The sequence below is a fragment of the Anas platyrhynchos genome, chromosome 3 (genome assembly GCF_047663525.1).
Source record: "Anas platyrhynchos isolate ZD024472 breed Pekin duck chromosome 3, IASCAAS_PekinDuck_T2T, whole genome shotgun sequence".
Lineage (NCBI taxonomy): Eukaryota > Metazoa > Chordata > Aves > Anseriformes > Anatidae > Anas > Anas platyrhynchos.
Genome location: NC_092589.1, coordinates 78,014,426 through 78,158,604, shown reverse-complemented (window position 1 = coordinate 78,158,604; position 144,179 = coordinate 78,014,426). Strand labels below are relative to the sequence as shown.

At 43.7% G+C, this 144,179-nt stretch overlaps 3 protein-coding genes and 1 long non-coding RNA gene across 6 annotated transcripts; 1 reads left to right on the top strand and 3 right to left on the bottom strand.

Moving 5' to 3' along the window:
• The first annotated feature begins 68,409 nt into the window (after positions 1–68,409).
• On the top strand, positions 68,410–75,888 carry LOC106017661 (uncharacterized). The gene is made up of 2 exons (XR_001191249.4): positions 68,410–68,682; positions 75,515–75,888. It is a non-coding gene; the product is annotated as an uncharacterized lncRNA (long non-coding RNA).
• On the bottom strand, positions 74,548–97,914 carry FAXC (failed axon connections homolog, metaxin like GST domain containing). Its single transcript, XM_072036170.1, has 6 exons — positions 97,454–97,914; positions 96,893–97,028; positions 91,740–91,936; positions 85,068–85,285; positions 81,993–82,109; positions 74,548–80,361 (listed from the first exon to the last, which is right to left on the bottom strand). The coding sequence occupies exons 1-6, from the start codon at positions 97,726–97,728 to the stop codon at positions 80,078–80,080; spliced, it is 1,227 nt and encodes a 408-aa protein (XP_071892271.1). The 5' UTR covers positions 97,729–97,914; the 3' UTR covers positions 74,548–80,077.
• Positions 97,915–108,255: 10,341 nt separating this feature from the next.
• COQ3 (coenzyme Q3, methyltransferase) lies at positions 108,256–114,238 on the bottom strand. Its single transcript, XM_072036169.1, has 7 exons — positions 114,037–114,238; positions 113,478–113,601; positions 112,969–113,121; positions 112,713–112,812; positions 111,406–111,648; positions 110,518–110,677; positions 108,256–109,283 (listed from the first exon to the last, which is right to left on the bottom strand). Exons 1-7 carry the CDS (start codon positions 114,176–114,178, stop codon positions 109,087–109,089), a joined length of 1,119 nt encoding a protein of 372 aa, XP_071892270.1. The 5' UTR covers positions 114,179–114,238; the 3' UTR covers positions 108,256–109,086.
• A 1,981-nt stretch (positions 114,239–116,219) lies between these two features.
• On the bottom strand, positions 116,220–143,753 carry PNISR (PNN interacting serine and arginine rich protein). Of its 3 annotated transcripts, none has more exons than XM_027454804.3 (12): positions 143,603–143,753; positions 133,770–133,879; positions 132,346–132,531; positions 129,161–129,384; positions 127,340–127,526; positions 126,849–127,039; positions 126,129–126,266; positions 124,868–124,967; positions 124,115–124,168; positions 122,630–122,800; positions 118,774–119,881; positions 116,220–118,542 (listed from the first exon to the last, which is right to left on the bottom strand). In XM_027454804.3, the coding sequence occupies exons 2-12, from the start codon at positions 133,846–133,848 to the stop codon at positions 118,512–118,514; spliced, it is 2,469 nt and encodes an 822-aa protein (XP_027310605.1). In that variant the 5' UTR covers positions 133,849–133,879; positions 143,603–143,753; the 3' UTR covers positions 116,220–118,511. The 3 variants fall into 3 exon arrangements, with proteins under 3 accessions (XP_027310605.1, XP_071892269.1, XP_071892268.1); XM_072036168.1 differs by lacking the exon at positions 143,603–143,753 and adding an exon at positions 143,129–143,379; XM_072036167.1 differs by lacking the exon at positions 143,603–143,753 and adding an exon at positions 137,519–137,537.
• Between the last annotated feature and the right edge of the window lie 426 nt (positions 143,754–144,179).

Below are 144,179 nucleotides of genomic sequence, written 5' to 3'. Positions count from 1 at the left end.
CCAAATCCTGCTCCCAGACTCCCATGGCAATGACAATGTGATATTTCAAGCCTGTTGGAAAATGGTTTCTGTTTGTTTCTCTACAGTGTCTTTCAGCACCTAGAGATGGAGCATATTGGAGCCGCAAGTTTGAGGGAGAACCAAGCAGACAGTACGAAAATGGTCAAGCATCCCGGAAGAAAAAGGCTGGAGCCTGGAAAAGTCCTTCTTTGCATTTGTTTTTAATGAGGGAGAGCCACAACCCACCACTCTTTGTCTTTCAGCCAGCTTCCAGGAACTGGAGGTGGGAAAGCAGAGGTGAGGGGAGAAGTGGGGGTGCACATGGGGGTGGGAACAGTCTGATCCCTGCCATGGATGTAAAGAAATGTTTCTCCACGAGCAGAGGGTGCCGTGCCTTGGGCACTCCCCGCACTTAGCCGAGGAATGTTTTCATTCTAGATGCGTCTCCCTAGCTCGGTCATTTTATCTTGTGAGGCTTCACAAGTATTTATTTTATTTCCTTTTCGAGTGTCTTGAAAGCTGACAACAAAGGTAAAAGGAAAACATAATAAATTGTCACTGCCAACCATGCGTGAGAGGCTCTGGGGCTGCTCCCCCTCTGCAGGGCCCAGCTTCATTCATGATGAGTGAAACACACAGGCAACGGGTTAAAAATAAGCCATCAGATCCTCAGGTGTTTACCGAGCTCTCTCGAATCTCAAGGATCTTCCTGATGGCTGAGGCACGCAGGGAACAAAACTCCTTGCTTGAGGGGCAGCCTCAAGAGGGAGGCAGGCTCAGGGACACCTCCCCTGCCTCTGCACCCTCCCCGGCTGCACAAGGAAGGAGCGAGCTGGTATTTCCCTGACCCCTGCCTTGTCTGCAGCAGGAAGCACCATTCTCTTGCCAAGCAAAGTGCAAAATGAAGACCCAAGATCCTGGCCCATGATATACAGGAGGGCACAGTGAAAACAAACAGAGAATACCTAGGCAGGGACTCATTTCCTTCCTCGTACTCTCTTAAAGTGACACAATCTGCATCCAGTTGTCCTTGCTGCTGCTGATTGAGATGCCTCAACTCCTCCAAAGATGTTATCCCATAGCATCAGTCTGTCCTCTCCAAAACAAGCTGCATCCATGAGCAATGCTCTGCAGATGCAGCAGGAAAGCCCCACTGGGACAGGCAGGGCAGTGGCTCTCTAGCACTATGATGGTGACAAAACCTGGTGCTGAATTATTGGCATTGAACACCAAAGCCATAGCTGTACCCACCAAAGCCAGGCAGAAATTGTCACTGCAGCATCAGCACCTCTTGGCTTCATCTGTATCACCAAGGCTGAACCCTGGAAACAGCGTTTGCCCCAAGACCCAGGTGAGTCTGCCTTTGGCCCTGGAGGTGATGTTAGGAGGTGATGTTTTCACATGCTCTGTTTCTTAGTGCAGCCCATGGAGGAGCCCCCGGTGGAGCAGGTGGATGTGGCCTGGAGGACGCTGCGGCCCATGGAGAGCCCCCGCAGGAGCAGGCCCCAGGCCAGAGCTGCAGCCCGTGCAGAGGAGCCCACGCAGGAGCAGGAGGTCTTGGGGGAGCTGCCGCCCACCCATGGGGGACCCGTGCTGGAGCAGTTTGCTCCTGGGGGATGGATGGACCCCATGGTATGGAGCTGTGTGGGAGCAGTTCTTGAAGAGCTGCTGGATCAGTTCAGGAAGGACGGCATCCCGTGGGAGGGACCCCACGTGGAGCAGGGGCAGAGAGTGACCATGATGGAGCAGCGAAGATGAAGCATCAGGGACTGACCACAGCCCCCATTCCCTGTTCCCCTGCACCGCTTGGGAGAGGAGGTGGAAGAGTGTGGATGGGGTGGGAATGTGTTTCTAGTTTGCTTATGGCTTCTTACTCTTCTAGTCTGTTAGTGATAGGCAATAAATTATTTTAATCTCCCTTATGCTGAGTCTGTTTTACCCATGACAATAATTGTTGAGTGATCTCTCTGTCCTTATTTCAACCCTTAAACCCTTTCCATCATATTTTCTTCCCCTTTCCCTTTGAGAAGGGGGAGTGTGAAAGCAGTTGTGGTGGAGTTCAGCTGCGTAGCACCCTTTCAAAATAAGTAAACCAGGAATATACAAGTAGTTTGTTACATGGCAAACCCCTGCCTTCCAGCTGCATGGTGAGACAAACCTGCACAAAGGACAATGGTCCAGAAAGATACTCTCCTGGTGTTGTCTGTTCCTTTTTGCCCATGAGAGAAGAAAACACACTGTAGGCTATTGGGAGACAAGATCCCTTGTGGTTAAACTTTGGGAGGCCCACAGCCATGTGTAGCTCCATCACCAGATGCCAAGACAGCCTCCACCACTTACTGAGCCTCAGTAAAAGCAGAACACAAAGCTAGAGCTCTCGCCTCTCCCTATCGACCTATTGACATAACTTGTTTGCTTTCCCTTCCCCCAAGCTCTTAAATGTGAGGCAAGTGGCAACAATAAAAAGCAGAAATGCTCATATAACGTTTTCCCATTTGTTTCTACCTGAGAAGAGTTTACAATCAAAATAGTGTCAGTTAAGGGGAAAAAATAAATAAATATAAACAAATATGCACACATATGTATATATTCAGCAAAATAGTAATACAGCAGGTGTACTGGGATTTAAAAAAAAATTAAAAAAAATACACAGTTCTGTCTCTCTAACCCAAGCACATCCCCACAGCCCTGCTGCTCACAGAGTGCACACTCCCATCCTCTGCCTGGGTGCATGACTGCCACCTTGGTGCATCACAGAGTGTGCACCCAAGGGGAGGTGCCAGCATGGGACCCCGGCTCACACCACAACCTCCGCCTTTTTCCTTCCATATCTGCCAAGCCAGAGAAGTGTTGCCTCTGATCAAAATGGAATACATTTCATAGCATGTGTACATCTATCCGCCATTCCCACCAGGCACAATTTTCATAGCACTGCCGTAAGCTATTGAGGGTCGTTTTACCTTCCTGTAATCACTCCTGACACTTTTTTTCAACAACATAAAGATCATGAAGATAGCTGGGAGTGGGTGGTATTCCTGTTTTTAAGCTGAACAGAGGAAAAAGATGGTTTATTTATTCTAGATTTCTTGTCTCAGGTGGCACTGGCTGTTTTACTGTATTGTTTTCTCTGACAAGTTACTTTGAATAAACAGAGCTGTTCTTTCTGCTGTTTAGGGTGGCACTTGCTACATCCTCGACTTACAGCCTCCTTAGGCTCCTTTGATGTCCCTGGTGGTTGTTTCTCAGCTCCCTCATCCTTTCGAGGTACCTCTGGGTCCTTGTTTCATTATGTTGAGTCACGCATAAGACAGACTGATGTGCTGGTGGTGCGATGATGAGACCGGTACCGAGTCTGCTCTGTCTGTAGTAGTTTATTATTGCTGCCAGTGAAAAAGAAATCTAAACCTGGCAGCTCAGCCTGCTGTGAATCAATATTTTACAGGTAGTGTACTTTGAAGAGATGACACGAAGACAGACTTGAAGGAGGGAGGTGGGGGGGAGGGGAAGAAAGAGAGAAAGAGGAGAATTTACCTTGACATCCGTTGACACACTTTTCCACCAAAAGTGAGGGAAAACAAGCACCGCTGGTGCTGAGGCTCTGTCACACAACAGGACTCTTTGCAGCAACCTTTGCAGCAGCTGCTTGTCCTTGCTGGCCCTCCTTGCTATCACTCTGCCACAAAGGGGATAAAGCCCAGCAGTGATAAAGTGAAAACACAGACAAAAAATACACTTTTTTTATCAATACTGAGTCAGAGAGTAGAGTAGTGCCACCACAGGGGGACACCTCAGAGCCCCTGCATCAAGGACCAGGAGGGAGGGGACCATCCCTGATGCGCCAGCCCATGTCTTTTTTTTCATATTTTCTTCAGGGTCTTGGCAAAGTTTGATTTTATTTTCTTCTCTTTGGGCTCATCTGATGAAGCAATTTTAAGTTCTTTGTCACTGTACAATAGACAAGCTTTCTAAGGTGCCATATGGTAATAAAGCCTTTCATTACACTATGCTGGCCACCCATTTACTTCCTGGTGAAAATCAAGATATCGGTTACAATCTGCAGAGGCCCGAATGGCCCGACTCCAGATTATCTGTGAAATGATCTCTCCCTGCCCGCCTCGTCTTTACATCTGCTTTTAAATAGGACACTTCACCTGCTTAGCTCAAAGGCAGAGCTGGCAGCAGCCCACCACAGCAGGCCCTACAGCTCTGCAGCTCCCTGCCCCTCAGAAGAAGTCTGGATCATTTATAAAAGTATAAGACAAGGGCTTTTCTTTCCATCCCTTCTCTGTTATAACACGAACAGCATATATCCTGGTGCACGACCAGGCATCTGGTGTACGACCGGCCACATTCCCCAGTCTGCAGCATTTGCTGTTGGAGGGCTGCAAAACCCCAGGGGGACCCCAGGACATGTGCCTTATCGAAACCTGGTGAGGTGCAATATCTTGGTGATGGATGCATCTTGTAAATGCATATGGGGATGTCAGCCTTGCATTGAAATTAATACAGTGGCTAACATTACAAAACAGCTTGCATTTTGTAGGATTTAGATCGACCTCTGAATGGAAGGGGAAGTGAAGAGGCTTCACCTCGATATTCATCAGCACAGGGCCAATAAATTACAAAATTTTGACTAGCACACCAACACTTACTATGTTTTATGTTGAAATCTGAATAAAGTAAAGCTTTCAAGAAGAAACTAGGATCATATTTCTCCACCTGTGCAGAGTGATGCCCAAAATGAGAAACATAGCTAAGAGATTTAGTGCAGCGAGAAATCCCTAAGGACTGAAACATAACTTTGTAAAGATTAAGAAGTTTGCCTACAGTTTTACCAAATATATATATATATATATATATAAATATATAAGAAAAAAGGTTAAACCTGAAGTTCACACTTTCCTCCAGAAGTTTAGAAATCCTGCATTCTTATTTTGAGGCAACATCAGTTGAAATGAAAACAATAATGGTTAATTAGTAACCAAATAATCTGATTTTTAAAGTTGGTTGTTATCCTCAGAGAGTCAGTAGGACTCAGTCAGACTGAATGGAGGAGGTCAGGGGTGGTGGAAACACTGTGACATCTTTCTGGACATGAAGACTGACCTGTAGTTTGCAAGAGATTTCAAGAGTGGGTGGCTAAATGTGTCCACCTCACTCACAAGCCAGCTGAAAAGTCTGTGCATTTCAGGAACCCATCAGACACAGCCATCAGATCTCTAGTTCTAATACCCTCATCATAAAAATGTGTATAGCATAAAGCCTAATGGTTCAAAGACACACTGTGATGATAATTATTAGCAATAGCACATGAACTCTACAAAGTAATTTTGGTCAGGTATAAAAGGATTATTTGATTTGATCATAGAGAGTTACAAACCAAATTACTTCTGATACAAGAGATGTTATTAGTGATCCCCGTGGCCTCCCTGACTCATTTAAAAATTATTTTGCAAATTTGAATAATGGAAAGTGAAACAATATAGATTTCTACCCCTCTTTCCCAAACTGTATAGATGAAAAGACCCTTAATCCACATGTGTGTACCCAGAATAATGACTGATCCAGGCTTACTTTTAAGTCTGCGCTTGCTGATGAGGTTGATAATGAGCTGACATGAATTAAAGTAAATAAAACTCAGGAGACCTATAACCTGGAACCTCTGTGTCTTGGAATTGAGGTCTTGATAATTGCTTAACTTACAGCACCATATCATTTTAAATGTGGAATTACAAACAATTTGGGAGGATGCGATGCCATATCCATGACATCCATGGATGCGAAGTCCTACATGCACAAACGAACGCATCCCTGCTGCAGGGTGGTCCAACTCGATTCCTTAAATACCAATACACTGCTGTTTGGAGCCCACATCTCTGGGCCCTCTCTGGCAGCAGCCCCTTCATCCCACTGCCCAGCCTTGCAAAGAATCGTGCCCCATGCACGGGCAGCACCCGCTCCTGCTCCCAGCCCCGAAAGCTGCAGGCAGCCCCAGCCCCACTCGCCCATCGCACAGCCGGGGAGGGGACACCGAGCAGGACTTTGGCCCCAGACACCTGATGCTGGAAAACTGAGTTCACCGGTGTGCCAGTGACCCTCAGGAGGAGCAGAGGCAGCTTCCTTTCAGTTCTTCGGGGTCATCATTAATAACAGATGGAATAAATCTAGGGCCGAGGCAGTGCTGCTGATCTCCAGCAGATCCCATGCGGGCTTAATGCCACGTGGATGAACACGGCATGTCGTGCACTGCTGCCCTTGTCCATGGGGTGGGCATAACCAAAGAATTTTCCCTCATGCCTGAACTTTTCATTGCTGGGGCTCTGAAATCCAGTTGCCCACCTTGCTTAACACAGAACACAACACTCACTCTGTTTTTTAATCTTTTAATAAAGTGAAAACACCATGTGCATCTGTAACCTCTGCCTTTCCTCTTTCCTTTCTCGGTGTCCCTTTTTACAGGCTTCTGGGTCTCACCTCAGCAGACCTTGCGACCTTCTGACGCCTTGTAAGTGACAGCAGCTCCTTTCTGCGTGACAAAACTTTGTGTTTCAGAGCTGAAGCACACCGCTCACAGGTGCTCTTAGCTAACCGTTGATCAGTTGTTTTTCCATTATCGTTATTTGTTTACCCAGTGTGAAAACCTAATATCTCAGTACAATTAGCTGGCGTACATTGGATACTTAATATGTGCTGCTCATAAATCATTGAGGAGAAAGTCTTTCCCTTCAGCCTGTCCTGCTGAAATGACGGCTGCTTTTAGAGGTTACCTTTGGATGTTTGGTACGGCTTTATAATTAAATCTCAATTGTGGGAGTCAAAAGTTATATACTGAACTATGAAGAATGGATGAGAATTAATTTAAAGCTAGTAAGAGGGATCTATTCTTTAGCCAATGTTTCTGCTTTTTCTTAATATTTCTCTATTTTTGTGTGTGTGTGTTTCCTGTACTGTAGTCAAATTCCAGTTTCCTGGTATTTTGTGTGCAATATTTTGGGCTGGAAGACTTGCCCCCCTGTTTCCTCCCACTCTTTCTAAATATTTCTAGCCAAGAGTTGCAGTCATAACCTCCCTGAAACACCTTGAGTTAAGAATAACAGCCTGGATAAGGCCCTAAGCCTATAATCATAGCCTAATTTTAGTGCTATCTACATAGCATTCCCTCACTAAAGCCAATGATACCTTTGGTGTAAAGAGAAAAATAGACACACCGTGAGGGATACACCAGGAAGCTCCACCTCACCTCACGTGTCCATGTGAAGCAAGAGGAGATGTTCCTTTTAGCCTCACTCCCCTGGGCTAGTTTGTGGGAGAGGATTTTTTTACTCTTGCTCTGTACAACCTTTGTGGGTTTTAAGGAAAGGTTTAGTTACATGCAATTTCACCTGTAAATTCAAAGGGTATTTGCTGGGAACAGAAAACTTACATCTTTATGAATAAAATTGTTATGTTATGTGATTTAGCTTTCACACTGAGAGAAACAACTATTTAAAAACAAGAGGCAGAATAATTGCATTTCACAAGGGTAATGTTATATTACACTGATGTCTGCGGTTTGCATCACCGCTGTACTTAACTCTACCCTTCTCTGTAGCTGTAAACATATCAACATATCTCTTCAGCTGCAAAATGCTAAATAGGAAGAGTGCTTTAGATTTTGAAAGGAAACAACTTTTAATGAGCCAGGACAGTTTTTAACTGGCTGGGACTCTGCCTGTCTCCAAGATGAGGTACAGAAACCATTCTCATTCACTTGCCTGCATTCACAAAATGTGAACAGACGGTTTCTTTTCGATAGACTGATGACTGCTCACAAGGTTGGCACCTTTTGTGCAGCATAATAGGAAACGCATCTGCAATGCCCTTCTCAAATACAGCACAGGCAGCTGTTAGAATTACACTTTTCCTGCTTTAAAGCCATTGACTGGTTGCAAGGCTTACAAATATTGTTATAGAGTAATCTTACCCAATTCCTGCTTCCAAACAAACAAACTCAACAAAAAGCCATGTCCAGGCACTCTGCCAATGCATCTGAACAAGAGCCCCGGCTGCAGTGAAGCGCAGTGATATGACACTAGCACAGCCATTATGGTCCGAGTACCAGCTATTTTTCAACCCCTCTGAAATCAGATTTCTGTTAAACAAAAAGTGACAATCTGATACACACGGAGTTGGAACATGATCCTTCCCTTTCCCCACATGAGGGGCTAGCCCTGAATTTTGCTTCAGGAGCAGGACTGGGTGTGAGGATGGGTGTTGCTCTACATATTACTTCCCATATATACATTTATAACATTTATAGTAGCCAGGACAGTAGACAGGCAATGAATTAACATAACAGCTTGTAAAACTGTTGTGAAATATGATTTTATATACAAAAATCTATCTGAGATCAAAGATGCAGCATCAAGTCCTATGAGGCTGCCAGCTGGAAACCCAGTTGATAAAGGGCAGGAAAAAAACAGCTAGCAATACTGCATTTAAAGAGAAACTCAGCATCTAAGTGAGCCAAGCAGGTATAAACTCCCTTGCTGCGAACCACGGATCTAATCTAATCTGTCTACCCATTTATAGCACACCGCACTCACAGCATTTAAGCACCTTACAAAGATAATCACAGCCATAAAATAGGCACATGCATGTGGTCTGTTAATCCACACCGTCCCCATCTCCTTTCATTCCAGCACCAGAATACCTGCGATAATATATGTACGCCATCAGGACACAAGGCTATATGCAGGCATTTTGGAGCAGAGGATGCCTTCCTACTATGATGAAAGTGAGGAATATCTACATTAATTTTATATTTATGTGTGCTTCTGCTCTGCTGTTTGCTATCTGGTTTCAAAGCATTCGCTGCTATCAGAGTTCAACACGCGTTGTAGGAAAGTGTGCTTTGGCTTTGGAGCTTTGGAGAGCTCGGTGGCCAATATTCGCCCCAGAACCCCAGCATTAAGGCTTAGAGGGTCAGTCCTGACCATACTGGGCACTACAACCCCAATATCGAGGCAGGGCTGCGTCCCTCCAGTTGGGCAGCCTCAGAAAAAATGAGTAGGCAGGGAGAGACGTGGTGCTGGGAAAAGCAATCCCAGCTCCCAGCAATGGAGCCATCAGTAATAAACAGGGCCGGCTCACATCCAATGGCAAGTGAGGCACAGGCAACACAAGCTGGGTTTTTATACTGACTGCTATATGGCTGCTACATACAAAATAAATATTTTTTTATTTGAATCGCTGTATTTGATTCTGGGCACTCTGCAGGGGTACAGTGGACTCAGTGAAGCAGCCCATGTGCAACCAGCAGTGTGTCAGGGCTCCCCAGAGGAGGATGCAGGCTGCTACGGGCAGGTCAAACAAAGAGCTCAAGAGAGGCTGGTGGAGGGTCAGGGCACAGCTCGCTCTCTAATGCTGGCTCCTTTCTCATCATCGCCTCGTTTCCTGTATTTCATTGCCTTAGCTTTGTAGAGAGGCAATACATTATTTTCCCCACCATCTCTTCAGTAAGGATTGCAGCTATTTATCTGCACAAGAAAGATGTAGAGCTGTATCTGTGTGTCATTCAAAGGCAAAGAAAATGCCCTCTGTGTCTCCAGTGTACCGTATTCTTAGCTGGAAGCCATATCTCCCCAGAGGAAGACCCACCCATATAAAGGAATATTTAAGGAGAGCAAGCGGACAGCACTCAGATGGGTATCCCACTTCACCTGCCAGGAGATGAGATGTAGTCTGTCAGGCGTCGAATTATTTTCCTGTTAAAGTCAATGGCAAAAGCTGCAGTGAGTCAGAAAGAAACACCACTGTACAACCACTAGGCAAAAAGGACCTCCCACCATGAACAGGAAAAGAAGAAAAAAGGTAAGAGGGTAAACAAGCACATACTAAACTGCCTACACCAAGGCTTTGGAGGGTAGGAGGAGCATTTTGTAACAGGAGAATTAATTCCCAGTGGGTCCTGAGGAGAAACCCTGTGCTCCTGCTGCAGGAGCAGCGCTGAGCCCGGCTGGCGGGGCAGCGAGGGGTGCTCAGGGTGCCCAGCTCTCCTGGGTCAGCAGGCCCTGAGGAAGCCAACACTGCCTGTCCCTGCTCCCCACCTCCAAAAACCAGGTGGTGGGGTGGAGGAAAGCACTCACCCTGCTCAGCCCACCCGGCAAGTCACTCTGACACTACCTGCACAGGCAGTGAAGCTTTTGGTGCAGCCAAGCCCGCTGCAAGCTGCAGGTGGCAGCTGGGGCCCTGACTGCACCAACCTGCCTGCAGCAGCCAAAAATTATGTGTCCCCCCCCCCAAAAAAAAAAGAGAAGCCAGGTTAGGAAAGCCCTGGCCAAAATGAGCCCCTCAGCATCACGGAGGGGCCCAGACCCCACATGCTCTGCTCCCCTCTCAGCGCCCAGGCCCCTTGGGTTTGCTCTGCCATCGGCCTGCAGCACGGCCTGCTCCGTGGCACATCTTCTCCCCGGGATGCCTGGTATGTCACAGGGGCGGTGGTGGTACCAGCAACACCAGCCTGTAGTAAAATGGCTTTAAAAGAATGTTTAAATCACTTGTACCAAACCAAGTACACGAGATACAGGTAAGATACACGGCTATGGTACCCCAGATATCAGTTTTCCATAGCACTGTTTGTTCCTCATTAGTAAACATTTTCTTTAAATTATCTTGGATACTCATTAAATATTATCAGCTACTTAGAACCAAAGGATAATTATGAGTTTAATGAAGCGTGTACCAGCTTGCTGAAGTCTAACGTTTGTTTCTCTGCTGGGACTCCATTTTACTTTGCACTTATCCTTCAGCAAAGCTACTCTACAAAGTCACTTTGGCAATAAGAAGTATTTAATTAGATTAATGAATTTTTATCACCTCTCCTAGGGATTAGGCTTGTTAAATCCTGGCGACCAAAGAACAACAGATTTTTTATTACTAAATGTTTAGGGATGCATTGGTTGTGTTGCCGTGGCAGTCCTCATAAGTCAGGCTGCTTTGGGCAGTTCTACCTTGTATATCCCTTGGTAGGAGAGGGATATTTGGCAGGGACAACCTGTGCCTTCAGTTAAATCACAGAAATCAAAATGCAAATGAGGGCGTGCATACTCCTGACAGGGTTTACAGCAGCTGACTTTATTTCAAAGTTTCCTAACCAGCTCTGTGGGAGGATTAATGAAACCACTAGTCACCAGGTCCTTTGTTGTTGATGTTGTTTTGTTTTGTTTTTTGTAGTGTTTGTTGTTATTGGGTTTTGTGTGTGTGTTTGTTTTGGTTTGTGTTTTTTTAGAGGAGATCTAACAGTCTGCATTAGGCTTGGCTCACTAGGTGAAGAGCACAGCTACTGTCTGAGCTAAGGAAATTGTTATCGCATTTGCTCTTTGGGTGGCTGTTTGTCACAGTCACAGCCCAGGGCACTTGATTCAGATGCTGCAGAAAGAGCACAGCCCCTCCATCCTGGGGCTTTTCCGGCTAAAGAAGTCGCGGTGTCACTTCTTCATGTCACACAGGATGACACAACACACATTTCCAAGGGAATACATGACAGCAATGAGCAGGGGGGCTCCTGAGATGCAACAAGGCAAAGGGTTTTGGGGGCCACTCACAAATGAGATTGATGCACATCACATCCCAACCATACATACGGCAGTTGCACTTCCAAAGCACAGCTGCACTTGTACGAAGAGGAAGCGGAGCAACCTCACCACATAATAGCACAGCTGCTGGACTGGGACAGCTGGGTGCCCCTCAAGACAGACGGATATTTGTCAGGGTTGGTTGTGAGGCTCTGAAGCAGGTGTTGCTGTTCACAAACACATTCTGGGGGTGACTCGTGTGGTTCATGTCACCCCAACCTTGTGCCCATGGCATGCAAGTGATGGTTACTGCTGTAGTTCATGGGAGGCATCCATGGAGGTAAGCTGTAAAATATGAAAAACTTTAAATAGTGGCAAGCAGCCTGAGAAACAGAAGCTGTAGAGCCAATGTGTTTTCTGTTCCTGAACCACCAGGGTGCTTTGGAAAATCTCTGCCTTAATGACCTGCCAGACTTAAAGGACAGATCTCGTACAAGTACTGGGACCAGAACTATACAGGTCCTGCCCTAGCTGTAGCAGGGATGCACCTAGAGCTATTTTTACTCTGGATGTGCCTCTTAATACTGTGTTTCTTCATCCAGCATAGCCCAAAACCTACCTGCAAGAGGTGAGGTAGCATCAGGTTTTCCCTCCTAAACCAAACCCTGCAGATACTGAAGACAGACCCACTGGCAACCTCAGAGACCCCGCAAGAAGGAGGGATACCAGCAGCAGCCGAAGAGCTGGCAATAACATCAGTTTTAAATAATGGCTGTAAAGCAATAGGGAAAGGAACACACAGCATTGATGCAAACAGATGACTTTGTCAAGAGCTGTGCCCGCGTGCCACATGCATGCCTTTGCACAGGCCTGGTGCAGGGGAGGCTGTGCAGGGTTTTGCACGTGTGATATTGCAGGCCTACAGCTGAGCACGCCAGAGCTGTGCAGGGTCACCAGCACGCTGCACATACGGGGTAGTCTCTGGCAATTTCCCGGGTGTCTGGATGCGACCGCGCAGCTGTCAGCCCCTCCATCCGCAGCGCGGCTGCATCCCGCCTTGCCCAGTAATGTATGCATATTTTTGCGCCCATCTGTCTTCAATAATCTGTCCCCCAGGAGGAAGAAGGAATAATTAAGCTGTTTGCTAAGGGAAGAGGATGTTTCTGACCAGTGAAAGTAGCCCAGCCACTTAGCTCACCTCACAGAAACACGCACCCGTTGACCACTGGTGCTGCAAGCACACAGCAATTTGAACTTATTAACAGAGGTAACTCTGTGCTGGTGATGCTAGAAGAGAAATAGAGGGTTAGGCAGCCACACTAGAGTTTATCTGTATTCTGCAGAGTGCGTCTGAGTAATAAAGTCACCTTCCTCAGAAACCTTTGCCCAAGAGTGAACTTGATTCTCCACAGCATGTTTAAGAGTCCTGTAGCACCTGCATGAATAATGCCTTGTAGGACATGCTCACTGAACTTCCCAGGATGCTGGATCCAAAGGTGAAAGAAAAGAGAACGAGAAGTGGAGTGAATGGAGGAAAGATAAAGGGAGAGAAAGAAAAGCACAATAGGAGGGAAAAAATGAAGCTGTAAATGAAACCTTGATTATAAAGCAAGTGAAAAAAGGCAAAAGTAGCATAGTAATTCATGGCATTAGCTCATATATTTAACACTGAAAATCCCAAGAAAATACAGTAGGACTCCTCTGAAAAATCTGTATTGAAGTCTATTGAAAGAAGCACCTTGCCATCACCAGCATATTAAAATCCAACATGGATGGTGTCACAGCAAGCAGAGGGGAGGAGAAACATGAAGGAGGAGGTGGGTGATTAGGACCCTGTCTACCTCTCAGCTGTGGCAGGATGTGTTTTCGCAACACATCAGCTGCTTAAATCACCTGATCTTCTTATTGTCTGCTAGAGCACATTAAATATTGTCTGACAGAGCACATTTACAGTCTCAGATTGCACCAGGGGAGGTTTAGGTTGGATATTAGGAGGAATTTCTTCACAGAAAGGGTAGTCAAGCATGGGAACAGGCTGCCCACAAAAGTGAAGGAGTCCCCATCCCTGGAGGTATATAAAGGACGTGGATGTGGCACTAAGGACATGGTTTAGTCGTGGGACTCAACTGGTCAGGTTAATGATTGGACTTGGTGATCTTGAGGGTTTTTTCCTACATGACATAGGTGTATATAATATATATGGGGTTGTTTGAAACACAATTTTTCTACCTTCCTTTAAAAATTCATCACAGCTAATAAATAGTTACGCTTACTTATGAAGCACAAGATAGGACCAGAACCCTCAGTTTATTCAGTGTCTGCAGAGTGATAACATTAAGGGGTCTGCAGGTCTTTGCTGCAGACTCATACTGCAGCTTATATATAGCAGTTTAAATAATAGCAATTACAGAATCACAGAATTGTCTAGATTGGAAGAGACCTCAAGATCATCGAGTCCAACAAGTCCTCCACTAAACCATATCACTAAGTTCAACATCTAAACATCTTTTACAGACCTCCAGGGATGGTGACTCCACCACTTCCCTTGGCAGACCATTCCAATGCCTAACAACCCTCTCAGTAAAGAAGTTCTTCCAAATATCCAACCTAAAACACCCCTGGCACAACTTCAGCTCGTTCCCCCTCGTCCTGTCACCAGGCACGTGACATTGGCACAGCACTACTGCGGAGCACATAAGCCAACACAAACCATACATTTGAGGGCACACGGTGATTTTATCCTGCACCATATGGCAGGCTCCACGCTGCAGGTCTCCCAGTGTTTTTGCCTGACTTCCTCTTTCTTGAGATGCATTGCTCCTGAGCTTGGAGGAGGTGATCCTTGAATCTGAGGCCAACTTTTTGGGCTTCTCTTCCCTCCAGGGTTTTGTCCCATGGTACTTACCAAGCAGATCCCTGAAGAGGCTAAAGTCTGCTATCCCAAAATTAAGGGCAGTGAGCTTGCTGAGCTCCCTCCTCACTGCCCTCTGGATCCAAAACTGCACCATTTCATGGTCGCTGCAGCCAAGGCTGCCCTTGAGTTTCACAGTCCCCACCAGCCCTTCCTTGTTGGTGAGAACAAGGTCCAGCACAGCACCTCTCTTCGTTGGCTCCTCTGTCACGCGGAGAAGGAATTTGTCATCAGTGCATTCCAGGAGCCTCCTAGACTGCCTGTGCCCTGCTGTGCTGTTCCTCCAGCAGATAATTGGGGTGGTTGAATGAGAACCAGGGCTTGCGAATGTGAGGCTGCTTTTATGTATAGAGGGCCTCATCTGCTTGATTTTCCCGGTCAGGTGGCCTGCAGCAGACTCCCACTATAATGTCACCTGCCCTTGCCTTCCCTTAATCTGGACTCATAAACTCTCTGTCAGCTCCTCTCCCATCCCCAGGCAGAGCTACATGTGTTCCAGCTGCTCATTGACACAGAGGGTGATATCCTCTCCTTGTCTTCCCTGTCTCTCCTTCCTAAAGAGCCTGTATCCTTCCATTCCAACACTCACCTTCCTTTGTGCTGCTCTCATGGTGCTCTCCTGCTGACCAGTGACCCTTCTCCAGGCTCTGGCGTCTGTCACTGACTCTGATGTCAAACCAGGAGGAGACAGATTTTTTAGTTCAAAGCCATTCCCCCTGTCCTTTCACTCCCTGACAGAGTCCCTCCCCAGCTTTCCTGTAGGCCCCTTTAGGCACTGGAAGGCCGCTATAAGGTCTGCCTGGAGCCTTCACTTCTCCAGGCTGAACAACCCCAACTCCATCAGCCTGTCTTCATGGGAGCAGTGCTCTAGTCCACTACTACCCCAGTGCTCCAGTCTTAATACCATTTTTGTTGTTGTATGTAGGTTTTGATTTAATTTTGCCCTATATGGCATTCACTTTATCTGTTGTGATTAAACTAATCCTGCAAGGGACCCAGGAAAGGTGTCCGAAGGTGCCCCAGGGGGTGCCCCGGGGTGTGGATCCACACGGACAAGCCCTGCTACCCAGCCACCATCAAACCTGCCAGGGAATGTGATAAGAGGGAGAGCAGCACCTCTGCCGCTTGGCGTTGGGAAGGATTTAAAAAGTAGGAGAAAATGAAGGTAAAGCTATAATCTAATTTTGAAAAAATGAGGATTAAAGGTTCCATTACTCATGCTGTTTCCACTGTACATATAGAGGTAACAATATGTGATTTTGCTGGATAAAAATACAGGCCCCATGCAAAGCTGGCATGGTGCACGTAAATCCCCACTGTGTTTGTAATGAGTGAAGGTTAGGCTCATGCAGATATGTGACTGTAAGCCGTTTTCGTATTTGAGCAGGCATAATAGGAAGAGATTGTCCCTGGACTCACTGGCAAGTCCGGATATTCTCCGCCGCGTTGCAACAACAACAACAACAAACTCGCTGGGAGAGCGGCGTGGCTCCGCGCCGCGTCTCCCCGCTTATCGCCTCCTAATGCACAAATTGGGTGCCAGCGGGTGGGCTCCCCGCCTGGGGTGCTCCAGGCTTTCTCTCCCGTGAGGCTGCTTTAATTTCAGATATTTGGTAAGCTTCTGCTTTTACAGGGCTAGGGAGCGTGGAGAAAAAGATGGTAGATGATAATTTCTCAGTAGTCAGGGAGGACACCCCAGTGCAAGGCTGTCTGCCCTGGTGGGCTTGTGGGTTAAGCTAGAGGATGGCATGGCCAGTGACACTGCTGTGTAGGGGGAGGACTTCCCTGCTGAGCCAGCAGATCACTTCACAGATGGACCAGGAGTTCATCAAATGTCTGTGCAGGTTGGTGCAAAAGGAATAGGTGGAGTTAGCAGCGGTGAGCTACCTTGGTGAAGGATGCGTTGGAGAAGCAGGAGGAAAAGCTGCTGGAGGTTACCTGCTGCACAGGTTCCAAATTCTTTGTCACCACTGGTGAGAAAAGGGTGTTTTGGGCACTGTAAGCACAGCCACAGAGAGCTGTGAGAGAAATGAGGAATGGAGCACAGGCACGGAGAGACAGAAAAGAAGCAAGCTGTTGAGAAAAGGGAGCGCAGCAGGTGGCCTTGCAGCGGAAACAGAAAGCAAGAGCCACGGGTGGTGGGATGTGGGAAACGAGCCTCGGTGCCATGAGGCTCCGTGTGCGCTGGGGAGAGGCCTGCAGGAGCTCCCGGGGGGCTCGGAGCCACGTGGCGCCACGTTCTCATCTGTCACGTGTTCCTTCCTGTGTCACCCAGGGACTTGCATGCGGAGGTTACAGGAATTAATTGCATTTTTACATTGCACTCTCCCTTTCTGCCTCGCCCCCCCCCCAAACACACACACACACACACACACACACACACACACACACACACACACACACACACAGCTGTCTCTCGGTGTTCGTGTAGCACTGACTTTTCATTACGGTTAGCAGCAGTCTCTTGTCTCAAACCATCACATCTGCTGCACTAAGATTTTCCCGTTTCATACATTCCTTAATCCCCTGGGCAGATAAAGAAGTCATAATTTCCCAGAAGAAAAGGCTGGTTTTTTTTGGGAGACGTTGTCAGTGTGCCTCTATATTGCACCACCAAGAACCTCCTGAGATTTCTGTGGCTGAGCAGACCTGGCTAAATAAACTCTGGACTTGAAGTCGGAATTTTCATCATGGCTTTTCTGCTGTTGGGGTTTTCTCACCTCTGCATCCCAGTGCATTCAGGGACTAACCAGGGACACAGTTACTGGTGCTGGACAGAAAATGGTTGGTGGGCAGGGACCCAAGAAGTTGAATCAGAAGAACCAGAATGAACACATGTAGGTCATAGGTGCTGGGATGAAGTGGACCCACAGTAGTGTTTTATTGCCCCGTAACAAACCATTCACCGTGCAAAGAAAAATCATATTGATAATGTATCCCTAACCCGAGGACAAATCATATCCAAAACTAGTAGCCATTTATTTCTGTAAATGTACCTATTATTTATTGAATGCATTAGCATGTTGAATGATGTATAGAGAGACACCACACTTGTTCCCCAGAGGTTACCATTTAAATTATAAATACATTACAGCACCAGAAGAGCTAATGAAGCCAGCTCGTGCCCTGGTCCCCTGCCGCAGCACATTGCCCCGCACTGCTGCTGCTGCCACACCAGCTTTGCCGCGGCACAGGGACAGCAGTGAGGGACATCTGCATACCAGTGCCACCCCGGGGGGCCTGCACAGGAGGTGGGATTTCACTCAGGCACCACTGCAGTGTTCCTCACTGTCTCACCCTCTGAGGGTCAGGAGAGCACCCACCCCAGGGAGACACCAGAGATTTAAACGGTGGCACCCCCTGTACAGTACCACCTTCCCTGTTCCATGCGGTTCTCTCATCTGTGTCAGAAACTGAGGCCCACTAAAACTATGTGACAATGTCACGGATGTCAAAAAACACCAATTGTAGCATCTTTTTCCCCATAATAAAAAATTCCAGAGAACGAGGTATATTTTTGCAAACAAGGATCTTTGGATCCCCTTTGTTTAATCTCTCCTGAGTCATTAATACTCTGCTTTTTCTGAAAACTACTATATCTGAAAAACTCTTTTGTTGGTGTTTTTTCTTTTATCTTTCTTTATTGATTAATAAAAGCTGAGACATCTACATCAGTATAGCACAAACCTTTGGGCTCTGAAAATCTACATTTTTTAACAGTTGATGGACAATCTGAAGTGTTCAACACCAATTTAATATTATTAGTAATAATAAATCAAAAATTTGCATTTTAAAATATTAATTTGAGATGTCCAAGCTGACAGCTACCTTCCATTTACCAAACAAGTAAATGCTGGCTTTAAGGCCATTGTATTCTTTCTCAGCATCTTTGTAAGCTATTTTCAGCTAGTTCTTGCAAACATTTATGATTGTAAGTGTTTTTCTCCACTTTCCTGCTGCTAAATGAACTAGCACAGATTATTTTATACCATTTAAATGGTGCTTAGAGCAGACAGGCAAAGCATAAGTCATCTGTAGTGCTTTTGCCCAACTCTGATCATTATATTTTCCCTTTAGTGGACAGAGATTTTGCTTCCACTCTTCTGAGGAAAAGACTGTGGAGCCATCTCGGGGCTTGGTAGCCATCAGAGATGTCACACAAGGGCGCGTTCATGAATGGCCCTGGCAGTGTTAAATGCAATAAATCAGTGTTAAAGGGTAGGCAGCCATGAGAAACCTTTCCATCATTTTTTCCATACCATGGGATTTGAGTTTTCTCTGTTTGACCAATTATTTAATGAGATTCTTTTCTTTTTGCATAGCCACCTGACTTGATAAGAGATCTTTACCTCTGGGTCACACATTCAAAGGTAGCCTGGGTGTCTTTTCAATAACCATCGTAAAATCATCCAGCAATTTTAGCACCCTCTTCATTTTCACAGAATATTTAATCTAATGGTTGAAATTCCCACCAGACGCAGCAATGGAAGACCGGGCAGGTAGTGAAGGATCCGTGTGACCGAGGAGAGAAAGCTGTGCATTTCAGCGACCACGGGGGGAAGGATTTCTGCGGTGGCAAGGCACAGCCTGCCCATGTCGTACTTTTTGCCTGTCCTGCCTCAGGACAGGCTGACAGAGCTGCCTTTAGCCCTGCTCCAGGCATACCAGACCAGGCTGCAGGCTGCAGTGCTGTGGGAAAATGCAGAATTCCTCTGCCAGCACAGCGCCTGTTGTGGGGAGATACAAAAGATAGCCATCTCCGAGCCTGTCAGTCTGGCGAGCAGCATTAACAATAAATTCAGAAAATATTGTATTTTAAACAAATGGTTTGGGTGCTTTCCTCCAGCTCCCAAACGAAACGACCTAATGTTTTCTAAACACCAATTTTTTTAATAAGGAATAATCCATGGTGCCAGGACAAAGCCGCTTTAGACTCATGCATGTTTGCTGCATATACTGTGAAGCCTGTGAAGATTTATGCAGTGATCAACTGCTTCAGCATCCTGAATCATTCCGGAGACAGATTGTCTGTAAATAGGAGACCTTGAGGGAGCAGAAAATGTAAGTAGGAAAGCACAGTTGCTCTAACAAGTAAAAACCCTTAAAACAGGGGATGATCTTCAGTACTCAAAAACATTTAAAAGAAAAGCTGACAGCTTTCGTTACAAAGACATACTGGTGATGCAAGGCAAGTGAGAGGAAAAGAAGCTGTGACAAACCTCTGCAGCACAGAGGGGCTCAGACTGCTGAGAGGAGCCTTCACCCTACTGATCTTCCTCACAGCGTGTGGGGCAGCGGGTGGGCAGCACAGCCCCTGCGAGGGCAGGGCAATGACTTTGCGTTGACATTTTGCCACACAGGTTTGCCTCCTCCTTCAAGCACAGCCTCCTTTGGGGAGCTCAGACCTCCTCAGAGGTGCAGGAACTAGCAGTGGCTGTGGGAGAAGCCCCACTGCATCCCAACACCTGAGACTTTGGGTGGCAGGCAGGGACATAGCCAAAATGACAACCTGCCTGGTGACTCACACAAGAGATGCTTTTGGGACAGCTCTCTGTTTTTAAGAACAGGGGCAGTGCCCTGTTACTCTCGGTCAGGTCACAGGGGAGGACAAGGTCTGGAGGTGGCACCTTGGTTCGTCAGCAGCAGAGCAAGGCCCTGCTCTCCCCCAGCCTGGCTTGGGCCACAAACACAAGGTGCTACAGACTTGGTGTTTCAATACCTATTTCTAGGTAGATTTTATTTACTTGAAGGAATTGGCTCCAGGCAGATGGAGAAGAGTCTAAAATATTACTTCATCACCCAGAAGGTTTTTAAAGCAAGAAGCCATGTCCTTGTAACCATGCCTAACGTGGGCATCAAAAGTATGTAGCAGGGCCTCAGCACAGTCAAGAAGGAGACATTTAACCTCATGTGGAGTTTATGCCTACCACATGCAGATGTCTTCTTCCTTTGGCTACCTGGACCTACACGTGTCTCTAAGCCATGCATCCAAGAGTAAGGAAAGTATAATGTACCAGAAATGCAGCTAGCAGAAACTTGCAAGGAAGCATTAGCTAAAGTAGGCCACCTGCTCCTTTAACTACTGCCTTTCCCAGGCAGTGTAGGTATGTCTACTACCTATTGTGTGAGGCAAATGTAAGCATTGAATCTAGTTTGCACCAGTTCCCTGGCACCAAAAGCTGACCCACTGTCTTTACATTCAAAGACAGAATTTATAAAGCCTGCATTGCAGTTCAGCCTTGAGTTTGGGCTGACATTTGTCTCCTTCCCCAAATGAGTTGCCTGGTTACATTTCAAGCAGACTTCTGAAAGTATACAAATGTACTTCTTCTAAAACTGATAATCATCTTCAAGGGGGGAAGGATTATATCCTGTTTTTGCTGATGTGAAGGGCCCCAGGCACCCTGATTTAAAAAATGATCTGACAAGAAGCGAAGACTCAAATGCTCCTTGACACATATACATCTGACACCTCAGATAATCAGCATAGTTTTGTGGAATTAGCTGAAACTCCATCCTCACTCCCCACCCTACACTTGTCAGCTCATAGCAGAAAACATGCTGAATAACAGTGCATCACACCACAGCTCTGCTTTTATTATATTTTCAGTCCAGAAAGAAAAAAAAATCTTTTTTCTCTACTGTTTCTTTTCTGTCAACAGAGCTATTCTTCCCTTGATGTCATATCAAATGTTTAAAAACTTTCCACTGGTAAGCTTTAAAAGCAGTACATGAACCCAGGTAAAGAAAAAAAAAATGGAAAAAAAGAAGAAAAAATGGAGGTTCTTGATCTCAGCTTTCAAATAAAGACACCCAACCAGAAACTCTCTACTCAAGCTGGAAGCCCCAGCCTGCCTGCCTTCTCTTCCCAGTGGTTTTAGCTGTATCTACATAGCGTGAGTGGGAAGGGAGAAATTTTGCCCATATTTCTCAAAAAAAAATCTGTATCTAGCTGTGTAAGACTTTGCTCTTGAAAAGAATCTATAGGATGTGTAAGTAAAACGTGAAAGCACACAGATCTGGAAAAGAAACTTTTCATGGCATAGCAGAATGCTCCCTTCCTTACTTGAAGTGTTTTTGTAACACCTACATTTATAAGAGTCCTTCTTTTTTCTCTTCCTCTTTGATCTACCCCATTCCTTTGATGCAAGTGATCAATTCCTGTCTCTTTTCTCCCAAGCCTTTAAGAGAGCCTGTGCCTTACTCTCATGACTTCAGCTTGTATCCCCCATGTTTGGTGGCTGTCCTCCATCCTCCCGCTACTTCTCCCACTGGCCAAATTTCCCAACATCTTTTTCCATAGCTGTCTCCTTGTTCCTTGACAACATTATCCTTAGGTATCCTCTCAAGTGACATCCATAGACAAATGACCTATTATCATTTATCTATGATTGACCTATCTGACTGCCCAAATCTGCTTGGTTTCTGAGCAATGTGCCAGCTATGATTTTGTTATTTGTACTTTTAAATCTCTAAATAGCTCAACTGGAAATGGACACAGGTACTGTTTTGGGAGGCAGACCAGGAGGTGAAAGGGGATCTCTGTATGCTCTGACCCAGAGGGCCTTGTTTCCATTCTTTCATCTCCTTTACACATACTGCACCATAAAACCTGAATTTCTTCACCTTTCATCCTGGCACCACTGGTTTTTTGTTTGTTTGTTTGTTTGTTTGTTTGTTTTTGTTTTTGATGACCAGTATTGCTTCCTGTAGTCCTACATCGATCTGTACCTTTGTGACTCCTGCCCCTTGTTCTATACATTGTGGTTTGGGGCAGGAACTCAATTCTTCTTTGGTGCTTCAACGCCCTGGCGCAGCCATGTTCCAGCCGTGCCTGGGCCTCCCAGCCACTCAGACCAGGGCAATCAAGTACTGCAGATGAAGGGTTTGGATTTCAAGATGTATTTTCTAAGATACGTTTTTTCTTCAAGCAGCATTTTGACAGTAACCTCTGAAGGGTGAAATCTTGTCCCAGGTGGTGATTACCTCCCATTTCACTGAAAGTAGCTTTTCTATTGACCTTCCAAGTTCTCACCTGGAATTGAATCAAACCCCATTTCTTTCTCCAACTTTGCTTTAGCTCGCAGAAATTTCAATTTGGGAATAAGTTAGCATCTCCTTAATAAGACTGGAAGACTTTCAGCCCATGTTACACTTTGTCTGCTTATCTGAGGTCTCTGAGCAACCATGGTTTCCATCAGCTTCAAATGTGGATTTTCAGCAACTTTGGAGAAAAGTAGGTCACCAAATTCAATAAATTTCATTTGAAAAACTGATTTAAAACTGTTCTCTTTAAAAATTTGCAGTAGTTCTTGCTTCTAGCAGGCTAGATATACTTGAAAGGGTGATCTCTTCCCCCACGTCTTAGAGTTGCAGGTGCCAACAAACACCAAAAAGTTCAGATAACTGGGACAAGGAGGACAATGGGGGCTTGATGCATTTGCAGGTTTGGCAAGGAAAGTGAAAAAAATACAGCCCTAAAAGGACACAAAATGCATGGTGAGTAGATAAGATACCTCACCAGCTTTAAGCAGCCATAGATAAAGGGTTTGCAATCTAGCCTCATTATATTCATGTTGGGAGTATCTGGTAAAAGCACTGGTGTCCAGTTATACACATTACCTCAGAAGTGTTGCTATTAATGCTGTTAAGGCCTGGGTTTATTATGCTGGGCAAAAGTAGCAGCTGTGATAGCAAAGACTGCAAACACTGCCCATTTCAACCCTTTGTTTTATCACTTCTCACCATTATTTTTCAGATATTGTTTTCTGTTCTTGGTTCCATGCCCATATTGGACACAAAAAATAAAAAAAAAGTGTTTCAGTCAGCCCATTACAGTAATCATCAAGCATAAGAGGGTTAATTTCAATAATAGGATATAAAATATATTTGTAAATGATGCAGCTGTCTTCAATATTTTTAATCTATGTGCTTAAATCTATTAATCTACGTGTAATTTTGTGTGTTTGCACATAATTGTCCGTCTATTTTATGGACTGTCTTGGGCTTTTTTCTGTTGCAAAGTATCTCTACTTCATGGCATTTGAAATCACCCAGTGTTTTACAGTAAAGAGAAGGTATGGACACAGAAACTTTTATAAATAACAAATCCAGAAAATAATTGCAGCCGCAGCCCCCTCCAGGACTTATTAACAGGTTCCTTGTTTGCTCGTGTAGGTAAATGCTCCACCCGTGGATAAAGCCAGCTTCTTTGCGCAGGGCGATCCTGCACCAACCGGGGGCAGAGCTGCCTGAGCAGTGTGCAATGCACCACACAGAAACATCCTCAGTGGTGTAGGATTTACACTGTGATCGATGGCTTCGGCATCCTGAATGACTCTGGAGACAGTTTGTTAAGAAGGGGCCTTAGGGAGCAGAAAACAAGAGCGGGAAGTAGACTCATGGTTAAAAGAATTGGCACAAGGCTGCATATAGGTGAAAATTCAGATTCCCTTTTGAATTTCCTAAAAGCTGGAGGCATCTGAATCCAGGGTTTTGCTCTGGGCCCAGAATTGATGCATAAGTAAATCAGGCTCCTCTATGAAATCTCTCTAAATCTGCAAGGCACCATCAATCAAAAGGTGCAATCAGCTTTCCCCTGCTCCAGTCCCTGCAGAGCTATTCCTGGCATGCTGCTGGAGGAACGCGAGGGCAGAGAGATGCGCTTTGTCACTCCAAACGTGGTCACAGTGCTCCCGCACGAGGAGAGCAGCCAAGATCCCCTGCCTGCAAGCCGAGTTTCACAATGTGTCATCACCGCCTCTGCCAGGGTGTCTGGGACTGTCGGGTCAGCGTCTGGTCTGCGCTCACCCACAGATATTTCTACCTCATTTGACTGTCAAAGTTTCCTTGTCGCTTCTGGAAGAGCGTTACCAGACATGCCCTAAAGTTTCACGAGGGAGCTACAGACCGGATCCTGCTTCCCCTTTCGCCTTGGTTCAGCTCCTGGGTGCATTGGAGGCACGCAGGGCAGGAGGATGCGGATGGGAGCTGTGTCCCCAAGGTGCTGCGGGGATGGGACACGCAGCACTCCCCCTCGCATGTGTCTCAGCCAAGCAGGACTTGGGGTTTTTGCACTAAATCCGTCCCCTCAGTCCTCCCAGGCATGTCACAGAATTTCATGTCAAGGTTTCCCACACTAACGTTAACCCCCAACCCACACATCAGTGCCTGTCTCCCTGCTGGCATGGCTCGGAATACATACAGCCAAACGAAGCCTTTCAGCAAAGAGTACTGCAGTGAAAGCAGATTGACCTCAGAAATTTGCTTCCTTTTTTCTTTTTCCTTTTTTTTTGTTGTTGTTATGCAAAACCTTGCATAAGGGTTACTGCATATTTTGCAGTGCCAAGCCACGTATCGTTCACATCCGCACATATAGAGGTTACACGAGTGTCACCGGGATAACGTATCCCTTCAAGAATTGTCCTAATTAGTGACTTGAGCGTTCATTTAATTACACTCCTTAACACACATCTCGGAATTACAGAGGTGGGTGTAATTTAATCAGCCAAAAAAATAAAAATACACATTTATATTCCCTTAAAATATAGGTTACAGCTAAGACATGACAGGGTGACACAGGTTCCACCTGGGAAGCAGGGCTGTGTGCCTCCACCTGGGGGCACGCTCAGATCCCACCCCGGGCAGGGGAGCGTGAAGGAGGCTGGTGGCTGACAGCTGCTCGTTAGGGTCTGCTGGGGTCCCAGCCCAGCTCCTGGCCGACAGGTGGCCACATGGCAAACGGAACTGCTCACAATTAGCACTAATTGACACTCCTGTGGCCCGTCTCCAAAGAGAGGTCAGGGAGCGGGTAGGCCTGGAGGATGAGCACATGCTGGCAGCCAGGGGCTGGGGAAGGTGCCCTGCCACCAGCAGCACCACCGCCACGCTGCTACATGTGAGCACGAGACTCATCACCAACATTTTGGCAGTCCTGGCTCTGCTGGGAGTGCCTCAGCCTGGCTTCTTTCATACCCCAGCTCTGGGAATTTGCCCCCACCCTCCCCACACCAGCTTTCCGGGGAGCAGATGCAAGAGTCTGAGTTTGCTACCATCACCCACCTTTAGCTTTTTTTTTTTTTTCATTTAGAAACATTTCCACATTAAAAATGTGCAGTAAACTGACCAGCTGCCACCCCTTGATGCTTAATCCTCTCTAATCTGGTCTGGGAGTGCTGAAATGTACAACTTTCGTTTATTATGCAGCTTCCAAAAATAATTGAATGTAGCAAGTAAAAAGGGCAGCAAGTGTGGAGGAAAGGAAATGAAGCCTTCAGCTATTTATTTATTATTTGCTAAGGGCTTGCACAGCACGCTCACAGCACACTGAGGTGACGTTCACCCCCTCAGAGGGCACGTACACTACTCCAGCCATGGGCTGAGAAATGCTCAGATCTGCCATGGGCCCTTTCCACCCAGCAAAGAGATAGCCCATGCCCCATAGCCCTCACAATCTAACAGCAAACAGCACGGTCCACAGGGACAGAGTTAATTGGGAGTTTGGCTTTTATACCAGTTGGCTTGATTGACTTCATCTGCGGCCTCACAAAAGCAGTAAGTCTTTCAGAGGGGCTCCCTATAAATTTATGGCTCACGAGGCAGGAAAAAAATCTCATGTAAATTATACCCTTTGAAAATGATCATGAGGTATCTAGATGGCCCAGGGGACTGGGAAGGAAGCCTGAAGTTTCATCTCTGGCTCATTTAGCATAGGTAAGTAGCAATAACTCATTGTTATTCTCTTAAAGTCATGTAAAAGCTGAGGAAAAACAAGTTGGTTTATCGGTCTGCTTATACCATGGCCAACACCACAATGCCCAAATACATTACTGTCTCCAGCCAGGCGACTGCAAACAGTTTTCCACATTAAAATCAGTGGGTCTCAGGCCTTACCGGGTAGCCACAGACAGAGCAGCCCTCTCATTTCTTCATGGATGGTCTCTCCTCCTTCTGTTGAGAATTCACAGTCAAATCTAGATATTTTCCTGAAATTATGATCAGGAAGCCCTGCTGTATGGGGAGTGATTGAAGGTGGGCTCCACGTTGAGCCTCGGTTCATCTGGAGCCACAGAAATTGTTCTGCCTTCGACAACCTCCATGGCTCCGTGTTTGGATTTTAATCCAAACATCTAGTGTTACTTTTTCTCATGGAGCCAACAGCCTTTTCCCCAGCATACAGCACTTCTTTGTGGCAGAAATAATGCAGAATAAACCCTGCCCTTCAGAGAAAGGACGTCTGTCAGGATGTGACTGTCTAATTTGTACAGAAGAGAGTTCCTGGCTAAGGCACCTACGGAAAGTGAAGCATTCAATAAAATCTAGCTCAAAAAATTATTTTCCAGTCAGCTGTACTCCCTTATGTCTCAGCACTGAGAAACATCAAGTCCCTGCTTTTACTTGGCCTGTAGTGGGCAAAAGCTTACAAAAAGCAATATAGAAAGCTCTGCTGGTCAGGGTCCTCTCTCAGTCATCCGCAAACCACCTAACAAAGTCATCAGTTCCTAACAAAGTGCAATGCTAAAAGCATATTGTTTCACGCATGCTACTTATCATTTTCCACTTTGAAACAAGCAGCTACAAGCTCTTCTGGAGAGGCATTTTATTTCTAGCGAAGACAATCAACTTGGAAAAAGTGACTGATTGCTCTAGTGCTAGTTTGCATTTCATGTCACCTTGCTTTCAAGATCCCATTAATTACATTACATTAATTAATTAATCCTGATAGCACACCTGTTGTTAAGAATTATCCATACTTTATGGTTAGACACCAGAAGAGAGCAATTAAAAGGCTCACTTAGGGTCTCTGCTGAAGCTGGTGACTCTAGTCCAGTTTTACGCTGCGCTCATATTAGATCTACGTGCCTTCCCTCTCCCCTTCCCAGTTGTACATGGGTCTGCCCAACTTCCAGAAATAAGGGTAACATGGAAGGATGAGCATAAATGAGCTGGGTTCTGATGAGGCTGCTTGTCTGCCACAAACTTACTGCAAGAAGGCGAAGAAGCCATGGTTGTACAGGAGGCCAGTTTTGCTCCCAGGCACAGGGTGACACCACAGCCACCCTTTGAGCTGATGAGGGCACACATGGCCTTGTCCAGGTCCTTGTCAGTGAGATGAGTTACAGATATCCTTGTAACTCCCTCCATGGAGACACAAGCTTTCTCCAGATGTGGTACATTGGATAGCCAGCCATGTCCTGGTGATTCCAAAAGCTCCTTTGGGCTATGGCCCACTTTAACCTCATATCTGTGTCCTCAAACTGGGGGCAGGCCACACAAACCCTTTGAGTAGCTTCCTCACAAACAAATTGACCAAGGAAATCCAAGACCCCTTCCTACCAGGCAGGGCACTGGAGGGTGTCCTCACCTCTCTTGAACCTCAAACATCCCAGTTTTGCCCCTTTGTCTATTTCCCTCTGCATCTCCTTTCTTTGTCTGTGAGGAGGGATTGGGCCATTTGGGCATTTCTGTTGCCTGGGTTGCTCCCTTGACAGGACAGAAGGCTGGGAGGTTTGGGCTGGGCATGGATTTCCCATGTGGCCCTCTCCCCGTCCTTTCCTGCAGCATTTTTGAGTCGCTCCAGTAATGGGAGCTGGAGTACTTCTGAGAGAGTTAATTTGTGAAAAGGAACTGCACTGATTTGAGGTTGGTGTGGTAATAATTCTGCCATTCAGCTTCAGCTCTACACAATCACGGTTCATTTTTAGCCTCCCAACAATAAATAAAGATAAAATGAGCATTGGCTTAAACAACGTTTAGCAGGCGCGAGTTCCCAAAGAGCGGCATGAAAGCAGGATCCATTGCTGCATTTCCTTGTGAGAATCAGTATGAAATGCTGAATGAATTAAGAAAAGCACAGCATAAAAATAAAGATTACTGCTAGAACAGGGGGCTCTTTACACCGTATTGCTGTATATCTGCGATCCTTTTGTGTCTCTCTTTATCCTACCCTGGAATGAAATTAGCTTTCAGTCTTCCTTTTTTTTTCCTAAAAAAAAAAAAAAAAAAAAAGAGAGAGAAAGAGAAAGAAAAAAAAAAAATTTGATCTTATTTAAATCAGCCCCTTAGCAGGTTGGCTGAATTCTTGAAAGCCTAACGCAGCCTGCAGATGTCTGCCTGTGCAGCCACATGGCAGAACCAGGCTTCGGGGTCCCCAGAGCCTCGCGCGGGACTGGGAACTTCTTGGTGCCGGTTCCAGAAATCCATATCCCTTTCCAGTTCATTACAAACGCCTATTGTTTGCCATATTTATCTGCCATCACTGCTGTTTGTTAGCAAATGGAAAAAGAAATGCCAGGACTAAATTTCAGCCTGCCCTTAGAATAGTGGAGAGGGGCTACAGGAATTGAATGACAGATGGTCTTTGAATGATATACAGAACCTCTGCCCCTGGGCCTGCTTTGGAGGAGCTGTTTTGGATTGTTGCTCAGAAGAGTGGGAGGTTGTTGTGTGATATGTGATTATTCCATAATAATTTTAATTATTTTGCCTGTTTTCAAACAATAGTCTCAGCCTTTTTTAATTTTTACACTCACTGAGTTGTGACACGAGCATTCTTCCCTCTGTGTTAGCAGGGATTAAAATCAAACCCTGTATCCCTTCCCATTTTTCAAATAATCCATGTTTAAATAAATTACCTCAGTCTGGAAAAGTGAGTTACAGGGCATTCTCCTGACATGCACGGCGCAGAGAAAGACGGAGGGCTGGGGAGCGGGGGCTGGGGGTGGGGAAGGCTTTATTGTGTTTTGCAGGATGAGATTGTCACCGTAACAAGTTTCGCAAAGAGGCTGCTCTTTAACTCTTCTTCCTCGGCGCGGAGAGCACAGCTCTGGGAGCCTCATTTACATGCATATGGGTATCTGATTGGATCTGTTCAAAGGTACAGTAGGAGTCAGTCAGATTGCATATGATGTGCATATAAATGAAGTTCCCAAAGTGGGGTGTGATGCTTCATGAGAGACAGGGAAAATATGCTGTCTCTGCTTCATCCAAAGTCCAATGGAAACTTGGGGATTTTTTTTTCACTGGCTTGAGATAAGCAAGAGTGCAAGCTAAAAAAAATGCATATATATGTACATATATATATGTGTGTGTGTTTGTGCATGTGTATATTTCCCTCCTCCCCTTCTTCTGAATTTACATTTTGGACCAAAGGCAGCCTCTGGATGAAACCCCAGAAGCTGAGCTAACCCCACACCACAGGAGCACACTGGATGGATGGCAGGGTGGCCATGCACACCCCTCTGCATGCAGCAGAGCCGCAGGGCTGAACTTCTTTGCAGCACACATCTGTCCTGCAAGGCATCCTGCATCCCTCCAGGAACCCCTCTGTACCAGGAGGTGCTGGGATGCTGCGGCTGAGGACATAAGGATGGGTACTTTCTCCAACCAATTTGGTAGAAATGTGGAAAAACATAACCACCTTGGCTGTTCAAAGGGCAAAGGCAAAGCTCACACAGTGCAAGCTATAGGCAGAGGGGTCCTGCCCCTCACCCAAGGGGATGCGCTCTGTGGTTTTAATGTAATCCAACCCCAGGCTGTTTCTCTGCAGAGAGGTGACTCCCACGGGTAATGCCCGGTTGAAATTCCACATGTTCCCTTCCCATCCGTGGGAGAGCCCAGGCAGCGTGCCCTGCCTCCCAGTACGGGCAGGGGATGCAGCCGAGCCAGTCCCTGAAGGACGCTCCCGTGCTGCAGACACCGCACCGAGTAAGCCCTGATCTGCTGCCGGGAATAAAAATGCTCTCTCTGTGTTCCTGCCTCTGTGGCACTACAGAGAGACCAGAAGAAATGGTTTAGACAGTGATGAGGGTGGCAAACATCAAGGGTCCCTTGAAGCTAGATGCTGTGGTTTCAAAACCTTACAGCCACAGTGTGCATCTCTAAGAGAAATGTTTCCAAAGCAATCTCAAAAACCGAACTTAAAAGCTGTGTCTTTTTCTTTTTTTAACCTGCCAAGGCATGTATTCTGGTCCGGGTGTTTCTCATAAAACATTAGATGGTATCAAACACTTCAAGCCATCATTAAAAGGAGTTTACTGTACAGCTTTAGGGATACTACCAGACATAAAAGGAGCCAGGCAGAACACTGAGCGCAGGTGAATACAGCAGGAAGAGATTCCCAGTTCTGCAGGTTAAAAAAATATTTGTTTCTGTAACTTTGGGCTACCTCCTATTTGCAGCTCAGAATCCAAACAACTTTGCTTTGCCTTTGCTTTAAGGAACCTATGGCAAGTGGAGCATGTGTCAGGTCTTAATAACAGGGCAGAAATGGGGAGTTTGTGGGGAAATAGGACCAAGGGTCCCCGTCACCAGAGAGGGCTGGCAGGCAGGAGCCCATTTCAATTTTTATCAACAATCCAGATGATAAAATGAAATCGTGTAAAACTCATTGATGACACAAAGATTGGTGGAGTGGTAAACAAGGAGAGCAGCTTATTGTTACAGAGTGACATGAATTGCCTGGATGAATGGCTGCAAGCCAGCAAAATGCATTTTGAGGTAGCTGAATGCTGCACTCTCCTTGTATTCAGGTAATACACTGGGGAATGGAGACCACACTCTTCCCAGGACAACGGTGCCTCAGAAAAGAATTTAGAGCCACTGAAGAGGAGTGCCTCACGGCAGCAGTGCTGCAAAAAAGAGCAGTGTGGTCGTTGGATGTGCAAGGGAGAATATGGCCCTTACTTGTGTAAGAGTCCTCCATGGTGCCTCGCTGGCTTGCCAAAATCCCCTGTCAGTTTGCCACTGAATAACCTGATATTAGAGGAAGCAATATACTGGGCAGAGGGCCTTGCTCTTGAATTTGCTTTAAGGTGGGCTTCTGTCTCTTTTTAAAAAATATATTTATTTATTTATTTATTCGTATCCTGGTAGTCTCTTGCTCTCTGTTTTAAGTGAAATAAGCAAATAGTAAAAGACCTGTACCTGCAGAATGAGGTGAGGCAAGCACGGCAGTGCACCCTTCTCTGCTCAGTGCTGGAGTCCAGGTCAGGGCTTACGGTATGAAAAGCTGGCCCTGTTTCAGCCAGGGGACAGGGCTAAGTGATCTCCAGGGGTCTCTTTCAGCCTGAATTATTCCATGACGCAGTGTGAACAGTGAAGATCAAATCACAGATTTTGCCTCCAGACCTTGCAGGACATTGCTGTCCATCACCCTTGAAATATGTTGAAGCTCCCAGCTGGACAGCATCTCTTGGCACTGTAAGACTGCAATTGATACATGTGGTACATGGAGTAGCATGTAAAGAAAACCTGTGATTTTGCCCAACTGGTATTATGTTATATGGCCCTTCAGCCTTTTAGAAGAAGAAAAAAAAAAAAAAAAGAAAAAGAAAAAAAAAAACACCCTGGGAATTAATTGTCATCCTTCATTCATTATTTAAACCTTCAGAGAAAGTTTTGCAAATAGTTGTGTACAGTATCATTTATAAACAAACAAAGACTGTTAAGCCATAAGACACATATATGATATGTATCACATCACTTCCTTGAAATGTCAAAAAATGAGATAATATAAGGTGAGAACATAAGTGGTTGCTTACAGTCAAATATAATGTCAAAGCTTCAGATAGTTAAATACACATCTAGCTGCTAGCATCAATAACAATAGCAACAATAATCACATTTACTTAGCAGATTTTTACCAGTCCATCATATCTAAAGCCTATATTTCAGTGCTGTGTAATGCTAATCCAAATTGTTTAAATGCCTGCTACCCTTCAAAGTATAATCCATCAGCAACTATGAGAAAAATAAGAATCACTATACAGTGATGCTATTAATTATCCCTCATGGATAAAATGCTTCAGTTTCACTAAGTTATCACCCTGTAGCACCACTGCTCACTAACCTTCCAGTATCTTTCATCCCCCAAATAAGATGAATCACATAATTTTTTGCAGATTTCTGCTAACATAGTTCCAGGCATCGTATACATAACGTTGTTCCTGAGAGCCGGTGATTGAGAAAGTGCAAAATGCGTGTCCTGAGGGTTTCCACTGAAGGACTCAAATGGAATAGAAAGTCAGAGGTCCTGAGAGGTCTCACGGTAAGGATTGCTTGCCATGCCTTTGAGCAGAGCCCTAACCTGCAAAAGAAACAGAATATTGGATTTGGGCTTTTTTTCTTTTTAAGAAGACCAATCCACTTGAAGTTTATCAGACGCTGATTTTGAAAAATTTATTCTGGGTACCGTACCTGCAGATTTAACTTCTTACTTGCAATAGTTGTATTAGACTTCAACGACATTTCACTGAGAGGCCAGGGAAAACCAGTGTTGCTCAGGCCATACTTCAGTCTTGATCTTGCACACTGTGCTCCCTCAAGTCAGTAGGGAGGTGGCTTGTGCCAGGACTCCTGGACAAGGTCCTCAGTGGAACTAAACAGCATTATGGTGACAGGATGAGGGGGAATGGGCTAAAGTTATGCCAGGGGAGTTTTAGGTTGGATGTTAGGAAGAATTTCTTTACTGAAAGGGTTGTTAGGCACTGGAACGGGCTGCCCAGGGAGGTGGTGGAGTCACCATCCCTGGAAGTCTTCAAAAGACGTTTAGATGTAGAGCTTAGGGATATGGTTTAGTGGGGACTGTTAGTGTTAGGTTAGAGGTTGGACTCGATGATCTTGAGGTCTCTTCCAACCTAGAAATTCTGTGATTCTGTGATTCTGTGTGATATTTGCTAATATTTAATGCAAGCAATTGGCATGTTTCCTTGCAAGGCAACTCAGAAACCAGCTGCAAAGAAATGGTGCTCCTGACAGCACTTTACTCTTTCTCGCTCAGGACTGGTGATGTGGCAACACAGTGCTAGCAAACAAGAAGTGTATTTCCTAGAGCTGTCCCAGGTACACAGACAGCCTTCTTCTCTCCTTCTATCAGATCCCACCATCTCAGCTCTTAATTTCCTTGACAAACCCAGCCAGAAAGAACTGGTAGTGCAAGAAAATATATTCTTACTGAATGCTGAACACCTGGGTTTTGCAGGGAAACACTCTCCACCACAGACAAGGGTCTGAGATACTACCCAGTGCACAGGACCTAGCAGCAGGATCCAGGGTCCAACTTCTGCTTCCAGCAGAACCTTTTTCTTCAGTTTTTCCTGTTCCAGATATAACTGCTAAAAAGAGCTATCTTTCACAAGTATTTGCAAACACATGCATACACATGTACACACAGAGATGGAAAAAATGTACAACCAGCTGGATTTAATAGACTGTGTGTTCTTCATTTATGAAAATGTGCCCACTCTGTAATTTAAGAATAACTTATTAATCAGTATGAACATTGAAATAAAACAGTCAGTTGGTACAAAAGGGTACTCAGCAATTCCAGGAAGGTACAAAATAAATGAAAACAGTCATTTAATGTTCACAAAGTACAGTATATATCCAGTTAATCAATGCAAGAATACAAAGGATATGTTTAAAATGCAGGTTTTGTTATTAAAAGGTACAAAAGGCTAATTCTGAATACATATGACTCACCTCCACTAGAAGCAGAAATGGTCAGAAAATGTATTGCTTAGGAAGAGGTTGTTTTGACTGCAAATAACTGCAGGTGAAAATGTAGCCAGTTCAGTGAAATTTACTTTTAAAAAATCAGCATTTTTATGTAAGAATGTAATTTGGAATACAAAAATTGTGCTTTGTGTTTATTGGAATTTCATTTAAATACAAATATTTACTTACTGTATTGCATATTTACATGGTCAGAACATGAATGCATATTTTAATTATTATCTTAATGGCAAATTGACATTTTAAAATGTCACATAGGAGAAAAAATTAAAAAGGCTACTTTAATACGATAAACATATGATGTGTGACTGAGAACAGGTACTTTCAATTTTCTTCTGTTAGCCTAGAAATACTTAACTAAGCTATTTCTGGGATTAATAGAACAGTTTAAAACTCTTTTATTATAGTGCAAACAGAGGTATTTTGATCCAGCAGGAGAAGTTTCAAGCCCAGCTAAGCAGCAAAAACTAATGATTTTTATTAAAATGTTACAGCTTCATTCAATTCACATTTTGGTGTGCTATCCATTAACTAAAGCAAAAAGTACAATTAAAAAAAAAAAAAAAAAGAATTTAAATTTCAAAATGAAAGTGCAAAAAAATTGCAACAGATCCTTGATACTATTCCTGTTTCATGGAGAAATTCAAAATTCTTGAAATTGGTATAAAACAGGTAATGCAGTGTTTTTAAATTTAAATTTAAATAAAATTTGTTTTTTACTCTTAGCATATTCATTTATCACATTTTGAATGGAAGAAGATGGATCTAGAGGTCTGACAGTCCACCGCCTGATTCCTCGCCATGCATCCTGACCCAATGTTCAACTGCTTCTGCTTTCAGAAATTTCTCTTCCCATTGTCCAAGCTACATTTCCATCTGATCTCACATATATTACCTAAACACCTTCAATTTTTACTTAGTGCACATTAAAACTGACCTATAAAGTCATAGGATGGTTTGGGTTGGAAGGGACCTTAAAGATCACCTCATTTCAACCCTCCTGCCATGGGCAGGGTTATGTCCCGTTAGCCCAGCTTGCCCAAAGCCCCCATTCAGCCTGTCCTTGAACACCTCCAGGGATGGGGAATCCACAGCTTCTCTGGGCGACCTGTGCCAGTGCCTCACAGAAAAGAATTTCTTCCTTATAGCTAATCTAAATCTACCCTGGTTTAGGACATATACATATGGACATATACATATATGTATATATATATATATACATACAAACACACATAGATTTACCATTTTTTTATTTTTGACTAAACAAAGCCAACCCCAGAATTTTTCCTCCAAAGCTGTTATTTGCTGGTGACTGCTCCTGCTGCCCTTCCCCAGCCCCTCTGAATGACCCTCATCTCTCTTGAAATATGGTACCTAAAACTGGTCTCCAGTGCCAAGCACCATGCTATTTGAATATGTGCATACTAACATCTAATACTTAGTTTTAATTATTCTTATGTAATGCTGTGGATGTACATCCATCATTGTAACCTCCAACTCTTTTCCTGCTGAACTGCTCCCTAGACAGTTGTTCTCTTTCTTGCATTTCTGCAGTCAATTATGCTACCGAAGTGTAGGAGCTTGCGTTTATCAAAGTCTATCCCATTTTTGCAGACACATTCCTCAAATCTTCCTTATCACTGGAATTCTAGCCCTGCCCACCAATGCACATGAGGTGTTTCCAGTTTGGTATTTCATTAAACCTGCCTGAGATTGTCCAGCTCCCAAGCACAGCGGAGGTGCACTCAGTGCAGCCTGGCAGCCTGACAATGAATGACTGCCTGCTGCTCTCTGGCCAGTTCTCCAGCCAGCCACACACCCGTCTGACACTAGGCCATGTTCTCCTCATTTCCTCATGAGCCTGTCATATGAGACAGTGTAAAAATCTACCATGAATCAAGATCTATTCTTCCATCATCCATTGTATCTGTTACTCACAAGTCATTACCTTGGCTTGACATATTTTATTCTTGATGAGGCCATTACTGGCTGCTGGGCTCTTTTATTAATTTTTTATTTTATTTTATTTTTTTTACTACAAATTTCTGGTGCATTGCCATCTATGTCCAAGAATTAAGTTCATGGGTCTGTAATTCCTGGGATGCCCCCTTCTTTTCAAGAGAAGACAGACCCCCCAAGCTGCCTTCATCCACGCCTTCAGATCTGTGCACACCTTTTCCAAAGCTCTTCTAGTCCCTTCACTGCTTCACTCAGCTCCCCAAGCTATCCAAATTCAGCCCTGTCATGCCCAGCTGATGTGAAATAACCCATTTTTCATATAAATTGCAATGTTTTCTTTTTTTATTCCAGCCTTAGTCCTTTGGTGTTAGTTACTAGCATTAATCACTTCAGCCATCCCACTTAATCATTCATGAAACACAAGGAAATACTGGAAACTTTACTCTTCTTCATTTCGTCCTTGTTAGCTTTTCCTCATCGCTGAAAATGGGACTAACTCTTTTCCTGGTCTTCTTCTTCCCACTAGTATCTTTTCAGAATCTTGTGTCCTCTATAATTAACTTTACTTGCTGTACTTCCACTTAACTCAGTAAACACCTTGTAAAAATCATTTTTATTTTAATAGGTGTGCACAAAAGAAAAATGCAATTGCTTTCTGTAACATAATCAAATAGAGGTTTTTCAAAGTTACCATGTCATTTAAATATCCTGGATCAGCAGTGACATGGTGAATGCCAATGAAATACCACTTTCATATTATACCAGCATCATTCTGCCAGTAAATTTCCCCGTGTAGACAAGTCCTTAGCAGTATTCCCTAGTGTTCTCCCATTGTGAGTGACATTTCATAGAGCTGAGAAGAATAACATTGAAATGACCCTAAACCGTGATGGAGCGTGGCAAAATTGTGAAAATGCAGAGGCTTTGAATACGAATGATTTTAGATTTTAAATACATCTTTCTTTTATTAATCTAGCGGAATTAGGTAGCTATTAAATACAGCAGACCAAACAAAGAGAAGCCAGGAACTGTCACACAAAAAAAAAATTATTCCAGGCAAAGTGAGACCGCCACGCTAACAAATCTTACTGCAAAACACCTACAAGGTTACAGCTATTAGTGAACGTAGACCCTAGTCTTACTAGTTCCTATGGTGATAAATGCTAACCATGCATTTTTATTTTTTTCTGGGAATTGGCCTTTAATGATTATCATAATCATATCTGTTTCTAAATACCGGGTTGTTACTCCACTCTTGCCAGCCTGTCACCCTCCTCGCTGACTTCTGTGTTTCTGTGAAAAATAATTGTGCTACGGATGTCAAATCGTGCTTGTTGGCTTGGCCAGAGAAGCTGGAAAGGGCTCTGAGAACATCTCCAATCATCAGGCTTTTCCTCCTCCTCCAAAAGCAGTTGCAAAAAGTCTGAGGAGGCAGAAAGCAGAGGTGAGGGTGTCCTTGCATTAAACAGTCCTATAGGAGTTCCTCCTCATCTGCACTGAGGTAGATTGTTTTAGTTCCCACACATCAGTCTCCACAGCAAATATCCAGGATTACTACAAGACTTCTCTCTTCGTTTCTCTCACAGCTTTCAGACACCAAATGGCAAAACCATTGCAATAAATTCTCAGCCAAAGATGTATGTATACAGAGGGAGAGGAAGATCTCAGTCATAAATTAATCATGCATCAAAGGATGACACATCTTGGGGATCTGCTCACTAGCAAAACTTTTCAGTGCTAGAATTATCCCTGCAAAAAACTAGAAATTTATGACACCAATAAACTGTGAGTCCCTCCCCAGCTTTCCTGTAGGCCCCAGTAATCCCCAGCCTAAATTGGTTGAAGTGAGAAGAGTTTTCTGGAGGTCGCATACCCAACTTTCTGAAGGTCCTCTGCTCGAGCAGGGACATCCAGAGCAGGTTGCCCATGACCATGTCCTGGCAGCTTTTGAAGATCTCCAGCGAGGGAGGCTCCACCAGCTCTCTGGGCAGCCTGTGCCAGTGCTCAGTCACCCACCCAGTGAAAAAGTGCTTCCCGCAGTTTTGATGGGGCTGTTTTCTTTGCAACCTCCCTTCAGGTATTTATACACATTGATAAGATCGCCACTCCTCTTCTCCAGACTGGACAGACCCAGCTCTAATTCCTGTGTATAGAAAGCTTCTCATCAGCTTCATATCCCAGCCTTAAAATAAAATAGGTTGAAATAGGTGCTCACCCAGGACAGGACCTCTTCAGGATGCCTTAGAGGTACATCAGCATACCACTACAGAGAAGGCTTAGGAACTGTGGGCTCTGCAGTGGCTGCTTTGGGTTGAATGGGAGGCTGTATGTGCAACACATCCCATCCTGCACAGCTTGGGAGTGGTAAAATTCTGTTTGTTTGAAGGGTTTGTCACTGTTAAATCATGTTCCTGGGTTGCTCTTTGATAATGCTTGTTTTGTTCTCACATCTCTTTCGCATGATTTTAAAATGGGGTGGAAGAGAGAGAGAGATTTCTCAGAAAAAAAAATACATATATATATTAGCAAAAGAGAGTTTCATGCAACTATAATTCCATTTAGATCACTGTCAGTGACAGGCGGAATTTACTTAAAGATATTTTCTGTGCTTTACGGTTACTCATTCATGCAAATAAAGATAGCCCTTGAAGCCAAGTCACCTTGCCCTCTCAATCATCCACCTTGCCCTCCAGAGCTCTGGGGGGAATGCTAAATTAAAATCTGTCTGCTCTGGCAGAGGTGGTTTTTTTGATATAAAGCCAGAATAATTATTCAGACATATGTTTACAGCTGCAAGGTTATATTTTGCTGAAGATTTTTTAAAGTGAAAATGTAACTTGGTTGCTAAAGGGTTTTTTGTTTAATCACTAAAAAGGTATGCAAGATGGTGAAATTTGTGAATTTGCCCTCTTTCATCTCATTCCTTCCAACATTTGTTTGTTTAACCCACTTTAAAAAAAAAAATACAATTTTGGAGGTTTGAAACCTTTTCTAAGACTTATCACTTAAGGAGTTTCGTGATTTTTATTTTTCACAGAAACAAAGTTACAGTTTTCCCCATTTTCTGGCCTCATATGATAACAAACACTGGTCAGACTGGGGTAAAAGGCTACAGGAAAATTATTTTAAGTCATATTAAGAGTTCAGTGTAGGCCTTCAAACAAGATTTAAAGTAGCTTTGCAGTGCAGAAAAATGAGCTTAAAGGATGATGAAACACAAATTGAGAAACACCTAGCTGGGATTTACAAACTCCCCTGTAAAGAAAAGGGATCCAGACTTCTATTTTTTTAACTGTAGCAATCCTTGAAGCAACAAGAAGAACAGAAGAGACAGAAAGGGGAAATTCTCAAAAGGAAGAAGACTGTCTCTTTGATGTTTTAATGGCACTCACGTTGCATAGCCCTTGCAGAAACAGGTAACGTAACATGAAATAAAACTTCTTCAAATGTGGCAGGATTCCACTTCAGGTATTAAACTCCTGAGTAGTGATACATCTAAAGAAACTGTCATAGGACTAATGTAATGGGAGACCTGAAATACCTCCAGATATTCCTCCCTGCTTTTTATTTAACCCAGCTTGAGCTTTCAAAATGATGTCTGTTGTGAAGCAGGTATGGCCAGTTTGGCAGACTGTGCATTTCCACCTCAACAGCTGGAACACATATGCAGTGAATAAGGTACGTATTGCATCCTGATTTTGTCTCTCTCCTTCATTAGTGTGTTGCCTAGCTGCTCTCAGAAGAAAATCAATTATAGTTAGATCAGTGGTTTTCAGCCGTTCCCCTGACTTGAGCTACAAAGTCCCTGGAAGCACTGCCTTGTGTAGCTGCAAAAGCAGGAAGATGAGGGTCAGGGATGCCAAGACTCTGAGCAAGTGGGAGTTAGAAACACCAGGTAAAAAGCTCAGGTTGTAGTAAATGTCAGAAAAATTGTCTCATAGTAAAACACTGTAGAAGCTTATTTACATTATTTTTATCAAAAAATGACTGAAGAAATAGTTAACTACTGTCATCAAGTACCTTCATGAGGATCATTATTAACACCTAAAAGAATCAGAAGATGTAGTTCTGTGGATCCTTCAATGCTCAAATTTCAGAACTGGGTTCATTGCTAAAGATGTAGGAGCCACCTGGGCACAGTAATACAGGATGGGCCTGGCTTGTGTATTCAGAGATGTCACGCAAGATGGTCACTGAGGTTCTTCTGGCCCAGGGGTTCCAGTCAGAGACACCAAGAAAGTACTGTCAAATTATAACTCTCACAAACAGAGAGAAATAGCCTACACACTCTTACACGTGGTCCAAAATTAGTTCTGATAAAGTTTTGAAATTAAACAGAACTTTATGGGGCAGAGAATGGGCTGAAGAAAAAAATATATATATTGCAGTTAATTCAGAGAAAAATTGCTTGTGTTTTTTTTGTTTGTTTGTTTGTTGTGTGGTGTTTTTTTTAATCTGTCTGTCTCATACTATGTTATACATAATGTTTCTGAAATCTTTGGTATAATCTAATAATCAAGAGAGTTTGGGAACAAATTTATGTACACAAAAAACTTTTTTCTCACTTATAATCTCTGATCCTGGATAATGACATTACATTTTTAGGACACTGAGATCAACATTGTAACTGAGCCCATTCCAAGATCTATCAGCTTTCATTAACACAGCCATTCATCCCTGCTTTAATCTTTCTTCTTAAACTAATCAAACTATGAATCAAAGAAAATGGCTGTGTCCATATGGCTTAAGTTTTACTGAAGTCTGATATTTAGTTCAGGGTCAGATTCACAAAAACATCCACTGTCAATCTAGATTTGTAAATTAATTTCCAAGTAAAACACCTTACTTGAAAAGACTATACTTTATACTGGATTTTAACACCAAGTGTAGAAAAAAAGCATATTGACATTCAGTTCAGTGGCTTAATGAATCAAACCAGAATTATTCAGGCCTTATTAGCCCCAGTTATGTGTCATTTCATCTTGGGCAATCTTTTTTCCCACCCATTTAATTCAAGAGTAATCTTTTGTCATGGTTATTTTTTAACACTTAAGAATCAGGTGAACTGCCATCATGACCACTTTCCTCATACAAGTCATTCCTCTTTAATGAAATTTCAGCATGCCTTCTAGTCTTTCTGAAAGCTGTTCATAAAAGGCTTTTTTTTTAATGTGTAGGTTTCTGCTCTTTATCAGTCTCGTAGAAGGGTTTTCCCTCCTGTTTAATTGAAGAGCTGATGTGCTAGGTGGAGAAATTCCAACGTGTGGATAGATTAATGGTCTGGGACACAGCAGCTGTTTCTCTATGGCCTTCTGTCTTCAAGATTTCCAAACACGGGGTTGAGCTGACCAACATTTGAAAGTAACTGGATCTTTGAATGCCAGCAAATGCTCATCTCCCTCTAAAATACCAAGTGTTCTGCATCAATTGCATTATATTATGAACAGAACAGACAAGTAGTTAAGTCATCTGTAGCAATACAGAGAGATAGAGGCCATCGCAACCTTTCCTGTATTTCAGCTTAGAGATGTAGTCCTGTAAACAGGCAACACTGTTGTTGACAAAGATCTCCTTCCAAAAAAAAAAAAAAATATTTACAGAACATTCAAATCCTCAAAGTTTGGTTCCATTGCATCCCTTCCCCGGAGAACACGAGAGAAGCTGGGTAGTGCCATGTAGACTGCTCTGGCATGGCCATAAGAAGACTTGGGCTGCTACAGGTGGAATTCATTTCACAGCTGCAGGTTGAAAAGGAAGATTTCAGAGGCATCTGGTGTGTGAAGTTCCTTTTGTGTTTCTCAGGACATGTGTATGCTAAGCTTTCACAGGCATCCTCAGAGACAGCCTGGTGACTTTTTGCTACCTCCCTTAGGACAGCCAAAGGCTTTATGCTCCCCGCGAGCAGGTAGGAACTCCACTTCCCTCCACTGTGGCTTGCACCACAAAGCTTGATAGACTTGTAAAACTATAGGTGACTCAAGTTAACATCATCCCTAGGGAATACGAGATTTTTTTGCGGCATGTGTTATCTAGCTTTTGAAGTTCCTGAAAAAGCCCAAAAGTTGAAGGAAATAGAAGAAATTTGAACAAAATGCAGTGGAATACATTTGGGGTGGAAGGAAGTGAAAGATGTTGAAACTAGTGTTATGCTGATTATGCTAAAGCATTTAAACATCAACACTCAAAGATTCAGGGTAGCTGGATATGATCAAAATTTTCAGATGTGCAAGCTAGGTAATTGTGGTGGTTTCAGATGGACTCCACTACAACCACTTTCAAATTCACCCTCCTCAAAGGGAAAGGGGGAGAAAATACAATGGAAAGGGCTCAAGGGCTGAGATGAGGACAGGGAGATCACTCAACAATTATCACGGGCAAAACACACTCATCATAAGGGAGATTAATGTAATTTATTGCCTATCACTAGCAGACTACAACAGTACGAAAACAAAAGCAAACACCTTCCGCCCATCCATACTCTTCCAACTCCTTCCTCCAAGCGGTGCAGAGGAACACGGACTGGGGGCTGTGGTCACTCCTTGATGCTTCGCCTTCGCTGCTCCTTCACAGTCACTCCCTGACCCCGCTCCACATGGGATCCCTCCCACGGGATGCCGTCCTTTCTGAACTGAGCCTGGGGGGCTGCCCACAGGCAGCAGCTCTTCAAGAACTGCTCCCACATGGCTCCGTAGTACGGGGTCCATCCCCCAGGAGCAAACTGCTCCAGCACAGGTCCCCCACGGGTGGGCAACAGCTCCCCCCAGACCCCCTGCTCCTGCGTGGGCTCCTCTCCACGGGCTGCAGCTCTGGCCCAGGGCCTGCTCCTGCAGGGGCTCTCCGTGGGCCGCAGCCTCCTCCAGGCAGCATCCACCTGCTCCACTGGGGGATTCTCCATGGGCGGCAGGGGGACAGCCTGCTCCAGCAGGGGCCTCTCCATAGGCCACAGGGGAACTGCTGCTGCATGCCTGGAGCACCTCCTGACCTCCTGCTGCACTGACCTTGGGGTCTGCAGGGCTGCTTCTCACTTCTCTCTCCCAGCTGCTGTTGCACAGCAGTTTTTTTCTTCTCTTAAATCTTCTGTCCCAGAGGCCAACCCAGCATCACTCCCTGGCTCAGATCTGGCCAGCAGCAGGTCCCTATGGAGCCAGCTACAGCTGACACAGGGCAGCTGCTGGGCTCCGCTCACAGGGACCATCTTTGCAGCTTCCCTGCTACCAAACTCTTGCCACATAAACCTATAACAGGAATATGCTTTAAATGTGGATTTTATGTAATTAACCCATTTCTTTGGAAGCCAAAAACATACAGTTGATAGACATATACTGAAATTGGGTGAAATATTTAGACAAAATTCTGAACCTGTGTGACAAGTACTTATAGGCTCCTGTTGTTGTAAAAGAGACCTTCTTCTTAATCGCTCATGTCTTGAATCAGTTCATAACCGTGCCTGAGGTGAGCACTATGGTCCTCAGAAAAAAATAAGCAGGACCCAAAGCTGAAGTTTAAAGGAACATGTACAGTGCTGCAAATGAAATTAGCAGAAAAGGGTATTAAACACCAACTTCTCTCTCATCAAGTGACACAGTGGTGGTTCATCTAAGTTAGAGCTGCAGCAGCCCTTGCAAAGGAAATATGTTTCCTTTAGCCGACCTGAGAGAGAATTTATCATCTGCATAGTTAAAGTCTAGGTAAAGAAAACTACAAATATATGGATGAATGAGATAAAATCTATTTTGAAGAGGAAATTGTCATAACTGGATAACAAGATACAGATGGGTATTATAGTTGTCTACAATAACTGGGAGCAAATGGATTGTTTGTTGAAGAGCCTTCATGGCAGAAACTGAATATGTGCTCTCCATAGCAAAGGGTTGCCCAGCCCACAGTTCCCAAAGCCTATCCATGAGGATGAACCTCACGCAGCTTACATTAATCAACGTGCCAATACACACCAGGCACTGGGAACATGTTTTGTCTGTGTGGGACAGAAAGGGCTTTGCAATTGCATGATGGCTCACCATGTTTCCCTGAGACAGAACAGGATTTCATGATGATACCAAGGAGATGGACACCATTCATGCAAGGTACAAAAACTCATTGGAGACGAATTCACCCTGGATTCCTGTACTCCACTTAGAGTCGGGCAGGTCATCCAGCAAAATTCATTAAACTTCTGCGCTATGTTTGTTTGCAATTAGATGGAAGGATGGCAAAAATAAATAAATAAACAAACAAACAAACAAACAAATAAATAAGAGGACCATAGCCAAGCTTTTCGATACCTAACGTTATTAGTACAAAACCCTTTAATCTAAAACTTTCAACTGAAAATCTACACTAAGATTCCTGATTAGTCTTTTTTTTTTTTTCGTCATGAAATGTCTTGTTCTTGTCTTCAAGACTATGCAGTAACATAAGTGCCTGGGATACCCTGGTATGCACAGAAGTTACCCTGGTAAATTCTCTCCTCATGGCTCCTTTCCTTAACCAATCTTGGACAAGAAAAGTTTCTTCAACTTTTTTGGTATTTCTGTTACAACACCTTGCCGAGCCAGCCTGATCACAGACTGAAAAAAGTGACAGTGTTCCCTGCCTCATCTACTTTCCTCTCTCTGCATGGTGTAACCAGTCTGGATAACACTGGAAGCCACCAGTCTGGTGTGCACTGGTCTGATATGAACCTTTACTGATCATGTTTATCCAGCACCTACTCGGTTTGATCTGCATACTGAGCCACATGAAAGCCGTGAGGCAGAAAGTGCATTTCAAAAATGTGATTTTCCTTTCAGATAAATGCTTTTTACTCAGAGCAAGCTGAATTCTAACTTCTCTCCCAGATTTTTCATTTAAAAATTACTCTTGAAAGTTGAGCAGCTAAGCATCCAAATACATGGTGAAAGTTCCAGCATCAGTCTATAAGGCAAGAACTCTGCTCTACCCATGCCCTGTGTCTTTTTGCTAACATGTCTTGAATTTATGTGTTTTTTATTGTAGCCAGGACAATTTCAGATGTCTCCAAATGCTCAGATGACTGCTGATTAATTAATATAATTGTAGATCCGTGCCTAAAATTACAAGAAATATGAAAGTTTTCCTACGTGTTTTCCCTGTATTTGTGGTTGCTTAGCCGGACTTCTTTAATTGACATTAGTTAACTCAGAGGTGAAACCAATGACTGGGAGAAGCCCACCAAGCTTGCATTTCCCAAAGCTGCTGCTATGGCTTACCCACCTGAACTGACTAATGCCTTTGAACAAATTTCCTGGATGTAGCATAGCACCACATGGGGGCCTCCTTCAGTGTTGTAACTGGGGTCTACAGCAAGATCAGGCTTGTTTTCCCCATGCTTTCTGTGAAAACTGGGACCAAGAGCAAGGAGCCAGGGATGAGAAATGAGCAGAGTGGTGGGGAGAGGTTCACAAGAAAAGACATGCCACCAGTAACTGTGCATTGCATTTGTACATGCTTTGTATACAAAGTATACAAGTGCCTTGAGAAAACAGAGCCCATGATCCAGGCATTTCAAACTGACCATCCAAAAGAAGTATAACTGCAGCTCCTCCTTGCCTCTGCTCCACCATCCCTCTGGAGGCGTGAAAATAAAATGAGGTTTCTGAAGCACCATGAAAACACGGTGAAGGACAATACAGCAAAAACTCAAGAAAATTAACAACTTCTGGCTACAGAGCAGAGTTTGAATAGTGTGCAGAGACCACACACAGAACAAGACAAAAACATAGTACTGAATGGTTGCCTTTTAAGTAAGTATTGCCCCTTCCATGCACAGAACAAGGCTACAGCCCCGTGGGAAAAATATTATGCAACACTGTGACTAAAGCTTGTTATGCAGGGGGGTAAATTAAGGGCTGCATAGGAAACTTTGACACTGTTGATTTATGTCTTCTGGGTGCTTGTTGACATAATAATTTACTTTGAAAGAAACTTTTAATGTAATAGATATAGGAGAAGGAAATTATTCAAAGCCATGCTTCAGTGCTGGACAGAGATGAAATGCTTGTGTTGTGCTTTCAGGTGGACTCTCAGATGAGTGGCTCAGGGCCCCTTGCATGGGTTTCTCTGATTTCAGACCCTTTCCCTAAACTTTCCATCTTAATTTCTAGAAGCCAAAATAAGCGATCAGTTTGCTAAATTCAGGTTTCCTCCATTTTCTTTTTGCATACATCCCCACAGCCAATGGCAAGTAAATGTCTCTTTCTGACAGCGTATGCTCACAAAGTCAGTACAGCCATTTGGAAGGGGGAGGGGGGGCTTGATTCACCCAATTCACTCCTGAAGAGCTTGTCTCAGAATTTCTGCCCAGCTTCAGGTTTATGATTATATTATCCCCAATCCTGAGGCAGCCCAACACACCTCGCAGAAGAGAAAGCCTGCATGTTTAAGACCTGTGTCTGTATCTCTGTATCTGTGAATATCTTTACATATATACATGGAAAAATACATATATGTCTCTGAAATGCCTATGTCTCTGAAATATCTATACTTAAAGTTCTGTTTGTATTTAGGTGTATAAATAAAGGCATACACACGTGTACATGGATGTACCAGGTGGTTTATCAAGAATTTGGAGAACAAAACGCCGACTCCCATGGGCAGCACAGCCCCAGCCCCAGCATCCAGGGGACATGGCTGGCACAGAGAAGTCACTCGTGCACTGGTGTGGCCACGGTGTCACAGCAGGACGGGCACAGGAGGGGGACGTGACCATACACAGGGTGGGGACTGCCCTGCCACCAGGGTCCCCAGCGGTGTCGGGCTGATGGGGCGATGCCGCGGGTGCCCCAGTCTGCAACATCACCCTCCCAGGGAAGGAGGGGCTGGGGGGGCTCAGTTTCCAGATTAAATTTTATACATCCCTCCACTGTTTCTCAGGTTGCTTTTAGAATCAGAAAATCCAAGAAATATATTCACAGATGTTCCCTTGTTTATTTGTTGACTCTGTGTAATTTGTTTGCCCTAATTTGTTTTTGTCTATCATGGGACTTCCCTTTTTAATTTCCCTTTCTCTGTTTACCACTCTTTGTGGAGCAGCGGTCTGTTAAGCTGTGAGAGGCACATGCCAAATTAAAAAAAAAAAAAAAAAAAAAAAAAAAAGGCACTGCAGATTGTTTTAAGCATTGGCTGCCCCTTTGGGCCTGAAGGCCTTGCTTGAAGCCTGCACCTGCTCCTCCTCTGGAGACACAGGGCTCCTGATCTTTATCCCCTGCCTTTAAGCTGCCTGATTCCTATTATCCAAAGTCAAACAGCGTTCTCTACATTCACGCCTCCAGCACTTGGCATGAAATTAATAAGCCTGGCTGATATATTTCCCTGGAAGCCTGCCACTCTTTAACAGTGGTGTTAGATTAAAAATTTTGGCATGGTTAATGAACAGGGAAAAGCTGAAGCCAAAAGTTTCATGCAGCAATGCAAAGATTTGGGGGTTATGAAAAGAATACCAACTTTGTTCGCATTTTCTGAATGCCATCCTAATTACAGGGTTAGATAACAGACACAACAAAATAGTCATCGCTAGAAGAAAGGACGTGTTCTCATCCTTCCCTCGCGCTTGATTTTATCTTTAGCCTTTTCAGTCGCATCGCATTCTGCTGTATTGTGCAATCTGAGACACAGCAGCGCTCAGTTGTGTGCAGAACTGTGCTCTTGGCCACCACTAGCAACAAAAGGGGGGCCACATCCAGCCTCCACCCTGTCCCTGTCATCCCCAGGGCTGGGGAGCAGTGCAGCCCTCCTTCGGCCTCCTCTGGAGACTGGGACTGGACTCTCCTCCAGGCAGATAACCCAGTGCGGATGTTGGGCTGCAGCATAGTGCTGCAGGTCCCAGATCATAAAGCTGTGCGGGCACTTCAGGTCTTCATCCACCCCCAGTTTTAACAGGTTTTACTTAAAGGATATGGCCAGCAGGGTTAGATTTTTTCCTAGAAATAATAACCCTAAAAAGAAATTCCATATGCTTAAGTGTGTATGTAAGCATGAATGCTACATACATGCATAAAACCACAGAACAGTTTGGTCTGGAAGGGACCTTAAAGCCCACCCAGTTCCACCCCCCTGCCATGGGCAGGGACACCTCCCACCAGGCCAGGTTGCCCGAAGTCCCATCCAGCCTAGCCTTGAGCACCTCCAGGGATGGGGCACCCACAGCTTCTCTGGGCAACCTGTGCCAGGGCCTCACCACCTCTGAGTGAAGAATTTCTTCTGTATATCTAGTCTAAATCTCCCCTCTTTTAGTTAAAAGCTATTCCCCCTTGTCCTATCCCTACACTCCCTGGCAGAGTCCCTCCCCAGCTTTCCTGTAGGCCCCCTTTAGGTACTGGAAGGCTGCTATAAGGTATCCCTGGAGCCTTCTCTTCTCCAGGCTGAACCCCAATTCCCTCAGCCTCTCTTAGGAGAGGTGCTCCAGCCCTCTGATCATCCTAGTGGCCCTTCTCTGGCCTCACTCCAACATGTACGGGTGTGCATATATACATAAATACTTGGGCATAAGTTTGTGTATGTGTACCATATAAGAAGAGTTATCAGATTCTTTCAGGTGCAAGACTTTCACCCAAAGTCATGTGGCACATAGCATGCAATCACCATCTTTCTGTTCTCCCACTTTGAAGATGTTTTCTTTGGAAATGAATGATCTTAAAGTTTCAGTCTGCCTCCTGATCTCTGCATCATGATGATGCTGTTATTAACAAGGCTATAAAAATCATCTTAAACACACATTCTGCCAAACTGAAAGAGGTGGAAAAGAAGCTGGTGATAAAAGATCCATAGCAGGTCACCTACAGCTCTAATTTAGTGTTAGGAAGAACATGAGACCTCCTTCCTTGTCTGCCATAGGTCCCAGCTGTAAAGCCACAGTGAAGGCACTGTGGCAGAAATCCTCCCACCTTCCATTCCCTATATACCAGACCTTACCAAGCAACTGAGCTGTATACAAATGGGCACCCTCTACTGCAAAGAGGGCAGCTCTGGGGATACGTGTAACAACGCCAATGGAAAAGAATCGCCTCTCTGGCTCAGTGCTCAGGGGAAACATGGTGGGAAGGGGCCTGGTATTGCCTTATTGTTGTCCTACCTCTAGCTGATCTGCTTTTTCTCCCCTGACTTTTTTTCCCTCTGTTTACAGACACAGATTTGTTACCCTCCCTTGAACAAAGCTGTTCAGCATCTCCTGGCTTTTCTGCTAGTCCCACCTTCCTTCTCCCTTTACCTTCTGCCTCCTTTCTCTTTCTTTCAAGGTACGTTTTAGATCTGTGTTTTCCTGGTCTGTCTAATAGATCCCCTCCATCAGAATTTCCTTTTCCACAGCCTGTAATGACTTCCAACCAAGTCAAAGGGACATCTCGTCCACATAAAATGCTTTGATCACTCTGTCACCATTAAGGCAGCCAAACTCCTTCTCCCTTGGAGAAATGGCCTGTCCTTGGTACAGTTTTTATAAAGCATGTCCCTCCCTTGAATTATCAATGTGAGGCACCCTGGTAGGTCTGGCTGCTAGCTCTTCACCCACCACACTGTCCGGTCCTGTTCAGAAAGTGCCGGTATCACACAGCAGCTAGTGCACTAATGGCTAGCTTACACAGAACAGCTGTGACCTCAGCTGATATCCTACAGAAGTGTGAAACGATAAGGAAATTGCTAATCTGAGTGATAGGGCATGGCTCTGTGTGCAGCTCCTGCCTTTCAGAGCTGCTCTTTACACATGCATACCCTTGGACAGCTTCCCAGGTTGTCTCACTCCAAGGGTCTTCCGTAACGTTTCCCCTCCCCACCTAGGGTCAAGCCGTGTTCTCCTGTGCTGGCACCAACAGCTGGAGGCCAATGACACGTGAAGTGCATGCTGAACATAATAGGAGTTTACAATGCTAATAACTTAAGCAGGCAGCCTGTGACCGAGGCCTAAGTGTGTGACACGGCAAAAAAAAGAAAAAAAAAAAAAATGATACGGAAGTTTAGACAGCACAACTTGTCAGACTTAGTATCATACATCCAGATGAAAGAGGGCATCTGCAAAGCATGACCTTTCCTCAGCTGTCCTGCTCGACCTTCTGCAGAGCTGTTCCAGGCATCAGAGGGACAGGCACATGGGGAGTTGGCTAGAAAAGTGGAGCTTTCCATCAAGAATTTCAAAATTTTGCTGAGTATCTAGAAACATTTTTTTTTCAATTGTCTGCCAAAAGAAAAAGGAGCTTAGATGGTTTATTTTACAAGGAACAACTTCAAGGAACATGACATTTTTTTCCATCGAAATACCAATTTCCCATTTGAAGAAATCAGATTTCTGGGAAAGTTTTTGAGCCGTCCAAGCCACCAAATATTGATTCTTCATTCTGCGCTCCTGCTTTCTGAGTCCTTTATGCACCATTGTGCCCAACTCCTCCAGCCTAGACACAGAGAGTGTCTCTGTGCAGCCACAGCGGGTTGTGCAGAAATGGCATGCATTTCCACTGGATTGTAAGGTGGGGTAGTCCCAGCCTTACAGCTCCAAATACTGGCAAATTTATGGTGTTATGAATGTCCAATGCGTCTCTAATTTTTAATAATGAGTTACATATGAGTTTAACATCAATTTAACAGAATCAAAATTAATTGATTATGAGTTCAGTGTGTATTAATCAGTACTGTCTGCTATTGCTAGAAATAATAATTATATTTTTACTGTGAGAGGACTGGTTTAAATAGAAGTAAGTCATCATTTAGCAGTATGTGGCTCCCACTGTATTGGTCTCTCTCTTCTGTACAAGAAAAGCAAAATCAAAAGAGATGTAGAGCACGATCATACTACTTCAACTGCTACTGGTAGAAACAACAATACAGAAATTATTTGTTTATGTGACATTTTGAAAAGAATGTGGCAAAAATGCTAAGTGTCTCTCTACATAATCTCACTACATAAGCTGTTTCTAGCGTCTGAATCCGCCATACTACGTGCTACTGCAAACTCTGCAGATTACACGAAGTTTGAGAAGTGCGGATAAACACAAATGTTATAATTGCCAAAATAAAAGAGTGTTAAGGCAGGGGGAATCCAGCTTAAAGCCTAGTTTAAGAGACTGGATCAGTTCTCTTTCTGAAACAGCTTCAGCTGAGCACAGTTAGAAACCTCCCTATAAATCTTCATCTGTAGTGGTGTTTATTTCCTCTGTTCCCTGTAGGCAGCCTGATGCGATGCCTTCATGCCTCCTCTTTATATTAATTCCCTCTCCCCTTATATTTTAGCTGACTAGAAACTTTTTTTTTCTTAATCTTTATTGTTGTTTATGTTGATATATGGAAATTAACGATCACAAGGGAAAAAGACATCTGTATTTAGACAGGGTTGCAGGAATAGCAGACATAATGAAGAGGGGCTGGGACCTACTTTGCAGTACGTTCCCAGTAGATGCACTGAGGAGGCGCATGGATTACTTATAGCTGCAGTTTAATAATCTGCAATGCACCGTGACGTTAGTCCCTGTTTCAGATCTGTTCTGCCACCCAGCATTCCCATGTACCTTTGTCCATTCTCACTGTTGACCCTATCTTCACACTTTTTTCCCAAAGCCTGTGAAAGTGAATCCGAGGCCACTGCTGGCACATGGCGAGGCATAAGCAGAGCAACTGGTGCATGCCAACATGTGAAGTTGAACGCTGGTGTAACAGGGTGGCTGCAGTGAGGAACGGGGCTGTGGGGTTATCTGGTGAGTTAGGGAAGGGGTATAGGAGAAATGGGTACTGTCTGTGAGAAATGCACATGTTTTGGAGACCCACACAAGAGAAAAGTGACAACGATAGAAACCGGACCTGAAAGGTCGTTCATTCCACAGCCTTTCTCAAATGACATCAGATAGAGGTCAACTGTAAAGCAGCAAAGATAACAAAACTATGACACTGCAGGGTCTTGAGAAGGTCAGCTATTCCCTGGCCACTTTCCCCATCTTCCTTTTGTCCCCAGTGTGTCTCCCAAGATTATGATAGGATGGTACTAACCTTACTTACCTCAAGATTTTCTCGCATCATTTTTTCTGTCACCCACAGGAGTGGAGAGGTGCCAGGTATTTCCTGCAAGACCTATTCAGATGGTGTCCCCTGACATCAACTTCACTGCAGCACCTTCCAGGTAGAGGCACCAATGCTGCACCACAAGCAGTCCCCTTCCCAAGTCACACATGGGCACTGGGGAGAGCTGGCACCCATGAGATGATGTGAGCAGCATGTCTCCTGCAGGGTCCTGCTCCCCTGCCCTGCCACATAGCATATTTAGGGACATACTTCTTGCATGATCCCATGAACATCACATCCATCATACAATTAAACATGCCAGATTTCCACCCCAACATGTGACCCAAGAAGCTGCATGCACTTACCTTGTTCTAAGTTGCTTCTCAGCAGTTCGTATTTCCTGTCTTTTTGTGAAATTTCTTCTCATCTTCCTTTCCTTTCCTTTCCTTTCCTTTCCTTTCCTTTCCTTTCCTTTCCTTTCCTTTCCTTTCCTTTCCTTTCCTTTCCTTTCCTTTCCTTTCCTTTCCTTTCCTTTCCTTTCCTTTCCTTTCCTTTCCTTTCCTTTCCTTTCCTTTCCTTTCCTCTCCTTTCCTCTCCTTTCCTCTCCTTTCCTTTCCTCTCCTTTCCTCTCCTTTCCTCTCCTTTCCTCTCCTTTCCTCTCCTTCTTTCTCTTCTCTTCTCTTCTCTTCTCTTCTCTTCTCTTCTCTTCTCTTCTCTTCTCTTCTCTTCTCTTCTCTTCTCTTTTTTCTTTTTCCTTTCCTTTCCTTTCCTTTCCTTTCCTTTCCTTTCCTTTCCTTTCCTTTCCTTTCCTTTCCTTTTTCCTTTCCTTTCCTTTTCTCTTCTTTTCTCTTCTTTTCTCTTCTTTTCTCTTCTCTTCTTTTCTTTTCTCTTCTTTTCTTTTCTTTTCTTTTCTTTTCTTTTCTTTTCTTTTCTTTTCTTTTCTTTTCTTTTCTTTTCTTTTCTTTTCTTTTCTTTTCTTTTCTTTTCTTTTCTTTTCTTTTCTTTTCTTTTCTTTTCTTCTGTTAAGGAAAAGGGTGTTTGTCAAATAATAATTCCATGTTATCTGCGAGGGTCAGTCGTAGTCAAAGCTGGAACAAGCATGTCACTGGAGTTTTTCCCTGGGGTTGCCTGTGAACCATGCACACTGCTCTGTGGCAATCTCCCTTGCCCTGCAACCAGCTAAAAGATCTTAAACCAACACAGGTGCCAGCTGCATTCTGCCAGATGGTCAGGGATTTTCTCTGTTGGTTATAAACTGGCCCAGCAAAGATGGCACGCTCCCACCAACTCCGCATGACCCACTCGGAGCTACATGCTTACACTCAGATGGCTTTGAATGGCTGCTCTCCCATAAATGTGTTACTCTTGTTTTTTTAGAGATCTGGGAGGGGAGGATCAATCTTCATTAATCTGTGGGACATGGACCTTGCAGTTACAAAATGATTTGTCTCCACAGTGCTTAGGAGTGCACTGCTCCCTCCAGCCTCGGAAAACCCCAGTTGCAGACACCAGAGGCACCTGGTGCAAAACTCCATGCCTCCAGCTCAAATCTCACCTCGTGTTTGCTGTGAGGCTGAAGGCCAGATATGCTGAAGATGTCATTCATTATCCTGAGGGCTTTGCTGACACCCTGCCAGAATCAGACTGGCAAGGGCTGCCGAGGCAGATGCTTGCCCACATCTCCCAGCAGAAGCAAAGCCGAGTGGTGACTATCCAGAAGAGCGAAAGAGTTACGAATAAAATCCTCAAAGTAAGAGCATGGTGTGCTTGTGAAATCTGATTCTTTCCTAATTATTTCACTTAGTACTCTTAGTGTTGCCAATTATACAAGAGGGTGCAATTATTCATGCTATAGGAATTGTGACATGAGAGCAGGTCAGTGGACTTTTTATTATTAGATAAAGTTCATCTCCGCAGAAATATTCTCATGGGCCAGGCTGTGGCAGCAGAATGAACTCTCACAGGAGTGATGAGACATTGCTAATTCTCCTCTGCTCCATATGCAGAGCCTGTTTCACCATCCTCATCAACACTATCAGCAAAGTCTCTTAAAAAATCTAAAGACCCTACAACAGATGCCTCCACAGTTCTCTGCCCTTGGAAGAGAAGAATACAAAGTTAAATAAATACATATATGTATGGGGAAAATATGCACTGCCTAAAGTAGCATAGGAAAAGCTTAGTATAGGCACACTGAAGTTAGTGTTACTGTGACAGAAAAGAGCAGAACAGAACAGAGCAGAGGTTACGTCTTTGTCCAGACCAATTAGCCTATGTTCTGGCAATTAGTAGTTAAAATCTGTGATGCAGTCAGAAACCTCTTTGAATCCTCTTTATTTACAGGCATGTATAGAATGTCTTGTTCCCTGAGCAGAGCAGGAATTGAGCAAAAGGGAAGTTTCCTCAGTCCCACTTTTAGACCTCTTCCAGACCACACTTTGCCCAAAAAGTGAGTCCTCTTCCCTTTTTTCGCAGCACCATATTTCCTGCCCTTTTCTTTCCATCCCTTAGATTTTCTTAGATGTGTAGTTGGTCAAACACTTCTCCTTCCCCTAAATAAGGGAGCTCCTGACCAGGCTTACAGGCAATATACTTTTTATGACACTATTGTCTCTATTTTAGTCCTTAGTGCCACATTGCCTAATTGCCACATTCACTGGCTTTGAACAAATTTCACCAAATCTCCATGATAAAATTCCAATAGCCAAATAAACTAAGATTGAAAACATTCTAATCAAAGTTTGATAGTGTTCAGCAGCAGATACCTTGAAGAAAGGTCAAGAAGTCTTCATACAGACAGCTGAGAAGAAACCTGTCCTTGGAGGAAAGCCTGCTGAATCTCAAATGGTTTCTATATTCTCTTAAGCAAAAAGTTTTATAATCCTTTTGCATTTTTCACCCTATCTAATATGTCTGTACACTTCTTAGCTATCTATAATTGCCCTAATAGTAAATGTCTAATCCACTCTTAATCCTGCTAACTACCTGGAGCTCTATGATAGCTAGCCACCATGAGTTTCACAAGTTGCTTTTTTTTTTTTTTCATGTGTTAAAAACACATTTCTTTGGATTTTATGTAGTTACAGAGCCTCTTAATTTAGATATGCACTTCATCTGCCATTGACAGAAAAAACATGTGACCTATTTACTTCCTCCACCTTCGGTATTTTCTGTTCTACCAATATGTTCCCACTTCCTTATCGTCTTTCCAAACTGAGCAACCTCAGTTATTTCAGCCATAACTCAGGTGTAAAGACCTTTTATTTTTACAACCACCTTTGCTACCTGGATGCCAGCTTGTGTTTTCATACTTCTTTTTGAGACAAAGGAAGCAGGACTTAGACCAGAATCCTGGATGATGTCAAATTTCATCATTTATGTCTTCATGATGTGTCAGATATGACTTTAACATGCTCAGTATTCAGCCCCATTCAGACCTATAGCCCCATATTGATCAGCCACTTTCACTAAGCTGTTAGACTATCCCAATTTTTTCCTTAGTGCTCAACAACAATATTTATGAATAGCTTAAATTATTCCCTCCAATGAACTGTATTAAAAGGAATAATTTAAGCTACCTTGTATTCACTAACAACAAAAACCTTCACTTCTCATGTCACAATCTATTAATTAATTTATTTTTTAAATCCTCTTTTCGAAACCTGGCTGTCAATCCCTAGTTTTTGGCATAGTCTGATCTTCCAGGTTATCAAACATTTTCCCATTGGTCTCAGTTTTATGTGAGCCCCCTGTACTTCCCATACAAACTCTGCTCTATGCTTGAGCTTCCAAGTCAACGTTCCTCTATTTTTTCTTGGCATAAAAATAGAGTAGCTGATATCTCTTCCTCTACATTCTGAAAATTTACATGCAAACAAGAAAAAGTTTACACCCTGGGTCAGTGATGCTTGGTTATTCCCATACTTCATGGTACTAGCACCTTGAACCTTGCTTTGAGAAGCTATTTTTGCCATTCTTCTCCCAGTATGACATATACTTAAAACTAGTAGTCCATTATGTCAGTCGTTTTGTTTCTGTAACCACAAAGACCAAAAATACATTTTAAGACTACTTTCTTTTGCTGTAAGGTTAAAGTAATGCAATAGAGAATAAATTCTAGCATTCTCATAAAGGTAAAGAGAGAGAGAAGCCTGACCTGCTGATGTAAATAAGACAATATGGTAAGCCCAATGCAGCAGGTGGAATTTCTCTTTTTAGTTTTATAACTGTGGACAACACGGTCATTGCATTAAGATATTCATAATGGCATGTCTTAACTCTGGCTATTCCAGAGTGTAAATTGAATTTAACTACAGACACAAAAGAGAAAAGTGTGCAATTATGTTTGGCCCCAAAGATCTTAACAATAAAATAATATCCCTGACGCATCTCCATGACAGAAAATGTGCTTCCAAGGCAATGTCAGAAGACAGGATGTAATTATGTAACACAGAAAGACCAAGATTTTGAAAGAAGGAATTAAATGTGGGAACCTAGCACACTGACAAAAGGATCTATCTGTCCTAACTTCTAAAGCTGAAAAAAACAAAGCTTGACCTCTTTGATTTATGTATATTTAATTATCAATGGAAGGAAACAGAAGTCTCCAGCAGTGATTCATTGCCACCTGTTGTAGGTATCTGTCTGAGGATGATGTGAAATGCTCTCTGGAGATATCTGCTCTATATATAGGACTCCAAATGGAGCCCTCACAACCTTATTCCAGTGAAGAAATCCAAGAGCCATAAGGGAACCAGACTTGATAGAAACATCTAACTTTAAGGCAGCTGAATTAGGTTGGATATACTTAATGATATACTTAATCCAGTTGTCTTTCTGTTTAATGCTGTGTCCCCTTTCCAGAAGACCCCTACAGCAACCCTATTACAAAGTCACCCCAAGTGGTCACAGTGCAATGGACTCAAACAGACACTAACCACAGCAGGAGTCTGCAGCATCTGGCATTGCAGTGGCCCAAACCTTAGCAGTAGCTTTTCCAGAGATGAACTGCCTTCTGCTGCTAATAACAGGAAGACTCAGGCTAACAGCTCATGTACCTGTATTCACTGTGAACAATCAAAGTTGTATGTAGACAGAAAAAAAATAAATTAAAAAATCCACGTTTTCTCCGTTACCCCATAAAACCCACAGTAAAGAGGTGAAGGGAAAACATGAGCAGGCATGAGAGGCACACTGACATGACTGGATGCAGATGGACATAATCTTGTTACGGTTGTGGCCTCAAGCTGCACCAGGGGAGGTTCAGGTTGGAAATTAGGAGACATTTCTTCTCAGAAAGAGCAGCCAAGCATCGGACCGAGTTGCCCAGGGAGGTGGTGGAGTCACCGTCCCTGGAGGTGTTCAAGGAAAGGTTGGATGTGGTGCTAAGGGACATGATTTAGTGTGTGACATTGGTGGTAGGGGGATGATTGGACCAGATGATCTTGGAGGTCTTTTCCAACCTTAGTGATTCAATGATTCAGTACAAAAAGCAGAACTACATTAAGTGCATAGGTGTGCTTGAGCTAAAAGCTCACCACTATCTTCTCAGACCTTAGTTTCCTTCTAGAGAGAGCTGATGAGGACAGCAGTTGTGAACACCAGTGTGACAGAAATGAGTGTGAAATGCAATACTGCTTGTTCAGCTCTTTGACTACTTTATTGCCACTAAAACACTGCAAGTGCTACATATATTATTCAACTTTTAAGAGTATAACGGGAACTGGCAATCATTACTGGCTTGGCCCAGATCTGTGTCAAATTTGTTCTAGCTGAAAATAAAGAGTATAGCTATTACATTTTGAGTATGAGAATTTGATCATTAGCTCATATAATTGTCTATTAATATATGAGGATTGGTTTCTCTCTCTGTGAATGGACAAGGAAAATAAGCTCATAATGCTCATCGTCAGTCCCACCAGCTTTAGTGTTGGCCATATGTGGCTGAAAAATTCAGTTCAAATCCTGCTGTGGTAGAGAATCTATGTAGACCTAGTGCAGGCAAACAAGCTAGGTGGGATGTGAAATTTTATGATAAACAAAGAAAGAAAGAAAACTAAAAAAATAAATAAGGAAATCTACTTCCACCTTAAAAATTCAGTGATACAACCCAGTCAGTTCATTGCCACTGGGATTCTCCTGCCATTGGGCTTCATCAGCCAGACTAAGGCCATGCACAAACAGCTGCCCTCCTACTGCACTGCAAGAGGTTTCTCATCCAGGAGGTCCTGCATAACACCTGCTCCTTGTATCACCACACTGCCCACCCCAGACAACACTTTCTAAAATGTTATCATGACCATTAGTAGAGGCCAAAAGCCATTGCCCCAGCTGCATAGAGAGAGAGGAAGAGGCATCTGCCAGGCCTCAAAGACCATTTATATAATTGTTAGATTAATAAGTGAGGCAGCAATATAAGTGTTCAGGAGTTAGAAAATGGCAAAATTAATGTGACTCTAAAGCTGTCTTGTGCATTTGTCTTATAATACTGTCCTTAATTACATTACCACTGTTTTTTCTCTTTCTTTTAGTACTCAAGGTAATTGCTGGTTAATTGCTGTTTTCTCCTTATAATTTGCTACTGTAGTACCCAACTTTTTCTGAACCACTTACATCAACGCAGCTACACACCCTGTAATGAACGTCCCACACTCATACTAGAACCAGTACACCCCAGAGCATGAGGCTAACTGTAGATACCTGAGGTACTCCATGAGCTGGTTTGACAGCTGGATTTAACACACTTGTGTACAAACAGCCCATGTAATACTTTTTCTGAGCGCACCCCATGAACTTAATACTTTTGGGAGTGTCTGCATGCATGTACCAAGTCTTCAGTGGGGCATTGCCCTATGGAGGGACTTTTTGCCTCTCTGAGTATATAGAAGCTATAGCAACCACGTTCCTAACTTAAGCATTAGTCAGGCAAGACAAACAAGAACCCATGGCACCTATTTTGTTGGATAGCCAGCATTTTTGTAGTAGCCACTGTTTCAGGTCAGTCTTCATGTAGGCCATTCATGCCAAAGACAGAATGTGGAGTGCCTGCAGGCAATTCTCCCTCCTAGCACCCAGTCCAGCCACATCTCCTGCACATCATCCCAGCTGTGTGCAAGGACAGCCATCTGAGCCCTGAGAGTCTCATGGTCAGAGGAAGGGCTAATTGTAACCAAATAATTTTACATGCTTCCTGGATATTTTAGTTCCCCTGCACTGAGGAAGAAAGAAAAAAAGTGGAAAAATATGTTCACTGAATTCAATCAGAGTGAAAACAATGACAAACAGGCTTATGAAGATCATAAGACAAAATTTTTAAACTACTTTTGCAGAGGTAATTGTCACCTCTCCTAGAATTATATGTTACATACCCATCTTCCTGAGGAGAAAGGCAAAAAGAGAAGGATTCAGGAGAGTGGAGAGCATTTTAGGAAGGTTGTAGTTCAATAAGCAAACGAAAAAAAAAAAAAAAAAAAGATTAAATATGTATTTAAAAAATAATAATTAAAAACAGGAAGGTTAAAACCAATCTTCATTTGAAACGGGCTTGGTTAGGAATATCAGTTCAAGAAAAACTTATCCCTTCTACTGTTTTTCTGCAACTTTCACCTCTAGGCTTATCATCAGGCTCTTGAAATGAATCCACAACTGTTCAAAAAGTCATAACAGTCAGCAGGACCTATTTCTGCACAATGATAGTCCTCACAGTCCTCTTTAGATGCAAAATCAATGAGACTGCAAAGCACAGAGCTTTCATCAGCCTTCTAAATTTGCTCAATTAAAATGGTGCTTATGTAGAGTAAGCAGCTTCTATAACATTTGGAAAAATCTCTGAAGGCCAACTGGAAACAAGCTAGCACCACCTACACTGGATGTAGCAGGTAAAATTAATGTATAAATTTGGCTAAACAAATCAGAATTCCACTGGCATGCAGCAGAGTTGAACCTGATCTACTGTTTTGACACTGTAATTAGCTGCTACCTGATTTATCCTCTACCCTTTATAAGATTTGACACTTCACTGATCAAACATAGTTGTGTTTTTTTTTCTTATCAAAAGGGGTCAAAATCTTCTGTTTTGTGAGCCAGAACTTGGCTAGCCAGACCACTTTGCATTAGTATTCAGATGGTGGCCCAGCAGCAGAGTAGTATGGAGGGTAGCAGTTGTTTTGGTTTGAGCCCACTTTGTGTTTTTTAGCCCTAAGCATTGCCTCTAGCCAGTTGCACTTCCTTAAGAGGATTATTTGCTAGTGATATTTTCTTGAAAACACATCAACACAATGTGATGCTGTTGCCTTTGCTTAGGAAAATAAGAGAAGTTAATGACCAGGCATATGTCCAGGAGGGATTACTGGTGTCATTAATATTTCTTGTTTATTTAGTGGCTTAAAAATAACAGCAACAAAACCAGACTTCTCTCAAAACTTGTTTAGTGCAGATATAACTGATCTTGGTAAGCCCGTGTCCCTCTCTACCCTTCCACCACTCAATTCCAGTTCTTAGCCTGAGAGAAACCTTTGGCTTTCAGCCCTACAGGCAACAGAGTAAGCTCTCACACCAAAATATTCCTTAAGCTTGACCCAGATCAATATGTTTCATCATTTCCAGTGAATTAGGCAGCAACTGTGGTCATTTTTGCTAAAGAGTAGATCACTGGGGGGGGGGGGGGAATCACTGTCACAAAATACCTCCCATGAAGGGTGGTCATAATGGGGAGAGCTTTGTGCCCTGGTGCTGAAGGCACCCATGGGGATGTGTTGCTGTGAGCGCGACTGTGTTTTAGTGAGAGCATGGAGCTGAACTGAAGCCTTCCACTGTTCAGAGCAATGCCCAAAACCTCATCATAGCACTGTGGTGTCCATCCTCCCTTAATGAGCAGGCCGCTTAGCCTCTTCCACTCTCCAGGCAAGGTCCTGTGTCATAAGACCAGTATAAAAATTTGGGGGTATGATCATAGAATCATAGAATAATTAAGGTTGGAAAAGACCTTCAAGATCATCTGGTCCAACCATCACCCTACTACCAATGTCACCCACTAAACCTAAGCACCACATACAAACTTTCCTTAAACTGCCCCAGGGTCCGTGACTCCACCACCTCCCTGGGCAACCTGTTCCAGTGCCTGACTGCTCTTTCTGAGAAGAAATGTCTCCTAATTTCCAACCTGAATCTCCCTTGGCACAACTTGAGGCCATTCCCTCTTGTCCTATCACTGGTTATCTGCAAGAAGAGACCGATCCCCAGCTCCTCACAACTTCCTTTCAGGCAGCTGGAGAGAGCAATAAGGTCTCCCCTGAGCCTCCTCTTCTCCAGACTAAACAACACCAGCTCCCTCAGCTGCTCCTCACAGGACTTGTGTTCCAGGCCCTTCACCAGCTTTGTAGCCCTTCTCTGGACATGCTCCCGGGCCTCGATGTCCTTCTTGTAGTGAGAGACCCAAAACTGAACACAGTACTCAAGGTGTGGCCTCACCAGAGCTGAGTACAGGGGGACGATCACCTCCCTGGTCCGGCTGGCTACACTATTCCTGATACAAGCCAGTTTGCTGTTGGCCTTCTTGGCCGCCTGGGCACACCGCCAGCTCATGTTCAGAAGAGCATCAATCAGCACCCCCAGATCCTTTTCCTCTGCACAGCTTTCAAGCCACTCTTCCCCAAGCCTGATGAGTTCCTCAGGACAGAAAGCGATGTCCATATCCTGAGACAAGAACTCTCTCAAACTCTTCATAAAAAAGCTGATCTGTTTGGTAGGAAATATGTGTTTCCTACACACACTTCTGGGTCCTGGGCAGAGCAGAGCAGGCATGGCACATCCCAGTGGTGGGAGCATTCACCCATGAAGCTGAATGCTGCAATACCTGTCCCTGTTTTGGAGGTTGTGCAGAGGAGCATCAAAACTGCCCTGCTGGACCCAGTGGTGCTTCTAGGCCCTCTTTGTCTCTGAGAGAAATCAAGTAGGAAACTCTGTTTAAGAAAACCATATGAGTCTGAATTCAAACCTAGTGTAGACAATAGTATGTCCCTCTCTATCTCAGAACATGGGAAAATCACAGTTTCAGTGTACTTTTCCTCTAAAGAAGAAATAATGAAAGCATATTGTTCCTACTTTATAAATAAGGAACGTGGAGGCCAAACGGGCTGCCAAGATCTCACAACAAGGAGCTGAGTTTCTAGAATTGGTTGTTGATGTCCTGGAGAAAATCTCAGATATTGAAAGAATTAAAAAAAAAAAAAAAAGTGAAAATGTCTACTTTTTGATAGTTAGGTAAGTCACAAGGAATTGCCTGACAATATGCAATATTCTGCACTTGAAACAATTGAAATGGTTACTGACCCTATGCTGCTTTTGCTGTTCAGAGAAGGTTATGTAAACATCTATCTCTGCGGGTATGATGTCTGAATTCCCTGCTGTTATGCTACAAAATTCATTTAGGATCTACTTTGCTGGGAGATGTTACTGTCAACAAACATATTGCCCCAAATATTGAGGAAAACAAACCAAAAAGGCAACAAGAATGTAACAAAATGTATGTTCTTCCTGCCTTCCCAAAAAGCAGTTATTGGTGGGCTGTGTGTGTGTCTGTGCACACACACCATTGTCAGGTGTGAGCCTAGGGGATCGGTTTGATGAAGGTGAGTTATGAAAGCAAAGCAAGTATGGAGAAAGCCGGCTTCTGTAAGTGTACATGCAGTTTTGCATATAGTGTAATCCAATCCTGCAGCTAAAAGAAATGTTGTACAACCCCAGATCAGTGACAGAGCTGGGAGTCCCTTACAAAATAATCCGGACTTGTAAACCTGTGTAAAACCGCTGAGAAATAAATCACATATGTACGTACACTGTGAGTCCAATCCTTTCACAGTGGGCATGTGGAGTCTGACCCAGCAAGCATCAGGCTGGCCATATAGAGATTTTCATCAGGCACTCACTGGTTTCTCATCTGCCCTTCACGGTTAAGGGTCAGGCTCCTTTTGCTTTTCCAGTGCCATCTGAGCGTCCTCTCCTGTCAGCACGGGCACGCTGAACATTGCATCAGGAGCTGGTGACCGGCCAACCTGGCAGCTGAAATTATGGGTCAATAACCTACTGGCATGCATCTGGCCACTATAGCCGTACAGTACTGATCTCTGTTACACAGAGTCAAAACTACTTCCGTACAAGTTGCAGAGCTCCTACTTTGTCAGCTCCTACAAGATGTTCTTTCTACAGAAATGCAAACACAGACCCTCTCCCCAGCATCAATACATTACAAATTCAGCTCCTTCACAGCCATGTGGATGTAGGCTAGCTTAGTCCCCACTTTGTGATGGGGAAACTGAGGCATGGTGCGCGTGGGTGACAAGCACAAGGTCATACAAGTCAGTAGGAGTTCTGGGAATAAAGCCCAGAAGTCTCTGGCATATTGAGACACAGGCGTATATTTCATACTGCCTTGGCACACTGCGGATGCTCTCCTCTCCTCCCTGTACTCAGCATGCCACAGAAACAGCCTTTGTTCTCGCTAACTTGCTCCAAATATTTCAAACATTGCTTCTGCTGTGAACTGTAAAACCCGTATCTGGTCTCTAAGGAGTGTTTGTCTGTCCAGGATGTGGCTGTTTCTGCTCACTACCAGACTGGGCTTCCTCTGATCTTGAGTATTTGCTAACTTCTTTATGTCTGGTAGGGATACAGGGTCAGTCAGGAGAGCCTCTCCTGACATTTTTAGTTGTCTCCTGTCCACCACAGAGACCCTCTGTACACAAAGAATGACCACAAGGAGACCTATTTTCATTTGTTTGTACCAGTAATATTTAATTCTGATAATAATTGCAGCTTTTGCTCATTGCTAGTTTAAGCAACAAAAAGATGCAGTAGCCCATTAGCAAATCTTCATGTCACAGGAGGGTCTACAGCCATGGTTTTTATTAAGCTGTTTGTTGACTGAAACCTGTGCCGAATGTGAGTCAGGTCTTTAAATAAAGAAGGAAGAATTCAGAGTGCACCTAGGACAACTTGTGAACCCTGCAGATAACCAATAAACTATTTGTGGGCTCTCTATTAGATTTTTCTTGGGAAGAAGTCCTGACCTTGAAAGTTGTGTAAACATGGAAGTTGTACAAACAGGTTTTCCCCCTGGCTCCCCTCTTGCCCTGTTTGCAGTACAAGGGATGGTATCACATACTCTCCACACACTGATGATAAGCTGAACTAACAAGAATATGAAGAAAATGTGCCAAACCCGCAGAGGGAAATGAAAATCAAATCCCCTTTCTCGCATCAGCGTCAAATTTTTATTTCTTGACAAGATAGGAGCTCACTGGAAGGGAAACGAAACGATTAAAGAACAGATAAAAACTAGAAGGAAAAAAATATATTCAGGTCATCTACTGCCCTCCTGTGGCTGTGTGTGAAGCACCTGCAAAACACGGTTTCAGATAAAAGGCCTCATCTGAATTTACCAATTAGTAGGTTGTCTTTCCCCTGCACTTCATGCTCGGCTGTTGGCTGAAAGATCATTTCTAACTTAAATAATGTTTATTAATTAAAATAAACAGACTGTATACCAACTGTATAATTTAAAAACCGTGGGAGAATTCATTGTATTAATACTTCTCTACAATTTTATTGCGTTCTTATGAAAAAAATAATAACCGCTATAAACCTTTGATATAATAGCATTAGTCTCTGAGGTTAACCTTGTATTTTTCCTTAATATAACATGACAGTCTGAAAATTTACTGGATTAGGCACAGCTAGGATTGCAAAGTCTTATTCATTTTCCCATGCCATTGCCAAAGGGGTAGGATTGGAACTGCTGGTTTGATTCAACAGTATTTTGGGCATGTGGTGTATTTTCTGTCAGTGCATATAAGACTGAGGTGACATTGAACAATCTTCAATCAAAAAGTCAATACATTTTTAAGAATTTCTGGTGTTCACTTGAGTTCTTTCCCACTTTTGCCAATCATCAATCTACAGATTGCTAAATTTCTGCCACACAGCCAACACAATACAGGTGCATCCTGCTTTCAAACCAATAATGAAAAGATGTGCCACCAAAAAGGCAAGTGCCAAAGGTTGAATAAAGGAGGGGATCAGTGCAGAGGTGAAAACTAAGGGCTGGCCTCTCTTCCATGGATGGCCCTGCTGCCCAAGGCTGCAGGCAGCTGCCCCATGCAGTGGCAGGGGAACCTGCTGAAGGGATGTCCTGTGCTGCCCAAACCCACCACAACCACCCTGCCAAACCCAGCAGGGCAGGCACACAGCCTGGTAAGCTACTACTGGCCTTGGTCAGTACTGGGACCAGCACTGTTTGACTTTGTCATTCACATGGACAGTGGGATTGAGTGCATCCTCAGCAAGTCTAACAACAACACCAAGCTGTGTGGTGTGGTCAACATGCTGGAGGGAAGGGATGCCATCCAGAGGGACCTGGACAGGGCTGAGAGGTGGGGCTTTGCAAACCTCGTTAGGTTCAACAAGGCCAAGTGCAAGGCCCTGGACCTGGGCTGGGGCGATCCCAAGCTAGGTGGAGAATGGATTGAGAGCAGCCCTGAGGAGAAGGAGTCAGGGGTGTTGGTTGATGAGAAGCTCAACATGAGTTGGCAATGTGTGCCTGCAACTCAGAAAGCCAAATGTATCCTGGGCTGCATCAAACGCTGCGTGGGCAAGGGAGGTCCCCCTCTGCTCTGCTCTGCTCTTGTGAGACCCCACCTGGAGTCCTGCATTCAGCTCTGGGACCCCCAGCACAAAAAGGACATGGACATATTTGACGAAGTCCAGAGGAGGGCCATGAGGATGATCAGAAGGCTGGAGCACCTCTCCTATGAAGACAGGCTGAGAGGCTGAGGGAGTTGGGGTTGTTCAGCCTGGAGAAGAGAAGGCTCCAGGGAGACCTTATAGCGGCCTTCCAGTGCCTAAAGGGGGCCTACAGGAAAGTTGGGGAGGGACTCTGCCAGGGAGTGTAGGGATAGGACAAGGAGGAATGGTTTTAAACTAAAAGAGTGGAGGTTTAGATTAGATATAAAGAAAAAACTCTTCACTCAAAAGGTGGTGAGGCCTTAGCACAGGTTGCCTAGAGAAGCTGTGGATGCCCCATCCCTGGAGGTGTTGAAGGCCAGGCTGGATGGGGCTTTAAGCAACCTGGTCAGATGGGAGGTGTCCCTGTCTGTGGCAGGAAAATTGTACTTAGATGGTTTGTAAGGTCCCTTCCAACCCAAGCCACTCTATGTTTCTATGATTTCTTATCTGTCACCTAGTCACAATACATAATTAAAAGCAGTATGAGTACCACATATCCAACCCCTTTAAGAAAGGTATCAGGGTTCTTTTTGCAGCTTCTTCTGGATCTCTTCAGGGCCTCTTTCAGTCTTCCCAGGCAGAGAAAGCAGGAACATTTTTGGTTGAAATGTTCGTTGTTGGAGCTCTCTTAGTGAGACGGCAGCCTGTAGGACCAGGACGATGTACATCAGAGCGAGCAGGAGTTTCTGCTGGAGACGCCTCAGATCAACCAGGGGGAGGGTGAGCTGCAAAAGCAGAAGGAAGGCAAATAAGATACAAACCCTACACCAGTCCTTCACAAAGAAGTTTTGTAAAATAATTAGTGTCTGCTTCCTCATATACGACTGCTAAGGGATGAAGTACAGTGTAGGGAGCACTAGGTGTTTAAGAAACATGGTGTAACTGCATTAGATGATATAATTGCACGGCTGAAAGCTGGTGGCATGATTCACTTGGCTCACACATTAAATTCGTTGTCTGTACCCCATTTAAGATGAAGAGGTTAAAGGAGGGGAAGGAACAGCACTTTAAATTAAAACCATCATTCTCTCATTTAAAGGTTTGGATAAACAAAAAAAAATAATTATTATTATATTGTGGATACATATGGAGCAAAATGCTGACTGAACTAGGCCAGGTGGGGGGCATCCAAGGGGTCTGACATCTCTGGTGTCCGTCAATCACTCATATCTGTTTGGCTTCATTCATGTGTCAAACAGAGAAAATATTTACTTACCTAACAAGGACTCGTTTGCTTATGTTTGCAGTGGCCTGATGACATGATCTACCCTCGATGCCAACACGGCTTAGATTACAGTTAAAAATGGCACTTCTGTTCGACAGAGATTACACTCAGAGTGAGAATGAAAAACCAGCTAAACCAGGGCTTTGCTGGGTCTTTCCTTATTCGAGGCATTGTTATACCAGATCAAAATCAGGGTGATTGACGCCTAAGTTGTCTTTTTAACCCCAGTGCAGAACTGTGGGGATGTGCAATTAATAACTGGCCCTGGCACCTTCCAGCGGGGAATCAGATAAGAGACCTGGTGTGAGGCTGGTATTCTAGCCAGAGCTGCCCCAATGAAACAACACATTTCCCTAAATATATATATATATATATATAAGACAGAAAAAAAAAATAAAGACAGAAAAAATACTGAATATAGATATAGATATAGTATTTTTTCTGTCTTTAATTTGAACAGAAAAGGAAAGCAAGATTTGCAAGCAGAAATGCTGCAAGATGACTCTCTCTGCTTCAACATCTTTTTGCTTGTGAAGTGGCATAGTGTGTGCTGAAAGGCTGCCCCAAAGGGCACCATCAAGCAGGCTGCAGGGAAGGACTCTAGCCTACATTTACATGTAATTTATATGACTTGTATCGTCTCTGAGTCATTCCAGACATGTTTTGGTACCCATGAAATTCAATCATAGATGTTTGTAATCACAGCCATACAAAGTATGGCCTTATAAACAAGTTTAACCTGAATGCTTAGTATTTTATTTATCATTACCTTCCTCACTACAATTTCCTCTCCCTCAACACACTTCCTCAGTCACCAGAATATAGTAGAATACAAAATTGTCTGCAGAGCTGAGAAACTGTTTGTTTCAGAAGGTGAATGACCCACGTGGCAAGTTCTCACTTATGGCTGTGCAGGTAAAAGTTGTCACAGAATTTGTGTGCTAAAGAGAAACCCCAAACAGCAGCAGCCAATCCTAAAGTTTCTCACCTTACTAGGACAGAAAATGCTCAGCTTCGAGATCATCTCTTAGAAACCATTCTGATGCCTTCAAAGACATCAGCAAACCTAGGAGCCTGTTTTCAGACTAGTAAAAGTTTATCACCAAATCTACCTAGCCTTTTTATCATCCCTTTTAAGAGACTGACACAATCATCATTGTGATAGAGCAATCTGCTTATTACAAACTTTGTGAATGGGAGCCTGCCTGCTATAGCCACTAGATCTCTTTTGTTGGGTGGCATAAGTTTAAATGTGAAGGAGATAGACATCTTTGGACCTCAACTATCCCCACATCCCAAAATAAAATAGAAAAAAATATCAATATGGGGGGCTGAGACTTCATTAGTGTCAGAGGCTCCTGCAGTTGCAGGTAACTCAGCTGGAGGTTATTCCCAAATGATGATAGTGAGGGAGGAGGCCTCATCTCCAGCTGAAAGTCATCTTTGCTCTGCCTCTGTAGAGACAGGGGGGAAAACTGCTAATAAACCTCATCCATTGCTCCTAGTGAGGAAACTGTTTCCCAGTGCCTATAAGGTAACTGCTAAAGGCCTGGAGGACTGGGATTTGCTAGTAGCAGTTGACTAATTGCAGAGCTGCATGCAGTGAGTGTGTTGAGGACAATGCCCTGTCCATGGAGGAAGGGAAGAAGCATGTGAAACACTGCTAGCCATTTCTTGTGGGGCCTCCTAAAGGTACCTTGAGAGAGACCTCATCTCCTGGAAAGACTCCAAGTCCTGCATCTCTGCAGGTGAGTTCTGGTAAGCAGTGTTAAATCACCCTCACTACACAGAAAGATGAGCTCATTGCTAGGTAGGATTTTAAAATTTCACCTAAAAACCATTAGGTCTGCGTTTGTAAAATGATTGCTTGTCTTCTGTATCCTCCTGTCATTAGCACCTGTTTTACCCCATTTCTTTAAATATTTGCTTGTTTTTTTTCCCCATTAGCCATGGCTATTTATCAGCATACATTACATGTAAGGTTCTTTCTGACGTTTTCCTAATGCTGCCTGCTCAGGTGATGCATGTTTCCAAACCTCTCTGAAATCTATGTATGGATTTAAAAATACACAATAATAGGCAAAGTAAAACATTACTAAGAACTTGACTTTTATCCATCTTGTTAGCCAGCTCCAAAAATGTGGAGAGATTAGCTAGCAGTTATATTAAGTATTCTTGTTTCTCTTCAGGCTCATTGTAAACATACTAATATTTTCATAGCTTTCAATAAAAGACTGAAGGCTTTTTTAATGACTTATATAAGGCATTTGGCATTGTGAACCATTTCATTAAGCAGACTTCAAAAAGAAAGCTATCCATTCCGATTCCCTGAGTAGGTTGCAGAATTATACACAGCTATATAAATGATAGATCAGATTTAGTAGCTTTTTTCCCCTTTGGTTAAGATTTGTTTTTGGCCTCATAGCAGAAAGAAAACTTATTAATAAACAATAGTTATAGCAGCTAGAAAGTCCTCATAACATCCTCAAACTCCTACAATCCTTTGGTAACATACAGGTTTTTGGTAGTTGATTATGGGCTACAATGAAATCCTTGTACTTCCCAACTCACATTTGTTATTACACATACATTAAAGTAAATATGTTTTTTTGAATTATTTTTATGGGAATAACAGGGAATGTGCTAACAGAGAATTAGAGTGACTTGGAGAAGACAGCTTGGAGAATATTTACTATTTGTATGGTACTAAGCCTGAGAAAACAGATGCACCTACAGAACAGATCAGATGCACCTCACCTTTAAAATGTGCAACAGTATTTTAGAGCTGATGTAGTGCAACAGAGTTTTCTAGAACTGTAAGAGGAAAAGCAGTAGCTGTTCACAACTTGCACAATAGTTCAGTAGAAAGGAAGTACAAATTCACAATGATTTTAGGAGTAGAAGATGCACATATTTGGGAGCCAACTCCTTTCATAATGACACTTTCCTCATCAAAACCTTTCTATTTTCCTGTTGCAAATCGTAGTGTGGCAATGAATCCCTGATGCTCTTCAGTTACAGGATGAAAAATACAGTTGGGAGCAAAGAGGGGCTGGTGTTGAGGGTGGCTTTTCCTAATCTCAGCCACTTATCCCTCAAGTTTCTCCTGCCAGCACTTCTGATCCTCCTGGGAGCAATCATTTCCCTACTTTGCTGTTTATTCCTGAGATCGTGTATTGACACATTAAGAGGGGTGCTGAGAAGCCACGATGACAAGAGCTGTGTTAGCATACAGTAAAGATTACCCACTAAATAATTATAGATTTCTTTGTCACAGTGAGTCCCTTTATGTGAAATTATGGCAATTTCTGTATGCATAGATGTATTCAGCATAGTAGTCTATGTCTCGCCCTTTGACAAATCAAAGCTTCTTATTAGATAATAACTGTGCTTCAGGTGGCTCACAAACAAATGCTGTCTTCAAAATGATGGCAAAGCATGGCCTTCAAGTCTTCGTGCCTGGACAGAGTAAATTAAGCTCCTTTCCCTCTTGTCTCTAAGGAGTGGTCTGTGAAAGACCAAAAGAGGGCCTCTGTCTGGTGACAGCCCATGATTCCTCTTTCCAAGATTCCTTCTTACTACTTCTGCATCATGTTTCTCCTTTAAATCCCTTCCTTTCTATTTTGACAAACAAAGCAGTATTTCAGACCCTCATCTCCCAGCCTATAGTAATCAACACTTCTCTAAGACCCTCTAACCCACATAAAGTGGATCTGCTAAGAATGTCTTTGCTGCCTATTGCTTGTTTATATCTTTCCTTTCTTTGAGCCCATCTTCTGGCTCTTTCTGTATCATATTCCAGTTTCTTGTACTTAGTTTCAAGGTTCTTAACAATGCTATCTTTCTAGTCTTGCCTATTACTGCATCTTGACAGAAATGTTGTGAAAATAAACTTGTTAATATTTTTGAAGCACCCAGAAACCATGGTAATGACTGCCACAGAAAAAGCTCATGAGGAAATTAGTCATTCTGTTTCCATTGTAGGGCTTGAATACTGTGCAGTAAATAAGGCTCGGGGGTCACACTTCAAATGAAACAACCAACAGCTCATTATTAATTCACAAGTCTCTACCCCATGCACCAGATGAGGCAGAGGTCTTAAGGAAAAAAAATAGTAAGAGATTAAGAACTGAAATCTGCAACTCAATTCTTATGCAAAAAGAGGTGACATTAAAACTATATGGGCAATTTAACTTAACTGTCAAGTGCTAGACATTGCAGCCTGAAGTTTTTTTGAGTTTCTCCTGTCTGCAATGGTGCATCATTACCCAGAAAAAGTATCAAAATAGATGTGTTGGCTGAGGTTCCAGGTTATGACAGACATTTTTAGGGTGGGATTCAGGCTGAGATTTAGAGGTGTTAATTTCAATGTTTGATTGTAGGGTATATTCATGGGCTGAATGTTTGGCTGCTGTTATCATCCATGGAGATTTTGGCCATACAGTCTGGAGCAGGAGGGGTTCAGCTCACTTGAGAGCAGACTTTTTCTTCTGCTCAGCTGAGGAGCCCCTCAGCTGCATTAACCACTTGCTGGAATCCATGGAGATCTACTCCAAGGAAGCCATCTAGAGTGGCCTAGTAATGGCTTACTGTAACATTAAATGTATGTGGACAAATTTAGGGCAAAATTTTGAAACAAGAGCCTCTTGGCTGTCTTTCTCCTCATGCTTTTTCCATCACCTTTTTTCTTGAATTGTAAACCTCATGCTACAGAAGCTAAGACTCTCCCTGAGCTTGTGAAGTACATTGTGTGCAAGGACTCACCCAGATCATATTATCTGGGTCCTACCATGATATAGATATTGAATCTTACCAGTGACACAACCATCACTCTTTGCTGTTTTCTTTTAAAGTGGTTATCTAGGGTGGGATTTAGTTGCCTAAACTAAAGGTGTTTAGCCATTATTCTAGGACATCAAAAATGGACTGGCTGGTGTATTGGGTTTATGTGTCAAAGTTTTGGTAGTGGGGGGCTGCAAGGACTCTTTTTCATCTGTGAAAAGAGTCCAGAAGCTGCCCCATGTTAGATAAGGCTCAGCTCCAAAGGGACCCACTGCTGGCCAGAGCTGAGCCAATACGTGATGTTGTTTGCACCTTTGTGAGAACATATCTAAGAAAGAGGAGAAAAAAAAAAAAAACTGCTGCACAACAGCAGCTGGAAGAGAAGAGTGAGCACCAGCCCTGCAGACCCCAAGGTCAGTGCAGCAGGAGGTGCTCCAGGCAGGCAGCAGCAGTTCCCCTGCGGCCTGTGCAGGGAGAGGCCCCCGGTGGAGCAGGCTGTCCCCCTGCAGCCCATGGGTCCCACACGGAGCAGATCTCCATGCTGCAGCCCCCCCATGGGTGGAGGAGCCCCCGGTGGAGCAGGTGGTTGTGGCCTGGAGGAGGCTGCGGCCCACGGAGAGCCCCCACAGGAGCAGGCCCCGGGCTGGAGCTGCAGCCTGTGGAGAGGAGCCCACGCAGCAGCAGGGGTCTGGGTGGAGCTGTCGCCCACCCGTGGGGGATGGACCCCATGGTATGGAGCCGTGTGGGAGCAGTTCAGGAAGGATGGCATCCCATGGGAGGGACCCCACATGGAGTAGGGGTAGAGAGTGACTGTGAAGGAGTGGAAGAGATTAAGTGCTATAGACTGACCACAGCCCCCATTCCCTGTTCCCCTGTGCTGCTTGGGAGGAGGAGTTGGAAGAGTATGGATGGGCAGAAGGTGTTTGCTTGTGTTTTTTTACTGTTGTAGTCTGCTAGTGATAGTTGCTTAGCTGAGTAAAACCACCCCGTCTGGGCTCCAGGTGCTGCTCCTAGTCTCAAGCGTCCCTTGGGTCATGACTTCACTGGAAAACAAGGGATGTTCCCACCCAGTGCCTGGCTGGTGGCTAAACAACTGTTTGGGGAATTTCACCATAGGGTTCCCCTTACAGGTGCTGTCCTGGGGCACTTTCATCCTGGGGCACTCCTGGACCACCAGCCTCCATTGCCTCACGTGAATAACACAGGTGCCCTCCCATGTCCAGAAGTGCTGTCTGAAAAGGATCAGGCTTGCCACCAGTTACTATGATTTAAGGAGTTTCTGTCAGCAAGACTGCAGTAAGCAGCTGCACATGTACTCAAAGCCCAGACCTACCATAAGGTAAAAGGCATTAGCTTAAATCTCTTTTACTGAGGTTTAAGCTAACATCCTTAGCTGGAGATCACAACGGGCCAGTGACTGTGAAATGGCTGATATATGGGAACTCACAAAGCTGCTTTATCACGATCTTTTTTTTTCTTAGTTAACTATTCAAAAGAGCAACCAACCCTCTGTGAATTATCATCCAGAACATTTCTCCAATGCCATAATTTAAAGTTTTGGAGGTTCAGGCATAATAGTTTGAAAGCATTTCAACAACACAGTTCACTGGAACTGAGAGAGCTGTTTCCTTGGAAGGGCTCAGTTTTGGCTGCCAGCTCTTCTGAGCTTGAAATATGGAATGACTGAAGTCCTGTATTTCAACCTATGCATGTTTTTTTACCTCAGTGTTTATTAAATACACAGACATTGCTAGTGTTCATGGAGAAGTCTATGAACACGCACTTCACGGGCCATAAAACTGCAACACAATGAGAGGAGCTAAAATATATGTTCAGAAGGGAAGGGCTGGGCCTGATTTGTCAATTGTTCAGCTGGGTGAAGTTCACTTGTCTGTTCTCGTCTCTGGTCTCACAACACAAAGCTGCGTAACTAGTCAATGCATCCCGCCCTTCTTTTCTCCCATCCCTCAGGCAGTGCTGCCCCAACCCTCACTGGGATGAATCTCTGGCAGCAGGATGTGACAGCAGGGCCTGCAAAAGCCACCCCGAGGGCCAAGCTCAGTGCTGGCAGGGTTCCCCATAGCTTCTTAACCCACAACACCAGCAGCAGAACCCGGTCCAGCATCCCTCTCTGGAGCAGAAGGGCTACCACACCCCACACTTCCCCGCGGGAAAGGAGAAACATCAGCTCTACACTGGTTTACACCCATCAGGGCTTTGTGTTGTTTGTTTGTTCTTTAAATGTGAATGTATATGCCTGCAACATCAGTGTCACCAATTATGAAGCAGGTGTGAGTGCACCTGCCCACTGTTTGCTTGTATGTCTTCTATCAAGACTATGTCTCCTGCCATGTCATCCCTACACTGTGTTCAGGGCCATGTGATAAGTCTGGCTAAGGACTTATAAATGCTATTTTTTTTCCAAAATATTTTCATACAATGAAACTAGCCCTTGCTTTGGGCAAAGACCTTAAAGTACATGCGCTTCCCCCATGGAGTCTCTCTGAGGATTATTTATTTTCACACCAGTAGCATTGTTCCCAGAGAGGAGCAGGGACCCCTCCTCCTGTCCATGGTTAAGCGCAGTCCTTCCTGAGCTTGCCCTGGAAATCCTTCCTGCAGTGTTGAAGGGAGAGACAGACAGTGATAGTGTGACCCAATTCACAGCACAGCAGTGGCCGAGGTATTTGCCTGGTGAGGTGGAGGTTTAACTCACTGGCCATTACAGTTCCAGGGACTCCCCACTCTCACACTTAAGTTAGTAACACTTGGTTAGTTCACGGGCCTGCAGAAAGCAGGGACATTCAGAAGAAGGACACGAACCAGAAAGGTATTTTAGATCTGTTACTTATAATTTACACACCAATGACATACGGCATAAAGACAAAATATACAGATTTTCATACATATATATACAGGGTTCAACACAGTGCACAATTTAAAGTTATGTTACAATTAAGTGTACAATTTTAAATATGGCTTTATAAACTAGTAGTAATAACAGTGCTAAAATAATGTATCTCTCATGTAAGTACATAGACAAATAACATAATGCAGCTACAGCATTAAAGTCCTCATTTAGCAATGTGATACTTCATTTTGTTAGGAAAAACTTGTACACCATGTATAGCTGGGTATCTCCCTCCCCCCATACCCATCCACCCGTGCTTTATTCCTGCTGGATTGCACACCCTGTAAGTTAAAACTTTGGGACCTGTATTCTTCAAGTATTCTGGAAAATAAAAACCTGTACAGTCGAGGAAAGATCAGTCACAAGAATGAACTAAAAAGGGAGGGAAGAACACACGCAAACCTCGTGCCCAGTGAAGCTTAAAAAGCTTTTTCTTTTTTTGTAAAAGAGTTAAACAAAATACAAAGGTCACATCTTGTCTGCCTTACTCTAGGGAACAGTCCCATTAATGAGAAGTGCAAAATTCTGGGTCACTTGGAAGCTTGGTCGGAAATTTCTGGCCCTGCTGAAGCAAACAACGCTTCTGCCAGTGACTTCAAGGGGGCAGGATTTGGTTCTGTAGAAGTTGAATGCTTTTAGGAAGCATACACTCTATTGCTGCTTTAGTTTGCTGAGCTGAATGTGGAAATCATTAGAGGAAATCCTACAGTCCTTTGTATGCATGAGTCAGACTCAATGCTCATAATGTGGCCTTAAAAATTTGCAAGTTGGGCAAACGGGACGTGGTACTTACAGCTTAGCACCGCAGTGACTCACTGAACGTTTTTATCGATTAAGATTCCCATGCTGTACATACAGACATCCCATTTCTTCTCCAAACACCTCAGGGAACTGTGAAAATCTCCGCCAAGAAGTTCTTCACCTTGACACGTGCAGCAAAGGCGTGCAAGCGAAGCCCTCCCTGATGGATGTCTAAGAGAGCATCGCTGAGACAGGCCTGATTTGTGTTGCAACACTTCTCTCCGCTAAGGCAGAGCCGTGAGGAGCAGGGTCACTAGCCTGAAACTCAGCTTCGCAGTAACCAGTAGCTGAAGCACAGCACACACGTGGACTGGGAGCAGCAATAAGCTGCTGAAAACCACTGCAGTCACCCAAGGGTACCTCTGGTCCTCCTGGACCACACAAGGCCAGACTGTGCTACCTGGGTGTTCCTCCAGGTCGCAGCCACCAACATGCATGGCCATGACCCACCCCTATGCTATGTGTCTCCAGCCCCCTGTGCCAGCTACTGGGCTGTCCGCCCTGATTCTGCACTCACAGAGCATAATTTATTTTGATTATAAGCCTAATTCATGATTTTGTTGTATTTGGAGACGGAGGGGTTAGGCTAAACAGCTACTTGTCAGAAAAAAGATTCAAATTCTTCTTCAAACATCTAAGGGCAAGACCCACTCAAATTCATCCCCTGCCACAGAAATTCCACTTGCGAGCTGCCCTGCATAAATCTGCACGTAACACACTTTTCCAGCAGGCAATATTTTGTACGGCTCGGTATCTGACAGATACAACCCTTTCAATGAAAACAGTATGAAGCTGTCATGATTACTTGAGCAGACATCACTGACAAAAGGAAATTTGTGCCTGAACTATTGCTGCAGAAATATTTCAGGCAATATTTTTTTCAAAGAGAATACAGATCTGGAGGGACACTGCCAAGGTTTTAAAGATCAAAACGTGTGACTTGCAGTGTTATAATTGGATGCGAACAGTCCTCCAGATCTGAAACATCAGGTTCGGTTTGGTTTTTAAATCAAGCACCACATTTGTACGATTTCTGTAGGACCTACACATCCCAGCATCTGCTTCCCCACTCAGTAACAGTGAGCTCTGCTGACAGAGCCAGCGACGCCGACACTGACAGACAAATCCATCCTGACACGACAAAGCGTTACACAACCAAACACTGCAATTCACAGCAGAAACAAAAAAAAGAAAGGGAAAAAAAAAAAAAACCACAACAGGCTGTTTTAAACTTAACCATATTGGAAACGCAGGGGGTTCTTTAACCTCCTGCTTGCCAAATGAGAAGCCCACTTACCATTGCCTTGGAGCAGCACTACGGAAACAAGTGCAATACGTGGCCTTTGGCAGTGTTTAAATTAAAACAAGGGGGCAGAACCACGCTGCCCCACAGCAGCAGCAAGAGCTCCCCAGCTCTTCCTCCAGGTCTGGAGCTGGCGGCTGTGATGCTCTCCAACTCCCTGCCCTGCAGGGAGTCCCCAGCATCACCTCAGGCATGACGCTGTGGCCTCCTTCACCCCCAGCTTGAAAAGGCCGTCGAGCCTCACAGGGTTGTCCCAGGTTTCACCACTACGGTGACACCTGATTTCTTGCCTGCCCTGCAGCACAGCCAGGACCTCCGGGATGCTTGCAGTTTTGACCAAGGGACAGTGAGGGCAAGAAAAACAAACAAACAAATAAATAAATAAAAGTAAGAACCCAAGGGAACGGCATGGAGCTGGGACAGGGGAGGGTCAGGCTGGGGGTTAGGGAAAGGTTCTGCACCCAGAGGGTGGTCGGGCACTGGGACAGGCTCCTCAGGGCAGTGGTCACAGCACTGAGCTGCAGGAGTTCAAGAAGTGTTTGGACAGCACTCTCAGACACATGGCCTGTTTTTTGGGTGGTCCTGTGTGGAGCCAGGGGTTGGACTCAGTGATCCTCGTGGGTCCCTTCCAACGCAGGACATTCTGTGATTCCATGATTCTCTCCGACAATTTGTAGTTCTGCACAGCCCCTCAGCACGGAGATAAAAAATAGAAATGATCAAGGGGTAAAAACAACACTGCAGGCCTAAGGTTTGAAACGTTGCTCTTTTTGCAGAATTTTGGAAGCTTAAAAATTCTGTTTATGTTGAAGACAACTCTTGTATGCTTTCCCCATTCAAACCAAAATGAACTAAACTCTTTCATAGGTGTTAAAGCAAGCTCTTTTTTAGACGTTTTCCCCCCCGGAAACATTTTGCCAAGACAAGCTTCCAAAAGAAAAAGGCTTAGATTAAATCCTTTAAACAGGTCTAAAAGTCAGTATTTGCTTCTGGGCAGGATACACACACCCAAGGATTTCCTATCAGACCTTGTCAAAACACTACACGTATAAATCCCTACAGAGATGCTGTTCCCTAATTTCACCCCTAGTTTGAAACATGGCCAAGCACAGAAACATAGTATCTGGAGTAGCTGTCATGAGGAAAAAGCTACTTAGTGAGTAACTTCTCCTTTAAAATAACCTGAGTAGTTCCTAAGAAATGGAAGGCAAGTGACATGCTACAGAATACATTCACCTAACTGATTAAAACACTGAAAAAAATCTCAGCTGACAACAAGTTCCTCCCCCTTCCCCAGCCCCATCAGATCTGTTCTCCTTGTTTCACTCTTCTGCATCACGGTGCCTCGCCGCACTTGCCAAGGTGAAGTCAAGCCCCTGTGCAGGATTAATCCCAGAGTATTTCTCACCATACCGCTCCTTTTCACACTGAAACATGAACACACAGATATTATATATCTATATTATAGAGAGAGAGTGATGCCCTGCTCTGCAGCAGCACCAGATCCTTGGCAGGAGCAATTCTGGCAACAAAGCTCTGGGCCAGCCCCCCGGAAGACCTCCAGACATGGGAGAAGACCACGATGTGACACCAGCCTCACACCACGGTGGCGATGCCGATTCCTGTGCCTGCTGCCATGCACAGCCATGTGATACCCTAATCCAGCTGCACACACACACACAGGTAAAATTACACCGCTGCCTTCTGGCTGGCTGCATTTTGGGAAGTCACAAGCATCACTGCCACTGGCAGATCTGTCAGCCCAGGGAAATGACAACAATGAGACCATCTGCTGAACTCAGGCTGGTGTTTTAATAATGGGGACTCGTTGCTGGGACTCATCTGCTATCCACAGGGGCTCCATACCTGGAAACACGTTCTCCTCAGGCTGAAAAGATGGAGAAGGCATAGCCTTCAGACACACAGCTTCAAAGCTCACTTCACAGCAAAATAAATGAGAGGATCTCTATCAGAATTTCCACCATGAGTGTTTTTTAAAGAGGAGCTTCTTGACATAGATGCCTGTTACCCAGAACGTCAGTACCTAACTGTTTGCAGGCAGCATCTGCCCTGACTTATCTAGGAAGTTTCACAGATGTATCAGACCATCACCCCTTGTGCTTTCAAGCCCAAGACTTTTCTTCTTGTGACCTGTTCCTGTGCTTAGTTTCCTGAGAAGGGTCCCAAGTAATCAGTTAATACCATTGTCCTCCTCAGTTTGGGTTTGTTTCACAAATGCTGCTTGCCCACAACAACAGAGGCTGGAGCAGAGCCCCAGGGAAATGTGTGAGGAATTTAGGAAGTAGATGCCAGTTCACGCACACCTCAGACAAACTGCAGCAGCTCCCAGGCATGGCAAGTGACTGCAGACTTGTCCCTCCACTTGCAGAGCCACAGCTAGCTGGGTGTTCCCCACAGCAAGCATTTTCCTCTGATGGAAAAACTCCACAGCCCATGAAAGGAACATGTCCTTTGAAAGCTGGAGCTAGTTCAGGCTCCAGACTACCAAGCCTACCAACAATTAGCATCCTAAAGCATTTGCATCCTGTCTATTCCCAGAATAGACATTTAATATTATTTTTTTTTTGCTGAAGGGTCCTGATTCATGGAACTGTAATTCACTGAGAAAGCCCTGATTAAACTACTTTCAACAGGCTACCGCCAACGTTTGCAGGCAAATAATTGATTTTACACACATGTTTACAAAGACAGAACCATCTGTAATTTCCATATGCTTTCTCTCCACTTAAAATCAACCGGTCAAGGCCAAGCAACACAGGTGTAGATGTTAAACTTCGCACAAGTGGGCAAACCCAATGCATCCATTCTCACCTCAGACACTGTGACAACATGTACACCCAGCATGCAGGTAGCTATCAAGTAAAATTCTTCCAAGACTTCACCAAATCAACACAGCATCAATCATTTTCTTCCACAGGAGAAAAGTGTGCCAGTAATGCCTCTTCCACTTTCGTCCTCAACCCAATCCCGTGAAGATATCAACACAAACCAGCTCTTACAAGTGCTCTGCCACCTGGATGCTTCTCCCACCCAGCTGTGGGATTTGTTTTTCAGTGAGAGCAAAAATGTAGATTGAATGGTCCCATTGCCCTCTGGACCTCCAGTTTGCCCATGAGTGTTTTAAATAACTGTTTACCTTGGTTCCATCTGAACAGTTACACAAAATGAAATAAGATTGAGACAGTCCAGTCCAACATGTGACAGCTAAGTCAAGCACAATGGTCTCTTGGAGGTGGTACAGACCTCCTCCCAGCCTGGAGCAGAAAAGAAATCAGACTGGTCCCAAGAAACAGCTTGTCTGCAAAACGGGAGATGCTTGTACACATCATTTGCATTGTTCGTGATCTCTGTAGTCATCCATGTCCACATCCGAATCAAAGAGCGAGTGTCCAGTGTAATCTGTGTCAGGGGTATGAGAAATACTGTTCCCTTCCTCATCAAATGTTTCTGTCCTTGAATAAAAACTGAAGTCCTGCAAAGGGGAGTGAGTCTTGCTTGCTTCACTGCTTTCTTCGGATTCATACAGAGTGTTATCATCATCATGGTGCCACTCTGGCCAGAATTTCCTCCTTATTCTTTCACAATACATAGCAAGGTTAATCAGTTCACCTGCAACACAGCACAACAGACTCCAGTAAATACATCCAGTCAATAACACTTTAACTCACCGGCTGATGCAGGAACATATTAGCATAGTTTGGAAATAAATTGTGCAGGTTCTTTCCAAAGAGGTACCTGAACCTTGTTTCAAAATGGCAAGATCCAGTCAATCCTCTCAGTGGCTGTTCACATAACTTAAAACACACACTATTAACCCATACGCAGTAAGAAAGGTTACACTGAAATGAACATAAATGCATGTAACAGAATACCTAACCTAAATACAATATCTACAGAAATAAATCAAGACAAGACACTATTAGTGTAAGATTTTCATGTCAAAATTCTTGCTTATTTAGCAGAAGCATGGTTTCTAAAGTCAGGACTTGATGCTACATTTACAATTAATTTATTTATTAAAATCTCGTGAATTTGGATGTTTTGGGCTTGCACCACCAGATGGCAGCGTTGTCTGCAAGGTAAATTCAGGGGTTTGGTTTTTATACAACTCGCCTCTGATGTTCCTAGCCCACAGAAGTATGTTATGCTCTATGTTTATATGTATACGTATGCTTAAAGAGAAGAATTTATGAGGAAACTTCAACGACCAAAGAAATAACAGCATATTAGAGGGATTATGTATGAGTATATGGAACCAGCACTCATAATGTAACACAGCATGAGTAGCTGGATGTGTACAGAGAATCATCCGTGCTGCTTGGGCATTTATATAATTTACCATTCCCTTCTCTTAGATACAAAATAGTTCAAACATCATTTTTCTTGAAACCCATGGACCCTTTAGAATTCTATCTGTCCCCTCAGACATCAAGAGAAAGAATTATATGGACTCTATCTACGTCCTTCATAAAAAATCTCAAGTATATTTTTTCCTCCACTCAAAGTGCTAGTAATAGGCAAGTCTGTGCCTCCAAACTGTTGCCTTAATGGTACCTCTTGCTCAGAGTAGGTCTACAGATCAGATTCATTCCTTTCACAGCTATTTCACATCCTTCGTTCTTTCCATTTTTCACAGTGTGGCTTTATTCTGCATAGTGACGCCAAGATGCTCCCACCAGACTTTGACACGCATATGCCACTCCACAAAGGAAAAAAGAAGTTGGGGCAGGAGGAGGAGCTATGTTGGTTTCCAATTCATGCAAAAACAAAGAAACTCCAAAGCCAGACTGGAATCTTTTCCTTGCCCAGCATCCTTAGTAGCAACAAAGGCTCTAATTGCACTGGGACAACAGTGCTTGCAGTTCTACTGTCAGTGGAAACTCCTCAGTTCAGCAAAATTTGGCTCATGGCTTCTAATACTTTACCCAGCATTCATTCCATAGAGGCATTTGGTCTTTGCTATGTTAAACAGGGAAAAGATCAAGTACAGGAACAGAAACAATCACCATGCAGAACATTAAAGTGAAAACAAACAAGAATTTTAAGGAAAAAAAAACCAACATTGCAGGATATAAGTGCTACATCAAAGGCAAGAACAGCCTAGAATGCAGTTAAGTGCCCCTGCAATCTTCAAATAACCTTACAAGGTGCTCCAAGTTTAAACACAGCAAATGCCACCAAGAGTCTTTGTTCTGTTTTGTTTTTTTCCCCTTTGTCGGAGATCACTTAAAACCTCTTACCTTTGATTAGCCTCTCTGGTCTGGTCCCTGGTAGTGTCCACATTGCCTGGGCCAGATGCCCAAAAACGGTGGCATCAACAGTGGAAAGGTTTGGTCCCATAATGTACTTCTTGTCACCTGTAAATACAACAGCAAACGTTTCACTGGGGAAATGGCAGTGAAAATCTGGATTTTTCCCGTTATGTCCTCAACACAATTTTTATAGAAAATCATTTAGTTCAAAGACAGAGATTTGCTATTGATTAGGGTTCAAAAGCTGATCCCAGGCCTCAGTAGGTGAAATCCATTTGTGCAGCTTGTTCAGACTGACACTGATGCATCGCTAAGACTCACTGTGACTGCTCAGAGCAGATCTGCATCTCCAGGAGAGGCAGGAGACATATGAGGACACAGCAGATAGAGGAGAAAGCAGCCGTGGGCAGGAGCAAACAGCTTGGAGCTTGGAGTGAGTTTGCCAAGAACCTCTCGCCAGGCGACACCGCTTCAAGGACGGCCACGAGGCTCTTCCCACTCACTGCCCCCAGCTCCATCCCAACACGACACGCTTGTGGAAGGCACCAGGAGGAGTCCTGGAGCATCCTCACTTCAGAGACAGGAGCCCCACAGACAGCAAACAGCAAAGCAGGCTCTCCCCACGCCACCGCCGCAGCTTCACAAACTGAGAGCGGGGTATTTCACACTCAGCCACAGCACGGACAGCGGGCTCAACAGACCACCAGCCCTCCTCACACACACCTTCCCCACCTCCCGGCACTGCCTTCTGACCAGCAGGGACACAGCCACGGCACTCCTGGTGCATGGGCAGGGGGAATGGCAGCCACGTGGCACTGCCCTGGTCTGCAGGAAGGATGTGCCTGCTCCGCACACCTCTCTGGGCACCCGGCCGTCGTGATGGTCCTGTGCAGCTACCAGAGCACACACAGACAGCAACTAACTAAGACAGGGAAGAAAATCCTCTTTCAAGGAGGCCATTCACAAAAGGATGATCCAGTACCAGCTTGCTGCCTCAGCTCAGGCATTAGCCCCGCAGCACAGGCAGCAAGCAGGGCACACAAGTGAGACATGAGGCATTTCAGGGGGTCAGGTTAGATGGCTGCCTTGGCCCTGCCTTGGCCCAATGTGCTATAAAGTGTGAAATGCTGCCCATAATTGAATTTTCCAAATCCAGTTATCCCATCTCCCCAGGACATTCTTCCCTTGTACAACACAAGCTGCCTGTAATTCAGCAGGTTATTAAATGTTAGGGTTATTGAGCGAGCTTAGAAAAACTGTCCAGCGGTGAAATACAGCAAATTCTGAAGTACAGCACAACATAATCTGCTATCCCCCTGTACTACAACGTAGCAAAGCAGTGCTCAGGAATAAGGAATAATGGTAACTTCCTACAGCAAGCCAGATGTGGTAGCAAAACAGAGCTAACTCTCCCCAGCTCGGCCACGGTTATCCAGATAATCCAAAGGTCAAATATAATGACTGTACACTGACTAATCTGACTGACTAATGGGGAAAAAAAAAAGTACAATATTCAGCTGATAATGTAGTAAAGTAACAATAACATAGCGGGTGCCCATGGAGGCTGTACAAAACCCAGGCAGACACGATGTTCCCATCAATAACCTGGAACTGGGCGGCAAGGCCCTGCTGGGAGCACATGCACCACGCAAAAAGAAAGCAGCGTGGTGGCAAAAAAACGAAGGGCAGTCGCAGGGCTGGCAAACGGGGCCACGAGCAGCACGCAGCATGCAGGCACATGCGGAGGTGTAGGAGCCGCGGGGAGGTCTGTCCAGAGAGTGTGGGAGGCGGAGAGAATGCAGAGGGGAAAAAAAAGGCACATTTTTTTGCAAGATTTGAAGAAAACACCTTAGAGAGAAGCTTGAGGATTTTCAGCCATTTTTCCCATCAAAACCAAAAGCGAGATTAATGGTTTGATTACAGCATTTATCTTCACAAGGAGAGGCTGCCTGAAGGCTGAGACCGGGCAAGCTCTGAACTGAAACTGGACAGCTTTTGGTGATGATCAACACCTGCCACCAATTACTGATGAACACAGTGGCATTTCCACCTCCTGAAATCTTCTGATTAAAGCTGGATGCCTTTTGGAAAGACCCGCTTCAACCAGAAGTGAGATGCCTCAGGACAGCAACCCATTCGTAGAGACCCGACTGGATGATTCAGAGACCCAGCTGAACTCCAAACTATGAACTTGAGCATCACTATAGGCTCCAGAGTCAAAACGATACAAATAAATCCAGGAACAGACCCAAAAGCAATTACAGAGAGGCAAACATGGTAACAGCTATACCAGGAAAAGGTTTCGGCTGAAGAAGTTCCTCCCAGCAGGGCCACCTGCTGCTCAGCTTCTCCAGAGGACCATAACGGGGATCACAACGCAATCAGCTCTCAGCAGATTGCAGCCCAGAAGCTCAGTGCAGACAGCTCCAGTTCAGACTTCAGCCTGAGCTACACAACTGAAATGAGGCTCCTGTGGTTCTAGCTGAGTGAGGGCAACCTTAAGACTACCTGTGCACAGCATCCACCCATGACAACCAGCACACCTGAACCCATCCATTTTGACAAACCACCTCCTACCTACAGCTTTGAATAAAGCTGCTCACACCAACCAAATACAGCAAAGTCCGGCTCACCAATGTACCACCTGCAAAGGACTTTCGAATGGCAGCCTCACAATAATCTATCACATGGTAACGAGTCCCACTAGGAAAAGAGATTCCCCAAAATAAGTAAGAGGTTACGTTTGACAAAATGAACACTACGATGTCCTGAATTCACACAACAAAGCGTTCATCCAAAGCCACAGGCCACATTCTGCTCCTTTAGATACAGACGATGCACAGAGAAGCAACCTGCCTACTCCTCTAGAGAAGCAATTTGGTGACAAACAGCGAGGAAAGAAGCCCCGTCCCCTTGGGAGTGAAGGTGGCGCTGAGGGCAGCATGGCCTCCACCTACTGACAGAAGCAAGCTCATCTGTGGGTGCGAGCAGGCTGCCACACATGGGTGACCTCACCCCGCGGGCTGTGCTCAAGCAGAAGGCGAATCGTTTGCTGTACGTTACCCAGGAGGCTCGCTAGAGTCCGCATGTCCTTCTCCATCAGCGTGTACATCTCCTCCTCCGAGAAGCGGCCGATGCCGTGGCCGTACATCTCCCGCTTCACGATCCCCTTGGTCAGGTGGCAGAGAATCCACTTCAGCAGGTCACTGAGGGGGCCGTACACTGAAATCATCTTCTGCGTCTCATGAAGGTTTTCCACCCACTGGCAATACGCCAGGGTCCTGGAAGGATGCACAAAGCAAGTTGTAAGAGTCGTCACCCTGCAACAGCTCCCACAAAGGTCAGATTGTTTTAATACTAGATGCTCTCTGCCCCGATGCAGAGCTAGTGCCCCATGAAAGCAGACCTTGGTGCACCTCGGGGTGCCAAAAGGGTTTATTAGCCAAAGCTGACCAACTGCACAGGCCTAGGGAAAACAAAGAAAAACTGAGAAACCAACCTCTCCTCCCACCAACCTGTTCTCCTTGCTTTCTATACTGCTAGAATTTAGCCAAGCAGTAGCTTTGCACCAACAAAAATACTTTATGATTTCTCATAAAGATCTCTGCTCTCTTCAGAGATTAGCAATGACACCACCTTTACAAAAAAAAAAAAAAAAAAGGAAACTGAAAAGGTGGTCGCTCTCAGGTTATTTTTTTCCGGCATTTTTCCTTCCCCTAACGAAGATGTTGATCTTGTATGAGACACACTTCTAAAGGCTTCTGCTGTGTCTCAGGCTGCACTGCAGCTTTATTAAATGGCAAATGCATTACTTCAAAAGGTCTTTTCATCAAAATTTGTCTTACCAGCTATATGTTTCGTTTCCCACAATATTTTTTGTGCTTTATTAATACTATAGGCAAAGAAAGTCATTTGTTGCTGTTGCTACTTTGACTTTTCTAATGCACAGCACCTTCTGACACAAGACTTTCTGAAGAAACAAGAGACCACATGACTTGTGACAGAAGTTCAAAGGGTACTGAAAGATGGGCTAAAGACATCTCAAAGCATACATGACAAATGTTTGAAGCCAACAACAGGGTCTCAGAAATATTGGGAATTTATAGCCATGTTCCATTATATTTTTTACAAATTTCCGAACTGAAAAATTTTAAAAAGTAGGCTTATGTATTTCAGATGGTATGAAAAAAACACTCATGAGATATGATAAACTAATGAAGCTAGATAGAAAAGCTGGAATATCAGAAGTTGCAAGTTCACATATGTAAAATATTAAATAGTGTTTAATAATTAAATGTTTCCATTTCCACTATGATTGGAGCTCTTTTTTTTTTTTTAAGTTCAGAATATGACTTCAGTAGAATTCTACATATTTCTACTTGCCTGTAATCTCCTTAGTGCCTATATGGATCAGCTAATTCAAAGTATAAGAAAAAAAAGAGAGGCATCTCCTGGAATACTCCCACTTCTTTTTTTTAAACTTGCATGCTTTATCAACCTCCAGTATACCATGACCAGAAGGTGAATTCAGCACTACCATCAGGGAAAAACTACTTTTGCACAATGAAAAATGCTCCAATCTTTACATTTTCACAAATTCCTTATTTGAATTACTAATAACATGGGGTAGAAGGAGCATATTTGGCATAAGAGCTGAAAAAAAAAATCCACTTAAAGCTCAAATTTGCAATGCTCTCAGAAAGGATGAAAGGCATTTCAATTCTACTAAAAGCTGTCCCCTGCAGACAATGTCTTCTGCTCAAACTGATTTCATTAAAGCCAGTAACAGTGAGGCCCATGCAGTCGTTGGTGCAAATGCATGAACAGCAAGGACCAGAAATGCACCTGCTTTGTTTCTGACAGCTTTTACCCTCACCAGGTTTCTCCACAACCTGTTGTGCTGGATCAGTATGACGACAGCATCCCACTGATGGCTCACATACCTCAGTGCAGGCTCTTCGAATGGAGACGTTGCACAATTCTTAGTGCTCAAAATGGATGAATCAACCAAAGTTTTGGGGCAAGTTTTAGCAAAGCTCGGTTCGAAACAAAACTGGGTTTAGAAAGGGCCACCAGAATGAAATGGGGAACATGAAACCAGCAAGCACGGGAGCAAACGGGTACTGAAATACCAGAAGCATCAACTTTGGCTGAAAGATGTGCTGCAAAACTGCTTTGCCCCAGGAACAGACATAAAAGGTGAAACAACTTCGGAAACATGGGAAGAAAACTGGGCTGAAAACCTAAGGGCACTTCATAAAGCAGAACATTTCAGTAGCTGTGTTTCGCAGGCCTGGGAAAGGATGCAGGCCCTTGGATGGATACAGCTTTGAAGGGGAAGAAAGAACCTGGTCTTGATGAGAACATCAGGAAACAATTACAAGTATTACCTACATCCATCAGCTATTAATTATACTTTTTACTTGAATAAGCTGAGAGAAACCTGCTCTCCAACAGCACAGCTGTGCATCTGACTATGAAGGCCCTCATTCCCCAGCATGGATCTCATTGGCTTCACCTGGCCACTCTGCAGCACAGTTTTAGTTGCTTTATGACAATGGGGCTCACCATAGAGAAGGACAGCAAGAAAAACACGACAAAACCAAGCAAAAATGCAGAAAGGAGACTCTGCTGTAGTATTTTTGAAAAAAATCACACCAGTCCAACAGCCCCTCCAGCCCTTCCAGGACTATTATGCACTCTGACTCCATCAGCTAGCTGGCACCACACCAAGTCATCAACCATGCCCAGGACAGCTTTAATTTCATGAGACAGGACAAATAAGGTTTCCCACAAAGCTAATTAGCCTGTCCTACAAAACAAGAGCACATTTCCCTAACATTCACTTGCTTGCTCTGGGGAAGAAGGTCTTTGGGTTTGGAAGAGGCAGATACCAGATGAAGAGTTAACGACCCGGACGGCGATGCAGGAAAAGCAGAACGGCACCAGATTTTGGTAATCCCATCTCAGCTAAGTCATCAAGCACGATCTTGGACGTGTGCCTGTCGGCTCTGAGTGAGTAAAGTTGTCGTGTCCCAGATCTCAAATTTATGTGGGCAATGAAGCCAGCTCAACAGATTACTGCTGAGTTTACGCCTGTAATTTTATGGTTCAGAGCACGCAAAAGCACAGAAAAAAAGTAGGCTCGGATTTAGAGGGACAGCTAAAGGTACTTTTAAAACTAGCTTTATGGGCACTTTGTTAAAATGATTATATTCAAAGGCTGATAAAATCAGTGCTTCCCACCAAAACATGCTCCTCTGCATCCAATTCCGCCCATCATTCCTCTGCTTAGACTGCATTAGTCCAGCATTATAAAAATTACAAAAAGTTAGGAAATGCCAGAAATCAGGTAGTCTAATTCAGCATAATTATACATTTTAAACTACAGTCAGTGTTTATGGGATGCCATTTTAAATATTGGCCTGAACTGAGCATTTCAGGTAACATTAGCATTTCCGGTAGTGCCAGCACATCTGTAAAAATGTAAAAAATGTAAAAATCCTGGAGTATGAATAAAACAATAATGCATGAAAAAAATGCTACAGAGGTGAAGCAAATCTGAAGTATAAATGTAACAGCAGCTCTGGCCTCAATACATAAATCAGGAGAAGAGATGGAGAAAGTGACTCATCAGCAGCAGCTTGCCTGATTATCCCCAAACTAACTGAACTGAAAAAAAAAAAAGCATCAAGGCAAGGGGGGAAGATGCTGAAAGTGATTCGAACTGGGGGTTATTTTTCCCATCTGAATCCTGCACAGCGTGGAATTTCGTGATAGAGAAAAGGATTATAACAAATTCAATCCACCGTCAGCTGTGGACACCTTACCTGCTGTGTGACTTCTCAGAGGAAATGGCTGTTAAGCCAGCAGTGGCATTCAGGCCTCATCGATAGCAGGAGAGATGTCACTCGTGTAACTGCCTTGATGTTAAACATGCATTATATTACGCTCAATGCACGGCAGGTCTGAGTACCTATCAAAGTCAGACTCTCTTGTGTTATCGTGCCAAGCTCTTCCTGTCCTCCACTCATCACATATGTGGTATTTACATGGTCTTCTTAAAAGACAAAGCAAGAAATTGATAGATTTATGCATGTATATATATTTATAAATCACTAAGGTTGTTTTTCACAACACAGCTAAACCAATTGGATAGGTTTAGCTGGTTCCTAAGGGGCCCACAGGTCACTGCTGGGTGCGGAGATGTCCCAGGCCAAGCCTTCAGAAGATGACAGAGGTCTGCACACAGATCGAGGACCTCGTGTCAAAGCCTGGTCCCTGAGGCACGGAACTGCTCTGCTCCCATCTCCTCCTGCTGACTCAGACTCACCCCCACTCAGGTTAGGAGGTTTCTTCCCTTTGCTGATTTAAACATAGCAAAAGGCTGACAATTATAGCCTCCTCCGGGGACAGAAGCTCCAGCACCAGCCTCATGAATCTCAGAGACATGCTGTAATCCCAGTAATAAAATGGGTACACTCAATCACTCACTGGCTCTCTGCCTGACCCCTGCCAGGCATCGCAGCCTGGGGCAGAGGCCAGGTAGCTGGAGGCTGATGTTCACAACAGCCCTACACCGCTCTCAGCTCCAGCCAAAGCAGCAATTTCCACCTTTAAGAGGCACTAAGCAACCGGAGCTGCTGCTGAAGATAGGCAATTAGCTCAGCAAAAGCTAAACATTTCAGGAGGAGATGCTGAGCACCCACCAGGATTAGCTCCATCCAGAGACAGCACACCACAAGATGTTCTCTGCCTCTTCACTCGATAGATGCACTACAGGATTACTTATTTATGACGGAACTACTTTGCGTGCTGCTGGAAACAGAACTGTATTAATCACAGTTTATACTACTGCTTTGGAGGCTTGAGTTTATAAACCTTACTCTGCAGAAATTGCTTTCACAACTCCCTCACCATGGGACTTGGAGACATCACAAATGAACCCTGAGCTCCTGGTGGGAAGTGGGAAGCACCCAGGTTCAAGCACCGGTGTGAAGGAACCCCACAACCATGAATGTGATCCTGTCAGATGCAAACTCAGCCCTACACAGCTATGGCCTGATTTTATCAGTGCAACTACTCTGGTCAGGGCTGTTATCCAGGAGTTACAGCTGGACCTTTCACTATGCTGCAGAAAAAAAAACAACATGCCCTAGGGAATGTGAGGAAAACTCACCTGTGGGACTGAATACAAAAGGCAACAGGGATGTGCAACCAGGCATGCACATTCTTATTTCTATTTCTTCTAGCTTAATCCATCTACTTCAATGCCATCTCCTTGCTCCTTGCCCCCTATACTCCTTTATTTCGTGCCCAGCAGCATTGAGTCTGCTCAGTGGATGGACAGACATCAGCTTCACAAAGGAAGGAAGAGCGATTTATAATTGGGACACACAAAAGCCGTACAAGTTTGTCATCCGTAATGTTGCATTTAAAGCAGTTAAGTCCACGGACCACGAAACAAACAATGTACTTAGGCAAGGAGATGGAGCATTAGGGGCTTAAAAGGCCTCACCTTCCCTCCAGCTGCTACAATAATGGAAGAAAAAAAGTAAAAAAAAAAAAAAAAAAGTACATTTGCAGATGACAGGTGTCTAAGAGCTGTGGTCAGCTTTTTGAAGACACGTCACTGCAAATGGGTATAAGCAGTGAAAGTCACAGGCTGGGATTTCATTTTGAAACCACATCATTTCAGCCTGCCTACTGAATGCTACATTCCTTCCCAGGAAACACTACAAATGGTTTGAAGGACTACACATACACATGTTCACCTGTTGCTGCTCTTCTTCAATAAGAAAATGAAAGAAAGAAAAAAAACAACAAGGTAAATGCATTCAAGTTAAATCACACACTTTTGGAGAAAGTAAAATGCTGTGTGAATGCAAGACTCAGTACAACAGGAACTTAAGTGCACGCTAGAAAGCAAATGGTTGGGAAAAAGCCTTATGCCTACTGAGGTATCCCATGCAGCATCCAGGACACCACATCCACCTGCTACTTCTGTGGATCCAGTCTGCAAAGGACACTTAAAAACACACTGAAATGAAAAGTTGGGGCGCAGGAGGAGGAATAAAAATAAAATAATAAAAATTTAAAAATCATAGATACTATTTTCAAAAGCGTCAGTAAAATGCATAGAATATCAGCAAAGTTATATTTAGGTTTTTCATTCATATCTATACTCCAGCTTCTGAGGATACCACACGTAATGTTGTGTCCTTATCAACTGGTGCTGCTGCCAGCAATACTTACTAACAGGAATATTCTGCGTTACAGGAAAGGCAATAATCCATACTCTAATCACACACACAGACAATAAAAAAACAGTAACTGCAGGAAAACAATATTTTGGCTTCACTGTAAATGTTGGGCATTATTTTTTGTTTCCCTTCTCAAACCTCGCCTGTTTGCAGCCATCTTGGCTTTGCTCCTCATTGACCAGGCTGTTCCCATGTGGAGGTCACACGGAGGAGGACAAACAGCCCACTGCTGCTTCCTTCTGCAACGCCGACTCCTTACCTTGCCTACACATCACTACAGCTCTCGGGGGAGCTGCTCCTGACTCATAGCATAAGCAGAAAGAAGCAGCAGCCTTCCACAGTGAGAAGAGCTGTGAAATTAATAATTGTATAACTGCAATAACCGCGAGACAAAATGAGCATTCCCTAACAGGCAAGAGCGCAGGTGCAGGTCTGACAGCAGAACACAAGCAGCTTTTCCATGCAAGCTTACCAATAGAAGTGCTCCTCCACCATTTTTGTCACTGCTCTGGAAACAGCTCGTTCACGTGGACCCAGGTTTTTATTTAAATTCACTCCGAGTTGCTCTTCCAAAAAGTCAATAATGAACTCAGTGCCAGATACTTTTTTGTGATTGTATTCAATCCATGGCATTTTTCCTTGAGGGGAAAGTTTTCCATCAAAATAGTTCTAAGAAAAAAAGCAAATAAACAGACAAAAAAGGCCCTTCAGATTCTGTTTCAATGAGAATAAAGCTTTTTAATAGCTTTCTGTGTTTTTAAAAGTAACATTTTTTAATTAATACACCAGATTAACTGTACCTATACAAACAGAGCAGTGGCTTTAAGTGATACCAAAATAGTTATTTCCAGGTCCTGCAATGTCTTACAAGCTTCCATATTAGAAGCCACGTGGTTTAATATTACTTAAGTACCTGGGGTATTTAAGGGGTTGGAGATGCTCAGATCTCCCACAAGATTGGGTTCATCATTCTAAACAAGTTTTTAATCACAGGAATCACACCTTAATTTGGCTCATACACAGAGCAGCACTTTTTGTATTAAAATTATGTTACTAATACTAATTCACTGCCTGTCTCAGTGAGCCCACAATGAAAGGTTTTTTATCATTTTATCACTCCTTCACCGGGCAGGAGGGAAATATGCCTTTACATGTGCTTCTGCAATTTCCTAACTTGGAAATCTCTCACATTCACAGCCAGGGTTGTTACAATTGGATCTACAATTGGGCCAGCAGCACTGCTGAGCACAGCACGAGCACACTGCTGAATACTAGTACGTGTCCTCAGAGCAGCTCTTGTACGGATGTATTAATGTATTTTCTCCATTTTCCAGTTGGAGAAGGTGAAATAGAGAGATGAGAGAATTTATGCCTCATCTAACAAACACGAGAGGTATGCCTGGCTTCCAAAATGCCATCAGATATTTGATCTCAATTCTCTCTTGCTTCTGAAAGCAGGGATACAGGGCAGAACTTTTTTTCTTCTCTTGGGATTCACTTCCTCGTGTCCCGTTATTTAGCAAAATAAAAATCCTAGCTCAGAAACTGAATCAGAAAGGCTCACAACGAGCACGCTCAGTGCCCCACACCTGGCAGTCAGCCTAAGCATTTTGGGGTCTAGCTGCTAGGTTCAGGGTTAGCTGCTCTCAGCTGATCTGCCTGGGTCTCAAACATTTACCCCACACAAATCTTCTAAAGATGGGTTAAGGTCACCACACAGCAAGGAGCACACACCAGAAGGCGACCCCAGCTCGGTCTGAACACACTGAGCACACAGCACCCAGGCTGCCACCCAAAACAGGGGTGTGCACATCACAAGCAATGAGCGTCCATTCCCGGAGGCTCATCCCTTTTGGATCAGAGCAGAAGAAATGCCTAACGCTGCTGGGAAAACAAAGCCTTCTGGTCGCAGCCTTTTCCGGGACTCCTGCCCAAGCAAATATGACGGAAGGAATACCGGGTTATATAATGTCTCCTATGCTGCATCCACGCCAGGATGAACAAAGCAGCAGGATCCTCCCTGCCCGCACGTGCAGGTGACTGCCCTGTCAGTGGGAGAGACACTGAAACCACCCAGCACCTGAAACCCAACGGAGAGCGTGAAGTCTACAGCCCCTTCAGGGTGAGATTTCCCTTCCTGTGCACAGATACTGATGTTCTGCAGGAGGCAGTGGGCTTGAAGATGTGCCTATAACCTATCGCAGTTCTGTACTCCACATCGTTTGCAATCCAGAAAAAGATGGGTTTTGTTATTCAGCCACACAATTCTTCAAGCATGCACACACACATACAAATAGACTGCACAAAAATCTAGTACTGCACTGATATTATACTCCCAAAAACACAAATGATGGCCTAAGTCGCTTTAGGAAAGTTGGTATAGGCAAACCTAAAAAAATTCTTGCAGGATTTTCATGTTTTGTTACACACAGCTCATCAAACAAAAGGGGAAACATCTTTCAATGACCTGGGGAAACCTTTGTCTCTGGGCAAATCTCACATTATACTGTTCTCGTATCCACTGTTCTCAAGTGGATATTTTTAGGCTTCAAACCTCAGTATCCTTATGGCTGCTGCTAATTGCCATCAAATATTTATCAATTTTCCACTTGAAAACTGGTCCAGCTGCAAAGCAGGAAAGCCATGGTATTATTAAAAAAAAAATACCCTCATACCTCATGGTACTTTAACCTGAACTGCAGGCTACAAAGCAACTATAACAAGAGCTCCTGAGAACATCATTTACAGAGGAAATTACAAACCAAGCAGCACAGGGCACTTCTGGGGTAATTTTCTAGTGCTCTCCAGAAGAAATTAGGCTCCACATTTTCAGTTATTGTTGCTTATATTTTACTCTGCCTCATGTCTCCTCTCATAGAGAGTACCATCTTCACAGACCTGGCTTGTAAACATAATGTTTCTGATGTGCTAACACTCATCAGATTATGTAAATGTTCAAATCTTAATATTCACGAGGAAATACAGGAACACCCAAAAGACTTCCACAAGCACCAAGAACGGGTTCCTTTAAAAGGCACTTTATGAAGAAAAGCATGAAACGTTTTGAAAATACAGCTAGGTCGTATCACAGACCAGCCTGAGCAGAACGGGCTGAACTATTTTTGATTGAGAATTTGCACCTCGAAAGGCAGCGTCAAGAAAAACCAAGCACGTTATAAGAACAAATCTGTTTGGAGAAATCCAGATTAGGAAACGGTGGGAATACTTTACTTCATTCCTCCTGTCTTCTGACACACCATTAAAACATTTTGTGCAACACACAGCATGTCACTCAGTACTTTAATGTACTCCAGTAAAGTCAAAACACAAGGAAACAGAAATAGCAGTCTGAAACCTCTGCTATTTGTTCTGATCAGAAACAACTTTCTTTTGTTGTTTTGTTTGTGGGTTTTTTTTGTCACCCTGCTTCATGTTCCTCCTTTCTAAGCAGCCCCTCCCCAGGAAGGTGATGGTTCATAGCAAGCCTCTGGCTGCACCTCCCAGGCTGTTCTCCCTCCCCAGACACTCAGCACAGGGACCTGTGGTAGCTACCACTGCTTGCTCCTGCAGAGCCAAGAGCTGCACCACTCCAGCTCACCTGGTGCCCGGAGAGCTGCAGAGTTCACCTGTAACTCAGTGTGACTGCTGCTCCTGCCAGCTGCGTGGGGTACATCCTCCCTTGGAGGGCTGGGGGAGGCCACACAACTCAGACAGCGGCAGAGTCGCCCCCACAGAGAACTGGAAACACCACAGGGTCGGTGGCCGTGACTACCAACATACGCCTTCCCCTACCTGTATGAGCTGCAAGCAGCACCACATTCCTAACATAATGAAAAAAACAGAACCTACCTCCTTCAGACAAAAGAGCTGTGTCCTCAGCTCATAAACTTACCACCACTGACCTTAGGCGTAAAATCCTAGGTAGGGCTGGTAACCCCACAAACGCTGAAATTGTGTATAAACCAACACGCTGACTGACAGTACAGGAAATAGAAAGGGAAGGAGAGCCCTCTGGAAGTCCCTCTCTTCCCACAGTGCCAGGTGGCTGACTTGTACCCAGCACTAGCTTTCCAAATGACTCCATCCTGAATCACGCAAATGTGCAGCATTATCTTCTGGAAGTAATTACATCCTGCGACAGCCATCTTTTACACTGCAGCTTTCCTTAACTACTCCCCATCAGAGCGATTTTAATCATTTCAAACCTCTGAACTGCATAAACTGCTATTAGAGAAAAAACAGACGTCGCCAGGAATAGTCTTCCCTTCAGATGTGCAATTTCTACTCATATTACTCTGGTTTGAGAAGCAATGTGCATTAAGGCCTCCTGGTCCAAAGACACGTTCAAACTTCAGTATCTTTCAGGTTCCATCACTCAAAATGAGGAAAATGCATCCCATGGGACAGAAATCCCCCCAGTCTACTTCCAAATGCTCAAAAGTATATTATTCAAGTTTCATTACATCTTAAGGTAATGAACATTAAATTTCATGCTTTTGAAGACTTAAGAAAAATGTACTAATTAGGTTTTATTTTACTTCCAATGCAAAGGAGCTTAATTGCATAGGAATGTGGATGAGTATCAACCCCAAATATGAAATAAATTTGTTAAATGGTTTGTTTTCCTCTGCAAAAGACTGATCAAAATATTCTTAAGAGCACCTGGATATGCAGCAAAAAAAAAGTGACTTGAACCCATCTGGGGTGAGCACGAGGTGAGCCATGGCTCAGGCCCTTGGAGACACAGTAAAATCCCAAACTTACATTGCTTGGGGAAAAAAAAAGAAAAAAGAAAGAGAGAGAGATTTCTTCCACCGAAGATCCTTAGATACAACCTAAGATACAACAGTAATGACGACATCTGAAATGCCCTCAGTGCTTTATACAAACAGCAAAAAGACCCGTCCTGTGTTTCAAAGAGCTTGTCTTCTGCACAAGCTGCCTGGTGACACCACCACACAGCATGCGCCCAACTCGTGCCATCGCAACTGAACCCTGACATTAACAGGCAAGACAGAAAAATTGTGCTCTCCTGCCTTTCCTTCACTGGAGTACCTTGGGCTTCACCCCTCAAGGGAAGCCAGCATGGGGGGCACCCAGCCACAACCAGGGAGCCGTATTCACAGCAAGGAGAGCAGCCCCATCTTCCCTCACGAGAGGGGAAGCACCGGTGATGCGAGGTGAAGCAGAAGGGAGGCACATCTTCCTAGGAGAGCACTGGGAAGAAACCTGTGCACCGCCAGGAAAACAAGAAGCTGCAGCTATTTAATCCTGTTCTCTTTAGCAAGATGCAATTCAAAGACCATATAATACCACGCTTTAGTTTTAGTGTATTATTTAGCATTACATAAACCATGAGCAACCTTCCCACTTCAGCATTTCCAACCAAGTTAACTTCCAATGTTGACTTAGCTTTACCAATTAAATCTAGAGCTGTTCTAGACCAATTTCATTCAAGTTGTACCTTTAAAGGTTATATAGCAAATTTAACCGCAGATAAAAAAGGTTTTGATCTACCCAGCCAGCTGTATGGGTACCTCTCCCCGGATGAGGAAGACTGGGAGGGGAGGATGCCTGCTTGGTACTTCACGCAATTATAGGGAAAGGAAAGCTGTACAGATGTACCTGGTAGGGCAAATCAGCCATCCTTAAGTAAGTTTCCATTTTCAGGCAGAAAGGGGATAGACTCGGGACACCATTGTTAGGCCTCGAAAACTGATGCAGTATAATAGCATCCTTTGAATCCACCTCTTGCTCCTTCCTGTCAAGAACAAAACAGGCTTTAAAACCCCAAAATCCAGGTGCATCATACCCCAGCACATCACAGACACAAAGGAGAAATCCTGGCTGAGGCAGCGCGCGCGTCCTCCCTTAATGGCCTACCGCAATTTTTGTTGGTTTGTTTGTTTGTTATTCGCTGGATCTCGAGCCACTAAAAGCACTTACAGTGCTGCGGCAGAGAGGTTTGGCTGATCCCACACTGGAGACGGCGGCGGGTGCGCCAACACGAAGGGCCCCATCGCCTCGTCCCTCTGCAAGCCTCCCCCTCGCCCCCTCGGTAAAACCCAAGCCCTCCTTGCCCTCGGGGCTCCCCGCATCCCCCCTCGGCTCACAGGGCTGCGCCCCCGCGCCCTCCCCGCGCCGTGGAGCCGTAAGATGGCTCCGCGCCGCCCCGCTGCCCCTCACCGTATGGCCAGCAGCTCGTGGAGCAGGTAGGCGGCAGCGGCCAGCAGGGCGCCGCCGGTCAGGTACAGCGTCTTCTTCCACCACGAGTCGGAGCCCAGCGCCGCCATGGTGCCGCCCGCCCCCGCGCCCGCCAGCGGGAAGGCGACGATCTCGCCCCCATAGAGGGCGGGCGGCGGCTCCTCGGGCCCCCCGCACCAGCCCAGCGACAGGCTGCGGTTGCGGCTCAGGTCCGCCACGCAGGAGCGGGGCGCCGCCAGCCCGACCCCCCACAGCATGCTGCGGGCGGCACCCGCATCCCACGGCGCCCACCGGCCCTGCCCGGCCGAGCCGGGGAGGCTCCGCCGGCCGCCGGCCCCCTGCCGCCGCTGCGCAGGGCTGGGGGCGGCGGCTGATGCTGCTGCTGCTGCTGCTGCTGCTGCTGGTGCTGCTCCTCCTGCTCCTCCTGCTGCTGCTGGTGGTGGTGGCAGTGCGAGGAGCTGCCTGCTGAGGGCACCCGCGCCCGCCTGCCGCTGGGCTGGGCGAGCCTCGCCCAAATTGTGGGGCCCGGGGGTGGGGGATGTCGCCGCCGTGTCCCCAGGGGCTGCCGCCTCGCCCCGGTGTGTCACAGCCGTGTTTGAGGGAGGAGGCGGCTGCCGTCAAAGCCCAGTGCCCGTGTTTTTCTGTTATTCTGGTGCCCGCTGAGGTGACTGAGGGGAACACATCCAAACCATGCAATCATAAAATGGCCTGGGTTGGAAGGGACCTCAAACACCACCCGGTCCCACCCCCTGCCATGGGCAGGGACACCTCCCACCAGCCCAGGCTGCCCAAAGCTCCATCCAGCCTGGCCTTCAGCACCTCCAGGGATGGGGCATCCACAGGCAACCTGTTCCTGTGCCTCACCATGCTCTGAGTGAAAAATTTCCTCCAAACCTCTAATCTAAATCTCCCCTCTAAATGTAGAAAGGTATAGAACCAGAGCAGCAAAACAATTTTAAAACAAACACCTCATCACAGTTTTACTAGCACACAAGTTGAGGGCTGCTCCTCACCTCTGGCCTCACTGCTGCTGCTCTGGGGCTCCAGGGCCACAAGACACCACAGGCAGGACTTGGCTTCATCTTCCACAGAAGATCCATGGCCCTGTGCATCACACCAGCCCTCTGACAGGTGCCCTTCTTTGGGTTACTATCACTGACCAAGTACTTAGCCCTTCATGAAGTGCCATGCTGCATACAAAGCTGCTCCAAAAACCTTCCACAAGTGAGATATTTTATCCCATCACTGGGGCAACAAAAGTGGTCAGATTCATTGCACAAATAGAAGAACCCGCACTGCCCAGCAGGGCACAGAGTGGGTCTGTGACCAGGGCTTTGTAGACACTTTGCCTCGAGATATGAGGCAGGTCAGAAAAGCAGACAAGGAAGAGAAGAGCCCTGAGCTGACAGCATGGCCATGCAGTAAGCCGTGGGGTTCAGGTGTGATGCCTTCTCCAGGTGATAGCGGTGGACGGTTTTCCATTTTCCTCTGTTCGGCAACATCAGTGGGAGCGAGATCTGCTGTCGTGCACCAGGAGGGGTGCTGTGCTCAGGACACTTCCCTGCAGTAGCTCCTTGCAGCTTTTCCTTTTATTTCCCATTTTTGGGTTGCGTACTGGAGTTCAGCAGCCAGAGGCCACAGAGCCCCATGTCTGACACAGAGTGCCTGCCCATGCTGACACCCCACTCAGCAATTAACAGGAGCAGAGAGGTCCCAGGGACCTGGCAAATCTCACTCCACACACCAGGTGCTCTTTCCAATCCTCTCTGTGCTCCTTGGCCTTCATCCTTAGCAAGCTGATGGCAGAGCACCTTCTTCACAGCTCTGGGGCCACCCCATGCTACAGATGATGCACAAATATCAAAGTATGAGTGGGAAGTGAGAGCAGGAGCAGTTTCATGCCACAGTGCATCATTGGCAGCATGAGTTTTGTTAAGACAAAGAAGAGACAAAGAAGAAAAGCTCTTTTCTCTACTACAGCACCTACAAATCTCAGGCTGAGGATTTGTTTCAAGTGGCAGATAGCCCAATAAATCTGGACTCTTGCAGGTTGGTAGCCAGTCTCAGCTTTTGCTTCTGCAAGGGAACTGCTTGCTGTGGTGGAGATAAGAGCGATCCAATTACAGATGGGATCTGAGCTTCTGGGAGGGCAGGGAAAGGCCTTGGGCATCCACATGGCAGCTGCTGCACTTTCAGAGGCAATTGAGCTCTCCTAAAATCCATGTTTTGGATCAGTGTCAGCACAAGTAGCAATGAGCTGTGAGGGAGAGGAGAGTGGGAAGGAGGCATTAAGCCCTTCACCCCTCGGTGCTGCCCTGAACAAGGTAAGGAGTCTTGGTGCTTTGAAGGAAGCAGTGCAGTTCATGCTCAGAAGGTCAGTGCTTTGTGTGGATGCTCCAGCTCCTGCCTTTGCTGATGTTTCGATGGTGTACATGTAACCACCATGTCAATTCTGTGATTATCTCAGGTTTTGGAGTGAGAAAAATCAGAACTAGTGGTGCACCCACGTGTCTGTATGGCTGCAAACCCACACCAACAGCAGCGCAGCCCTGAGCAGTGATACAGCACGCAGGGCAGAGCAAGATCTAATATGCAAACGTGTCCATTTATCAGCAGTCTGTTCTAAAGGAAGAGAGATTAATAGAATAAAGCAAGCAGATTTTTCCAGTTAACGTAAATCTAAGCCTACTTTGTTACATGGCAAGACAATTTTTTTTCTCCACCAGTATCCTGAAGTCTGCTGTTTCACTTGAGGGCAGGGATGGCACTAGTAAAGGCATTACCTCATGCTGTGTATTGGTGAAAATTTGTTGTTCTTCATTACATTATTGTGTTTTTGTTGTTGTTGTTTTTTCTTGTGGTGCCTCTGGGTTCTCTGTACCTCTTAAAACCCATCCACGGTGAGTACAGCGGGCTGCCTGTGGAGCTGCAGCAGGCATCCAACCCACGGTCTGAGACAGGCTCTCTGCAGAGCCACATCCCTGTGCGTCTGGTGCCTGAGACCTCACAAAACTTCTTAAAATCAGGTATCGTGGAATGCCTCACGCTCAGGTTTGCTGTCCTGTAATGCTGCTGGTCAGTTTTGGAGAGCAGAGCTTCTCTTGCCACGTCTCCCCCAGAGCTGTGACAAGCAGGGCCACCCATTTGCTGCTCATCTCCCACGTCATTAATGCCCATGGCTCCTACTCTCTCTTTCTTCCCAGTAGCCAGAGCTTGGGCAAAGTGGAGCTTTTAACAGCTCCATTAACTTGTACAGATTGTTTTCTGCTTATTCCCAAGGCTACGTGGTGTTAAGCAATCATTCTGCTCTTGGGGCGCTTGGAGGAGATTCTCCTGCAAATGCTGCCCAGGGATGCTCTGCCCAAAGGGCACCCGCGGGGTGCCGATGTGGGGTAACCTGGTGTTCCCAGCCAAAGTGGTGTCACTGCTGCTCAGGTAGGGCCCTCCAATTTGTGTGCTGGCACAGCATCCTCTGGGAAGGCTCGAGTGATATGGAGATGCTTTTGTTCTGCTTGAAACTGCCCGTTTACCAAGCCCTTGCCTGCAGAAGACATCTGATCAGGTTTTGTGGTGAGGGCTGAGTTTAAGAGAGGGTGAAAAGGGGTTTGTCATAGCCAGCAGGCTCTCTGAGTTCCTTCTGAAGCAGCTGCTGGTTGCTGCCAGGATTTGTTTTGCTGTAATATTAATGATCACTGGGCAGCTTGAGTTTCATATACACATCTCTTTGATTATTCAGATAAAAATAGGCAAGGTATAGCTGCAAAGTGTTCATGCTGCATTTCAGTTTGGATGTAACAAAGGGGTTAATGATAACTTTAATTAAATACAAGCCTACAGATACAGAGAAGAGGCAAAGCATCCAGAATCTGAACTACTTCTTCTCTGCTATGCCTATATGTAAGTCCCAGAGTTTCCCTCACACCTCCTGATAAACGAAGCCACTTTTGGAGGTGACTCACACCATGGGACTGTCCCAGATGATGAAAATAACTCAGTGTTCCTTGCTTTTGGAAAAAAAAAAAAAAAAAAAAAAAAAAGTTTGTTCATGAAACCTCCTGCTTTCTGCAGATGGAAATGCTCAGGCTGGCAGCTCACCGCCGTAAGCGCTAGCTGCTGCACACCCTGCAGAGCAGAGCGACGTACCCATAGTGAACACACACCCTGCCCGTCCAGGACAAGATGACAGGAGCTGTGACCAGCACATCTGATAAGAGCATCTGAAATGACCAGGTCATTTTGTCATCTGGTCATTTCAGCGCAGCACATTTGTCTGCAAACCAGCTCCCAGCTGCTGGCAGGCAGAGGAGAATGAGCAGAGATGGCAAAGGGAGGAGCAGAGCCCATTTCAGAGGCTGTGTCCCCGAGGCCAAGGCTGTTCTTACGTGACCCAGGAGCTCTGGAAATAAAGACAGATGGGAGAGACAGCAGCAGAGCCACTGACCTACTGTCTGCATCCCCTGGGAGTGAACTGATGGGCACCAGAGCAGACAGCAGGGCTGTGGTTTATTGTGAATTTGGTTCTGGAAATAGGTGCTCACCAAACAGCACTGCAGCCAGAAGCTTTCCCCTTACCAACAGGTAAGATGCAATAAGAGAGGTGCTGCACAGCCTGCACAGGAGTGCTGTCCTGCCTAGATGGGACGTTTGAAATGCCTTCCAGTACCCACCGTGAGGTCCTTCAGCCCACGTAGCTCCCTCTCTGCCTTGCCCCTTCCTGGGAGACCACCTCACCTGACTGCGGCTCCAGACACATTGGCACCCAGGTTCACCTGGCGTCTCATCCTTCCTCCACAGAAGGAAAAAGCAAGCTGTCTCCGGAGCACTTTGGCAGCAGCCATCGCTGGGTGAGCTGGATCTCGTCCTCGATGTGCATTTCTCCTTAAAAGACACCTTCTGCAGGAAGCTCTGGCAGGATGTCTCCTCGTGGGGGTGTACAGAGAAATGCTGTTCTGGGGGAGGGAGCTGCTCAACATGGGCACCTTTCTCTGGTGTTCTGAGGAAATATGCCACGGCTTTGTTCAGAAAGAACAATTTTGGGGTTTGTTGTTTTTTAGCATCACTGGGGGATCCCCTTTTGGATTTAGGGGTGGGCCAAGAGTGGCAAGGCACCGTCCAACAGAGGGAAGGCAAAGCTGCGCGGTAAGCCCCAGGCTCCAGTGCCAGAGCTGCCCTTTCCACAGCATGTTTGGAGTCAGTCTCCTGGCAGACGTGCCCCTGTGGAAGTTTCTCATATGTTCATTGGTGCTGATAATGAATAAAAAGAATGGACTGAAATCCAGCATGCTGTCATTCGTTACTCACTCTTTCACAGTTATGTATGTGGTGTGAATAAAGTGTTTTCAAGTCTCATTTTTATTTTGTTGTTTACTGTCATGTTTATGTCTGAAGACATAAACATCTGCTTACTCTAATCCAGGACAATAAACACATCAAATCTTCTTCTGTATCTTCTGTTATTATAAGTTTTCATAATGTAATTACTTTATTTCAAGGCAATATTAGTGTTTTAATCTCTCGTTATTTTTTTTCAGTTCGCCCAACCCATGAGGACAAAAGAGAGGTTTCAAATTTATTAATGGAACGCTAATGGTCTTCACAATCCTTTTAAGTGGAAAAAAAAACACAACTTATTTTTTAGAAAAAGAGAGTATTGATTACATCACTGGAGTGACTCTGTGTGGGAATAAAAGCACGATAAAATGCAGATCAAAGTGTATATCCTGAATTCCTAATGCGCTGATGTCATCAGCAGAGGTGGCGGTGCAGTTAATGCACGGGTACGCCAAGACAGGTCAGGTGATTTTACATCCTGGATGATGCCCCAGCCCTTCGGGCTAGGTTAAAACATGACATCAGATTGCTTCAAGCAAATGGGGCTTGAGTGTGTCAATACAAAGGTCTACTAGTATTAAATGATTAGAGTTTAATCCTATAGCCTGAGGGAAACAGGGGAAATACAGGTTGAAAACATCATCTGAAAATAATGTTATTTGTATTCAAATTTATCTAAGTCTTCAGTCCAAGCAGAATTAATTGCTTTTGAAAGGGCTGTAAAGCAATGTCTTACCTTTCACTGGAGGGGAGCTAGGAAAAGATACGTGGTTACGACAGCAAGACATGCATCACATAATGGGAACGATTTTTTGGTCACTTATCCCATCGCGAAGCAGGAGACAATGCAATAAAAGTCACAGTAGGTTGGAAAAAACAGAAAGTTATTCTGAGACAGCTCAGAAGGCAACAAACCACAAAGCCTGCTTTAGAGATGCTGAAGGATAATTGCAAACTAAATGTTGCTGTTCCCTTGCTGTGCTGTTTGGCACAGCGAGCCCTGCACTGAAAGCTGTGAGCCTGGGCGCTGCTCTGCTGCCGGCTCCAGCAAGGTGCCCACAGCCACTCACAGCTCTGGGCCTCAGCTTGCCTGCCTGTGAAATGGGCACACCGTGCCTGCTTACTCTGAGCTGGGCACTTGTGGGCTCTGCTGGAGGGAAACAGCGAGACATGGGAAGATGGGGGCAGCAGGCTCTGCCTCTCGGTAGTCCTCCCATGAGTGAGGGAGCTGGCAGCAACGAGTGACCAATACTCAGTCTGAAGCTAGAGGAACCCACTTTCCCTTTCCAGGATCTCTGCAAGGACATATGTATTTGGTAAAAGGCACCAGGGATTAATTCACAAACACATGGCAGGCTGTGAATACGGGACATGTTCTGTAACCTGCCAAAGAGGCACTCTCCCAATCATCCACAGTTCATCTTGCAAGCACAGCTGAAGCTGACTGCCCCACGTACTGTTGTTTCACGTTGCAGTTGCCTTTCAGAACTATATTCCTCTTCCAGCAGTCACTGTTCTTCCCTCTATGGTTTTGGCTCTTCAGTGCTGTCCTGCAGTCCAGATGCTCCTGGGTTCGTCTCAAAGCACCACAGCTACATTACCGACACTCACAGGGTGGCTCCTATTCCTTCTGTCTGTCTTTTTCTCCAGCCTGCTTCATCAGACCGGTTAATTATAGAAGCTGGGCCTGTTGGCTTTTGAACCTCTAGACTGTATGCGACTCTTCCTTTCAAGTATTTCTTGGAAGTATGTGGAAAAAGCTCTTTTTTTCTCTCTCTTTTAATTAAAGCTGAGATTTCAGCATAATGAAAGAACTTCAGAAGCCGTTCTCCGAAAAATATTCTACAAGATAGTCTCTATTCTTATTTCTACTCACAGCCACTACGCTTTTCTGTTCCAACTACTTTCTCCCTCTTCTTTTCCATTCCCTAGGGAACAGACACAGGGTGCTTGTGAAAACACATGTAAAGACACTTTAAAGTTCTGTTAAAATGACTGGGAAAAGTCACTTGGCCACAAGGGAACAATGGGCAATGAGAGAGTGTAATAAAGCATCATGCAAACTTCAGGTTCTGGTTTTATTTAAAAAGGAAATTAAATGCAAATCTCTTCAAGGATCTCATATGACTCAGATTAGACTGGAGGGCAATTAATGTTGCAATTATTATCTGAAAGCGCACTTCCACGAGGGAAACTGAGCTTGCTAAAAGCTTACTGCCACTCGAAGGGCTGTTGTGCCGCAGCCCTGGCCACATGCTCCCACTGCCCCAGCTGGTGCTGGTCCTTGACAGTGGGAATATTCAGCTCAATGAACAGCAGAACCACCACTGACCCCCCAAAAAGAGGACAAACAACAAAAAAAATCAGTGCACAGACAACTTGGACGAGCATCAGACACAGTGATGAGGTGGTACTGTGTGGACTGAGAGCAGCTGACACAAGCCAGAACAGTTTGCTCTGTCTCACCTTTTACACCTAGTCCCAGGTGTCTACCTGGTGCTATATGGCTTTTACTTTTATTTTATTTTATTTTATTTTATTTTATTTTATTTTATTTTATTTTATTTTATTTTTTATTTTTTTTATCCCCTACTACTGCTATTCTTGTTAGCTTCCAGGCTATGGCTCCATACTCATGAAAAACTTGCAAAAGGAATGCCAAAGATTTGCAAATTTATTTGACTTAATTTCTGTCCACTTCAGTAGCACATATTAAATTTCCACAGCAACTAGGCTAAGAGAAGCATTAAATGTTTCCAATCACAAATCACAAAAAAAAAAAAAAAGAAAAAAAAGTGTAAGCAGCATGAATAGCTAGCACATGTTCAGTGCATAGTACTGAACCTAATTATATTGTGTCAGGATGCAAAATTATGAATAAATCAAGGATTTATTTTTTTTTTAATCAAGGATCTTTTTTTGAAAAAAAAAATAAAAGAATAAGATATTTTTGCAGTATTTAATATCATACTAGAGTTATCTCTAGTGCAGTCATTTACTTTCTCTCTTACAAATAGGTTGCTTTAACCAGAAGGATAAAATATAGGCAGAATATAGTTAGGATTTTCCATCAGGAGAGAAAAATTCAGGACTGAGGATTATATTTGGTTTACGTGGCAAGGCTTTGGTAGTGGTGGGCTGCAGGGGTGGCCGCTGTGAGCAGAGCCCAGCAGCTGCCCCATTCAGAGCAGAGCCAGCTCCAGCTGCCTCTAAAGAGGACCCACTGCTGGCCAGAGCTGAGCCGAGGAGTGAGGCTGGTTGAGCCTCTAGGGACAAAGATTTAAGAAAAGGAAAAAAAACCTGCTGTGCTAGAGCAGCTGGGAGAGAAGAGTGAGAACCAGCCCAGCCCCCAAAGTCAGTGCAGCAGGAGGGCAGGAGGTGCTCCAGGTACACAGCAGCAGTTCCCCTGCAGCCTGTGGAGAGGCCCCTGGTGGAGCAGGCTGGCCCCTGCAGCCCATGGGTCCCACATGGAGCAGATCTCCACGCTGCAGCCCATGGAGAGCCCCCGCAGGAGCAGGCCCTGGGCCGGAGCTGCAGCCCGTGCAGAGGAGCCCCCGCAGGAGCAGGGGGTCTGGGGGGAGCTGCCGCCCGTGGGGGACCCGTGCTAGAGCAGTTTGCTCCTGGGGGATGGACCCTGTGGTATGGAGCCATGTGGGAGCAGTTCAGGAAGGATGGCATCCCCTGGGAGGGACCCCACATGGAGCAGGGGCAGAGAGTGACCGTGAAGGAGCGGCAGAGATGAAGCATTAGGGACTGACTGCAGCCCCCATTCCCTGTTCGCCCACACCACTCAGGGAGAGGACACGGTAGAGGGTGGATGGGAGGAAGGTGTATTTAGTTTGCTTTTGTTTTCGTACTGTTGTAGTCTGCTAGTGATAGGTAGTAAACTACATTAATCTCCCATACGCTGAGTCTGTTTTGTCTGTGATGGTAATTGTTGAGTGAGCTCCCTGTCCTTATCCCAACCCACAAGCCTTTTTTCATCATGTTTACTCCCCCTGATCTTTTGAGGTGGGATGAGAGAGGGGTATGTTGGACCTGAGCTGCCCCTCAGGGTGAAACCACCACAAGGATGGGACACATGGGGACATCTGGAGAGGTGCCATGGGTACAGGGACCCGTTCAAGCAGCCCACCCTACCCACTGAGCTCTCCTATGTTGACAGGGCTCCTACACACAGGTAGCAGCAGCAGATGAGCCCGTGCTAAGGTTTCCATCAACAGGAGGAACCCTAGGCAATCAGGCCCATGTGCCTGTTGTTTAAATGCCAGCCATTGTTAATTAGGTACACGAGCTCTTCTGTGAGGCTGGGCAGAGAACCCAAGCAGCATCAAGGGGTTTTTGTGCTAGATGCCATAGAAATACAGTCAAAACAAACAAAACTAGTTCCTTCCCCAGGCAGCTCACAGCTTAACAATAAATACAAGTATGCAACAAGCAAGGACTAGAAAGCCAGGATAACAGCTACTTATGTAAATACTTGGATTTAAGACTTTTAAAGCAAGCTAGAATCAGCTGTTCTATCCCAGTTTTAATTACTTTAATCATATTTTCCTAATTGGTCTCAAAGCAAACAGGTAAATAGCTCAAACTACAGAGTTTAAAATGCTTAAACACAGGGTTAGGAACAAAGCCTGCTAGTTATCTGCTGTAGCTTCACATTTTTCCCAGTGTCGCTTGTCTCCCAAACACTATGCCCTTCTTTGCACAGGTGACCAAGGGAGTGGAGGCTCCCATGCGAAAGAACAAGGTCAGGCAGAGCAGAATGAGGGAGTTACTACTGCAAACTGCTCACACACTGCATCCATCTCCGCTGTCATGCTGCAAAAAGGAAGAGCAAGAACTGGAATGGATTCAGGTTCTTTGTATAAAATTTTATACAAACTCAGAAACTTACACTGTGGCAGTAGTAGCTGTAGAAATAATTTTCTCTTGAGTAAATAGACTGAGATTAAAGGATGACTTGACTCAAAACTACACCAATTGCATTTACAAAAAAAAAAAAATGTTAGGACATCACTGGCTGGAATCCAAGTTTAAACCATTTCAACTGATGAACTTTCGGAACAATTTCCTCATCTACAGTGCCTTCTCCATCACCAAACTTGGGAATTTTTCTTACCAAAAGCCAAACTATTGCCCAGGTAATACAAAGCAGCATTTACTGTCATAGAAACATTCACACTAGAGAATCCTTTTCAGTATTAGTATCTATGAATGCTATTACTTACATTACCAGTTAACTACATTCTTATGTACATCATCAGATCCATCATGAAATGTGGATTTCAAGGTACTATGCAGTAAAACAGCAATAATGCAAACCACAGTAGAAATGCCCAAGTAGCAGAAAAAAAAGCTTAGTTGTCACCCCTGCAAACTGCAAGTTAGTATGGCCAGCCCACCTCTCTACCGACACAGCTGAAAGAAAGAGAAGGAAAGAGATACAACCATAAACACACATAACACATTTTATTTAGAAAGTCCTATTTCAGAGCAGATGAACACTTTTCCTTACCCTGGCACCAGGACTTAACATCTGACTAGGTGTGGCATTGCAATTCTAGGATAGACTGCTAACGTGTCATTATTCAAGCATAAAGCTCTGGTTGCTCCTTTTATTCAGGTAAAGAAGGTTGAAACAACAGGCAGACAAAGTACCTTGAAGTACCTTTACCGTGGTAAGACTTCTGAGATAGAGGCATTCTGGGCAAGGAAATTCTTCTTCCACTGCAGTCAGTCAGCTCACATCAACTGTAGAAATAGCACGACCCAACAGAAAAGGTTTGCTGCTCTCTTTATCTTTTCCCTCTCAGGGAGGAAGCACAATATGGAAACAAGTGGTGTTTTCTGAAGTGTTTTGTGTATTTTAACTGACTCAGTTGTGTAACGGATACATGTAAAGCATTTCAGTTCTCAAACACTGTTTTCAAACTCACGCTACACTTAAGCTATCATTCTCTGGAGACCTGGGTTTTCCTCAGATCACACACAAACACCATCACACATAATAGCTTGGAGGGAAGCTCTTGACGGATTAATTTGAAACTACTCTCTCATAAAAATATTTATTCTTCAAAAGCTTTGCTCACTTCAATCTTAAATGATTCCTGAGATAATGGGCGCTTGTTTTTTTCTGAGACTGCCCGAAAATATTTGGCCAAAATAGCGTCAGCATTATTAATGCAAACAGCAAGCTTGTTGTCACAAAAGGCTTTATTATGTCCATCTGTGTAAAACCTTTTCTGTTCCTGGGGCAGTCCATCAGCACGCATCTCAGATGGTCACACGCTGGTGCCAGCTGTGGCTGAGCGCTGCTCGCTTTCCATCTCTGACAGAGACTCTGTTGGGCTTGACGGTCCCCCAGCACCAGATTTCACAGCGTGCATCGCATAGTTAATGCTCGTGCTTTCCATCCAGCTCCACGACCCCGTCAGGGGGTTGTACAACATCCCGTTCACAGCCTGAACTGAGAAGCCATCTAGAAAAGTAAGAAGGCATACAGCAACTGTCTTCACATACTGTAAATCGCTGCTACATAAAGCACTTTAGAATGGCGTCTGAAATTATTCCACTGAGCTTTGGACAGTGCTTCACAAGCTTGTTTTTGTCAGATACCACCAGAAGCAGTGACAGCAGCATCACCACTGGCAGTGCTGGTGATTGCTGGTCCTTGCTGTTGGTGGCAGCAGCAGGAGCCCTGTGCCAGGCCACCATTACCACGCTACATGGTGAGCCTCTGCAAAGCAGCCTGCTAGCAACCCCAGCTTCACACCACCACGTTGTGGTGAACAGTAACATTTTCTGTAGGCAGACACATCCTTCAGATCGACACCATATATTTCAAAATCAAAATGTGTGCAAGTCTTTGGAAGGGTTTTGCAGATTCCCTTTACAATGGGAAATACAGGAAAGGCAGAAGAACACAATCACGGACTCAGCACAAGCAGAGGGATTTAGCACTCCCTGCTGAGCAGCTCTCAGTTCACTGCATGACTGTGCTGTGTCCCAGGGGGATGCACGAGACAAGGCAGAAAACAAACACCCTATCAAAACAAATCGCTCCACAGCACCTGCTTCTCCTTCCAAAGAGAGAATGGAAAGAACCACCAGCATGTGAACAGGTGTTAGTCATGATCCTTACTGAAAGAATAACAACTCATACTCCAAGTTCTTTACAGAGAACTAAAGCAAAGTGGAATATGAGGTGAGAGGGTTTTAAAACATCTGCAGAGAAGGAGGGCAATGAGCAAACTCTTCCAGCTCAGTGCTTTGTCTATTTTAAAAGCAATCAAACCACAGAAATTAAATTATTTGTTCAAATCAGCATGGTACAGTTTGTCAGTAACTGACTAATGAATTTGTGGTAGGTTTCATCTTCACATTCTTAAAGAAATCTTTAAGTAACATAGTAAGAATCAAGAACATAGAGCAGTAACCAGAAATAAGAACACCTCCTCCCAACAGGAAGACGACAGACAAAGCAATAGCAGCAGTGCAGCTCCCGAGTGCCAATACCGTTATTTTCTGACACCTGACCTGGAAGATATGAAGCACGTCAGGGCACACATCCTGCCATCAGGACAGGATGGAAAACCTTGCTTGGCCTTTTCCCTTGTTGGTAGCCATCACCCCACCTATCTCATCCCCTTGCCATTTCTCCAGTGAGCATCTGAGTCTCTCTCTGTGTTCCCATCACCTGGCCTGGTACTTACGCGATTCCAGGAGGCGCTGCAGCTCTTCAGGGGGAACAAACTTCTCCCACTCGTGCGTTCCTTCTGGTACGATGCCTGCTATTTTCTCTGCGACCACAATTCCCAGGATATAGGACAACTGTGTTTTATTGATTGTAGTAATGAATAAAGAACCTTCAGGCTAATTAAGATATTAAAATGATCAGTTAGAATAATATTTAATAAAAAAATGAACTGCATATTTACTTGCATTAAAACACATTACTTGTCTATCTACAAGTTGATATGCTGCAAGAGTAAGAACTAATTTCATCTCAGGACAGGTTATTTACAAGCATACAAATACAATAAAAAAGTCCGAATATAATCTTCTAAGATCATCACCTGGTAGTCCTCAAAAAGTTAGCACAACCAAAGTTTTGGATGGTCTGAAAACCATTTCCTTGCCCCAAAAACACCTAACAAAGTCATTTCTAATATTGCCCAGGAAATGAATAAAAGATAGGTGTAAGGTCTCTACAATGCCTATTACAAAAAGATTTATTTTATATTTTTTTAAATTAACACTGCCATGTTTCCTCTTACCTAGATGAAATCAGACGCATTCAGATTTATTAAGGTCTTGATGCAAAGCAACATTTCAACACTAGGCAGTGTCATTAGCACTTTTTTAAGGCAGGGCTGGGGAAATAAATTTCCTCCCACTTCAGGTTCCCAAAGTTGGGAAGATCAGGAAGATGTACTCGCATTATCAAGGAGAACGGGAGGCACCTCCAGAGCATGATTCAGACCTCAAGCACTTCAGGGTGAATGAATGCAGAGGTTGGTGTTTTCACATAGCTTCAAGTTAAAGCCTTGATAATAAAAGAGAATAAATATTCCCAATAATGAAAGCAAGAACTCTCTTACCTTTAACACCTGGGAGCAACACTTGATAAACGTTTCAAGGTCAGCCACATGCTCCACTACTTCTGAAGCTACAATTACATCAAACGTTTCCATACACTCTTCTACCATCTCATCCAGTGAACTGGACTTGTACTGTATTCTCTTGGCCAGAACTGGATCAAATGACTTGTGCTGATCTGCTGTTCTAATGTTGTCCTCCAGAGGATCAATTCCGGTAACTGAAGCTCCCAGTCTACCTAGAGGCTAATAATACAGAGTAGAATTTATTCTCTGCACGAAAACAATTTACTTAAAGGTGTCAGCAACTCTGCAACGTACACAAACGGTGCAGAGAACACCTGTCTGGGAACAAGACAAACAACAATAAACGATGAATGCTGATCCAGCAGTTTTGTTTTAAATGGTTATTACAGGGGAAGAAACACACATTTAGTGCATGGGGGGGAATAATTTTCTCAAACACAGAATTATATACTGGAATATATACATTTAAGTTGTTTTTCAGAATAAACTGTTCTGAGTTCAAAGATTTCCTCCACCATTACCTGCAGATCCTGGAAAGACAAAGAGGAAGAATCAACAGTATTCAAAGGGGAGAAAACAATGCCAAATTTAATTACTGTCATTACTTTCTCTGACATCCACCTGTAATGGTAAATCCTCATATCTTTTTAATGGTTACTTAATGCATGATTATCTCTGGTACTTTCTCACTGCTGAGAACTAAACACTGATGTTTGCTAGGATAGCATCACGCTTGGCTGTCACTCAAGTTTCTCCAGTGTCTTCTTACTCATAGGTTAACACCTCAGTCATCACCTCTTCTGAAACTGAAACAGGCTGCAGAACATGACCACATGTATGTTATTCCAACCTGAAATTCACCGGTCATTCAGCCTGAGAAGGCCACACAGCAGATCAGTTTTGCCAGTCTTGTCAGAGAGCCGACTGTCAAAAGACCACAGCATTTTGCTTAGCATGTATTAGAGGGGGAGGGAAAAAAGAAAAAAAAAAAAAAAAAGAGAAATTCAGGTGCCTTTGCAACACTTCACTTCAGATGCTGATGCAGTTCCTAGAATAACTCAGCCAGATCTGTCATGCTAAATTTATGAAATACCCAAAGTCTACTGACAGAATACAGCCACTGCAAATAGTTACTTCTCATTCCCAAGTTTCTGCAGACTGCTCAGGAGTCCATGCTGTTTGTAGAATACTTCAGAACATTTGGCAACTAAACTACCATGAAAGAGAAAGCCCCTTCTCTGAGGGTTAGAGAAACAAGAGAAACAGAGTGCCCTGTTTCTTACCTCACTTAGCAGTCCACCACCACAGCCAACATCCAGAATCTTTATTCCAGAAAGCGGGCTTCCCAGATGATAATTGCTACTCATGTTCAGCAGAGTATCTCTGAAAGAAAAAGGACATGATTAAGGCCAAACATACAAGGTAGTTTAATAGATGTAACATGGAGTTACTTTAAGGATCATTAATTTTTATTCTTTGTGTTTTTTTTGAGGTTGCACAGATAGAGCACGTATAAAACATCTGTCTTCAGAACCATACCTAATAAATGGCACTCTAATGTCATTCATAGAATGAAGGGCTGCATAGTCTCCTTCTTCATCCCACCACTTATGTGCAAGGAGCTGGAATTTTTTCATCTCCTTTGGATCCACTGATGAGTGTGAGGTGCTGAAAAGTCTCTTCGCGGTGAGCCTAAATAATGAAAGCTGAGTATCATGAAATTAATACCTGAAATATGATGGGAAAAACAAACCCTGCATATTCAGGCAATGAAAACAAATAAAATAAATAAAACTCATGGTCCTTTAGAGACTCATTATACTTGATTAAAAGCAAACAGATCTTCTGCACTGTACGTATAATGTGTCTTCCAAAACAGATGGCCGCATACCTGTAATTTTTGAATTAGTCATTTGTAAAACAAAAATGGGCTTCGACAAGAACACTTTATGATGTTTAAGAATTACTTCAAGCGACACTGTCACAAAGTAAACCTAAATTATTATTGATGAGGAGTCACGTGGAATTATTTTAGTCGCACTACTTACATGCTGCTTTTTATTTCAGTGAGAGGGGCAGGCAGAGTGCTACTGGGCTCCAGCTGTGCTTTGTGATTATACCTTTGCGGAGCAGCCCTTGGGCCTGTCCGAAAAGACAACTCGCCATGGTCACCTGCATGGACAGAAGAAGGGCGACGGGATGGGAAACAGCAGCGCTGAGAGCTCAGAGGCACAGGGATCTGGTTTACCAGGGCTGCCCTAAGAACTCCTGCATGTGGCACTCAGCGCTATGACTGGATTAGGAAAAGGAAGCCGGTGGCTCGCTAGAAGTCATGAGGGCTGCTTTACAGTTTTATTGAGATATTAACTGTGCAGGCTGTGCTCACTGTGCTGCTGGAGGCGTGCAGGGGCATTACTCACACAAACCCCCGCGGGCCCGCTCTCGGAGCCCTTCCCCAGGCCTGCCCCGCCAGCACATGCCAGCTGAGCCCTCATACCCCCCTCACACCCCCCTCGCACCCCCCTCACAGCCGCCCCCAGCCCCGGCCGCACTCCCCGAGCGCTCCCCGGGGCTCCCGGCTCCCGCCGCGGCCCCTCCGCCGCTCACCGCCCGCGGCCGCCTCCCGCCGGCCCCGCAGGGCGCGGGCGATGGCTCGGAGCGGGCCGGGGCCGCTGCCGCCCCGCACGGCCCCGGGGCAGCCCCACACGGCCCGGCTGCCTCCCCACACGGCCCCGGTGCCGCCCCACATCGCCGCCGCCGCCCGAGCACCGCGCCGGGGCCCGCCCCGCTCCCCGCTCCCTGCTCCCCGAGTCCGGCGGCAACTGAGGCGGCGCGGCGGCGTTCCGCGGCCCGCCCGGTCCGTCCCCCCCTTCCCTTGTTAAAAGCCGCCTGTGTGGGGCCGCTGCTGGAGGTTATTAATAAAGTGTTTGGAGCGTTGTTAGCGGACGTTTTTAAGCTGTTGGGGTTTTATTTTAGGGTAAGGTGGAGGGAAGTCACGTTGATGGGACGCGCCTGGGGACGTGTGAGGGAAATGGCAGCGAGGAGAAGCTGCAGGGCTGGCGGGAGCTCCCTGTCTCATAAAATCACGCAAAATGACGAACGAAGCCATTCCAGCTGCTTCTTCCCGTGTCCCCCTCCCAAAAAGCCTTATGAAATTAAAGAAGCATGGCTGCAAGCACGCACCCAAGGCTGCCCAGAGGCACGGCCGTGTCAGCCACAGCGGGCAGTGGGTCTCTCCCCTCAGCCTCGCCCGTGGCTGCACCTGGAGAATGGAGGCAGCGACTTTACCCACACAAGTGCCCCCTTTCCTCTGTGTGCAGAGCTGATCTGAGCTCGTCTTGGGATGAGAAAACATTCCTCTAGCAGAGGGTGGCTGACACCGTGATCAGCTACCCATCGGCTTCTGGAGAAGCTGAGGTCAGTGTGGTCGCAGCCCTGTGAGAGGCGGCTGCTCCAGCAAGCAAAGGAGTTGCTACAGGGGCGATGAGAGGACAGTCCCTTCCTCGAGCACCACCAAAATGCTGATTTAGCTGCAGGGTTGGGTTGAGGGGTTTGAACTCGTAAACCCCCGTAAGCAACTCCAGCAGTTCAGTGCTGACAAGTCAAGGCAGCTCTTCCCCTTGGCTGGCTGCGGTAGGGCGCTAGGTTAACACTCCTGAGTGGCAATGATCCAAGCCAGATTTGACCAAGGAGAGGACGCTTTCCCGACGCTTTATTGAGCTACGGGTTGGAGCAGTAAGCCCACCGAGCAGGCATCCCCAGGCGCTCCCAGCCTTGATGCGATGCATTTGGCTCTGTGCCTGCTGCGGGCCTGTTCCACCAGCGCGCTGATGGAGATCTGCACCTTTACAGATCTGCCATCACACTTCATCTGGTAGTCAGTTGTTTTGTTTTGAAGAAGAAAAAATCTAAATAAAGACTACTGAAAAGTCCCAGAGAAGTTTGTCGCTGCTGTGTCTGAATACATGGCAAATGTGCTCGGTTTGCATCTGTACAGCTTCTCTACTTGCCTGCTTTCCACCCAGCACTGCTCTCAATGCAGCGGATTTTAGTGTCATTAGTAACATGTGGGAGCTGCTGAAGAGCTGGAGCTCAGACAAAGAAATCCTTTATGCAAAAAAGCTTCCTTAAAGCACAACACTAAGCCTTCCTCCAGCCTGTGCTTATGTATATTCCTTAAGCAAATTAATTGATATTTTTTCATTTATTTAGCAGAGCAAAGGCACGATCTGGAACAAGAGAGCCAACACGTTGCCATTGCATTTTATATTTTCTATTTAAAGAAAAAAATAGTAACAAGTAATTAAACACATGCACACTGGAATATATTTTACTTAACAGGATAAGCTGGTTTTAAACTAGAGGTGGCTATTCCACTATTAAATGCAAATTTTAAGATAACAGCATTTAAAAGCCACGGCCCAGGCTTCCTTTTGCCTTAAGATAGGCAGGCCCTCAAAGACACAAACCAAGAATCATGCCATAATTCAGAAGTTTGTAGCTGCTCAACCTTTACATTGTTTTACTTTGCTATTGTTGGCCTATCCACAGCAGGAGCCTGTTTGCATTATTAGATTACAAAACAGGTATCTTTGGGTATTTATTGACAATGTTTTTTGTTGTGTTTGTCTTCAAAGCATTATTTGCACGGAAACCAGTTTTTTCACTTGATCCAATACCATCCCTTATTTATAAATAAAAAAAAAAAAGTCAAGGGAACTCCCTTAGAGTTACTGCATGACAGTTGGAAGTTGTATGTCTTGCTCTCCTACATTGCACAAGTATCAAAATAACTTTTAAATGTTTATTTAAAAACGTAGAAGAATAGAGTAAAAAAAACAATTCAGACTTTTCCAAAATGACACATTCCCATTTTTGTAGCACATATTTTACACATTTTAATTTAAAATCACTTCAAAGGTACGGAATCACGATTGGATGTTATTTTAACCTTTACACTTGAAAAAAACACTCATAAGGGAGTCACTAAAACATGAGAAGACCTAATGTATGTGAAGCTGACATAGTACCAACGTATTTTTAAGTACTGGTGTGCTGAGTAAGCTGTTCAGTAAAATTTCTGAAACAGTTAAGTACAGAGATCGTATGCTCTTTTTATTGGCATACAGTCACTACCCATATAAGTGCATTCGTGTCAGAAAAAATAATGTCCATATTTACAGGAAGTGACAGAAGTCCAGTTGTTGGCAGAGTATATAAAGCTCTTCATACAATCTTTTTTAATTGGTAGACAGATAATATAAAAACTGAACCGAAAATCAAATTCAATGCACATTGGAAACTGTATTCCTCAATAGCCTTTCTTAAAATTAGTTTTATTTCCCTTCTCTCTCTCAAAAACAAAGTCCTTTTGAGATATTTGAGCTGCTATGCCACCTATACTATTCAAGAAATCCTCACTTTTACTGAAAGCCAATAGCGTACTGAGATTGGATCAAGATAGCATTATTCATATCTGTATAAATGCCGCTAAAAGTAGTGTGTTGAAAATTTATGCCTTATTTTGCTATTAGGTAGGTCAGCTTATTCTACTCTATTATAAAAGTACTCAGTTTGGGATGTATGCTATTGGTAACTGAATTAACTAATTATTTGTAACATTGTTTTAATAAACATGCATGTATTCAACAGCCATTAACTTGCTTAATAAATGTATAGTTAAAATGTATTTTTTCCAGTGAAGCAGTTTACTTCTGTGTCTAATTACGAAAGAAAATACATTGGCAAAAATGCTACATAGCTGAATTCTACTTTTAGTTAAATGGATTAATCTGTTCAAGATGACATGCTTTGCAAGTCGCCTTTACTGGTGTATTTTTTTCTTAGAAGATACAGCCATCAAAGAGATCTTACTTTGATGTTAAGCCTTTTATCTTTTTCACAACTGGTATCATACCAGACCTTTCAGGAATAGGTCTCCAATCTTCCCCAGAATTAATGCTCATTCTTCTCTAACAGTCAGTGGCCTAGGGCTGCAGGTTTTTTAGTTTTGTTTTTGTTACTAATAACAGTAGTTCATTTCCTGAAGAAGGAGGTAATCAGTGATTTCATTCACTTTATAGTGATATAAAAAACATTAACAAAATTAAGTAAGTTGCTGTCTAGCCAATGTATTAGCTTTATAGGAATCACAATTCTCGTAACACTAGCAAAAATAACCAGATTTAATGTTTACTAAACATTTAAAGCATATGCCAAAATGTAAAATCTATCTATTGTCAGTTTTCTAATGTGTATTGAGTGCCATTTATGAATATATTCCATAGAACATCTAAAATACTGAGTCTTGTTCCTGTAATATCCCTAAATATCCACAAAGTTTTCTCTGAAAACTGGGTGAGGAATATAGTTCCAGAGCTCAACACTGTCACACAAGATCGATCAGTTAGTTGCACATATTCCTACTGGGATTCAGTCTGTTTATGTATAGCTTGGATTACAGTGACCCATATTTTACACACAAAGCATATGTTACTTGATAGTCCAAAAAAAAAAAAAAAAAAAAAAAGATTTTAAAATCTATTACACATCTAAAGAAAAAAGATGACTCTTCTCTGTTCTTCCACCCCCCCCCACCCAACAGATTAATCTCATCAACTCCATGAATAACATACTTGGACAAATTAAAATCCTTTTTCAAGTACTTTAAAAATTTGTTATACTAAAAAAGCTGCCTTTTTCTTTTTTCTTTTTTTTTTTTTTTTTAAGTACTTCCTACATTTTAATACAAAATACAGGTGCAAGAATTTTAAACAAAAATGAACTAAAGAGCTTTATTGACATCACAGTACATTCAATAGTAATTTTAAGAACATTACAGCTGAAAGAGAATGGCATATTTTATATTCATATTAAGCACTACCGTTCTTGAAAAAATGTAATACAAAGAAATCCTATTAGGTATTTAATTCTGAGCAGCATTTGGAAAAAAATACACCTATTTACAGATAAAAAAAGGATTCTGGTTTCACCTACATAGCCACAATGTGCCTCTATAATGAGACAAGCCTTTTATAACTCATGGAATTTTTAAATGTCATAGCACTGGTGCCATAAATTCCTCAGCGTTTACGACGAGGAGGAGTTGTTGATCTGAAAAATAAAGGAAAAAGGGGGAAAAGTTAATTGGAAAAAAATACAAAACCCCCAAACCCACACACACGTCAGGCTTAATAATTAATAGTTTTAAATTTTTTTTCCAAAGTTACTTTTGCCTAAGAAAATTTAATAAATACCATACTTTATTAAAAAAGTTCATATGTCGTACACATGAAGACGAATAGAAAAAAAAAAGTCAGACAAAATACTTAAAAAGTATACTACCTTGATCGTGACTTAGACTTGTGTTTGCGGCTTGCCTTCTTACCAGACCTTTGAGATTTCTCCATGGAGCATGATCGAATATGCTTCGATTTCTTAGCCTTCTTTTCTTTACTGCTTCCTGGTGATTCAGAACTACTCCTTGCACTAGATTCAGAGCCTGACTGTTTTTTGCTATCTTTGGTTATACTTTTTTTGCTGTCTTGTCTGGAATCCTGTCTGAATATTTTCACAGTTATTGAATCACTGCGAGAGAAAGTTCTTTCACTGTCTCTTTTTCTCTTTAATCTATTGTCGTCATGATTGCCAGCCTTGCTTTCTTTTTCCTCCTTTTTTGGTTTATCTTTTCTTTTTTCCTGATCTCTCTCCCTTTCTCTGTTCTTTTTTCTGTCTTTATCTACAGTTCCACCCTGCTCTTTCTTCCTCTCTTGATCTTTACCATCACTTTTATGTTTATGCCTATTTCCTGGAGGACTTCTACGCTGGTCTTCAGCTTTGCGTCTATCCCTACTTCGGCTGCGACTGGCACGGCTAGCTCGTCTGTCTCTCGAACGGCTACTACTCCTACGTCTATCCCAGCTTCTCTCTTGAGAAGGACTCTGAATTCTTCGTCTCTCCCCTCTTTCAGCACTCCGATTTCTGCTAGATCTTCTCCTTTCTCTTATTTTTTCCCTGCTTCTACTCCTCTCTCTCCTATTTCTGTGAGAATAACTCCTGCTTCTACTGCGCCTAACTTTATGCGAAGGCGTTCTACTGCGACTGTGTCTCTTCTTCCTTTTAGGAGAGGAAGAACGTGAAGAACTGCGACTACTACCTGAGCTAGTGCTATACGATGAACTAGATACAGTGCTGCTACTGCTACTGCTTCTGCTATTGCTGCTAGTGCTACCACTACTAGAGCTTCTTGATCTACTCCTCCCTGCCCTCTCTTTTTCTTTGCCCTCTTTTTTGGGTTCTATATCAGGGGCTATTGCATTTGGAGATCGTTTCTTTTCATGAACCATATCAGCTTCAATTTCTTTTGCCTCCTGTGCTGCTGAAATACTGTTTTGTTCTTTGTTGATAAATTCATTCATCTCTTTTGAAACTTTGTCAATTTGTAGCCTTTCTTCTGAAAAAGAAATACACAAAAATATAAGTTATTTAGAGTAATATGAAAATTTCCATACTGTTCCTTTTGCCAAAAAGATTTCCAAGCACCTTTCATCACACTTCTAATACAAGGTCTGCCGTTGTACTAACTACCTACCAAACAACTTGGTCTTTTATTTCTTTATTTATAAATGTAATTACAGAAAGGTTGTTCCCCTGATCTAGCAAGAGCGCACAAACCTGACACTTTTAGAAGTGCTTGATGTCACTTCATGTTTCAGTGGCTGAAGACAAAGGTCTCAAATGAATACCGTGAGCCAATAAAACTCCCAAATTCATTTACACACACACTTTTTTTTTCTCCTGCAACCATTCTACATACTTTCTTTCTCATTCTTTTAATAACCCTCTAGCTATACCTGTACTTCCTTCCTTCCAGCCCTGTTTGTGTGTGGTCCTGCAGTGACGCATGCTTGCTTTTTTAAACAAAAAAGCCAGCTTAGAGTTTTAGCAAGGAAAGTTAGATTATTCCTAAATACTAACTAGTGCAAGCAATTTACATTTTTCCTTATATTTTTGTAGCCCAGGAATTCCAAAGAATGAACAGCATAAAAAGGAGACTTGTAACCAGTTTGCCTAAAACTCAGCTAAGGAGTAAAAACCATAGTATTTCATATAGACAGATGGAGAAGCTCTTACAAAAAAGAGTTAACATCAGTTGAGATCATATGTAAGCCTGGTAGTCAGCAAAGACTATAAACATGCTAAGGAGATAATTGTCGAAAAAAAAAAATACATTTCCTGAAAGTAACAATAAATGTGCAGACCAGGATTTTCATATAGCAAAATAAAGAAATTCAGACTCTCAGAGCATTTTGTAGGGGGTTCCAACTTTAAAGAAGTTTCACTTATTTCTGTTCCACATGGATCCTTTGCATCACTGGCCAAGTTTACTTCCCCTTCCCATTTTTAATTGAACCCAGAAAAAAAGAACTGACATATAACATTTTTAGCCAAAATATGGCCTTCTGATGTGGGCTATCAGTTCATGAATTAACTTAGGGAATAAAAATGCATCTGGAAACCCAGAGTACTTCAAATAGAAACTTCTGCTCAAATGTAATGCAGAAAACAGTTCCATCTGGTCCCTGAGATATTAGGCAACACACGCAGAAGCCAGTGTATGTTAGAAGATGCTATATTGTATACTAGAGATCTGTCTTTTCTAAATGCCTCTATAACAGGCTGGTAACCCTACCCTTACTGTTCTTCACTATGCTGGGATTACAGAATCAGCTTCTTTCTCTATTCATTTGCATGGGAACAGGTTACCCAGAGAAGCTGTGGATGCCCCATCCCTGGAGGTGCTCAAGGCCAGGCTGGATGGGGCTTTCGGCAACCTGGTCTGGTGGGAGGTGTCCCTGCCCATGGCAGGGGGGTGAAACTGGATGGGCTTTAAGGTCCCTTCCAACCCAAACCATTCCAGGGTTCTAGATTTATGTTTCTCCAAGCAGCCCAGCAGAGCTGTCCCTGAACTGGCACAACCTCTTGTACTAGGAAGAGGGAGGTCATAAGCCACTGCTACCCTTTTATGCAATAAATCTTCAAAAATGCAGAGAGACACAGGAATGTTAAGGAAAAAAAAAATGTTTAGCTAGTCCAGCCTTTTCACAGAATCACAGAATGTTACGGATTGGAAGGGACCTTGAAAGATCATCTAGACCAATCCCTGCTGGAGCAGGAACACCTAGATCACGTCACACTGGAATGCATCCCTTTTATTAAGGGATTCATGTCTATTTCTAGGCCTAAAAGGATAAAATAAAAAGGACAAAATAATCCATGTAAAAATAACAAAAAAAATGCTCTAATAGCATTTTTTCTCCTCCAATTTAACTTAGATCCTGAAAAATTATGTGAACTTCTTACCATTGTATTCATCCATCCATCTAGACTGCTCTTCAGCAGTGCAAGGTGACTATGATACCCTTTTGAGCTATAATATTGGTACAAAGGGATAAGCCTTACCTTGTAGGGAGAAGCAGAAGTAAATCACAGATTTGTTTATTAAAATCAACCCTGTCACCTTCTCGGAGGCTAAATGTGACCTTACTGGGTTCAGTAATCTGTTCTCAGTATTAGGTCCAGAAACCTTGTTATAAAGATGCCGTATATGGACAGAAACCTCATCTACAGCTGAGAACAATGAGTTCAAAGAAACTGTAGTTTCCAACTGTACAGTTTGAAAGGCATACTGCATAGGTTATGTAACACAAGGGCAAGCTTTTCAGATGAAGTGAAATGTGCTTTATATGCAACTTTAAGGAATAGAGTTTATATAAAACACAGTCTGGTGCAGAGGGATGAAATCTATCCCCCAGACACAACTGAGATACTAATAGTTTTTATATATATATAAAAACCCAGACACCATTTTTTATAAAGAGATAATATTCTTTACGTGATACAATCTCCATAGGTAACATATATGTCTATATGCTCTCTGATCTTTTAAACATTGAAGTCTAATAAATTATAGAAAACATTAAATCTTTTTTTCCTTGTTAGAAAAGAAGCAAACCCAATTTGGATCAAATAGCTCAAAAATCATTCTTTTTCATTAATGTAATTTAATCAAAGAACATTATTTCTAAATTAGACTTTGTATTTTTTGGCTTAAAATGTGATTTCTCTCCCACAAATTTGTATATGCTAAGTAGTAACCTACATACACAGCAGCATAGTAAAATGACATTATGTTAGTTACCTTCTAGCTGTTTTTCTAGTAATAGTTGCTGTTCTCTCTCTTTCCTCCAAAATGCTTCCTGTTTTTGCCTGATTCTGTGTCGTAGTTCCTCATCATCAGTATCAGATGATTCAGATCCTCTGTCACTCCTCTCATCTTCACTGTCTCCTGATCCATAACCACCCAGTCCACCTGCGTGCATAAAGTCCAGTCTATCACGAGGAAAGATTAAGCTTTGTTCTTAATATTTCTGTGGGCAAAGAGGAGAGTAACATTGCCCTTCCTTCACTTCCTCTTCTGAGCAGAAGTCACTTTATTCTGGTAAGTGCCAATGTTGTTTGACTGGTGTGAACAAGGCCCCCATATCTGCATTGATGCTTACTGTCCGGTTCTACTCCTTCTGGAACAGCTCGTCTATTTTCATCAAGCAACCACTGTGATCACGATACTTTTTTCCACTGTATGGAAGGGCAAAAAAAACTCCCTGTGGAGATCATAACAGTGCCTTCCTTTGTATCAGCAACCGGACAGAAAAAACAGTGAAATATCTGGGATCTTTCCCGAAAGACATCTCTGAAATGACTTCAGCTTCCTCCGTAGTCCAAGGCTACAGAAATTCTGAATGCCAAATCAACTTTTCTACACTGATTTAGGAAATACTGCACTTTGACAGGTATAGAGATGGAACAGAAATGGACTTTCTTCTCCCCAGAGATATTAACAATTACTGGACTGATAAGAAACAGAAAGTCAATTTAAACACCTGGCATGGAGATATTTAACTTTCTTTCAGCTTGAGGTTCTTACGATCTTTACTGAGTTAGTTTTAAAACACTTGAATACTTGTGATTATAATGTTTAATCGAATTCATCAGAAATCCAAGTAACAAGCACATAAATTATCACTGACACCGCTGTAGTATGTTTTAGGTGATAAAACACATGTTGGGAAAGATCTTTTGCTGTTGCGTCTCAAGCTGGAATTTCAATTTCTTTTTCCTGTGTTGACTCTGGTAATACATGATATGGGAGCCTCTGTGCTTATGTAGTTTTTCAGTAAAACAAAAATTGCGAAGATGACAACAGTTTTATTTATAAGCATTTGTATTACTGTTCTATCAGCTTTCCCTTGTTGTATGGATGGATCAAAATAGGAGAAAAACATATAACAGCATTCCTCTCTCTGAAGACTGCAGTGTGCTCCTGAAACAATCATACTTTGGAAAGTAAATTTATCTAACGGTTCTTTTTTTAAAATGTATTTTCCAAAACCAGGGCAAGATTCTCATACACTAACTCACACTGACTAGGCCTTTACTCCAAAAACCATCCCACTTATATCAGTAGGATCACCTGTGGAACAAACAGAGGTGCTGATAAAGTTACTGTAAAGTGACCCATACTCCCGGGCAATTAAAATCTAGTTTCAAAATGCAATTTCTAGAAAAGCAAGGCAAGAGTGAAACTCCCCCTTTAAGCCCTCTCAAAAATAAGGAACATACTTACCGAGTCCAGTGAGGGAAGCCAGTGCACTGGACTGTGCCAGCTGTTTTGCAGGAGCTTTGTATCACATCAACAACAGGAACAACATGTTAACACAAATAGCCACGATTTCATAGTCATGAGTCTATGGTATTGTTAAATCTACTACTATTGCTGTTCTTTGGAGGGAGAGAAGAAACATTAAAAACGCATCATCCATTTAAAACCAATTCTAGATTTTCTGACCACGAAGATTTAGAATTTAACTGCAAATCAACAGTGAAGAGAAAAAAACAGATACTCATAAATCACTTTCCAAGTTACAGCATCTGCACATAATTTTCAAGTTTCAGTAGTTATATATTTAGATTAACTCAATTATGTTAAAAAAAACATTATGCAAGTACAAAAACACGTTAATAGTGAAAGCGAATAAATTACTAATTGAGGACTCAAAGTTCATCTGTTTTCACTTCTGAACAGCTAAGAACTTGAGATATAAATGATAGCATTAAGGAACAGCTACAACTGAAGAGCCATTGACACACAGGTACCATTTTAACTAAATAAATGAATTGTATGAAAGAAATGGAACAACTGAAGTAACTCACAATACACTTCACAGGACAATAGTATATGGTTACTGGATTTGAACTGTATCAAGTTGGATGCATTATACTGAAATTCTTCTTGGGGGATAGCTATGAAGGTTAAATGTTCTAGATACATGCAAATATAGAATATTCACAGAAGAAACTGAAAAAAGAACTGGCATACCTTTAGTTGCTTTACGGTGTACATCTTTGGCCACGTAATATATTTCTTCATTTGTGACATCTAAAAGAATCTCCGTCAGCAGCATTTTTGTCATCACCATCTGAAAAAAAGTATATAAAATTATAATTAAAGACCATATATATAAAATATATTTTTATAAAATATATACAAAATTAAAGGACAAAACCTCTTGAATGAATTCTGCATTTAAATTACATCCATAAAAAAATCAATTCTTTTGATGGCTATGAAACTACTCTCCTGCATATTTGTTAATGCTTCCTTTCAGCAGACATGACTCAAAAACTTAAGTTTGAAATTATTTACATTTGACCTGCAATCAAAAGTGGCAGAACAGCCTGTATTTTGACTGTGAACTATAACCACATGTATTATACACGGCTAGGCAGGGCACTAACTGCTAATGTCAAAGATGATGCAAAAAACGAATATATAATCAGAACTATGCTTAGATCGAACCTATTTGTTCTTTCAAAAATAAAAAACACATTTCTGTCTGGCATACTGTCACACTCACTCCCATCCTGCATCAGAGGTTACTGACATAGGATTTTATTAGTCTTTATTTATTATAAAAACCTGAGTTGTTAGTAGCTGGTTCTCCAAGCTGTTCAACCTGGTGACATGCTTACAAAAAAAAACAAAAACCAAAAACAGAACACCACATACACAAAGCCACAGCGCAAAATTTAAATACACTCATAGAACTTTTCACACACACCCCCCCCCCCCCAGAAACCAGGGCCTTCATTAACAAGGTTTCAGTTAAACAATTAGCGTACAACTGTGATTTAAGGTATAACTGTTTAGCAGACACAATAAGACTGTCACATGTACAAGACTTAAGTTTCCAGCACGTTCTTGCAAAAAAACATTTTTTAAATCCCCTTTTTCAGGGACTGACGTTGAAGTATAGCTTTCAGGTGGAAGTATTTAATATATAAAGTTTTTAGGAATTTGCCAAATTAAGCAGAAATACAGAATTAACAGCAGTCAATGGAAAGATTATATTCACTATATTCTTCAACTAAATATGAAGTTAAATATGCTTATAGGCTAAATATGAGTTTTTATAACCTGTATGTTTATCTATGTAAGAGACATGCAGATTTAACCCTGCCTCACTGCATGATGTATCAAATACCTCTATTAACAGTATCAGGAAGAGAAAAAGTGATTTACGTTGCTATGCCCACAATATCAGCAAATAAACAATACTTGGTGAGAACTACATTAATACCATTTGATACTCTTTTTCTTCTTCTGTCATTTCTGGTTCACTTTGCTCCTCTTGAGGAGCTGGGGATGGACTCCTGCTGATTTTCCCAATGCTTACAGCTTCTGTGTTTTCAGCATCTTCCTCTTCCTCATCACTGTCCTACAAGGAGAGCATTGCACATTTCAGGAAAAAACAAGATGTAAAGCTCATTAGCTTCTACTTACGATAATCAACTTGATTTATTTTGCACTGGAAACTCTATTACAGTTATCATAAAACCCAATTTCTTTTCTCTCCTCATAATGAACACACAGGTCCCTCTCTCCCCACACAAGTAAACAGATGCTTGCCAGTTCACTACAAGACAGGTGCTCAGAACTGCACACAAATGAGATAACTGCTGAAGGAAATGCAACACAAGGCTACTTAAATGGGCTCAGTTTAGCAAATACAGATAGCCAAGTTTGTTCAACTACTTATTTCAAAAGACCATGTATGTTTCCAATAAAACAGAAAAGCAAAAAGCACATTTTTTCATTGTTTCTTCAAATCAAGTAATATACTTCTACATCTTAGATAGACATTGACAACTTCCGAACAACAAGGGAATTTTAAGCAGCAGCTTCACCTTACTTTAAGCAACAGAAACAAAGAGATAGGCAGGTATGTAAAGTCTCTCTTCTGAAGGGACTAAAAAGTTAACAATTTCAGGAAATACACACCTAACAAGCATCTACTTACAAATTTGCTTTTCTGAGGTAACCGAGGGCCATCCCCTTCTTCAGCATCCTCATTTTCCTTTTTTTCTTTTTTAGACATCTGTGAACGTTGCTGCTCCATCCTCTCTTTTTCCAATTTTTTCTGTTTCTCTCGTTCCATCTTTTCTAGGCCTTCGCGAATCCAGGCAGGCAGAGTTCTACGCTTCACGGCATCTGCGTAAACAAAGTTTACAGTTCTATAAAATGAAAAACCTTCCCCAATACAGCGGGGGACAAAAAAAAAAAAAAAAAAAAGCAAGCCACAAACAAGCAAACCCTCCACCCAAATCCAAACAATTTTGTGGTGAAACACAAATCCAAACAATGATTGTGGTGAAAGAAACAAGCGTTTACAATAGGTTTTTCTTTCCTTTTTTTTTTTCTTTATAAGAAAAAAAGTCTTCACATTTTGCAATTTTTTTAAACACAGTTCTTATGTTTTTGTTTTTTCATTAAGGAGTGGTTAACATGTACCAATCTGTGGAGGCTCCTGCTTCACAGGCATCGCAATAGGTGAACGCTGTCGGTCTCTGAACGAGGGTCTTTCCCTTCGATTTTGAGGAGGTGCAGGAGGTGCTGGTGGACCTGGCGGCCCTGGTGGTCCTGGCTGCCAATAAGGTGGATGAAATCCACCTTGAGGTGGACCAAAAGCAGCCCCATGCTGAAAGAGTAATGCAGTTTATTTTCCTTCACATTGAACACTGTACACAGCATGTGCGCAAGTCGGTCTACAGAAATCCATGCAAGTAGGAATCCACCATTTCTAGGCTACAAGGTCTCTCAATTTCCTTTCCTGTGGTCCCTATGAAACAGGTTTTCCTTAAATATTCAATGAGTAAATTTAGGTTTAAGCAGAGATACTAGTGAAACCGAATGGGCTTCAGTCTTTCGCATTGTGCTAACTGTTAAGCCCTATAATCACCATCTATCTCTAGCAGCTCCTTCCCAACTTATCAACAGAGCATGCAGCTAAACGAAAAAAAAATATATTGAAAATTCCAGCCATGTTATCAGCATTTCCTCACACCTACAAACTAAGGTCAAAAATTAAAAGTTTGAGTTCTGAGTACAAAAAAAATAATTTTGTACTGCATACCTTCCAGTAACCACTCACAGGTGTTTTTAATATGGCTGATTAAAATATTAAGTTCACAAATGTGCAAGTTTAGTACAGACCCTGGATTCTAAGCAACCTATTTACAATCCAAAAGTCACAAATCATGAGGCATACATGATTGGGATTCTTTGTTTTAAAAGTATTTGGCATCCACAGAAGCCTAATGAAATTGTTTAAGAGAGTGGTGTTTAGAAAGAAAGGTAGAACATCAAGTGGGTTTTGTTGTTTGTTTTCAATTATATTCTGTTGACTGTTTATCTAAGTTCCTGCATTATTCTCTGCAAAACAAGTTTTTTGTAGTATTTAGAAAATTTTGAGAAATTCATTTTAAGATTTGGTCTCCGAATAGTAAACATAGGAAACCATTATAAACCTAGTGTAATTGAAAATGAATGGTTCACTGCCTATCAACATAGCTGAACATGAAAACTGAGTAAGAGAGAGAAGTAGGCCAGAAGGCAGAAACACAACTCTACCAGCCTGCCCTTGGGTTCGTTTATGAACAGGATGTAGACATTTCAAAAGGTATAGTTTGCCATTTACATCAAGAGTTTTGAGAGAAAAATACTGAAATTTGGAGAAAGATCCAAAAGCTCTACATTTAAAGATTTGTGCAATGCCTCTTTCTATGATTAGTGCTCAAACCACCTACGGTTTCATTGTGCTATACAACTTGTATGCCAGAATGAAGAAAAAATTGGATGTGGATTTTTTTTTATAAATACCATTGTTTATTCAAAGAATCACAGTAGAGAGATATGGAAAAGATCAGTGGATCATCCAGTCTATCTCCCTGCAAATAGGAGACTGTTTCCCTACGGTACATTATCTAGTGTATTTAAGTAGATATTTCTGACCTTTATTCCCTGTTTAAAAAAAAAACACAAAACTTCATAATGTTAGTTTATATACTAGAAAACAGTGATTCATTTTAATATTGCAGACAACAGCCATTTCTCATTACTAGTCTAGAAAAAAACATTGGCCTCAATAGAACAGAAAACTCTAAAAGTCTTCTTCTGTAAAGTATTTGGTAAAAATGTATCTTAGCAGATAACAGATTCTGTAGTTGTTTGTAGAACTGAAGAATGAAAGTCGCCGCTAGGTGATATTAGAGGAACACATCCACGGAAGGGACTCTGCACGTCTACAATATTAAAGCAACAAATATGTTTCACCTGATAGTCAAACTGGTTCACTGGCCCCATTGCAAAGTTATCGGGAGGTGCCCCAAAGTTGTGATTGTTCTGGTTAAATATATGCCTGTTGTCAGAAGCAAACTCCCCACTGTCCTGACTGTTGCTGTCTTCAGATGGAGGAACAATTTCCATTTGACCTGGGGTTGGAGCCATCCACTGCTGATCGGGAGGTGGGTGAGGGGGTTGGTGAGGCATTCCCCATTCTGTGTAGGATGCAGAATACAATTCAATAACAAGTTAATAATGTCTATATGAGTCACCCATCACTCAGTGTTCTGTTTATCAGAAGGTTCCTCAAAGCAACACAGATGATAAAGATATGGCAAATCATCAGCCTACAGGCTGTACTTTACTATCTCAGTAATATAACTAAGTGAAGGAAATACATATAAGCTGTAGCTGAACTAGAACATACATTTGGGGGGGGGAGGATAGGGAGAAGGATCTGTCAGTTTGTTTTAGTTAATTTCCAGTATTATTGCATCCATTACAGCACTTAGAAATCATGTCAACTGTTAGAAGAACTGCTCCTACTTCTCTACTTCTGTTATTTTAGCTTTTAAAATAATGACCTATTTTATTCCTTTGCATAATACTTTTATACTAGTTTTTTTTCTAAATGTAAGTAGTTCTGTGAGCAGCAGAACCACTGAATCCTGGTTTATGCAGACATGTTTTGATAAAGGATGATTCCCTGGAGCTTCCAGTATCCAGGCACAGGTCCCAGCATAAGCTACGGCTATAAACCATCAAACTGAAGTTACAATTGGCTGAAGTTACAGTTCAGAGATTTTGAGGAATTAATAGCTTGTGTGGTCATAAGCTCTGTCTTCTTAGAACATCAGTCCAAAAATTATATCCACTGTATAAATACTTACAGACACTGATTGTTACTACCTTTTAACTTTCACCAATAAAAATACTTAGCCTCTCAGATTAAGTTGTGGCTTCCAACCCTTTAATAATTCTTTTCATTTTTCTAGTTTTTAGTATCCTTTGCATGATAATTTTTCTCTGCTGACAGTGATAGGATCTGAGGGAACGGCATGGAGCTGCAACAGGGGAGGGTCAGGCTGGGTGTTAGGAAAAGGCTTTTCGACAAGACAGTGGCCGGGCCCTGGAGCAGGCTCCCCAGGGCAGTGGTCACAGTACTGAAGAAGCATTTGGACAATGCTCTCAGACACATGGTCTGATTTTTGTGTGGTCCTGCACGGAGCCAGGAGATGGGCTCTGTGATCCTCGTGGGACCCTTCTAACTCAGCATGCTCTATTCTATGATTGGATGCATCATAATAACAACTAAATAGGGGTAACAGTTTTTCTACTTGGTTACTCTTTTATTTGCATGTTCAAAGATGGCATCAACTCCTTTCACTCTCACTGTCATCCTTGAAGGTCATATTTAGATGATTATTCAAACTTTTTTTCCAAAATCAATGTTTCTGAAGTATTCTAAGAGACAGAATCCTTTATCCTTTAAGTACAGCTTACAACAGTTTTTGCTCATGTTGACTTCTGACACTACTTAAATGCCCAGTTTACATGAAATCAACTGATGTGAAAGCTTGCAAGCTGCACACAACATGTTGTTTTCACTTCTGGAACATGACACCCTTCAGAAGGAACTGCCTGCTAGTTACGCAGTTGGCTCTCATATTGCCATTTTGCCACTTTTCAGTAGCATGCAAATAACTTTTAGATCCAGAATTGACACAGAAACTTGGAAGGACACTGGAGAAAGATAAACAGTAAATACGCGAAGGACGACATTGGCTACCTACGTATACTATGATTTAGTTTGTCTTCTGAGACGATTAGACACTAAGAATGACATTGACTAAATTAGGGGAAGCTGGGCCCTGCCTACATCAGCAGTCTTTTATCAGCATCCCAAAACAACGGGAAAACAACACATTCTCTGCATGATATACCAAATGATAACATACAAATGATATATATGATAACATACAAATGTTATCATTTGTATGTTATCATATATTTGGTTACCAAATGATAACACGGTGGCACAGTGTTTCCCATTAACACAATGTGTTACGTTTTTCCCACTCTGGATCTAATCCTTAATGGATGCTTTCCTGTTCTGCATGTTCTGTGGGAGTACTGGGTTCCCAACATTTATAATGTAATAAATGATGCCTTATTATCAAGGAAACATCTTCCTCACTTATACCACTTTATGTGAAAAAATTTGCACTAAGGATTTTTTTTCACCTCACATATTAAAAAGATGGAGAGTGACTGTTTATGTGGGCAGATAGTGGCCACAGACAAGGGGGAATGGTTTCAAACTAAAAGAAGAGATTTAGATTAGATGTTGGGAATTTTTCACTCAGAGGGTGATGAGGCACTAGCACAGGCTGCCCAGAGAAGCTGTGGATGCCCCATCTCTGGAGGTGCTCAAGGCCAGGCTGGATGGGGCTTTGGGCAGCCCGGTCTGGCAGGAGGTGTCCCTGCCCATGGCAAGGGGTTGGGAACTGGACAGGCTTTAAGGTTCCTTCCAACCTAGGCCATTCTATGACTGTATGATAATTGAAAAGTTATGCATATGACAACCAGACAAATGAGACACAAAGACAAACTAACTAGATATAGAAAAAAAAACACCATATTTTATGCACAGAATTTTGCTCAACTCTCTTTAAAAGATTTCAAGGCACCAGAAGCTACTATCTGCTAGTTCGCTAGGTTAACTCTTTGTACATGCCAAAATCATACCAGAAGCAGGTATTATGCTACAGGAGAGCAATGGATGTTTTGTAATTCTGGAGCAGCCTGCTGCCCTCAGTGCTGCAGTTCCTAGTGCCACGAGATAAGCAATGACACATAAACGATGTAAGAATAAGACTGGGGGGAAATAAATACAGAACTGCTATTCACATTACCTTTCTACAACATTCAAGGACAGAACAAATATTTCACATTTATATAAAGATCACCAAGCTGCGTTACAAGACCTTTGTTACCCATTTTGTGGAACACTGGCTGAAAAGCAGCAGCTGTGATGCTCAACTAATTAGCTGCTGCTACTGGTAGTATTGCATGTTGACACCTGAGAGACAGGGCACATTCAACCCAAAAATGCCTGACAAAAATAAAATTTCATTATATAGAAAAAAAAAAAAAGAATGGGAAGGAGAGCAAACCTGGCTGCCACATTCTGTTGAAGTTGGGATCCCCCTGAAAATTATTATGGTTGTTTGGACCAGACTCTATTCCTGAAATATCCTGTCCATTTGGCATCATTCCTTGTTGTTCCACTACACTCTGTTGCCCTGAGGCTTCTCGCTGAGCAATCCATGCTTGAGCTAATGCAGCCCAGTCAATCTGGCCTAAAATAGAGGAAATTTAAAAGGTTAGTATTCAAGTTTCTCAAATCTAACACTGTTTCTCAATTACACCTCATTGCTCAAGAGAAACAGGTAATGCTTGCCTTCAGCAAGTACCACGAGCACCATTAAAACTTCTTTACAGGGTAGAGTAAAACAAACAAAACAAATCTTAAAGCGTACATACTTGCTGAAGTTGAGTTTCCCTGCACGTGTCCAAAATGCCGTAAAGCAAATTATTTTAGGTTCACATTAACACTGAGTAGATAACGGTAATACACTTTTTTTCCCCATAAATAAACTAATTTTGATGTCAAAAAGAACTATATATAGCCTTAAATTCTAAATTCATAGAGACTGAACTGTTCTAAGTCTCTAATATAGTTAGTAAATCACATTTTGCAATGTATGCTTTTTAAGTAATACAGGTTTTGGAATGCTTTTTCATGTTAGTTCTCTTCCCCTTCTTTCTTTGCTGTCGTTCCCACCAGTAGACAAATAAATTGCACTCTCATCTGAGGACAGCACTACATCTTCTGCTCATTATCACATCAGGAAATCTCTCTAGCAAAGTTACAGAAATTTAAGTGACAGAAAATGTTAAATCAGTCAGCCTGATCACTCTGCCTGAGTATTAAATACATTCCTCTATCCTCTCTATCCATTTCTGCATTTCTCTGAATACCTTTAATTGCTGTCAGCTCACACTCAATTTAAGGTAAGTAACGCTCTGTTCTAAGTGTTTTTTGATGGGAATAAAACGCAAACAACTGATCGTGATCATCACTGCCATAACCTAAACCAAGTATCATACTGATTTTCTAGTGAGTTCTGTGTACACATCTACATTAGTATTTTTTGCCACAGAGGCACTGAACAAAAATGGAGATTTTCTGAAATAAAACTTCCTTATGATTTAGTTTAGATAAAGAACTGAAAGGGATACAGATTCTGTAAAAGTAAATGCAGTCTAAATGTAGATCCGAGTGACTGGTAGATGGTTAATATAATTTGTCCAGAATCCCTCAGTTTGCTGGCCTATATTAAATATTAAAGACATCAAAACATTTGAAATGAACGTATGGACTCTTTCTTCTAGTTGTTGAGAAAAGCACCATAAATGTATTATCTCGAAAGCAGACACAGAAAAGCAACTCTCAGCCATGCTCTGTAACAAAGACTCAAAAATTCAAATTACAACAGAAAAAAAATTTAATCCCCAAAGCTTTCTATATACTTACTTGGATCTTGTTGGTGCTGAAATGACTGCATCCACTGCTGTTGGTTCAAAGGCCATTGCTGCCAAGGTTGATCCCACATCTTTTAAGTCTTTATATAGTCTATATTTCAACTAAAAATAATAGTTGTATATTTAAATAGATGCCCATGAAATATCACACAACTGAAACTTACATAATTGCAGCTACATTTAAGCCTTGCAAAGCAAGCTGAAGCAATGCTGGCTTAATATTTTAAGCTGGAAGAAATGGTTCATCCTTTAGAGCAACACTTGAAAACACCACTGTAAGATTTCAGAAGACTAGTATGCTTTCTCTGCATTTGCGTGAAGAAATTAACTACTACATGGAGTTCAAGGAAAGACACGACAGGTTTGTAAGACAAAAACATTCGTCAGTAAATGTAATTCAAAGAAAGTGAAAGTAGATAAGACATTACTTATATGATAACCTTGCCTGTGTTGTAGAGAAAAACTGTGTACTTTCTGTACTAGTTTCATGCAAGGCCGTTAAGTGAGACAAAGGAACATCACCAAATGGTACACAGATTACAAATGATTACCAGATCTTTACCAACTACACGGAGAACCAAACAGGTACAAGTCAGCATCTACACACACTTGATGTATTGTGCGGACTCATAATTCCTACATAAAACATGCCTTAAAATCTGATGAGCAAATATCCCTACCTAATTGCATATTTACCACACACTCCCCTGAGGTCATTAGAAGCATTTTTGGTGCAGTGTTGTACACTTCCCCTGGGCTGGCAGTGCCAGCACTGGGACCTGCCAGAGCAGGAGCCGTGGCAGGGCTCCGGCCAGCCCTGCAGGAAGGGGGTGAGGTACAGCAGCTCCTACAAGTTGGGGGTGTCCGTAGCAGCAAACAGGTTTCTTTCGGTGATATGTACCTCCTGTGCACAGATAACCTGTCACATACGGGGAGCCAGAGCGTGGCCACCTGCTCTGCTCCACACAGCCCTCTTGAACACCAAGCCTGGGCACAGCTTGGGAATATTTCAGTCCAGGAACTGTTCCCAAATGCCAGTACAGATAACAACTCCTCAACAGGCTTTCCACCCAACCAATATAATCCTCATGCTGTTGAACACACAGTCCTTGTTTTCATGCTAGAAAGGCATCACCCACATACGCTGTCTCTCCAAACTTGTAAGAAATACAGATAATATATTCCCTCAGGTCACCAAAGCAGCACCTACGACGCAGAGGAGGCTCACAGCCAAGTGCAAAGCAGAAGGAACAAACACAGCCTGCCTGCCTCAGGGGCCACCAGCTGAAAGCAGCCAGAGCCGCCTGGCCGGGCAGCCAGGGACACAGCCCCGACCACTCTTATTTAGCACCGTGCTGAGCGGAGCCAGCTCACAGCACACACAAAAAGTGCAACTACAGTGGATCCTGCTTGCAAAGGGATCTCGTGCCCAGTGGCTACACATTGACATAAATAACTGCATGACTGCACACGAAGAAAGCAGCGTGCTGCAAAAACACACACACAACTGCACACGAAGTTGTGAGATGATGGGTCAAGCAGAGATGAACGCAGGTGAGGATTTTACAGCCCTTTTTTAAAAACAGGTAATCTGAAAAACCCTAGGTCACCTTTGTTTTGAGACCACTTACATTGAAGCCGGTACAAAAATTGTGTGTATAGTTCATGAAAAAAAAAAAAAAAAAAAGAAAAATCAGCTGAAAATGCCTTCTGTGGGGAAGGAGGGGCTTTATACAAGACCAGATCAAATTCAGGAACAGAGAAGAGTGTCAGGCAAATCCTGCTTTATTATTTTCCCTATCTTTCCTTGCCTAATTAAGCCCATATATGTTTTTTAACTTTTCAATGACATATTTATGATATTAATACTTTTAGTAGGTCAATACCATGTCTTTTTTTTTTCACTGTACACGTTTACATTTTGATCTGTATGTACCTAGGAAGTCAACTTTCTTGCACCAGTCGAGTGAAAAAAAGCCACTAAGAAGGGAACCACCCTGCCACTTTTAAGCTAACATTTCATGCACAAAGGATGAAAAAGCAAACTCACGTGCCTGAAGTAAGGTTACTCAGCATAAAGCAAGCAAAAAGTAAATAACTTTCTTCCTCCCCTCAATCCATTTTCCCCTCCAGAACCCAGATTGGTTCCATTGTCAAAATAAACTTGCTTACATAAAAACAAAGCTGTAACAATTGCGGTTCAAGATAAGCACCAGCCTTCAAAGAACCCAACAGCTTCACGGCATGTATTCAGTTTGTTTCCAGCTGTTAAATCCCACTAGCAGTAATAAAAATGTATTTTGGTAACTCTGACATCACTTGTTTAACTAAATATGTAATTCCCTGAACAAAGTTTGCCAATATTTACTAAAATAACCTTAAAAAAAAGTAGAAAATTAAATAGCTCTGGCAATAAAGAAAAAAAAACCCACATTTTAAAAACATATTTTAATACAGTTAAGAAATATTAACTTCTCTTATGAAGTGTAGAAATATTAAGAGCACCTCCAGAAATTCAACAGAACTGGAGATCTCCCAATCTTTACTTGACAGAAGGAGGTAAGATTTATTTCTGTTGGACTAGCTCTACCTCTGTCCCAAAATCTTGGGCACGGACGTTTTTGATGTGTTCCAACTAAGCGAATGAGTCTGCAATACACTTCAGTCCCTGTGAAGACACCCAGCAGTTACCTGCTTCTCCTGGACTGTGCACTGAACAGGCTGTTCAGTGTTCCCTCCTTTTTCCCTTTATGCTCAGGATTCTCACTAGGGATGAACTGAAGCACCAGTTTGGAAAGAAAGAGGATGCAAGGTAACAAATTCCTCCAATCTTCTCCACATCACATGCCCTCAAGACAGCAACTTACCGTTGTGCAAGTTGCTCAAAGGAAGTAATTTGCTGTGCCAGCTGGCTTCAGTGCCAGCAGGTTTTGTGTCAGCACCCACTGCCACTTCCCCGCCACTCTGCAACGCAGCATGGCCCAGAGCCTTCGGCTTTCCCCAAAGAGATTATTTCACCCTACTGTTGCTATTCTGGGGACAGAAATCAGGCAGGGAAGTGCAAAGCCAGACGTGAAGAGCTCATGACAGACACGGAGCCACCTCCTGTTTCGATGCACAACAATATGACCAGACAGCAACAACTCTGTGCAGCTCTGCAGACCTTCAACATTGGATTAATTCAAACAATGCCAACCACAGCAGAATGATCAAAAACCAAAACAAAACTTATTTAAAACTGCTAATGTTAGTTTATGAGCTGCATTTGAAAGCTCTTGATGCTGTATTGCATTTGTACTTTCACTGTTATCCTTAAGAAATATTAATTTTCATACGTTGGCAACTCTAAGACATGCTGGCTTTCAAGTGAGCAGATTCATTACCAAATTTAGCATAAAACTTTCTCTGCTAATCAAAACCACATACTACACAAATGTTCTAGCAATTGCATCACTTTCTTTATGCATCTGTGTATGAGCACACAGAAGTACTCCTACAAATATCGCAAGAAAATTGGCCAAAAAACATTTCTCATTTTTTACCCATTTCAACTCATCTCCCCTATGCTATTTTTCGGACAGAAATGGGAAATGGATAAGAAAGAAACAAAATCATCATCTGAAAGTGTTTATATTTAATAAATAAGATCTTTAAATGTACTTACTAAAGGAAAATAAAAAACGTGTTCAAATTCTTTCAGTATTCAGAGCTAGGTGATGCATTTTAATACGTACTACTCACAGCCAGTGAAGAAAAGTGGTTTGTTCTAAGGCCTTCATCTACACAGTGCCCAGAGGCAACAGGACACATCACTGCATTTTGTTCCTGGAAGAGAAACAGACTCCCCTGCTTGGCTTCCTGCACATTTACTGAGTTTTTACTAACTGGTACGGAGTTCACAAGAAAAAGGTACTTGAAAGGATGACAAGCTTTCTCACTTACTACAGGAATTTAAAGGTAGTTTATTGCCTTCATGAATTGTTTTCCTAAGTACAGATTTAATGACTTCAGCTTCTGTCAAGTTTCAGAGGCAAATAAACAGACTTCAGCCCTTTGTTTTAAGTTACCATAATCTAAAAGATAACTAAATAAATCTTACTTACTCACACATTCATACCATTACATACATGTAGACTATTTGATGTTACTGTTTTATATAAAAAGTGGTAATGGTTTGCTCACTGCTTGCGCACCTGTACTTAGAAGAGTATAACTTGACCTTTTCCAGAGAAGCTCAGCATTGTCCCATGCATCACTCTTACATTTCCCTTTGCTAGCAATGCTATTTTAAAGAGTTCAAAAGAAAAAAAACAGTATCCATGCAGACTGAGATATCTTCGCTTAATGAAAACAAACAGACGTGAGAGCTAACAAAACGACACATTTAAACATGAGTGCCACAAACTACACATAGATGAGCTTGCAAAATATAGCTAAGAAAACACAACCTGTTCTCAGTAATTTTACTTTTACAGCAAGGTATTAATCCATAATATTGAGGGAAAACAACAAAAAAAAAGTCTCCCCTACATCAAGTCAATAGCTTAAAGGCTTGAAACAGCTGAACACCCTCGTACATGTGTGTGTGACAAGAAGCAAACATTATTTTCATGACACAATTCAAGTAGCAATAATGAAGGGACGGAAAAGAGAGAATCAACATCCTCTCCGACCTAATTGCAGTTTGCACTGCCCAAACTAACTTGGGATCCTGCCACACAGATAACAAATGAATGTTAATTTCTTCCAGGCTTCCCCAGTATCACCTGAAAGAAAGAGACTTCATCTTAAGGCAGCGGACAGATATAAGCCTGCTTCCCCCCAGTGATACCAGGCCACACACAGCAGAGCACCCAAATTGCACTGAAACAAGCTTTATTTTCTGCCAAAAAGGGAGAAGATGATTGGTAGACTTTACTGGCTTGAATATACCAAATTCAGCCATTAGCAAGACCCTGTCTTACTAACTGCGGGGGTGAATCAAATTGGAAGCCATTAAGACGCCCTGGTTCCAGTGCCACCAGTGCAAACAAGTTTTGAAAGAGAAGCAGGTTCAAAGAATGGACTGATTTTACAGATCCCTCCTTGCAAAGGGAAATACTGACCTCCCTCATGATGATGAATTAAGGCTCCTTTACTTAGCTGTTCTACCCTCCAATTTCATTGAATATAGCCCTTCTGCTTTCGGCCTCTCCAGAAGCATGAATAAACAAAAGGACGTTTATTGATGCTCCAAGAACCGTTCCCTGATGTCAGATCACAGAACAGGAACCTGAATCTATTAAAAATCTGTTTACCAATGAAGAAACAGAAGCCAATTCAGGATTATTTTTGCTTTACACAGGAACAATCACATGACAGAAAAGAACCCTGTCAGTTTGCATTTAATTTCAGTCACAAGTACTTAACAGATTATAGGAAATTAATGTAATGCCTCAAAATTTTGATAAAGCCTTTAAAAGCAGACTTGCTCCACAATATGTCCTGTTGCATGCTTAAAAAAAATCATCCTTTTTCTAGAACTGGAACTTTATTCAAAGCCTGAGCCTTCTGAATGAAGTTTTACTATACCAAATTACTAGCACTAACACGTGCCACCTTTAAGAGGACTGCTGGTCAAAGCTCCTCTTCTAGGAAGGAAAGCTGGTGTGGGGGCATACCCAGGACTTACCTCAATGCCCAGCAGATGGTAAACTCTGAGGGTAACAGCACCCAGACAAATTTGAGGCTGGAGTCAAATTCTCTATTACACTTCAGGATATTACCCAACATAAGCTAGGGTAAGACAGAGGAAGAAGAGCTATTTTAAAAGGTACCTGTCCGCTCCTCTCCTTGACTACAATGTGAGTGTCAGCAACAGACTATACCTACACGGTAACCTGTTCTTTTAGGAAAAATAACCTCTTCTTCAGCTTGCCTCTTTGTCCACAAATAAGGTATTTTCTGATATAGTTGTATGATGTGTCCTGACACACCACACACACCAAGAAGTACACAAATAGAAGCTACTTACCAGCAGACAGAGCTTTGAGTGGCAATTCTTATGCTCACTTTAAACTCTGGGAGACTTCTCGCCAGCACTCCCCCCAAATTACCCCACTTGAGGCAGATACAAACTTGCTCACCAACAGCAATGCCGCCCTGCCGTATGCAGCACAGGTTTCCCAGCGGCACAGTGCTTGGTGAAAGCCCCAGGGGTGTTCCAGGTAGCTGCCCGTGGACATCAAGGATGGGGCTGTTTTTTAAACAAGGCCACCAGCAGAACTTGAACTAGACTCACTCTGATTCCTTGGACATCTCTGCCTTGGCAGCTTCACAGAAGCTGTCATCCAGTTCAAGAGTGCTTGTGCACAGTTAACCATGCTTGGACCACTCAGCAACAGAGAGGAGCAGTTTTGGGGAGTGAGGCTCAGTCCCATGAATGTAAGAAGATAAAGCAACACCACGATGACAAGTGGGCTATCTCCACTACATACTTTGTGACACTGCATACAGCAGAACTGAGAAGTGGCAAGCAATTTTCCCTGGAGTGATACGGAAGACCTGCCCATAAACGAAATTTAATAGAGATAATGGAGATGAGAAACACATAGGCTTACGAAGTCAGCTGCACTCCAGAAGAGCATCAGGAAGAAAGCCACATCTATGTGATGAGTACATCTAGCAGGCTTTCTTGCTCCTCCCAAGAACCTCCCGTCACTGGGAAAATATGCTCCTCTCCCATGAGCATTACGCAGCACCCAAACTCCACAGAACACCTTATACAGCAGCAGCTTCTGCAGGAAAAGAGATCTGGAGATCCTTAACGGCATGTCCCAGGACATTCCTGGAAGTGAACTATCTTGGCAGAGAAAAACAGGTATTCTTAGGAATTAAACATTGTATTTGTTAAAAGCAAGAACAAAAGGAATGCACCAAGCTACCTCAGCTCCAAGAAATCAGGAGACAGCCTAGGATTCACGCTGTCCTAGGAGGAACGTAGCAGAAGCACCTTCACGAGCGGAAGAGATAAAGGTCAGGAATTCCTACAGCAGACACTAACATCAGTTGACCATATAACCAGCACACTGACAGTCTGGTTTACTCAGCCCTGTAGACAGGCAGACTGAAGGCGGGTGGTTTTGGAACCTATGGAACCACAGCCAACAATCAAATGCTTTCTGATGCAAAAGAGGGGCTGCTGCACCACCTTTCTGATAAATGTTACTCACCACCCCTGAATGACAGGAATGGGAGATGGCCTGACGAGTTTTACTTGCAGCCTGAGCTCTAATATGTAGCTGCAGAAGTTCTCCTAGTGACTAAAGATCTGGTCCTACAGGCCTTCCAAACAGGTGCTGCATTTTAGCAAAGAAGAATGCAGTGCCTTAATAAGCAGAGAAGCTGAAACTGCAGGCTGCAATGCATACTTTGAGAACCCTCCACACAAATACTGCCTTTGGGCACAGGGTTAAGAGATGAGACATGCTCCTTCTGATATTCCACTCATTGGTCAGGTATCTAGGTAAAAAAAAAAATTATATTCCATCTCCCATACAGCCTTAAGCTCTGGAGAAGAACCAAAAGGAAAACAAGGACCTCTGAGACCTCTCTGAAGTCAACAGCCCAATGTCCTGATCTTCTGTGCAAGTGCCTTGTTCCAACAGAAACTCTTTTGCTTTCATTCAAGGTAGTTGATATCAACTCTGGGAAAAATATTTCGCCCTTCTTTGTGCTGTGCTATTGCTTCATTAGGGTCACGATAACACCTATCACCTGGAGAAAAACACACTTATTTTCTTCAAATAAAATGGAAGCAGGTATTTGCTACTACGTTACAGAATTGCTGGTTAGAAAATGAAACATTTATGGGGTAAGTTAAGATTGCAATTATAAAGGAAAAAAGTTAAAAATAAGTATCTTTATTGTTACTCTGTTCCACCCAGCCCCCTTTTGATTGGCCAAAGGCATGGCCTTAAGCTGTTGCAAGTATTTAATGCCTAGATACTATACAGCTTTTCTCTTCCTCAGAACCAGAAACTACACCAAGCTGCCTGCTGGGATTTGTTAGCAAGATGTCTAGTCCAAAAAAAAAAAAAAGTGTTAAATTCTCCTAGCCCATTTGCAGTTGCATATCACTAGAACGCTGGAAATCAATTACATTTCCCCACTCCAGTTCTAACGTAGGAACTGCTCTTTCTCAAATTGAAGACCAGAGGCTTTCCAAATACGTAGCCAGGATCCAAGATACAAAAACATAAAAGGAACTGAAGAAACCAGCTTGTTTGGTACCCACAAAGTTTTCCAGAACCTATTTCATGGGTCAGCATGTCCGACTAATATTTACAGCTCTACTAAGATGAAGTCGGCTGAACAAAGGCCAAACTGAAAAAAAAAAATACTACAAGAACTCCTACAGTGAGTCATTCAAGCAGCATAGCCTCCAAGTTACGTTATTTTAAACTTAAATCCACATATCCGCTGAGCTGAAGCCAATCCCTTTAAACAAACAAAAGGACCAGAAATTGGCAACCCAGGTATCATTTACTGGGTTTTTGCATTTTGGAGACATAAGGGCTAACACATGCTTGATTATCACAAGCTCTAAAAACACTGTTAAAACATTGCTACAGAAACACCAAAGCAACTTAAGCAGTGAGTCATAACTCTGTTGGGCTTGGAAAAAAGTCTGATCTGATTATTTTTTGCATATATCATTCCACTAGAAGACCTGATGTTACATTTGCAGTTAGCCACGTAACAGCGCTTTTTCCCTGCTGTCCATCTGCAGCTTCCTCCTATGCAAACACATTCTGTACGAAAAGCAAACAGCACCAATAACTAATTAACAAAATCAGAAAAAGCAATACCTAAATAAACACAGAGCTATTCCTTACTGTTTGTGAGCAGATTTTAGCCCTCGTGACAAATGCAGCTATCACTTAAGGGAAGAGACGAGCTAGTGACCTGGCGAGGACAACAGCCACAGGCACAAACAGAAACGGAGGAAGTTCCACCTGAACACATGGCAGAACTTCTCCATTGTGAGGGTGACAGAGCATGGAACAGGCTGCCCAGGGAGGCTGTGAAGTCTCCTTCTCTGGACATATTCAAAACCCACCTGGTGCACGCAACCTGTTCTGGGCATCCCTGCAGGGGGCTGGGCCAGAAGATCTCGAGGCCCCTTCCAACCTCAGCCACTCAGTGACTGAAGTAAGAAAAATAAGTAAGCAATAAAGCCTGCCCACAGATATGCTGCCTAGGATTATTTGTTGCCAAAGGCAGATTTACGATCCTCAGCTACCTCAGACATGAAAAGCAGAGACTGGGCGCTCCTATCCCCATAAAACCTTTGCACTATCCCGTGCCTACCTGAAAACCAAACACAGAAACCCCTCCTGTCGCTGCAGGTGAGCTGCCCGCGCTACACTCGTGGCCTCCTGAGCTCCGCAACCCCCCCGCAGGGCCCCAAGCCTCCTGCTGGCGCGGGAGCGGCGCTGACAGCGGGCCGGGACCCGCACCCGCACCCGCCACAAAGGCCCTGCCCTGCCAGGGGCGGCCCCACACCGCCCGCCCGGCGAGCCCCGCTCCAGAAACTCGCCGGCCGGGGCAGCTCAGCCCTCACCCCTCACCGGGGCCCACCCGGGTGCCGGGCCCCTCAGCCCCCCTCACGCCCCCCGCTCCGCTCCCCTCCCCTCCCCTCACACACCCCCGGCCCCAGGCACGGCCGGGCCCTGCTCGGGCCTCACGGCGCGGGGCTCCCGCGGGCCGCTGGCGGCAGGAGGAGGCGGAGGGGGCCCGGCCGGGCCCGTGCGGCCCCCGGAGCGCGGCCGCCCCGCTACTTACGCTGCCCCCCGCCTCCCGCCGCTGCCGTGGCCCCGCGGCCGCGCTCCGCCCGCCGTGAGGCTCGGCTCGGCGAACAAGACAATATGGCGCCCGCCGCCGCTCACCCGGAAGCAGAGAGCGTCACGGCGCTGACCCGCGCCGGCGCCGCCCGCCTCCATCTTTACTGAGGGCCGCGCTTCCCGCCGCTGCATACACACGCACGCACACACAGGGACGGGTGCAGGCACCCTCCCTGGGTGCCGCCATCTTTACTGAGGGCAGCCCGCCCTCCCGTTTCGCGTCCTGGGGGGCTGCCCCCATGGGAGGGGGGCTCTGGGGTCTCCCCTGGGGCTCGGCCCCCGCGTCCACAGAATCACAGAAACATTAAAGCTGGAAAATACCTCCCAAATCACCTGGTCCAACAGCCCCCCTACCCCCTGTCACCCCCTGAACCACGCTGGGTCTCCCCACAGGGAATTTGAGGCTGCTTCAGGTGCAGCGGGCAGATTTCCAGTAGCTAATGCCGTCCTCACCTCGTTCCCTCCTCTGGGCTTCCTCTGATGTGAATGTGTGAATGTACCAAACAGCCATTATGTCT

What these genes read in the sequence shown, in the direction of transcription:
- PNISR (XM_027454804.3), bottom strand. Translation starts at nt 133,848, where the DNA reads ATGTGGGATCAACCTTGGCAGCAATGGCCTTTGAACCAACAGCAGTGG. An exon ending in CAACAGAATGTGGCAGCCAG is followed by an intron (nt 129,385 to 132,345) that starts GTTTGCTCTCCT and finishes CATCCTACACAG; the next exon opens with AATGGGGAATGCCTCACCAA. An exon ending in ACTAGAAAAACAGCTAGAAG is followed by an intron (nt 119,882 to 122,629) that starts GTAACTAACATA and finishes TTTCTTTTTCAG; the next exon opens with AAGAAAGGCTACAAATTGAC.
- FAXC (XM_072036170.1), bottom strand. Translation starts at nt 97,728, where the DNA reads ATGCTGTGGGGGGTCGGGCTGGCGGCGCCCCGCTCCTGCGTGGCGGAC. An exon ending in GTGGAGGAGCACTTCTATTG is followed by an intron (nt 85,286 to 91,739) that starts GTAAGCTTGCAT and finishes GCATCCTTCCAG; the next exon opens with GACCCTGGCGTATTGCCAGT. An exon ending in GACTCTAGCGAGCCTCCTGG is followed by an intron (nt 82,110 to 85,067) that starts GTAACGTACAGC and finishes TTGTATTTACAG; the next exon opens with GTGACAAGAAGTACATTATG.
- COQ3 (XM_072036169.1), bottom strand. Translation starts at nt 114,178, where the DNA reads ATGTGGGGCGGCACCGGGGCCGTGTGGGGAGGCAGCCGGGCCGTGTGG. An exon ending in ATTAGAGTGCCATTTATTAG is followed by an intron (nt 112,813 to 112,968) that starts GTATGGTTCTGA and finishes TTTTTCTTTCAG; the next exon opens with AGATACTCTGCTGAACATGA. An exon ending in GCAGCGCCTCCTGGAATCGC is followed by an intron (nt 109,284 to 110,517) that starts GTAAGTACCAGG and finishes TTACTTTTCTAG; the next exon opens with ATGGCTTCTCAGTTCAGGCT.